The sequence below is a fragment of the Aulonocara stuartgranti genome (assembly GCF_965226115.1).
Source record: "Aulonocara stuartgranti genome assembly, chromosome: 22".
Taxonomy (NCBI): domain Eukaryota; kingdom Metazoa; phylum Chordata; class Actinopteri; order Cichliformes; family Cichlidae; genus Aulonocara; species Aulonocara stuartgranti.
This window is the reverse complement of record NC_138957.1, coordinates 19,693,805-19,819,026: the sequence shown is the minus strand read 5'-3', so window position 1 is coordinate 19,819,026 and position 125,222 is coordinate 19,693,805. Positions and strand designations below refer to the sequence as shown.

Here is a 125,222-nt window from a genome sequence, read left to right as displayed (position 1 = left end):
TGCGGCCTTTTGGACAAGCCTGCCGGCGATGCCAAGACGATAATTTTCATCTCCCCGGTTTTTACAAGGAAGAGGCGAAAGAGGCTCTGCTCAGATTGTTTTCTGAAATCCGGAAGAACTGCTATGGAGAGGAGGATGAGAATGAAGAAGGTGACTCAGGCGCTACGAGACGGAGGTCCAAACCCCACGAAAAAACCCTGTGTGAGGCCTGTTGTTTTGGCTTGTGCTGTCAGGATGATCAAAATGATAAGTAGTGTGTGTGTGTGTGTGTGTGTGTGTGTGTGTGTGTGTGTGTGTGTGTCAGCAGGCACGTGCAGAAGGGGGGGGGGGGCTAGAGGGGCTTGAGCACCCGCCCCTTTCCTGATGGGTGCCCAAAGTGCCCTTTTGTTGAGGCAACTTTTTTTTTTTTAAAAATTCTTTATTTTATTTTTTTTATGTGTGTGTGTGTGCGTGCGTGCGGAGTCCTGTCTGTGCCCCTCAACAGTAATATTTAACTATTAATCACGGTTTTGCTAAATAAAAGGATCTTCTTGCATCAGTCACATGATCACATTTAACCAATGATCGCCCTTGACGGCTGAACGCGCTGGTTACGAGCCGGGAACGAGCTCACAAAGAGCACGCGCATTTTTAGCGGTCCAGACCTGTAGAAGAAACACAAGTTAACTCAGAGACACAGACTGATGCGACAAAACCAGTAAGTAGGTGTACAGCGTAAACTGTAGTGTATAGCACCCAGGAGTATTGGCTTATTATGTACACGTTGGTAAGTTGTCTTGTGGCAACTGACGAACTGAAACAAACGAGCGTGCTGTGTGTGCAACAGCGTGACAAACATTACCTGTCCTTTTATTAACTGCACAAGTAGTGCTGGTCATAGCTGCTGGCTACCTGGCTGTCATGGGTCTGTAGCTCTGTCCACCGTTTTAGGGAACATATTTAGTTTTAAAGTATTAAGAAACATATTTAGTTTTAAAGTAAGTTACAGGGCTTTTCCTGCCTTTCTGGAGGGATTATATTTCACTAAAAAACGATCTAATATGCATGTCCACATAATTATGCATTATTATAATTATAATATATTAAAAACACACACTGTATTTTAAAGAACATACATTAAGAAGCAGATTATATTAGATTTATATTTTAAATAAGACAAAATTTGGATTTTACAGCAGTAAAATTATTGTATCTCTACAGTTTAAAAATGTAATAAGCTTTGCCCCTGCACAGAGTGGATAGTGAAACAAATGGAATCATCATAAATACATTATTTCATATTTATTACTTCCCCCTCCTCATTGCTTTATTATTGTAGCTCTAGTAATAAATAATAATGTAAGGATTCTGGATCAGCACCATGATGCCCATAGTATATACAGTATTCTGAAGAAGGTCTAAAATGTCACTGTGTGTGCATGCATGTATGTGTTTTATTTAGATGGATTTAAAATATATATATATATATATAACTCATGATATAACATTGTTCAGACATGCCTGGTAAGGACATGAGGAGGAAACAGCAGGAGCTGTGTGAGGCTACTAAAGGCAGTGCTATAACATTTTTCTGTCATCATTTTATTATAGATTAAGTGCAAGAGTTGTTAGGTGTGGATAATTAGATTATAGTTTATTGCAATAGCAAGTTGTGCCTTGTTCTCACATAGCAAGTGGAGAGTGATATATGAAATGATGGGATGGAAGGAAGAAGAGAAGCAAAGAGTGATTCATAGGCAGAGCCTAAATTATTTCTCACAGTTTTTTGTTGCCTTATGGTTCCAAGCGCTGTCACCAATCTTTGCATTTTGTTATTATCTCATGACACTTGTTTAATCAGCTACCATCTCTCCTATGGACTTTTTAATGTCTACAGTCTCAGATCAACACAGCCCTGCCCTTCCCATATTAGATTCTTGATGAATGTGTGTTGTTGTTATTCAGCCTGGTTCAATGTGCCCCTTTTTAACTTTGAGCACCCGCCCCTTTAAACCTCTCTGCACGGCCCTGTGTGTGTGTGTGTGTGTGCGCGCAACAGCGAGGTGTAAAGAGAGTGGCAGTCTGGTTGTTTGCTGTTTTCTTGAGATCTTTCTTTTCTAGTTTACACACAAAAGTTTCCTTAATGAGCTGGTTTATTCATAATTATCTAAGTTATTGATAATAATAAGGAATATGAAAACCTTCATTAGCAATAATAAGATTTCATCACTGTTGTGTGTTTATTTTGGGCTTTGTGCAACCTGAAGGTGTGTCCTGATTATTTTCTTGGTTTGTTTGGTGTGATGTCTTGAGGTATAATCCAAAAATTGTAGTTACTGTACTTTTACTTAAATTGGTTTATCAGGAGGGAGGAGGCTGGGGGCAAACCCAGGACACGCTGGAGAGATTATATCTCTCGGCTGGCCTGGGAACACCTTGGTGTTCCCCCGGATAAGCTGGAGGAGGTGGGCTTCTTTGCTTTGGCTGCTGCTGCACCCAGCCCCGGATAAGTGAAAGAAGATGTATGGATGTATGGATGGGTGGTTTATCGGTATTGCGTCATCATTCCACTCATCTGATGCTTTTTTTTCTCACCACATGTATTTGTTACGTTTAGCAGACAAAGGTTTCACATGAAAAACGTGAAACATGTGATGCTGATATATTAAAACAGGAGTTTTAACAATGCCGTGATACCGTTTCACTGCTCATGGGTCAGAATGACTCAGACACTTACAAGCAGATTTCTGATTGGCCCCAAATTCTCACAACATAAACTAATTACAGAGATGTGCAAACTATATGTCTGCATGTGTACCTACATTGCATGCTCAAAAACACAGAGAGGTTACATCAAACAGTACTTTGATCTAGTTTTTTTTCTTGTTAGTTGCACTTTGTGTTACAATCTATGCATATAATTCTATATTGTATCACACTGAAGTAATGATGTTTATGGAGAGGTTTTATTAAACAAGCAAATAAATAAGTTGCGCCTTGTTCATTTCCCAAATTGCAACTGTGGTTATCACATCCCACCAAAATCTTTGGGGGAATCTTTGATATTCATTTTGTAACTAAATAGATAAATGTGCACAACCTGTAAAGGCTGAAGGTTTGACTGTGTGATCATATATCTCAATATCAAAACTGAAGTTGAGATTTCATTTTATGCTCTTATATTAAACTCTTTATACACTTGTGCATTTCCTGTTCCTTTTTGAGGTGTTACTAGGGTTAGATGCACTTCTCACATGTGATGACTTGTAAAGTTGAGCCAATCAAAATGTGGTGCATTGTCTCAGGTTGCAGGGTAAGGGGACAAAGATATAAAAATGCTTTCCTGGCCTATGATCATTTATGTTCATATATATCACACTGGTAATTTGTCAAACTCACACAAGGAATTAACCCCAAAGTGTTTGTGGCAAATAACATAACAGTTCAGTTGTTTTTACTAGTACAGCGCACTGGTGGGTGATTTTGTGGGGTGGTCTGGAAGTAATCATCTGCTTCTGAAAGAGGATGGCTATATTCCCCGTTTCTGTCCTGGGACAAGATGTTGACTTGATGGAGCAGTCCAATACCTAGGCATTCACATCTACAGGTTGTACTGGAAGGCCAAATGCAGAGGCTGTATCCAAAACTCACGTGCAGCAAAATGATGGCGCTTGGCTTTCACTCAGTTGCTGAGAATGCAGTGTAGTTTGTTGGTCTGCTGGTAGAGCACTGTTGGAGCTGGTGACACCAAAAGACTGAGTGACTAAAAGACATTTGGAGTTGTGGTGTAGGTCAATAAACAAAATCAGAGAGATAAAAGGCATTTACATGCAACCAATAACATACACAAATGATGACGATGATGATGATCATCATCATCATTTCAGCTGCTTCCTGTAGGGGTCACTGTAGCATCATCTGCCTTCATACCACTCCTTCGCACGTCCTCTTTCACTACACCCATGAATGTTCTTTTGGGCTTAGGATTTCCAGCTCTGGCACCTCCAGCTAGGTCTCCTGTTTTCGTTACTGCTAAAACAAAAAGAATTTCCCAAATATGGGACAAATAAAGTATTTCTCATGCCTTCATATACGTCATCATAAATGTTGTTATTGTTTCTCTTTTTTCTTTTTCAATTTTCTTCTCGGATTTTTAAAGTTTAATTACATTTTAAAATTATTATTATTATTATTATTATTATTATTATTTTCTTAACTGATATTGACTTTAACCAACCAACCAACCAGCGAGCGCAGATAGCCGACCAATCCGGTGAAAGCTCTCTGCGTGACAGGTAGTGCTGCGCATGCGCAACACGCTTTTCCCTTTGGCAGCAACAACAACACAGAGAACGAAGTCAGTCTCGCCCCTCCGCTGTCGGCAACAGCATCATTGTCCCCACCGGGTCCGGTGGCAGAGAGGATGGTCCAGCGGAACCGCAGCCGGGGATGCGAATGACAGCCACAGGATAATGTCCCTGGATGTATGCAAGTTTCCGAATGAAGTAGTGACCAAGTGAGACGACCGTGTAAGTAGAGCGACGGAGATGCTGCCCGGCTGTAGGTAGTTGAGGCTAACATATCTCGCTAACGTTAACCTGAGACAGGAAAATAGACGCTTTGCTAGCGTCGGTAACGGCAGAAAGGTAAGCTGCACTGGGTGTTAACGCTTCCCAGCGGCGCCGCCACAACCTGCGAAAACGTTAAAACTACCGGCAAAGCGTTTTGTTCGGCAGCATTACAGAAACTACACACCTACTACTCGCTTCCCAGTTGGGGTAGTAATTCAAGCAGACTGTACGGTTGCTGAACAAAGGAGCTTTAACCAAGGGGCCGCATGGACACAAACATGAAGAGAGAAGTCGGCCACTGTTTGTTTTGTGCTCCATTTCATGCTGACACACTTCGGAGACACCCACACGAGGTCTGACCTGAATATTTAGCCGATATACGGCGACCCAGCTAATTTTGGTAAAATGCCCAGCTGCTAGTGAAGTCAGTCGCGCTGTATTATCGTATTATTTTTATTATTATTAATGTTGTAACACAGCTTCTGCCTTTGACTCACAAGTTTTATGCCCCTTTTAACGACCATACATTGTCCCGCAGCAGTTATAGAGTGGCTTGATTGCCCAGAGTTTGGGTAGGTTTTACCACTGACGTGTTACAGCTGACAGCAACTTTTGATAACAGCAGCAACACTCCAGTGGCTGTCATGTTTTATGTGTGTTTGATTGTTTTTTGTTTTTCATTTAAAGCGATCGCTTTAAATTAGGCTTGTGACAGGTTGAACGTAAATGCTTTGATCCTCTTTGAATTTACTTTCACAATAGTTTGCAGCACATCATAACTGGTAAAACCTAAAAATCAGAGGAACGTAAGATTGGCAAATTCAAGGAAACCCTCAAACAAAGTGTGTGTGTGTTTTCAGAACAGCTTCAGGACTCTTTGGGGTTGGCTGTAAAATGCTCGGGAAGGCCCTCCATCCCTCCAGCTTTGATAAACATGATAATGCTTAATTTGTTGCATCAGTCCAAAATTTCTCCTAATAGGTGTTTCAGTTGGACTTAAATAATATTATTATCATTTTCATGCGTATTAAACTGTTCAGTGACCCAGTGTGCCCTACAAATGGTTGCATTGTCATCCAACCCACCACCAACATAACCGAGCAACTTGATCCCCACACTATAGGGGAAAGAGGGTATGGTTTTTCCTTTTAAGCTGTTGCCTAACAGGACTGACTGAAACCCAGCATTGAATGCCTGTTTTGTAATTAGATCTCAAATCATTAGTCAGTTATTGGATCAGCAGAAAAATAATCCACAACCCGGTCCCTCAGCCACACACTGCCATATTCTGTCTTCTCTAAAATTCAGATTTGCTGGTATGAATGCTATTATAAATCACTGGTCAGTAAGGACAGTCTTTTTTGTGTCATCTTACAATTTATGACACTGAAACAACTGTTTTCTGTCATTTCATTGACTAAGGATGAGACTAGACTGCTAATAAATAAGTAAAAAATAACTGCTAGTCAAAATCCTAATGACATTGAATCTTGTTTGATATTAAGTGATTCATTTGTCTATAAAAAAAAAAAAAAAAAAAAAAGAAAGCAAAGAGCAATCCATTACTTGTTTTGTTGCAATAGTTGCAGACTCTTTCCAAACTTTCACCATAAATTGCTTTTTTTGCGTGATTTGGTCTAAATGGGGGTGTGTTGCTGACTGGGTTTCCGAGAAGCTCGAGCACCATGACTGAGTCCTTGTTAGTGGGAGTCATCTGACGGGATTCATGTGTTTAGGATTCTTGAGCTCATGAGTCATTACGTCACAACTATTGCATTGCCTAAAATGGGGAAGACCATATGTATCAGAGGCCTGTTCTGAGTAGCTCTGTGTTATGAGGCTAACTAAATATTGTTGACTTTCAAGCGTGATTCATAAAACATGCCTCTGAAATTCAGCCTAGCAGATGAGTGCCAAGTTAACAAGCAGTGGAACACTTACTGTGCCTCAGTTCCACCCCACCATCGAATGATGTGTAATAAAGTCAATAGCTGCACTCTTACTGTGAACAGCGGCACTTGTGATCGCTGGAATTCCAAAATTCCTTCATGTCCAAACTTCCTGTCCTTATTTAGTATGAGAGACAGAGAGGGAGGTACGTGGAGATGTGAAGTGAACTGGAAGTAAACCAGCATGCACAAAACAGAGCCAAACAGACAGACTGACCTATTAACTACAGTCCCCACCACCACCACCACCCCCCCACGACCCCCTCCACGACCTCCCTCCAGATATACACAAACACACACAAGATCCGGTCTGCTGTGTGCATCACGAGAGAACTTGCAGTGGCTATTATTCACCGGTCTGTCAGTGTGTATTTTTCCTGTCTGTGTCCCTTTCTGTCACAGCAAAGAAAAGGGAGGCAGTCAGCCATGTTATTCAAATGTTCCAGAGCCCGGCCAGCCAGCGGCCAACTGTAGCCGGGCTAAAAAGAGGCTCTTTGTGAAGGCCAGACAGATGGCTATAGAATGAAGACTGTAATGATACCCTCAACAGCGCAATACACACAGAGGCCCATGCACTCATTACACAGTCCACTCATTACAGCATGTAATACCGTGTGTTAAAGGCACACCAAACTGTGTAAGTGTTTGTGAGTAAGAGAGAGAAAGAAGGAGAGGTGGAGAAGACGTGTACATCAAGCAGAGATAATGTACAATATGTGAAAGGACAGAAGTGTTTGTTTGTGTCCCATATCTCTCATCTCTTATATTGCTTGAGATATATATATACATATATATATATAGATATAGATATAGAGATAGATAGATATATATAGATTAGATAGATAGATATAGATAGATTAGATAGATAGATAGATATATATAGATATATATATATAGATAGATATGGGGGGGGGGGAAGCTTTCCAGGCCAGTTTTTCTTTTTAAGGAAATGGTGGGAATCCAACGGTTATATTTTGATAACCTGTGAATCTGCAGTAGGTTTATAAGCTGTTGCTGGGAGAGTAAGCTCTGCTGGGGCAGCCATAGCTATGACGCTTGTGATTCTTTCGTTTAGCGGCTGAGGGCCAAAGTAAAACTGGTTTGGGTCCAGCATGTTAGTGCTGCATGGTTTAACACACTCTCAGAGTCTCAGTAGCAGAAGAGCATGTAAACAGTCGAAGACATGCAGATTTTTTTTTTTTATCTTACAACAGTGACCTAACTGGACACAATGGTCCAGAATGGTCAGTTGTGGTAATATCGACTGTGTCTTTCATCAACCAACTAACAAATCAATGGCTTGGATATCATCAACCTTCCCCTCTGGCCTGGCTTCTTTACAACTGTCTTTTTTTTCTGTCTCTCTGTTTTCTTTTCTATTTTCTATAAAATGGCATCTGTCCATCTAACACACAGCTAATCAATGAATGGACTCAATCGATTGTTTGCCTTTTTTTCATCTGCTCTTATTCCTTCTTTCCAACTTCATTTTCTCTCTAACCAATTCCCACCTTTCTCTTCTTTGCAGGGAAGGAAACGCTGAACCATGTTGCTCTAAGTCGTGACCTGTGGAGTACGGGGGGGTGGAGAAAGAGGAGGAGGAGGAAGAGAGGAGTAGTGAGGCATTGGCCACAGCTTCGTTTTAGGTGGCCGTTTGCGAGCCCGAAGCGATGGGAAACACAGCCACCAAGTTCCGCAAGTCCCTTGTGAACGGTGACGAGGCCCTGGCCTGGCAGCTGTACGAGGGCAACCCTCAGTTCAGGGATGGTCTGGACCCAAACGCATCGTATGGAGAGCAGTACCAGCACAACACACCCATGCACTATGTGTGCCGCCACGCCATGACACGTCTGCTCAGGTAAAAGTCAGTCTCATGCAATGCAGCAGTTATCCAGTGCAGTTAGGAGGGCAGTGAGTCATGTTAAATTGAATAACAATTAGCAGCATGTCAGATTTAAGACATTTCTGAGAATCACCATATCTGTAATTGCCTTTGATGGCAAGAAAGGCCACTTAATGTGCGGAGGCCCAAAGACGCCAGTCGCATATATACTGTAAGATTATGTAAATGATGTTACAGGGAGCGGGGAAAGTGCATTAGCCATGAGGAGCTGTGGAAATAAAATGTAGTTAGACCCTTAAAGGCACTTACTTTGTAAGATATAAAACTGCAAGCCACCATCTCAAAAATGACCAATGGCTTGAATGAGCACTTCTGAGAGTCTCGTTAAAGGTTCTGATTTTTATTTTTTTTGTTGTTGTTTTAATACGCGATGAGTTCACGGGACCTGTTATCAGAACTGCTATTTCTAGGCTGACCGTGCACACAACAGCTGTTTTCTCTGTCATCCTGTTTTGTTTTGTGTTATTCAGCACAGAAGAAAACTTGGTTTAAGTATTGCTCCCCTGCTGTCTTTGAAACGAGCTGGTCCTGCTGGATTTGTTAGGCCTCAGTCACGCAGACCTCGAGACTGATTGCTGCTCCCTGCTGGTCGCTAGGGAAAAATGTTATTCCCTGACTGGTTGGCGAATGGTTGCTGGAAATTGATCGCAAAGAGAGTGCTGCATTGAAAACTTCTTTGTGATTACTCTGGTTGATAGCAGATTGCCTGTAGTTTGCATGGAAGATGCCGACTTGTCTGTAAACACTTGGTATTTACTCTTAAGAGCTCTAGTGACACTTGAGAATGCTTCACAAACCAGAAGTGGAGAATGTAGCCTTCTGTGTAAAAGTTGTACAATCACCATTCCAGACATAGAAACTGCACAGCCCTAAATATACAGAAAGAACAGTGGATGGCGGGGATGGGAGAGTCTCTGGTCTCCATCTGTCAGTCTCACTTTGCATCGCACATCTCACAGTTTCACTGTCACTTTGCAAGCATTTGCAGACAAGTCGGCATCTTTCATACAAACTACAAGCAATCGCACGAACCTGCTAGCAACCAAAGCAGTTGAAAAGTGGCTGTCAGTGCAGTATCCTCTTTGCGACAAATTTCACCTATCAAAAAGCAGCAGCTTCAAACTACCTCTTGCCAACAAATTTTTCCTTTGTGAACGGTGGTTGACCGGATGGTCACTGACCAATCTCTAGGCCTGTGTGATTGAGGCCTTAGGTGGTTCCTCTATAAATCAGACACTGAGCTACTTGTGGTCTAAGTAGCTTCCAGCATCTGTCCGCCTTTGGTTGTTCGACAAATTAACACCTCTTGGATGTTTGCTGCAGGCTAACGAGTTGTCATAAACTCAAGTAGCACTCCTGCTCTGCTACCATGCTGCTTGCTCTACTGTGCCCCGCCTGCTTGCTCTCTCGCACACACGCAGTAATAGCCACAAACTGAAATCTGGTGAGAGAAATTACAGAGAAACTAGCGAGACATTCACACTGTAGTGAAGTCAAAGACAAACGCAACATCCTGGTAAATAAAGTAACTAAAACATTTCAGTATTTTTAGCTTCACTGGCACATTTCTTGCTTCTTGTTAGAATATTTTTGCATCAGCACGAAGCTTCCTAATGTCTGAAAATACAGCTGTTCAGGTCATCTCATGTAAAGCTTCATAGACTTCACAGAGTATGTGGACTAAGCTTGTATTACAATTTTGAGAAGTTGATAAGGATGCTGGAGAGGCAGATCTGATCTAAGGCTTGTGTGTTTCCAGTACTATGCAAGTCTTACTGGGAAATTCCATCCGCTTTTGTGTACATTCCTTTAAAGCTCTTTCTTGTGAGTCTCTCTGCTTAATGAAGTGCGGTGCTAAATCACTACAGTTCCTCTTTAAGAGTATTAAAAGATTTGAATTCATTGCATGGCTATTGTGCTGTGAGGAGTTTCACCGCCTGCACACTTTCTCAAAACAAGAGTTCGCAGAAATAGACAGACAGCACCATCAACAGCAATCAAGTCAACAGACTGACAAAAACCACAGAGTCACTAAGTCAAACACAGCCTTAAGAAAAGGGGTCAAACTATAGAAAAATATAGCAAGCAGCACACCAGTGGGCCTTTGTTACCTCCTGCAGAGATAATCAAGCTGCTGGCCTTGACCATGACAGCTGATTCAGTGACTCAGTAGTCTTCCTCCTCTCCTCCTCCTCCCATTTGTCCTCTCTCTTAGCCTTTCTTACCATGATTATGGGGGGTCGGGGGGCGGGGGGTTCATTATCTGTCTATCTGCATGTGTGCACACGGCCGTTTGTGTTTAAAGGAGGTGGAAAAAAACTGAGACTCGGCAACTGCTTAATGCGTCTGAGAATATAACACAGTGAATCAATCCATGTGCTATTTGTGTTCCTTCCTACTAACCTATAATGGGCCAGAGAGGCGTGCTGAACGCAGCGCTCTGCTCCTGATAAGCATCAGAGGAAAGGCTTCTTTGTTCCAGCAGTTCAGTTGGACAGTGGCAATAGAGAGACAACCGAGAAATCTCAGACAAAATAAAGACTCACAGAGGACGAGCGTGGGCTGGTGGATGGAGAGTCTGTTTCAGATTATTTTTAACACGTATATGCTTCGTGTTTATTCGCTCTCTGCTAGTCGTCTCTGTGGGTCGAATTGGCAAGTAATCCCGTGAGAAGTGCAAACTGGAAAATCTCAAGTAGACCTATTACTGGAAAACTGGGTGTAGTTCAGGAAGTGTAACCCTTCCTCCACGACAAGTCACAGGAAAAAATATGTAAATAACAACTCGGACGTCATTGTGAACAGTTTGTTTTTCTTTTGTTGAAAGAATCAAAAGAGTACATTTCAACTGCCGACTTCATTTATTTATTTTTTTATTTATATCTTGGACGCATTGAGTCTCCTCAAGCTGATTTGCTTTTCAGCCATGTGTACGACAAAGTAGTTAGTTTTAACGCTCCGCTGAGGTTTCCTGCCCTCCACTAATAACTTCACAGCAACAACACAAAACATGTGACCTCCCCACAGCCTGCTTATATTAGGGCCATCCATCCTGAACATCGGGATTTGTGCATGCATATGTGTGTCGAGGTGGTGGTGGAGGGGGTATTGGGTTGGGGTTGGGAGGGAATAATTAGTGATTATTGCTGTGCGGATGAATTGGCAGTGCACTGTCATTAGAGAGAAGCTGCAGGGGCTTGTGGCTGACAGGATAAGAGGGTCAAAAGTGGAAAAGCAGGGCAGCAGTGGAGGAATAGACTGAAGGACTACACACTGAGAAACTTCAAATTCAGAAGCATCGACTGCCGTGTCCAAATTGTGCAAGAGAGGGCGAGGCTTTACAAAATCTTTTCAGCTGGTGTCCTTACAATTGTCAATCCTGTGACATCCTATTTTTTTCTTCTCCTTTTATTGGATTTGCATTAGAGAGAATCATTTTATGTGCAACACTATTTGTGCTGTGCCGCTGATGAAAAAGAATCTGTTTTTCCTCGCTGGCTTTATCGCAAATAGGAAGGTGTGGGGGGAAAAACAAAAAGAGACTTTGGTTTTTAAAATGTAAAAAGAAACTTGAAAAGGGAAAGGTGCTGAGGCATATAAAAGAGTGGAGAGGTAATCAGTAAATGGAGGTTTCCACAGACATAAAGCAGGGGAAACTATTTTACTAAACAGAACTGCAGCTACAGTCTTACTCCCAGAGCAACTGGCACATCCATCACCCGCTAAGTGTGTGTGTTTGTGTGCATGTGTTTGCGCTCACACCCGTCAGCCAGCATGTCCATTATCTCAAAGATGTTAAACAGAAATAGTCGATATTATGCCATCTTTACCTTGTCTCTTCATTTCACTGTCCATTTTACTTCCATAATTCATCTTCCTCTTCTCTTTGACTCTGTTTCAAGCCTTCCTCCTGTTACTGTCAGGCCTTTCCTCTCTTTCCACCTCACATGTGAATACCTCTGAACCGGTTTTACCCTCTTTTATCTAATCTCTTCATTCTTGTCTGCATCATTTAGGTCCTTCCTGTTCAGCAAAGAAGGAAACCCCAACAAGCGCAATGTGCACAATGAGACTTGCCTGCATGTGCTGTGCCAAGGCCCACAGATCCTGCTGCTGCCAGAGGGAGCGCTGTCACCACGACTGGCCAGACCACAGAGGGACGAGCAGCGCCGTGCAGACTGCCTGCAGGTACAGACGCACGGGGGGGCAAATATAGATTAGTGTCTACGCTTGCATGGTAGTGGGAATAAACTGCATTCTATGAAGCCACAGCTGACACATGTGGTGTGTCTTTCCATTACCAGATGATCCTGAACTGGACTGGGGCCAGGCTAGAGGGAGGCCAGTACGAGAAAGCTAATGTTAACGCCACCGACAACCACCACAGCACCTGTCTGCACTATGCTGCCGCTGCAGGCATGAAGAGCTGTGTGGAGGTGAGACAAAGTCTTGGACGCTATTCAAACTCCAGGGTTTTTCATGCATATGAAAATGTTTGGAGTCCAACAAAGAGGTTTGACCTTCAACCAAAGGTCAAAAAGCAGGGCAGTGCTTAAAAAACAATAATTTAACCCTTTTTTAAAATGTGGTTTAGTTGATTCAAAGTTAAAATACACTTTTTGAATATGAAGTGGTTGTAATGACAGTAAAATACAGATACGTCTGTTAAGTAACAGACTCTTTTAACCCTGTATGAATGCTTGCATGTGTAGTCACTACCCAAAGGTCACCTATTTTCTCTGCAGGTGATCTGTATTTTATGTAACTGGAACAGTCAAATAATCTACAATCCAATGATTTTGAATTATGCCAACTCCTCGTATATCTGCTTTGTATTTTACCAGCTCAAACGAGCACTTCGGCAGAAAATTAACCTTCTGGAATAAAAGTTTTCATAAATCTCACATGTACGACCCTGTGAAAATCAGAAATTCGATTTTTTTAAGATAAAAACTTTAAAGACTTTTCCGTTGGCTTCTGCATCCTTCCTTCAACCTTCTTGATCTATACTTACCAAAAACTGTCTTTTGACTCCTGTTGATTTAAATCTCTTTCACTGTCTGCCTTTGCTCCTTTTGTAATTTTTTTCATCTCTTCCCCTTTCCCATATTTTTGGTTTCCTGTCCTGTTGTTTTCTCATCTTCCCCTTTGTGTTCCTGCTGTTTGCTCCCATTGTCTTTGCCTCTTCCTTCCTCTGCGTCATTTGTTGAAAGTGCCTTAATTTCTTGTTTCTCTCTATTATCTCTTTCTCCCCTTCCTTTTGTTGCCTCGTCCCTCCTCTAGCTGCTGATCCAGAGTGAGGCGGACCTTTTTGTGGAGGACGAAGACAAGCTGACGCCATGCGATCACGCCGAGCGGCACCACCACACCGAGCTGGCCCTCAGCCTGGAGTCGCAGATGGTTTTCTCCTCCTCTTCAGCTCAGCAGTCACACACAGACGCACACGGTGAAACCAACCTGCTGCAGTACAAGGAGGTGAGACCGTGGTTACCCGATGTAGGGTTTCCCTGCTGGCCTAAGTTATTTTTAAGCTTTTTAGTCACTGTTGAGTCTTTAAAACATTTGCTTGACAAGGAGTATCCTTACTGTGCACAAGCATGTTCATTTAGATCTTATGATTATATTTTTGCATAGAAAACAACTCTTGTGTAAAAATTCAAACAAGAATTGAAATATTTATCAGATTTAAGGTTCGACTTTTTGTTTTATGAAGATAATGAGGACTGGTAAATGTATGGCAATAATGTGATTACACCAGATTACTCTTTAGGTGGAGCATTTGAAATGAAATGAATAGCATTTCCATTCTTCTTTTTCATTAAGTTACTGCCATTGATTCAGAGCAGCAGCAGCAGCATGAACGTACAATAGCAGTGACATGGCATAAGCACAAAAATATCTTGGGTCAAGCTTTTTAACCAGTTGCTTAAAGCCCTCATTTACCACCATATAAATGCATCAGTAATTTCCACCCACAGCTTGGTCTTCTTGTCATATAGAGTGCAGCTAGTGAGCGCTCCAGCGGGACTCGGTGCAGTCATTTAAGTTTTGATTGCTAGTATCTGCTCCTCACATTTCTTCATAGCCTGGTTGTACTCAATGGTTTGTTTTGCCTCAATTGGTGAAACAAATTTAATGTTTCTTGCATATTTTGCAAAGTACTGTAGTGGCTCCTTTTTTAGATACTGAATTGTTATCAGAGAATGACACGTAGCTTTCGCTCTCAGACGTGTCTGCTTGTCTGTGTTGTTGCACAATGAGACAAGCCCAGAATTTATACCGATATTATTGCCATTATATGATATGGCACAGCACTAATCAAGGATAGCTTTGCTTAATTCACAGTATAGAATAATGTGTATTTATTTTATGTTTGTGCAGGACTTAAGCTCATCTACTGCCTGGAACAAGCTGCTTTAGCTCCTCTCTCTTTAAGGCGGCTTTCTTCTGAGTGGTTGCCCATCGTGACCAAAAAAACGAAACGGCGAGGAGCTTCTGTCTCACAGTCGGAGCTGTGTGCCTCAGATGACCATATTGAGAATTGTTATCAGTTTCCACTGATATCATAAAGATCCAAGATTAGGCGCTCTGTCCGTGAAGCAGAGCGTTTATGGCACTCTGAATCCTGAGCTTTAGGCTTACACGGATTACTTACACGCACGTTGACCTCATTATTTGAAACTTTGGACATCAACATAAGCGTTTATCATTGTAACATGAATATGACAGAAAATAAGCGTAAGCATAGCAGGTCAAATTTAAATCATGTGAAGATAAAGAGGTAGATGGTTGCCCTCATGAACTTGTACAGTGTGTTTATTTTTCAGATTCAAGACTATATATCTTAGGACAGTGAGGTCACCATTGCTAATCTGTGTAGATTAAAACAATCTGGGGGCGAAATGTGCTGTCTGTATTTTGAAGGTCATGTATGTGATTTTGTTTCAACACTGTGTCCAACCTGAAATGTACTTAGTGTTTTGTGTTCTGCATTTGTGCAGACACTGTTTATAGATTTTTAGAATATTTCTACTTGGGTCTCCAGCTTCTTGGCCAGATTGTCCCTTGTTGATGTTCTCTCTTCACAATCCACAACTTACAGTGGTTCTTACACGTATATAGTAATACACAGATCCACAGATCCACAGATACACACACCACGTCTCTCAGAGTCCCAGTTAAACCGAGGTCACCAGCACCGCTGTATAGCTGCGGCTGCTGCCAGCTGATAGCATTTTGATCTTCCTTCCTGCAGCCAAATCCATGCTAATGCTTAATCTGTCTCACCCACCTCCACCCCCAACCCCGAATGCCCCACATCCCAGTCCTTTTTATCGTTTCCACATTATCTTTTTCACTTCTTTTAGCATTTTTCAGTCTTATATTTTATATTCTGTTTTTGTTTCCATCTTTTACCTTCTCTCTGACTGCGGGTTTTTCTCTCTTCCTAACATTTCTCCCCCTCTGTATCCTCTCAGCCTTACGAGGGGTTGAAGATTCAGGATCTGCGCAGGCTGAAGGACATGTTGATTGTAGAGACAGCCGACATGCTGCAAGCCCCCCTCTTCACTGCAGAGGCCCTGCTTCGAGCACATGGTTTGTCATAAAGTTGACGTTCATATGTGACCTTAAGTAACCCTCGCAGCGCTGTTGTCACGATGCATGCGTTTGTCTCAGTCTTTCTAATAACGTTTGACTTGCTCAGACTGGGACAGAGAAAAGCTTCTGGAAGCCTGGATGTCCGACGCTGAGGGCTGCTGCCAGCGCTCTGGTGTCACCATGCCGACCCCACCGCCTAGCGGGTACAACGCCTGGGACACCCTGCCCTCCCCCCGCACTCCTAGGACCCCACGCTCTCCCCTCACTCTCACTCTCACTTCTACCACCGACAGCTGCCTCACGCCTGGAGAGGAGGGCCTGGCCATGGTGAGCAGTGGTGATATATGTTAATATAAGAACATCAGTCATTCATGATGAAAAATAGATCATGTATGAAGGCATATTTAGTACAGGGTAGACTCTTTGTGCGCTTTCTTTTTGAAGGCAGAAAACGATGTCTCATTTATCTAGTGGTTGCAGGTTAATGTCTAATCCTACTAAAAAGGGGATCAAGGCCATCAGCAGTAATTCTTTGTCATTCCATATAAACATTAGCCTCTGGTTTACTGTCAGTCTTAAGGAAGTCTGCCTGAAAATCAACGTTGAGGTTTTCTGTTAGGTTTTCAGAATGTTTGACCTGTGAGGTGGAACATTTGCAGAATAAGATAAAAGCTGTTTGGGCCGTAGAAGAAATGCCAGAGAGTCTGATATGGCTAAAGTACAACAGTCCAGCAATCTGTGGCCTCAAAAGTACAGAGTTAATCAAAGACAGAACATCCTGAACTGGTTCTGCTATTGCATTTCTCCTCTGTGTATGAGGATGGAAATGACATGTCAAAGAGAAGTAATCTTATCAACAGAAATAAAAAAATAAAAATAAAAATTTGAAATCATGTGACTGATTTGCTCCGTCCCCCCTGCAGTGTGGAATCTGTCTCTGCTCCATCTCAGTCTTTGAGGACCCAGTGGACATGTCCTGTGGCCACGAGTTCTGCAGAGCCTGCTGGGAAGGGTACGCGCATGAACATTCAGTGTGTAAGCGTGTGTGTTTTTTTTATTGAAGCAGATGTGTTTTAGCTCAGTTCTGTGTGTGTGTCTTTCTCAGGTTCCTCAATGTAAAGATTCAGGAGGGAGATGCTCATAATATCTTCTGTCCAGCATATGAGTGCTACCAGCTTGTGCCTGTGCATGTGATAGAGAGTGTGGTTTCCAGAGAGATGGACCAGCGCTATCTGCAGTTTGACATCAAGGTAGAAATCAAAATAATCGTTTGCACCTTCTCTTCAAGACTGGGCCTTTGTTCTGTTTCTTGTTGCACTATTTAGTGACATTTTCTTTGTTTCGTCACATTCCCTGTCTGTTCTCTGACATTGTTTCCAACATCCCCGTTTGCAGGCATTTGTGGAGAACAATCCATCCATCCGTTGGTGTCCTGCAGCTCGTTGCGAGCGGGCGGTGAGGCTGACCCGACCGGGCCCGGGGGACACTGACCCATCAAGCTTCCCCCTTCTGCCCTCACCTGCTGTTGATTGTGGAAAGGGTCACCTCTTCTGCTGGTAAGCTGCAGGATTTATGATTCAGACATGGCCATGTTTTATTGACACTGTCACTGACATGTAATTTAGCAAAGTCGGACACAAGTCTGGATCTGTTACATTACAGGCTAGTGTGTTATTTAACCCGAACACCTAAATATTATAGTCATTTTATGTTCATGCAGCTGGACAAAGGCTGCTGTGTGAGCAGTAACGTCAGCATTGTGCACACAGATCATAATGGCATGAATAAATATTGTTTTATGAAATGTGCATACACATGTTCTAACTTACTACGCAAAAAAGAGTTATTACTGCTTAATCTGAAACCACGCCAGCCAAATCTGTTTTATCAGAAACTTTTACTTCTTTTGTGTTCCCTTCTGTTTTCTTTATTCCCAGAAACTCTTAGGATTCTGTGTTTGCTCTTATGCTTATGTAGTCTTGGTTAGCTGGATTTGACTTTATTAACTTCTCTCTTTATCTCCCGGTGTCTGCAGGGAGTGCCTTGGCGAGGCCCATGAGCCATGTGATTGTCAGATGTGGAGGAACTGGCTCCAGAAAGTCACAGAGATGAAGCCTGAAGAGTGTATGCCTGTGCTGTTTTGTTTGTTTTACTGTAACTTTAACTGCCCAGCAATATGGTAGCTAAGAGCAGCTGTCAGGACGTCTTATCTGGATGTGCCTGCTGTATTTTATGTGATGCTGGCAGGTGTTTAAGTCACTAATATTTGCGTAATGTGCCGGAATGTGTCTGCAGGCCAGGTGTTAGACTGCAGAGATATTGCTAATGTGTGTGCGTCCACCTGTGTGTTTGTGTGTGCTTTCCCACAGTGGCAGGTGTGAGCGAGGCCTATGAGGATGCTGCTAACTGCCTGTGGCTGCTGACCAACTCCAAACCGTGTGCCAACTGCAAGTCTCCCATTCAGAAGAATGAGGGCTGCAACCACATGCAGTGTGCTAAGGTAAACACTAAACTCTGTCTGCTGTGTGTCTTCGTTTAAAGGCATGAATGTTGATTGCTCGGTGTATTAAAATTTTTTTCTGTATTTAATTTTATTCCTAATAAATTAACCTTGGTGTTTTTCTCTCTGTGTAGTGTAAGTATGACTTCTGTTGGATCTGTCTGGAGGAGTGGAAGAAACACAGCTCATCAACAGGTGGCTACTATCGCTGTACTCGCTATGAGGTCATCCAGCAACTTGAAGAGCAGTCCAAAGAGATGACTGTAGAGGTATAAACACTTACTCACTCATAAAATGGAGAATACACACACACTTTATCCCATATAAGCTTCCACTGATGTAAAAACACTTGCTGGACACTATTTTTTTGGTCCAGTTTGTTAGTACCTGGTTGGACCCCCTTTCCCCCTGAAAACATTGCTCTTAGATTTTGGTCCATAAAAAAAAAAAAAAAAAAAAAGATATATGTATTAATGAGCAGCTAAATAGGTATAGCTGAGTGAGTCTGTATTCACACAAATATAGAAGTTGTTCAGTCTCTTTCACTGAGTACAGTGAGTAAACACACACACACAGAGGAGTTTAAATGAAGTAAGAGTTTTTCTTTTTTACAGGCAGAAAAGAAGCACAAAAGTTTCCAGGAGCTGGACCGTTTCATGCACTACTACACTCGCTTCAAGAACCATGAACACAGTTACAAGGTAATACACTCGACAGATACGTTCATAACGATGCAAACCTCGCCCAAAAATCTAAAATGCTTCCAGAGAAACATCTCGTGATCATTTGGTGTGTGTATTCTCTCTTCTGTGTGTGTGTGTGTGTGTCTGTGTGTGTCTGTGTGTGTGTTAGTTGGAACAAAAGCTGCTAAAAACGGCTAAAGAGAAGATGGAGCAGCTGAGCAGGGCCTTCATTAGCCGTAAGTGTCCTGCACTGATCTCATGAAAAGGATTCAAAAGAAGTCTGAGTAAACTGCTTGTCAGCTGCAAGCCGTTTGCCTGAGAATAGCATATTTGTTTTTGCCAAAGCGCAAATAGGTCATGCCTTTCAGACTCACACCCAAGCTTTGGTGCGTCCGGGTCATAAGACATTAATCCTGTGCTCATTAAAGTCATGGCTAGCTATAAAACACGTGTCTTTTCTTCTGCAGGTGAAGGCACTCCCCCAGACACACGCTTCATTGAGGACGGCGTGACTGAGCTGCTGAAGACGCGGCGCGTGCTGAAGTGCTCTTACCCATACGGCTTCTTCCTCCAGCAAGGCAGCACCCAGAAAGAGATATTTGAGCTCATGCAGGTATTTTAATATATATCCAACAAGTGTGCATCCTCTGCATGAACAGGACTAACACCCCTGAAGTGCCTACAGGGATTCCTGGACTCTGTAGGGGTAAACTGTGTAGAACATAAACAAATTTTGGGGTGTATTATGGCCTTGGTGGACAGAGGACTGGGTACATCTGTTAAAATATACACGCAAAAGAGTCGGTTTAATGGGTTTTTTCGCATTTCAGTCACACTAGATTATAAATGGGATGGAAACCTCTTATTAGGAAAAATCAGTGATTGCGCTATTTTTGCAAGTGTAAGTACTTGATGCAACCAAGTGGTCATGCAGAAGTTGAGCAGCACGATCAACCTACCACTGTTGATTGCAAGACGATTACACGGTCTGACGGGGGGAAGACGGTGTTCAACACTTTCTTCTGTTTGTCCTCCCAGACTGACTTAGAGATGGTCGTAGAGGATCTGGCCCAGAAGGTCAACCGTCCGTACCTGAGGACGCCGTGCCATAAGATCATCAGCGCGGCCCGCCTGGTGCAGCAGAAGAGGCAGGAGTTCTTGGCATCAGTGGCCCGTGGCGTCGCTCCCAATGACTCTCCAGAGCCTCCTCGCAGGAAGTAAGAAAGCACACACACAACGCACAGAGAGACAATATGGTTCTAATTTTGGCTCAAGTTAACAAATTCACTACATAGTAGAGCTGGGCGATATATCGAGTTTTTAAAACATATCGATATATTTTTATACGAGATATAAGATGTGACCATATCCTTTATATCGATATAGTCTATGTTACGTTATAATTATAGTTGTGGAGCCGCAAGTTTGCCTCTCTTTCGTCCACTTTTGTCTCTACGCAACGTTACTCCGCCTCGCCTTCACTGAAGACAACTCCCCCTCCTCCCCCATCGCTTCACGTGCAGGCAGCGACAAGACGGACACGGCAAATCTCCGTTAACGAGTTACTGCGCATCGCCCCATGCGTGGGGCTGGACGGCGTCAACGTGTTAACGAGCTAAACATGCTAACGAGCTAACCGCGCTAACGAGCTAACCGCGCTAGTCCCTACGGGCTGCATAGCCTAAAATCCTTTCATTCTCTCAAAAGTTGATAGCGCGCCTTATGTATGAATTCTGGTTGTGCTTGATGGCCGCGAACCGATTTTATGTGGTACACGGCGCTCAGCAATCTGTCAAAAATGTTTGAGTACGACTTTGGTAAGCTGCACCGCTTGATAGATTGTCGGCGCATTACGGCTACCGAGGAGCTTCGCGGAGTGATACGTACTGTGCATCAACGTAATATTACCGTACTGTGTGTGTATAAGGACCATAAATGGCACCTGTAAGAGACGTGGTTATGAAGCGGATTTCAAACTCCAGGCTGTCAGTCACACAGCAAAACTTGGGAACAGAGCAGCTGTGAAATCTGTCTTTGTTATTACGCTCAGCGTCTTTTAGTTTACATTTTGACTGCACAATTGTGAGCTCTTTGTTTAGCACAAAAACAACCTTGTTTTCTTTTATTTATGGAGCATTATTATTTAATGAATGCTCATAATTTAATTTTGAGTAATTTTTCATGTACATCTGTGCTGTATGTTAATAAAAGTGCCTGTGTGACATCTGGGAAACAGCTTTGACTAAGAACTCTCTTTTTGTTCTTACTTTATGGCTTAAAAAAAAATATCGAGATATATATCTTATATCGCCATCCAGCTAAAATATATCGAGATATGAATTTTGGGTCATATTGCCCAGCCCTACTACATAGAGCCACTTAGAGGGATTCAGGGGATAAAGAAGTGGCATAAGAACTTAAACTGAAGCTGAGTGTTGTTTAGTTTGCTTCAAATGTGTTTTTAAAAAAAGTAATTGTGTGCTAACATTCATTTCAGTTACCCTGGAGGATCGTGGGATTGGGAGTACCTTGGCTTTGCTTCTCCTGAGGTAAACACAAACGCCTTCTGTCACACCACACTCACAAACACTAACTTCTCTTCGTTCTGCTAATATCTTGGCTCATGCCTCGCTAATGCTACTTCCTAAACCTCCGCTTTAGTGACCTACTTGTGTATGAGGTCGTATTAATGCATGACTGCGGCGGCAGCAGCTGACATAGTTTGCTTATGTGTGTTAAGATGGGAAGTCGGCACTCCGTACTGGGAGCAGATCAGAGAGAGAGACAGTCGCAGGTAATTCACCAGTTTTTTTTTTTTTTGTTTTTTTTTTTTGGCATATTTAGGGACAAGCATGATGGGCTGAATGTTGTTTTCTGTGCTTGAGATTTTGATGCTGCCTGACACAAAATAGCTCCCTCAAGTTGTCTTTTTCTTATAATAGAACTCGAATAACTCTTTGCAGGATTATGCTGACATCCAGTACCGTCGCAGACACAGACCACGGCGCAGAGGAGACATGCTGAGTTTGCACAGCCTTAGAAGCAGCAGTAACACACCAGAGACCAGCAGGAGGAGTGACAACACAGGTGTGGCAAGCATTTTAATGCACCGTATAACTGGCTTATATCAAGTATTTAACAAAAAAAAAATTTCAGATTAATACAGTGTAGTGTTCATTAATTTATTGTTCTGTATACAGCCGGTACAGGCAGTATATTGGCAAACACTCTGTTCTGGATCCTGCCTATATTAATAAATTGTCTTGTCAGTGCACAAGACAACCAGTAAATGGGATTTTACTTTATTGCTCCATCAGTCTGTTCCAGTCGAAGCACCCAGAGCCATCGATCACTGGGATCAATTTGTAATCAAGCCACGCACAGCAGTCTGTGCTTTAATGTGACATTTCGTGTTTCAGAAGGCACGGAGAGGGGCGAGGGTCGCAGGAGAGCGCTCGGCTCGCTCGACGAAGACGATCCCAACATCCTTCTGGCCATCCAGCTGTCGCTGCAGGAGTCGCGCCGAGAACGAGGACTGGAGGGAGGGATGGAGGGGAGGGTGGATCAGGAGAGAAGAGCGGCTCCAGCGGGAGACCTGGTCGATGCTGTTTTACACTCTCTCAACACAGAGGGTCCTCCAGGAGCCAGAGGCTCATCCTTCCCCGCGTCCATCCTGGATCCTCCTCACCCGCCTAACAGGACAGACTCCACCTCCCAGCCTTGTGTATCCAGCTCCCTCCCCCTCCCTCCGCCTCCTCCCTCCCTCAGCGCAGAGCTGCTGGAGCTGGGAGACAGCCTTATGAAACTGGGGAGCATAACCACTCCTTACGACCTGGACACAAACACGCAGGAGCAGCTCAGCTCACACCACACATACATACACAGTACACATGCTGCTCCTTACACCACTGAACCTGCCTGCAGCAACCCCAGCAGCCACAGACAGGATCAGAGTGCACTGACTGCCCCATATGTGCTCGATCATATCACCATCACAGACCCTCGTTATGACAGCAAAGAGCAGACTTCCTGCCATTTGAGTGCATATTTAGCCAAGGCTGAGCACGCCGCCTCCTGCCTCCCCGCTCCAAACCCCGCACATCCTAGTTCCTATAGCCGGGAACATGCAGCCACGTACAACAGCAACCCTAAACCAGACAGCTCCTACAACCCCTGCCCCGAACACAGCAGCTCTTACACCGCAGAGCGCCCTGCTGCCTACGCCGTCGAACGTCCCCCTAAATCAGACCCCCAGCCCCCTACCCAGTTGTGCCTCCCATCTCCAGAGCTTGAGCCAGAGCTGCTGCTCTCACCAGTGATTCCCCCAGGGGGCCCTTTCACCCCCAGTGACCCTCAGAGCCTGGAGCCCTTGGACCCCACAGCCAGCGCTCAGCTGCTGGATAACATCATGGCCTGGTTTAACAACAACATAAACCCCCAGAATAACCCGCAGAGCCTGGCTCTCATCCCCTCCCCGCCCACCACAGAGACAGACTCCTCTCCCGACACACACACCGAGACTGAGAGCCAGACCTCCGCCCCCATCCGGCAGCCCCTGGAGGGCGAGTCGGAAGTAGGCAGAGGGTCGGCGACCGGCCCACCGGGAGCCGAGGGCGTGAAGACGTCGAGGCCGAGCACTCTGGAGCTGGAAAAAAGAGACTCTGGAGAAGAGGGTGTGGATGCAGGGTGTGTGGCTGACCTGTCGCTGGACGAAGCGCACACACACCCGCATTCACACTCCCAACATGGAAACAGTCCCGCACACACTGCCCCGGCAATGGAGAGAGACTCAGACCTCGTCCTTCAGTTAGAGGAGGACCGGTCACCTGAAGAGTGGACGGAGCAGGAACACCTAGTGTGAAAGTGACAGATGTAGAGAGAAAGAGAAGGTAGAGCCGAGATAAAGAGAAAGAAAACCAATCAGAGAGAAGCACTGATGGATGATGCAAGATGTGTGATGGTGGTGCCTGTGTTTGGGGGGTGGAGTGTTTACTGTATGTATTATACTGTATTTAGAGAGGACTTAAAGACCTGCGGACTCTGTCCAGGAAAGATGATGTCATACACGTTTTGATTATTTTTAAGTGCTTTTTGTCTGCTCTAAAAACAGACAAATTATTCTTTGAAGTGTTTAAACCATGAACGGAGAGCTACTGATATCATAACACAACAAAATGCTCCGTGTTTTAGTTTAGTTTAGTTTTTTTCTTATTTTAATTTAATTCCCCACCTCTTCTGTTTGTCTCCTAAGTTTGTTCAGGGTGAAGTTTTGGTGCTGTTCATGCTGAAATCCAAACTTGCCTCATTTAACTACACTTGATTCTCACACTAACCCAACCACAAGCCAGTTCAGAGCTCCAAGAGCCAAATATATGAAGATAACTGTAACTTTGGAGCCTGTTTATAGCGTGCTGTACAATCAGAGGGCCTAATTCTGATTTCTGGACCTTCATGCACACTGTGCCTGTTTGTGTTAGTGCCAATACAGTCCTGATCTTTCTTTTCAGCAGACTGGCACAGTCTGCTGCGTAAACGTCACACTATTACAGCACCTCTCTGCACGTGAAGGTCAGAGGCCAGCCCCAGCTGCAGAGCAGCGCCCATAAAGCTGGAAGTTCAGTGGGTGCTTGTTTGCAGAGCAGATTGAGTTCTGTTTTTTTTTGTTTTTTTTTTTGTTTTTTTTGTTCTGGGGGGGGAGGGTTGTTTTTGTTTGTTTTTTTTGCTACTCGCTGCACATTTCAAATGTTTTGTATCAAAGATGCATCTTCATGTTTAATCTGCAGAGATTTACAGTGTTTTTCTGCCACTTTGGCTAGTGCACCAGATCTCACGTAGCACACAAAATACAGTGGGTATTAAATGAGGTAATGCATCAACCAATCAAATTAATCTGAGAATAATGATATCCAGTATTTAACCTCCTCAGATCATTCATACTTGCTTTGATTTTAAAAAAACTACAAATATCACGGAGGAAATAATTTGGCATTTTAAGCTGAAGACTGACTTCAGAATGATCCTTTACTTTATTAAACCTGATAAATAAAATACAGTCAAAAGGTTTAAAGTGCTTCAAACAAGTCGTCCAATCAAAATTATTAAATGTTAAACCAATTAAAAGAGTAAACAGTTAGCAGATGGTAAACTAAGATATGCTTTATCACTTTGGATTATACACAATGTGTTTTAAAGTTTGACTTTACCCTGCAGCACATTTAAACAAGCTGATTTTTCATAAAAAGCGAGATTTCAGCCACTTTCACAAGTTTTGTCTTCACAGAAGCTGTTGTAAACGGTGTTTATACGACTGTAAAATAAATGAGAATATATTGTTAAAACGCTGCTGCACTGATTCATGAATCTGTTTATTGTTTGGTGCTCGTGTGAGCTGGTTCTTTGAGTCGTGCGGTTTCTGAGCCAAAGCAGGCATAACAAATACTGTAAATGTGAGCACATTTTATGGTTTTATGTAACTTTTTATCATATCTTTTCCACTACTTATAGCACCCTGCAGTGTGCTCTAATCGATGGGACGTGGGTTTGGGTTTCTGCTGTATTTGATTCTTTTTATTCCTTTAATTATAGAGAAGATGTTTCTTTCTGTTGAGACCAGAGTTGTTGGATCTGTGTGCCTTTTGTTTTGTTTTGTTTTGTTCTGATTGTATTTATCTGTTGCTATTTATTAGTGTCATTGCTTTTTAAACATGCTTCTTAATGAAAGATGATGATGATGATGATGATAACACTTTAATACACTGATTTTGTTTAGTTCCCCCCCCCCCACGGGTGAGTCGCAGCGCCCACATTTTCAGCCCTGAATGAAAAACCTCTTTGAGCCTCTCTGAAGGAATCCGCTGCTTTTCCACGATGATCAAAAAACACTTTATGTGAATGTTGTACTTTGATTTGACGCCGCCTTGGAAATGTAACTGCTGGGATGTCATCAAGCCTCAAATCTTTAAACTTTATTGCCCAAATACAATGTTTACAAGGGAACTAAACACTGCCTGCTGTGATGAGGACTGATTTGGTGCTCTGGGGAGTGAAATGAGAATAAATGTGGGGATTTTAAATGTCCTTTGATGGCATGCCAAACAAATACAAAGACACCCTTTGTAAAACTCAAACTGACTCACTTAAAACTGATTTTTAAGCATTTTCTGAAACCTGAAGTGATAAAGTGAGAACTGTGAAGGTAGCTGGCTCATAGCATTGCACGAAGCCCGCTGAGATGTGAGGGCAGTTGTGACATTTCAGGCTCCGCTCCCTGAGGATGGAGGGGATTCACGTCAGTGTTTGGGCACACGCTGCGTCTTTGTTTTGCAGAAACATGCTGCCGAATGTCGGATGTTTGGTGGGGCTGCGGAGGGACAGCGGCTAAATATTCCCCTTTTTTTTTTTTTTTTTTTTTTTTGTATGTGTGTGTGTGGCATCGATGGCGTCACGCAAGCGGTTGCATTAGTGTTTATGATTTAATGCTCCCTCATCTGACATCTTCAGAGTTTAAGAGATTGAAATTGCACTCTCACAGATTATACTTGATACATTCCCAGCTGGTCAAAAGAAAGGGTTTGATGTGTGGCCAAAACTAAAAATGAAAGTGTCAGTGCAAAGTTTACTCTCAATAAAAAGAACTGAAAGTGCACTGCAGTGACATTTTTATTTTTTTGTTTTAGTGCTTTGATTTCTGAGCTTCCATCAGCAAGAAAAGGGAACATGTTCCCTGATTAGTCTCCTATTTATCGTAATGTACATGGTAGACTGACGTCTTTTCACTTCATGTTGCTGTCAAGTCCACAACAGCTCTTAGCATGTACATGGAAATGATAAGTAAACCCATTATCTTTAGGTTTAGACTGCATTTATTTAAAAAACTTAACACAGCTGCACATCAGGAGAACAGAAGTGTTATTTTTGTTTTTATTACTTTTTTTTAAAATTGATTTGGGGTTTGGGAAGGCTTTCCTTATTTTAATTTGTTTTCATTGTGTAAAATGTTCAGTTTGATTAGTTTCACGATTTATTTCTGTAATCTGTCAGGAGGAAAATTTTTAGATATGCAGCTATTACAGCACAAATCCAATGCGGCATCTCAGCCTCACTAAGTACGACCAAACTGCCAAAGACTTAAACAAGACACAGCACTGTGCAAAAGACTTGAGTCACCCCTTGCTGTCTTTATATTTTGCTTTTAAGCAGCCAAACTTCTTGATCTCTGTTCTTGAGGCTTTCTGAAGGTCTTTCAGTTTTTATTTACAGCTCAGGAATGCATCTGGCTCTTCAGTTCATAGACCTACTGGTCAGTCTTATCAGAAATCTTTTTCACTGGAAGGATGTCTGTCAAGAAGATCCATTTTCCTAGCAAAGTAGAAAGGATATCTCAAGACGTTTGCACTATATTGTAGCGTTTTCTGATTATTTGTTATTTAGTTTACACACAGTAAGTTTTTACTGTCGTTATAGTTTACTAATGTTGACACTTTGACAACATATATTATAATAAAATGTATATACGCATTCCTTCTATTAAATATTTTCTTTAAAGTTCAATAAATCCAAATATTTGTTAGATTCGGAGCATAAGTTCAAAACGCTGTTTATTCTTCCACCAGTAGGCGGCAGTGTTGTCGTGCAGCGTGTCTTCTTCTTCATCGCCGTCGCTCCTTTAATGACGTCGTAAGTGCGCGAGTCAAACGTAATTGTTACCACAGCGGCCTGTGTGTGTTTTCACCCGATCGCTGCAATTTTTCTCTTTGGTGGAGGATTTGTCTCTACAGTCCATCACCATCATGAAACTAGTCAGGTAAGCGGAGTCTGGAATGCGCCATTTAACGAACGAGTGAACGTGGGATGATGAAGTGAAGGCGTTGCGGCTGGATGGGTTTAGATAGAAAGCGAAGAAGAGGAGGATAAGATATGAGCGGGAACCGTCGGGCCGAATGAATGGAGGCTGTCCGGAGTTAGAGTGATCGCATTCACAGTTAAACTACACCTGTAGTGTTAACTCATGCTCGGTAGTTGGAATTAGCTGCATGCATCGACGATTTTTAAACGTACTTTGGTTCGTGGACGTTAGCAGACTCGTAGGTCCGGCCTCGGTTAAGCTGCTACTCAGCGAACGAAATAAACGTAGCCTAAATGTGTAGTAGCAGGAGCATAAAGCTAGTCCAGTATTTATTTTAGTTATGGCGGTTAACTCTGGAGGGTTTCAGCGGGTTTTCATAAGGTCGTCTCACTCCAGGGGTGGTTTTGTTTTGCAGGTGAAAGCTATGCAGCTAGTAGCTAGCTTGAGGCTAGTTTTTGGTTCATTTCCAGGCTGAACTCAAACATAGATGTTCATCTTCTTCCACGATGCCCACAGGTTTTTGATGAAGCTCAGCCATGAGACTGTTACCATCGAGCTGAAGAACGGCACTCAGGTCCACGGCACCATCACAGGTAAGACTCAGCTGGAGGTGATTTATTAAACAGGTATTAAACAGGTGTTGGGCTCACCTCCTTACCGCTTTCATTAGTTGTGCTGCCACTCTAAGCCAATTCATTCCGCTAAGAATGCTGTAGTTCAGGCGTTTCAAAGTAATGCTCAGAATTTTAATGTAACGGTGGCCAGTAAGGCTCATTTTCAAGCCAGCACCCAATTCTTCCTAAAGCTAGAGTCCTGTGGAAATGCTGGGAAATGTTTATATATAGCTCACTTAAATATAAATATAAACGAAGTATGCAGGTCCCAGGTTTGCAATTAATAATTTTAAAGATCAATAAACTGGTTTTAGCTGAATGCAACTTTCCCAGCTCCCTCTGTTGGTAAATACAGTGAGCATCATAAAAAGTGAAGTTTGTTCCATAGTCTTCATATGCTTGTGTATTCCCTTTAATGTCCCAGTGATACTTCAGTGAGAAAACACTATCAAGACCTCCTGTGCATTGTTCTTTTTCACTGCTGTTTTTTTAATTTCTTAATAAAAGAATAATCATAGCATCAGTATAAGGATTTACAAATGTCAGTGAATTCCTGGAGGGAGATTGTAGAAATTATCAAAATGGAAGAGGGGGAATGGTCAAAGGAGGAAGTGGAAAAACACAGTTTAAAAAAAAAAAAAAAATCTAACCTCAGTAAAGAGATGTAACCGAAGATATTTTATTTGTTTCTATCAGCTGGCACTGCGTATGAAACGTTGGGACATGACTGCACTGTAATTAACACATACTGCACCACACACAGCATAAATGTTGTAGGACCTAGAAAGATTTCCCGCAGAACTCTCAGATAAAACGGTTAGCTTTTGGTTACTCAGTGTACTGTGTGACATGTCTATTAAATGTGCTCCAGTGCAGCCCTCCATAATCCAAACTGCACAGTGGTCAACATAGCTGATGCTGTGTGGGTTCCAACAGGGAAGGAAGTAACAGCGGCGTTCACCAGGAATGGGAGAAACACAACAAAGTAGTGATGTGCAAATGAAGCAGAGAACCAGTACTGACCCACTTGAAAGTGGGTTCATTCATTCACAGCTTTGTTTCAGTGACATCTAGTGGTGGAATAGGAGTCAGCAAAACAATGTGTTGATAATCGTGCTGATTGTAAGGAGGGTTTGTGTGAATGATATAAATACAATTTTGCAAAGGCAGTCAGTTGATTCTGTAAACGTATCTAATAGTTGGAAGAAGGCGTGCTCTGCGAAGCTCAGTGTGTGCTGGGATGGTAGGGTGTGAGATTATACTTTCCACAGTTTTGACACTTCAGGTGTTTATGTCATAACTTCGCCCTTCTCCACGGTCGGCTGGTTGATCATCAGCACATGTGGCCCACAGACACCCTTCTTTGACACATCCCCCATCTGACAAGACACTCTGCAGGTATATGAGCTGTCCACGGAAAACCAACACACCACGTCTGAACCATAATTTCAGCATTAGTCTAAACCGTGTCAGTGATGACAGTCTTCGCTTCTACCTTCACAGCCACTGGATAAAAGACAGACTTTAGACAAGTGCTTGTATGATGTACAATGATGAGGGACGTGAGAACGGCTGACAAAAAATGCAGTGCAGAACACAGAAAGTGGGCATCTGAGCCGAAAGACTTAAAACTGCATTTTTTTTTCTTTATCTGCTTGTCAGACCAACTGAGCCAAAAACATAAGGCAGCAGTTACATTGCAGGTAAAATAATAATAATGTTCATATAGTAGAGTTTAGTTGTAGTTGTCCACACTGGAGCACACAGGTGGAGGATGGAAGTCAGAACAGTCGGGAACAGATGTTTCTACACTCATTTGGACTCACTCAGAGTCTTACTTCCATCTACTGTATTCAGTTTTCAGATTTTTCTTTCCTTTCCTTTCCGTAGGTGTCGACGTGAGCATGAACACCCACCTGAAGGCGGTGAAAATGACCCTGAAAAACCGGGAACCCACTCAGCTGGAGTCGCTGAGTATCCGTGGCAACAACATCCGCTATTTTATCCTGCCGGACAGCCTCCCGTTGGACACCTTGTTGGTCGACATCGAGCCAAAGATCAAGTCCAAGAAGCGAGAAGCAGGTGAGGAAGTGTTTGCTGTGCACCTGGCTCTTTTTGTTGTCTTTAAAGGCTTGTTTTTTGTACCCACAGGCTGGTTTATAAATGTCACTTCCCAACACTTTTTACATGAATGTGGACAAAGGGTCAGGCACGTGAACCAGTATCCGTACGGCAGCTTTTCATGTCCTTTGGAAAAGTTAAATCTGGAAGCTTTGTGCAGAAAAGCAAACGAGGGCTGTGGGTGTGGGAGCGTAGCGGCCTTATGCACGATCGCTGTGTTTGATGTTTACAGTTCTTCCATACCGCTGCTGAAGCTGTGGTGTGTTTTGTTTGTTTTTGTGTTTTTTTCCCCTGAGTTGTGTAAGCATATAGGAACACATTGTAGCTATTCATGCGCATCTAAAGTGTGAGCATAAATGAAAACAGTGCTGCGCTGACGTCACAGTTGGTGCGAGCAATGACTGGTGCGTCTATCGTAACAATAACATAAAATGCCTCAGAAGCATTTCCACTGATGTCCTCTGTCACGTCTGAAGCTCTCACTCACCCACAACCTGTTTCCAGCAGGTTTTTAATTGCTCGCAGCTCTTTCTGCGTCTTTTTAAAATCTGTTTAGTGCAAATTGTACTATCAGATTTTTTTTTTAGTCCCTCTGCCTGGTCTCTTCCACATCAACATGTGGTTAAACAGCCCACTTAGAAATCACTTGGGTGCTCAGGGTTGTTTCAGTGATCACATTTGTTCACTTCTGCAGTATTAAAATTATATTTTCAGGGCCTGTGTTTTTTAAATTTGTATATAGGAAGTTTTTCAGAGTTGATGCAGTTTTAAATTGTGGTATCTAAGTGATCTTTAATAGGGCTGTTTGTACTCGGGCCTGTTGTACACTCTGTCCTGCTGTACACTCTGTCCTGCTGTAGTTATGGGAGCATGAAGCCCAGAAAATGTCAGATACAGGCTGTTATACGGTCACCTTAAGAAATGGAAATTGATTCGTGCTGAGTTATCGCTGGTGTGCGTTTCAGCAGGGTTTGTGTGAGTTTGTCTTCACAGCATGAGATGACCAGACACAAAGTTGATACTGATAAACTTATAAAATTAGATTGGAGATATAAGGATGATTGATTTATTGGGGGTTAAACACCAAACACCGGTCAGTATGGCTGAGTTTATACTCACCACAGACATGTGGCCTTTATTCAGTCTCTAATATCTTCCATTTACCACACTAAACAATAGAGGTGGGAATCACCATACATCCCACGATATGATATTATCACAATATTTAACTCACGATACGATATTATTCTTGCTCAGAAAAAGGATCAACATGCTCTGAAGTCAGAGTCCACAAAAACTTTTTTTGTAACAAAATATCGATTTCTGCTGTCCCTGTATCGATACATTATTAGAAAACAAAATATCACGATGCTACACAGTATCGATTTTTTCCCCCACCCCTACTAAACAACATACATGTGCATCTTTAAACATGTGACAGAAAACTGGTTCTCCTGGTTTTGTTCTTCATATTTACTCCTCGTACTGTACTTTCGAGCCATGCAACAGTGTTTAGTCGCAATGTGAGACCCTGAAATGATGCTGCTGCTCAAAGAAATGTTACTCCTGTTCAAAGCAATGTGTTTACACTTTCTTTTAAATATATTAAACATTACTAAAACCAGAAGTAAATCAGGATAAATGCTCAGATTTAAATTGAATAGGGTAGCACAGATTCGATTTTTAAACTGCGCATAGAACAACCTGCCTTATGTTTATAGTAACATAGCAACTCAACACATGTAGGTGAATGTTTGTGACAAATCTGTTGCTCTCCTCTCAGTGGCTGGACGGGGGCGAGGCAGAGGACGAGGACGTGGCAGAGGAAGAGGAAGAGGACGGGGTGGACCAAGGAGATGATCCAAAGGCCTTAAAGCTGCATCTCACCATCCACTGTTTGTACAGGAATTCTTTTTTTTTTTTTTTTCTTTTTTTTCCCACAATTTGCTCAAAGGAAACCGTTTGTGAATTTCAGTGTGTTTTTCATTATTTTGTACATTAAAAATGTTCCTCATTAAGAGGATAAACTTGACTCCAGTGCATTATTACAATACCTGTGTGACAGGGGTTCAGGTTAAACTTTTGTTCTTTATTTACAAGGTTGAATAAAGTTTCTTTGTTAATGATCATGATTTTAACAGAAAATGAATTTGAAGCGCTCAAAACGCAACAGGTTATGTTGTGAGAGGGGTCAAAATCTGAAGAATGTTATTATAAAATAGCACACAGTCTTACACTTTGTCTAATTTATGTTAAATAAAAAAGGATCTAAAACTTTGATCTTCAGCTGCCAATACTAGAATAGAATAGAATTCGACTTTATTGTCATTGCACATGTCACAGGTACAAGGCAACGAAATGCAGTTTGCATCCATCCAGAAGTGCTTTAGCCATGATATAGATATATTACAATATATATTAGCAATAACATAGATATGTGAGTATATTACAGAAATGGGTCTATTATGGTATGTTATAATGTACACGGTATGATGTATGTTATGAATATGCTATAAGTATGTACAGGCTATGAACAGGATATAAATATGGAAAACTACAGAAATATGAGATATACAGAAGTGTGAACTGTGCAGGTTATAAAGTTGTAATTTAAAAATTATCGTATTGTACAGAAAGATTATTTATACAGTAGTGCAGTTAAGATAAGTGAGATATGTGGATAATTTCTACAGAGGCTATATAAAGTGCTAGTGGTTGTGAGTGGTGGTTCAGTCCATGTTATTGTGTGTATGCGGGTACAGTTCATTGTGTGTGTAGGTGGTAATAATAATGAAAGTAAAAATACATTTAGGTACACATATGGAGGCTAAGCTCTTAACATTAAGTAATATCAGCAAACATTTTGTGTTGGTGTCCGCAATTATGAATAAAATGGAAGTGAATTTTATTTAGTTTTAGAAATAAAAAACTGAAACCAAATTCCAAAGTACCTGAAGGTGCAATACTGCTGTTGGGCGCTAGGGTCGGTTCCACCGGAAAAGCATAAAATTTAAGGGAAGCATATTTCCAAGAGCACCTGGCTGCAGCCAAAAAAGCTATATTTAAAACCATAGCAGATAGTTAAATACTGTATTTTTATAAGCTTAGTCACTCAGGGTTTTTACTGTTCTACTACCTAAATTGTGCAGCACCCGGTCCCCTTATTCTATAGATATATTCTTAGCTGTAGAGGTTTAGAACTTACTTTTTCTCTTTCTTTTTTCTAATAACTTTGTCTTTTTCACTTGTTTCTCTTAATACCAGGAGTTTAGGACAAACCTGTAAACGCAAAGCTTTGTTTTTGTTTGCCAAACAATTTAAAACAGATTTTTGCTTTTTCCAAGAGAGTCATTCCACACCTGCTGATACAAATTTTTGGAAATCACAATGGGGTAATGAAGTCTGTCCCATGGCTCTGAGCGTTCTGCTGGAGTTGCCACGCTTAAAAATTATTTTTCTGGGGATGTGTTACACTCTGACTGTGACACCTTAGGACACTACCTCTGCTCAATAATCAGACACAATAACAGTACTTTCATTGCAGTAAATATATATGGTTACAATAATAAAACTGAAAATGATAAATTACTTGACTCCTTAGAAGAAAGAATTCATTTCTGGCTCTCCAAATACCCAAATTCAGTCCTCTTAATTGGTGGAGACTTTAACATTGCTTTAGACAATACGGTTGATAGGTGGCCTCCAGGGCAGCAGTCTTCATACAGTGCAAACTTAAAACATTTTATGGGAAAATTTAATCTTGTGGATATTTGGAGAGAAAAATTTCCAGATGATAGACTCTTTACTTGGAGCAATAAGACAGGATCCAGGCAATCACGTATTGACTTTTGGCTTGTTTCTGACTGTATTGATAAAGATAATATTACCATTAATGTACTTGCCACCCCCCTCACTGATCATAGAGCAATTCACATTAACGTCCAAATGTTTACACTGGATAATATACCTCATAAATTCTCTTATTGGAAGTTAAATAATTCTTTACTAAAAGATAAAATGGTTAACATGCAGATTAATAAATTAATTGTTTATTATTGGAACAAAGCTAATAGACAGAAGTCCTTTTGTACCAATTGGGAACTTTTTAAATTTGAAGCATGCAAATTCTTGAGAAGATACGGGAGTCAAATTGCTAAATTAAGGAAAGCTGAAGAACAAGTAGTAATAAGCAGAATTGCCTCTTATTACCAGAAGTCCCCAGAAGAAATCTCAGAGGAAGATAAATTAAGTTTACTAGAACTTCAAAATAAATTGGACGATTTATATCGACGCAAGGCTGAGGGTGCTTTTATAAGATCCAGAAAGAGGTGGCTGGAGGAGGGCGAACAAAATTCTGCTTACTTTTTCAGACTTGAAAAATACAGATCAAAAACAAACTCTATTCATCAACTAAATATTAATAGCATTGTCTCTGACAATCCTAGAGAAATTTCACATTTCTGTGCCGAATTCTATACTAAACTATACAACTCAAAATATAATGAGGCTGTCTCAACAGGATTTTTCAATAATATTAAAAACCTAAAATCTATTGTTGTGGAAGACAGAAGTTATTGTGACAGCCCTCTGACTGTGGAGGAAGTTTGTAATTCCATTTCTGCACTTAAGGCCAATAAATCTCTGCACAGACTGCAGAGTTTTATAAATCATTTTCTAATCTCCTGGCTCTGTTTTTACTGCAGGTTTTTACAGAAAGTATAGAGAATAACACCCTCCCTCCTTCTCTTACTCAAGGTCTCATAACACTTATTCCAAAACCAAACAAAGACTTACTTTTTATTGATAATTGGAGACCCATCTCCCTGCTCAATAATGACTATAAGGTTATGGCTTCAATACTTGCTAACAGAATTAAAGAGGTCTTGGAAACAATTATTGATGAGACACAATCAGGCTTTATGAGAAACAGACACATTTCTAATAACATTAGACTGGTTTTGGATTTACTTGATTACTCTGATCTGGTACCTGACAATAGCTTCATTCTCTTCCTGGATTTTTATAAGGCTTTTGATACAATTGAACATCAATTTATCTTCCCCTGTTTGGAAAAATTTGGCTTTGGCAAGTTTTTCTGTAAAGCTGTCAAAACCTTATACACAAATGGCAATAGTTCTATTAAAATGATTAACGGCTCCACCCCGAGATTTGACCTGAAACGTGCTATTCGCCAAGGATGTCCTATTTCACCATATTTATTTTTACTTTGCACACAAATTCTTGCAACTAATATTACTCTCCTTACATCTGGATAAGAAAATTAGTAAAGATATTGACCGTATGCTCTTTAATTTTATATGGAAAAACCGTACGCATTATATTAGAAAAACTGTTGTGATGAATAAGTACGAATCAGGTGGGCTTAACGTCTTAGACCTTTCTACTTTAAATAACACTTTCAAGATTAATTGGGCTAAACATTTTCTTAAAAACCCTACCTCTATCTGGAACTTTATACCATATTATATTTTCTCTCGTTTTGGTGGCTTTAATTTTATTTTAAATTGTAATTACAATGTTGAGAAACTCCCTGTAAAGCTTTCATCCTTCCATAAGCAGGTCCTCTTAGCGTGGACCCTCATTTATAAACACAACTTCTCACCTCACAAATACCTTATCTGGAACAACAGAGATATTTTATAGAAAAATAAATCACTTTTCCTGGAAACTTGGGTCCAAAATGGGATCCTATTGGTGGTCCAAAATGGGATCCTATTGGTGGCTCAGCTGGTTAGTAAAGAGGGACAACTACTTACTTACAACGACTTTATTGCACTATATAATTTTCCAATTAGTGTTCAGGAATTCTCAATGGTGCTTGGTGCCATACCCTCAGGGACTTTAATGTTATATAAAAACACTGACAGCTCGATCTCTACCTCAGTCACTCTCTCTGATCCAGCTGAGTCACCAATAGGAAAAATCTGCTTTTCACAGGAACTTGGTAACAGCAATAAGAGAATACGTAGTTTATTCCAAGAAGATAGTCTCTCTCCCATATATAATATCTTATTGGAACCGATTTGTTCCAGATATCAAGTGGAAGACAGTCTGGATGGTCCCCCATAAATATTTGATTGTAAATAAGGTGAAAGAAGTCTCATTTAAAATTCTACATAAATGTTATCCAGCCAGTCACTACATGGTCAAATTTAAAAGGGACATAAATACTAATTGTACTTTCTGTGGGGATCATCCAGAAACTGTGACACATCTTTTTTGGTACTGTTCTTTTACACAGAGATTCTGGAAGGAATTTAGCAGGTTTGTTATTGTCCATATTTTAAGGGAGTTTTCTTTACGATGGGAAAATGTTTTATTCTGTTTCTTTAAGTTCCCCAAGAAGTATGATAAATGTTTTTTATGATAAAGTTGTTAATACTTTTAGCTAAATTTTTTATCCATAAATGTAAGTTTACTAACAAAACACCATATTTCTGTCATTATTTTAAGGATGTGGAAATGTACATACAATCAATATCAGACTCCACCAACAAAAAGGCTTTCAAAACAATATATGTATGTGAATTTTTGTGTGTATTCTTATAATTGTTACCTTTTTCTTTTACTCTTGGCTTTTTGTGTTCATGTTCTGTTGTTTTGTATACTTCATCTGTTCTGTGGAGGTCACGTGCTTCCGGCTACTGTGGAGGTCACGTGTATCCGGTTACTGTGGAGCTCCACAGTGGCTGCAGCCAGATGCTCTTGACACTCCTTAAACCAGGTGTTTCTGTCTGGATTTGATAATAGTTGAGCCAATTATAATCTGCAAATAAATAACAAAGAATTTCAAAACATTACTAAGGCTATCCCTCAAAACATTCTATGTACAGCATATAATATTTTTCAAAACCCTGACTATAGATCCCCTGACCTCTCTGAACTCTTGGTAAATGGGCATAACATTACAGCTAACAGTCTAAAAACCTCCCAAATTAGGGAATTATTTACTAATGTTTTTTTCCCTTATAGATCCAATCCAAATTCCATCTCACATCTGTTCTCCGGTGATCAAAAGAAAGAGATCAGAAAAAATTACCTAAAACTTCCCATTCCTCCCAAAGCTAAGGAGGTCCAATACAAAATCCCTTCTGGTATTTACCCTTCCAAAGAATTTCTCAGATGTCGCTTTGCTATTGATAATAATTCTTGCTCTTTTTGTGATGGGGATATTGAATCAACAGAACATTTATTTTATAATTGTATTTTCTGTAAAGCCCTGTGGAACGATGTGCACTACTGGCTCTTTCCAAAGATTCCAAACTTACTTGAATTTTCTAAAAATGATATTATCTTTGGTTCTCTAAGAAAAGAAAAGAAGCTTGAAAATGTTCTAAATGTAATAATTATTATGGGAAAATTCTTCATTCACAAATGTCGTTTTCTGAAAATAAAGCCGTCCTTTTTTACTTTTCACAAAGAACTCTGCCTCTTCCTCTCATCTGTTAAATTTATGGACAACAAGCTCTGGTTCTGAATCATGTGATTATTGAACTAGATCTGCTAGAAATCCCCTAAGGTATAACGTTTTTTGTTTTTTTGTTTATTTGTTTTTTTTGTTTTTTTATTCTGTTTTTATTTATTTATTTATTTGTTGTTGTTTGTACTTCCTGTTCATTATCTATCTTCTATATGTTGGAATTCAGCCTGTTCTGATACTATTTCGTGTTGGGAAAATAGAATCTTTGTAGAGATTGCCATAATTGTTGTACATTTCTGTGAAAATAAATAAATAAATTTGATAATAGTTGACCTTTGACCCATTTCAGGATAAACCGGTTTTCCAGACACCTAATTGTACGTAAGAGGTTACACAAACATGGCGATGTCCTATTAACAAAATAATTAATGCAATTAATTAACATTAAATATAGTGGCGTGGTTGTTTGTGTGTCTGAGAGGGGTTACTTGAACCGGAAGTAATAAAAGGACTCTAAAATATAAATAATATATAATAATATAATAATGCATTCATAATATAACATAAGCATATAGAGTTTATGTATGAGATTGTTAAACTTGGAATGAGATTAAATTTAAAATATATATTACGTAATTACGTATTCTGCGCGCTCTGCGCGAGTCCACCGGGCAAGCAGGTGCAACCGACACCTCCGGCACACCAACATTGGTTGCAAGAAGCATAGAGGTTCCTCGTGCCCGTTTGGTCTCGAGCCACACGAAGTAAGATGGAGATGTCGGGAGCCGCTGGTTTCTTCCTGTATTTCGCCTTCGGAAGCAACTTATTGAAAGAAAGGCTACAGCTGGCTAACCCGTCGGCGACATTTTATAAGACCGGTCGCCTGAAGGTGTGTACAATAAAAACAGCTTTATTATTATTGTATTTAGTCTTTATTATTGCTTCTGTAAACCACCTATTGGCAATGATGTGCTATCGAGTTTGTGACATTTAGATATTATGAGAGATTCGGGGACCATGAAACGGCTTGTTTGGTTGCATTAAATATAAACATATTTTTAGCTTGGTTGTGCGGTGTGTTAAATTGTTAACGTATTAATCTCTGTCTTAACTGTTCTAGTGGTTAATACGAACACCTCCAAGTTCACAGTGTAGTGATTTTGACATCACCTTCGTTCCCTGGCAACGTGAACGCAGCTGGACCTCGGGTATTTTAGCCAGAGGTGTCGTCCAAAAAGTGATTTGTGCGTTTATAACCTGTCCAAAATGTTTCACGAATGATATCAAATCAGTATTAGGTAGAAGGTACAATCAGGTGTTTTTCCAGTGTGAGGTTAATATAGCCTCAATTTATCAATTTAATCTGTCTTTTTTACATTATTTTTTAAAGAGATATGGACACAAGGGAATCGGAAATTGCAATAATTGTAGTATATGTGTGTATAAAAAAAGAACTAGATTGATTATAATGTAGGACGCAGAGTAGGTACAATAATGCTGAGTCATAAGGGCATTTATCAACATAAGCAAAAATATTACATGTAATAAAGACAAAAACATTGGAAATCACTTTTTGGCTCAGCAATAATAAAAAGTAGAAAAAATTAATAAACTTAAGCTTAACTTGGAAAACTAACTAAATAATAATAAGTAATAATACAGAAAGCATAGTGGAAAATATCCCTAGTTTGAGTAGTTTGTAGTTTGGTAAAAATCTATATTCACACCTTGCCCGATGAGACTTCGGATGTCAACAAGACTGTGAGCCAACTGCTTTGAAAAAGTTGTTTTTATTCTGTTTATCCAGCACATGCCCTTCATATGCTGGAGGACTAAAACTGACACTGAAACTAATAAAAAATAATAATAATAAACTGAATAAAAATTCAAATGAATTAGAAAATTCAAAACTATAGGAAATTGATGAGCTCATAATAAAATCAAAAACTATATACACTAGCTGTAAACAGTAGCAGTCCTTCTTCCTTTTTGTTTATATGGAAAATTAAACAGTACAGTTATCGTAAATCATACCAAAATTTTAAATGTGGTTTATATAACTGATTTGACTGGTTGCCGATGAAGCTGAGTTCATCTGAGAGTTGCACCTCCCCTGTTTGTGTCAGATCATTAGCTAGCAAAAACAAATTTAAACATTAACCACGTTTGTACCAAGAGGGAGATATTTACTAGTTATTTTCAACCGTCCTTTGTCAACGAGTGGTTTAAATGACAATTTATTATTTCTCAAAAGTCTTGAAGGAATGAAGGATATGGAAAACAACTGAGTCAGCCCCCTCCTGCATTAGCATCTTAGATTGGCCAAATAAAGGTTGCTGCTCTACCTCCTCTGATGTGCCAGCTGTAATAACAGGACTCGGGTGTACTGCAGTTTGACTCTGGTATAACAGCAAAACAAGCTCACGGGAGGGGGGGGGGGCACTGCTGAAATCACAAACAACACCCTTCTTACATTATAACAGTAAAACAAAGAGACTTGGTTGAAATGCTGTTACTTTGTATCCAGCTGCAGATAATGTTAAAGGTAAGAAAAGTGTTTCCCACTCAGATGAAGAGCATTAGAAGTAGCAAATCTCCACATAATGACTGGCATTGTTCCGTGTGTGTGTGTGTGTGTGTGTGTGTGTGTGTGTATAGGACTACAAACTGAACTTTGGCCTGTGGAAAGAACACATAGACAATGCTTGGCACGGTGGCGTGGCAACCATTGAGTCGTATCCAGGCGCAGAAGTGTGGGGGGTCATCTGGACTTTGAACAACGAACACCTCTCAAGCCTTGATGAGTGAGAGCCACACATGAACACGCAGCTATTGGTCCATTTCTGAGTTAATTTGTGTACTTTTAACCAACTGTTTTGTTTTTTAAATTTTTGTTCTTCTTTAGCCAGGAAGCAGTGAAGGCTGGTGTATACTCTCCACTGGAGGTCTCAGTGGAGACTGATAACGGGACCGTGCTCTGCAGGACGTATCAGATGAACAACTTCCACGCCTGTCCTCCCTCGCCACAATACAAACAGGTGCAAGGAAAACACCCTGATTCTTAGAGTATGCAATGAAATAAGATACACTCACCCACCACTTTATTAGGTACACCTTACTAGCGCCAGGTTGGACCATCCTTTTTTTTCTTCAGAGCTGCTTTAATTATTCATAGCACAGATTCAACAAGGTGCTGGAAACATTCATCAGAGATTTTACTCTATATTGACAGGACAGCATCACACAGTTGCTGCACATTTGTCAGCTGCACATCCAAAAGGTGCATTACTGGACTGAGATCTGGTGACTGTGGATGTCATTTGAGTGGACATGATTTGAGCTTTGTGACGTGGTGTCTTATCCTACTGGAAGCTGCCATCAGAAGATGGCTGCAGTGTGGTTATAAAGGCGACATACTCAGGCAGCAATATTCAGGTAGGCTGTAGCATTACACAATGCTCAGTAGAGGCCAAAGTGTGCAAAGAAAATAGCCCCCACTCCCTTAGTACCAGCGTGAACTGTTGAAACAAGGCTGGATGGATCCATGCTTTCATGTTGTTTACATTAATTTTTCATCCTACCATCTGAACACTGCAGCAGAACTCCAGACTGATCAGACCAAGCCACAGTTTTCCCAGCCTTCTGTTGTTCAACTCATTAAGTTTAATTTTCCTCATTCTCCTCTGACCTCTACAAGATATTTTCACACAGAGAGTCTCAATTTCTTCTTTTGCAGAATATGCTCTGTAAACTCTAGAGATGCTTGTGTGGGAAAATCGCAGATCAGCAGACCATCTGTCACCAACACGACACGTTCAGAGTCACTTAAATCACCTATATTTCCTGTTCTGATCTTCAACCATGTCTACATCTGTAAAAGCACAGAGTTGCTTCCATGAGATTGGTGGGCGATTAGAGATTGCACTAACTAGCAGCTGAACATGTGTACCTAATAAAGTGGCCAGGGAGTGTTACTGTACATTGCAACACAAATCTCTTTTTTTAAAACAAAAAACAAAAAACAAAACGTAATATTTAACATAATATCTGCTCATGTATGCATCACGCTGTGCCTCACGTAAGGTGGTGTGTCTGGGCGCGGAGCAGCACGGACTCCCCGTAGAGTACAAGAAGAGCCTGGAGGCCGTTCAAACCAACAACTACAGCGGCCCCTCGATCCTGGACCAAATCCCAACGATCACGAACCTGAGATTAAACAGTTCAAATTCAGGTTCCTGAACTTGGAAATGAAAGTGAGCAGAAATGCACCAGAATGAGATATAAAGCAGCTAATTGGTGGAGGAACTGTGGTGAGGAAGTTATCGCTTTTTTGTTTTCTTTTTTTGCAGATTATGGACCTTTTAACCTCAAACATGATTATAAATGATTACCATTATATAACAAGATTGAGACTGAGATATAATTAACAGGACAGGGAAAAATGTTTTTTGTTTCACAAATAACTCTGTTATGAAAGTGGCACCACTGTGTGGACAGAACTTAATAATGCATGCAATTTAATAACGAGACGTTTGGCTGAGCCCAGCACAAACCACGTCTTAATCACCGCTGAGCAAATAGATTGTGTTGAAAAATGTGTTTCATTTCAAAGACTAAAAATATGCAGCGCAGACACTTGTTACCACAGTGTTCCTCTGGGGTATATTAAACACTGATGACACACCCTTAAGACTCTAAACTTGTCCGCCTTTTATTACACATAATGCACTGCCTGTATTATGACTTTAAACCAGTTTGTTCACTTCTGTGAAAAAAGGAAAAGAAAGAGGGGCCTGCAGTTTGTAATTACACACAGGGGGGAAAAAAGGAAAATAAAAACATACCTTGGGATGCTTTAACACAGCTTAATTAAAAATTACATTTTTATTACAAAATGAAAATAAAAATGGACCATTCGTGTAAAAGGAAACCATGTTATTTTGTTTACACCACAGTGGCTTTGGACAGTGTATTTATTTTAACGCCTCCCAATATTTCAATATATTTATACTCTTGGACTTATAGAAAATACAAGTATATAGAAAACAAAACAGAAAACCGATGCGGGGAACACCCAATAACACGTTCTAGGTTCTGCTGAATCTCCCGAACAATTTCCTCAAATCTGAGGAAATGCGCAGACTTCACAATGGCACAAATTATAATCTAATCTGAAAGTAAAACAAAGGCTCATGCGGGGAACATGGCCAACAGCAAGTTCAGAACTCAAAACACTTATACATTCTTTAAAAGATTAACTTCCACACTGTGAGATGAGCATTCATCTCAGTAGGTCCACATGAGCTGGTGAGCTGGGCGAGAAAAAAAATTGAAAATAAAAAAGATAGTAATCTCCTTAAACTGTATAAATGTTGAGGGACAAGTGGAGTGAGTAATCTTAAAAGATCCAGTGGCAGAAATCAAAAGGCAAAGGTGAGAACCGGTTAAAACAAACAAACAAACAAACAAACATGGAAAGGGAAAACTTGGTTTGATCAGCTTGTTTGTGTTGCGGTGTGCACCAAATACAAATGAACAAAAATAATGATTGCAAAAAGAGGCAGAAGCACTTAAGTCGAAACCATTGTGGAAAGAGATATCGTATCTAGCTAAATGCAATGTATCAGACAATACACTTGGACCTGCTTTCCCACAAGGCTTTGCATTTCTGTGGAAAAATATGGACCACTGACGAAGTACTGAAGTCAAACGAAGCACTAATAATGAAGGCTACATTAATAAACCACCCTCTGTTACAGGTAAGCTTCTATGTAAGATTATACATCATTCATTTACAATGCTTGATCAACCTCTCAGATGACTGTTAACACAAACGTGGTCATTATTAATGAGCTTATTTTCTTCTTTTAAATGCATTATTTTATTTTTATTTATTTTTTTGCACTTTTTCAGGTTCCACTTTCACGCACTTCTGAGCTCATTCCATCTGCTCCCCACCTGTGACTTTTTCATTTCCACTTTCGTCCATCGGTTCTGGTGCGTCTTCGCCGCTTTCCATCTCCTCTGTCGTGTCAGCTGCTGATTCGGCAGGCTGCTGCTCCGGGATGACCAGGTTGTGCTTGAGTTTGCTCAGTTCGGCCATGTTGAAGCCGAGGAGGATGCCTGCAGTGTTCCTCTTGAGACTCTTCATGCACTTGCTGCGTTTCTTGCTGAAGAGCGCCGCCAGCTCCGCCTTGGTAAGAGACAGCCTCTTGCACAGCTCTTCGGTCTCTGCTTTGGTCGCGTACGGGTTCACGTTGAAGTATTTGGATATGAAGTCTCTACGCTCCTCGCTGCAGCGGCGCTCCATTGGGGTGGGATCCAGCAGCAGCTTGACCGCCGTGTCGCTCTGAACTTCGGGCTCTGGCGGAGGCAACAACTTCTCCTGCTCTCGCTTCTTGCGCATGGCTGCCCTGTGTTCTCGCTCTCGTTTGTTGGCCTCGAGGACCTCCCGCCACGCAGCTTCCAGTCTCCTCTTCGACTGCAGCTCTGCTTCGGTTTCCGGAGGCTCTGTGGGGCGCACGATAGGAATCAAGCGAGCTGGAGCAACCCGAGCTGGAGCCACGCGAGCTGGAGTCATGCGAGCTGGAGTCAATGTCTGTTTCATAGTCAGCCCTTGTGGTACTTGAAGGAAGTAGAGACCGGAAGCCTGATTGACCTGCTGAGCTGGTTTTGGTGGCGGCTGGGGTGCTGCAGCAGGTGTGGGTGGTTGTTGTGGCTTGGGTGAACAACGACATCGCTGAATGTGGAGCATCACAGCCTGCTGGGTGACCTTTCCTGTGTACACGCCGTTGCAGTATATGCACTTGAAAGCCTCCGTCTTGAGAATAGCGTGGATAGTGGGTGCTACAAAGTGCTTCTGTTTCAGGTGCTGCAAGTAGTCTGACTCCTGCTGAAACTTTTCATCACAAAAGGGACAGTAGGAGCTGTTGACTTTGACGGGTACGGAGCAGATTTCCGGGTGGTTGCTGGGCTGCAACTTAAAGAAAATCAGATCTAGGGAACTTGTGACCAAGGCGAGCTTGACCTCTGCGTCACCGAGGATCTCTCTTGGCGCAGAGGTGTGAACGTCAAAATAAGGGAACAGGATCCCTCCAGCACCCTTTGAGTAGACTCTGTACTTCTGCCTCAGGAAATCACAGTATGCCTTGCTTGTAGGATTGTGCTGCTTTACATGTTCGATGAGCTGTTTGATTGAGAAGAACAAGGCTGAGCAGTACAAGCAATTCAAGCCATGCAGCAGGTGCTGGAAGACGCTCTTTTCTGATAGTAGAATTTTGCAGGTTAGACATTTCACAGTTTTGTCAGGCATTTTTTTCAGGAATGCAGCTCGCGCAGCTACACTTTCTGACTTGGACGAGGAAGATTTTGTCTGGTGGGCGACCTCGGTGTGCATGTCAAAGACATTGGAAGGGAAGAGTTCATTGCAGAGGGGACAGGTTATCCATTTCTTAGTTTGTGGCGTGGAATTTATTTGTTCAACTGACTTGAGGGCAGTACTTGTGCTGTGAGAGACTGGCACTGCTACTTGCAGGGGAGCAAAAGTGTACGTGGGCATTCCGTTCACCTTGTTGCCAGTCGGGATCAGGTGACTCAGCAGAGACTGTGAAGTCAACATAGTACCTTGTAGGCCGATTTGGTTTGTTGCTAAACTGTGTGTAACTGCAGCAGGCTTGGGTACAGTCCCAGGTCCAGCTGCTACGTTCGCCTGCAGTCCCGACTGAAGGAGGATCTGCTGCGCTTGTGGGGTCTGTTGTGCAGGAGCAGGAGCTGAAGGAGGCGCTGAAGCGGGAGTTAAGGTCACTGGCGCCTGTTTTAGAGCAAGATTCGAAACTGTGGGAAGGTGGACCATAGGCGGTCCTTGGGGCAAAGCACTTCGGAGGGCTATCGTGGCACCGGGCTGAAGCAAACCTTTAGCCTCAGCACTAGCTAGCTGCACTAGCGCTGAGGCCTGAGGTGGCAGGAAAGCTTGGTTTGTTCCAGGGCCACAGATCAGAGTGGTACTGTTTGCAGTCCCTTGTACTTGCTGTAATGTCACTACAGTCCCAGCAGGTTGGCCGTTACTTGGCAAGACCAAAGATTTACTATTGAGCATTTGAGGTTGCTGTGGTTTGGGAGCAATACTTGGGAATGTCACAAACACACCATTCCCATTAGGAGTCGGTTTAACAATGTAGTTCTTATTCTCATAAATCAGAACCTGCACTTGTGTGCTTACTGTATAATGTGATGGCTCGATGAGCATGTGATGCAACATTTGGTCTAGAGTTCCAGTGTTCACCTTGCACATCTTGCAGCAATACACTTTGACAGATGAATTCCCCTGAAGGTGCAACCTGTAACCGATGTACTGCTCTGCCAAACTCTCCATGTGCTTCAGAATAATGTGCTTCTTCATTGCAAAGATAGAAGATGTGGGAAACGCACATCTTCGACACTGATACCTCTCGTTTCCACGATGGGTGGGTAAAGATGTTTCCCTCTGCAGCGGTATCTGGGTGTTTGACACAGGGAGTTTGGCGTGGAAGAACAGCATGTGCTTCTTCACAACCTTGGGGTGGCCGATGAAGACGCACTGTGAGCAGGGTGTCAGCGCACAGAAGGACTGGACGTAACCGTGGCAGCGGGAGACATGGCTCCTGAAGTTGTAGATGTTTTGTGAAGAGTACTTGCACAGGCTGCAGCACAGAGATCGAGACCGATACGGCCACTGAGGACGGAGAAAAGACAATGAAAGCGTAAGAGGAGGCAAAAAAAAGTGCTTTTAAAGAATCCACAGCATGAGAATTTTTTTTTTTTTTTTTTAAATATCAGGTTTACCTTCTTTTGCATTCTGCTGTAGTATCCTTCCGCAAAATCCATCCACTCAGTTTCCTGAAAAGCATCATCTTCATCCGAGTTTTTCTCAGAGTTTTCATTTATTTCCTGCACAGAACACACATATTTCAAATAAAAGTAAAAACACTGTGTGAAACTCCAACTTATCAACTTCCATTTACAGCTGTGTTTAGCGAAGGTTAATTCAGTCTAATGCACTTATGCCAATTCATTATTACCCTGCTCACTTACCCAACACCACAGACATCTCTTGACAGTTATCAGGCCACATCACATCACATCACCCAACCCCACCTGTTGCCATGACAACAACAGAATAACCTAGATATGGTGTCCCCAACCACCAACCCTTCACTTCAGCCTGCATCTCATGTAAAACAAAGTAATACAGACTTTAAAGAAATTTAACTGTATTTATTTAAAAAATAAATAAATAAATAAATAAAAATAAAGCAGACAGAACACAGCTATGACAGATTGTAAGCCTCATGTTCTACACATCTTCCTCCCAGCAACAAAGACAATCTTTACAGTCACTCGAGGTTTTAAGGTGATAAAGATCATTGTCACAAACTGAGCATCTGAAGTGGGAAATGTAGGTTCAGGGCCTCTCACTGAGAGGGTTTTGGCCTTCCCTCCAGTGGAAAACCACAAGAACGGTCATATAAATATTTTTTCAACTGACTTTTTAAAATTTTTTAAAGCAGGCTTTTATTACTTAAATATTTTACTCATCAAATTGCTAAAAAAAAAAAAAAAAAAAAAAAAAAAAAAAAAAACACCAAAATTAACGGATTTGGTTTTAAGGTTAAAACTCAAACTCTTTTTCCTCATCTACAAGCAGACCAATCATGCTCATTTGCATCCTCAAAGACCTTTTTTTACAAAGTTTGTTCTCGAGTTCAAGCGAATCCTTTCAAGTCATTTTAGAGGCAGTTCCCTCAAGACATGTCTGAGGTATCGTGTTCACAAGAATAGGACCGATGGGCAGACGGAAACCTGAAAACATGACACCTCCAGCCAGGCCACTGCCACCAGCTGCAGCAGTTTCTGAGGCCTAAAAACTCTTTAAGAGCTTCTCTGTCCTAAAGCAGCTGTCATTACTTTTTAATAGTTAAAACCTAATTTATAGAATTACACCAGGAACCAAAAATTATATCAGAGTTTGTGTCAGAAAATACGGTGGCCCTGAGGTGCCAAACACACTGCAACTTAAAAAAAAAAAAAAAAAAAAAAAAAACCCAGCAAATAGAAAAAACGCTGCAAAAGAACACAAAACATAACAGAAGTGTTTCTGTGGAGCCAAAAAAAAAATAAAGATGGAAAAGCTGCAGACTTGGCAAGCTAACAGTAAACGGCTAATAGCTTCTTTTTCTTCCTCCTAGCATTATTCCCGCTCTGCGAGGTCCGCTTTTCTGCAAAGCCACCTCCATCTTCTTCACATAGTCTTTAATTCGGTCCATCCATCACCTTTTTGGTCTGCCCCTTGGTCGCTGAGTCTTAGTGCTGTTCTTGTCAACAAGTTTTTGTCACTTCTGACCACGCGTCCATACCATCGCAGTCGTGCTACTTGCTCTTCTCCGTGATTGGTGCGATGCCCAGCCGCTTTCGGATGTTAATGTTCATGAGGTGGTCCCACCGTGTCACGCCCAGGCACCACCAGTAAACGGCTAATAGCAAACATGATTATATGAATCATCCAATTAAAACACACATTACCTGCACCTTTTCACTTCCGTAGATGCTCTGTCAAAGTAAAGCACTTCTTTTGTGTTTTTTGAGATTTTGTTTTATCTAATCCCGTTCTATTTTTTGTGCTTTTGCAGTTTTTTCCCCATTTGCTGTTTTTTTTATAAAGTTGCAGTGCATTGCATCGTCAGAGCAGAGACAAGCAGAGCTACTGAGCTACAAGTGATTCCTTGTGTCAAGGGAGCAGCTGAAGCTAGTTTTGTAAACTGTTACTGCAATAATGGATGCAATTAATAGTTAATACAGTATCTTGATTTTTAACTGTCTAGCCTAGTCAGTGAAAAATGCCCAACTTGTTTAGTATTTAACAAAGCATCATACAGTCTCCCTGTGAGTGCTACTCTTATGTAAATGTGAGATCATGATGATTGGATCCATTTGCACTTTACAGTAGAGCAGGGCGATATGGCCAAAAATATTTATCACGATATATATTTGAAAATTTGCGATAACGATATAATTGACGATATAATTGATGCGAGACAAAATACAACTCCACAACATTACTAGCGCAAAAAGACAACCTTCCATTTATTTTCACTTAAACAGGAAGCTGGTTTTTATGTACATTAAAGCTTTAGAAAAATGTAACAGTGCAAATGCAAATTCCTTGCTGAAAGTTTAACCAAAAGGCATTTCCAGTAGAAATGGGCTGACATATCATGAGCATAACCACGTATAATATGGTTATATGGTTAAAAAGAGGTGCTTTGCAACATTAAACTGCAGTGTGCAGTACGTATTTTTCGGACCATAAGGTGCACGGGATTATAAGGGACATTAAGCGAAACAAAGCAGTCAGATAAATCAAACTTTATTAAACTCATTCTTCTTGCTTCCTCCACTTCTGTACCATTGATTCATTAATGTTGAATTCTCTGGCAGCTGCTCTATTCCCATGTCGTTGCAGTATATTAATGACTAACCTTGTATTGTGGATGGATTATCTCAGTTGTTCTCCTGACTGAAGTTTGGTCCGTTTACAGCATCCTACCATGCGATTGCATTTGTCTCTAACTATCAGGAACTTTAACGTTAACTTTTATAAGTGGAAAAGTGTTAGTGTTCGTCCTCCAGCTTCACTGTTTATGTTATGCTAACATAGCTTTGTCGCTAGCGGTCACATAGCACATCATTATATACCAGCTAGCCCAACTTCAGTAACCCTACAAACGTCACTGCTGTTTAGTTTCCTGTCTTCATTTATGTTGGAAGTGATAGCAGAGCTGTACGTTTGATTTTTTTCAGAAATCTCTCAGTCAGAACATGCAATATCATGCTTAGGTAACTAGCGAAACTAGCGAGCTAACTTCCGCTAGCTTCCTGCTAACTTCTAACTCCGTTAAATGTAATAACTTTTGTTTTCATGGATGCCTGGAAGTTAAACTTCATAGTTACACCTGGTAAAGCAGCAATGCTGATCGTTTTATTAAAGATGAAAGAATTTAGACAGTTTTTAACTCTAAGTGATGCTGCAGTGTTGTTTGACCTGAAGCATACGGAGTTTAGGACCCAGATTACTCCCAGATTTAAGAGCATCTTAGTCCGACAAATACGACAATAACAACGGCCGCTTGCATGTTCTGTAAAAAAAAATGTGCTTTGTCGTGTATCTGACGGACAAACACCAAACCAGTTCCACATCACTGAAGTTGCACCATTTTTACAAACCAATTCTGGTTCATCTGTTTCACTCAACAATCGGCCATGTGCGCATGAACACAAAGGCACTGCGCATGCGCGTTTACTCATATTCTATCGCGATATTTCATTTTCCTATCGTTGCCTAACATTATACCGGTATTACCGTGAACGGTATAACATGGCCCAGCCCTACTTTACAGTGTAAAGCTGTAAAGCAGAATCAGTGATGAGTTTGTGTGGATGCAGCAGAATGGGATGAGTGTTTGGGATTAAAAACCCCATTTGCAAAATATTTTGAGAAGTTGGGACTAAACAACACCCTGTAAACATGTGAGAACTTAGGAGGCAAACAGCTTCATATTTTCCTCATTCTTGCTTGATGCAATATTACCACCTCTTTTTCAACGACGAGTACAAGATCTCTGCAGTGGGTGACATTTCTGGAGTGCAGGCAGGCCATTTTAGCTCCTGAACTCATACTGCAGAGTCATGCTGTTGGAATATATACCTAATGTAGGTTGGCATCATCTTAGTGAAATAAGCAAGAACTTCTCTGAAAAATGCTGTAACCCAAACCTTCTGTACTGTCTGCTGTTTGTTTTGGCTCTCTGATAAGCAACAAGGTCAGCCTAGTTGCGTGTTGACAGTACTTCCTTATGTGAAGAGGATATGAAACTATAGCTGTAACGTACGTGTCCCCACTAAAGTGATGCTCTGTCATTGATAAATCTATATTTTAACATATTATTAATTCAGACAAATTTCCACAACACTGGAAACAAAATAACAACTGTTCATATTCTTGATCACTTGCAAACATGTTGGTTTTCTGCACATTTTTGTGAAGTATACAGACTTGAATATGGTACATTCAGATTTTCCAAAGTAGAACTGCAATACCAATGTGGGCACATTCGAGACAACAAGCTGGGCGTACTAGCTAAAGCTGGGACTATATTTTCTGCAACTGTAAGTCCGCTCGGGTCCCAATGATGTAAATTTAGTGTGAGGGTCCGAGTGGATGACTGCACACCTGGCCGTTTTCTGTAACCTCACTGAATTTACATTGAAATGCACGAACTACGCATGCTCGCCAAACTAGCTGCAAATCTGATGTCTGATTAAACCCACAAATCATTGTTTATCGAAGCTGTATCACACGTAAAAATGTGCACAACAGTCTCAGTTTAAAGAAACTCTCACAAACTCTGCTGATGTGATGCTGCAAGAATTTATAACAAGTGAAGGAGGTGCTATGACACACAATCAGCAGTAGGCAGATGCTTAGACTTCTTTTGGTCTGAAAAATCCCAAGTCACGTTCAGAGTAGGGCTGCCACGATTAGTCGACTAGTCACGATTACGTCGACTATCAAAATCGTCGATGACTGATTTAATAGTCGACACGTCGTTTGAAGCTTTGTAAGATCCCAAAAGACGCAGGAATAAGTAGTAGGATTTAAGAGTGTAATAACGGACTGAAACAGAAGATGGCAGCACTGCATCTACAAGGATGCCAGCCGCCGTTAAACCCCGAAGAAGAAGAAGAAGAAGCTGTGTCCCAGAATTCATAGCACAGCCCAGCTCAGTTTCCAACAATGGCGGCAGCTAGTTAGTTTTAATACTACTCTTATTATTCTTTCTGGGTCACAAAATAAACGTTTGACGTGTTTTCAGGCGAGAATGTAGCTGTGTAAACCTCAAATATCTGCTCAGTTTATCAAGACACCACATATTTTCAAAAGCGCTCCGACGTTTTCGGAGACGTCTGTTACCCACTAGCTCGATAGCGAGCCGGGGACAAGGATCACTAGAGCCAGTGAGAACACCGGACTCCCGGCAAATCGTTTTCAAACCCACCGCCGTCTTTCGCTACTCAGGTTAAACATATATGAGTCACTTAGATAACTTAAAAATATTATTCTTTGGCTTTTTTCAGTATTTTATTTGTTCCTGAGTAAATCGGCTGAGTTTATTAAACTTCACCAAAACAATCTGCACAATTCATTAAAATTTAATAAACTACCATCTTATTTTTAGTTAGCACATACCTTAAACACTTAAAGCTGTAGGCTAATGATAGTTATATAAGAGCAGATGCATGCTGGTGCAATAAGCATCCGTTTTACGTCCAATGGATGATGATCTGATTAGTCGACTAATCGCAAAAATAATCGGTGACTAGTCGACTATCAAAATAATCGTTTGTGGCAGCCCTAGTTCAGAGTAGGGCTGCCACAAACGATTATTTTGATAGTCGACTAGTCACCGATTATTTTTGCGATTAGTCGACTAATCAGATCATCATCCATTGAACGTAAAAATACAGCTTATTGCACCAGCAGCATCTGCTCTTATATAACTATCATTAGCTTACAGCTTTAAGTGTTTAAGGTCTGTGCTAACTAAAAATAAAGACAAGATGATAGTTAATTGAATTTTAATTAAATGTGCAGATTGTTTCGGTGGAGTTTAATAAACTCAGCCGATTTAATCAGGAACAAATAAAATACTGAAAAAAGCCAAACAATAACATTTTTAAGTTATCTAAGTGACTTGTATATGTTTAACCTGAGTAGGGCGGTGGGTTTGAAAACGATCTGCCGGGAGTCCGGTGCTCTCATGGCCCCCGGCTAGCTATCGAGCTAGTGGGTAACAGACGCCTCCGAAAACGTCAGAGCGCTTTTGAAAATATGTGGTGTCTTGATAAACTGAGCAGATATTTGAGGTTTACACAGCTACATTCTCGCCTGAAAATATGTTAAACGTTTATTTTGTGACCCAGAAAGAATAATAAGAGTAATATTAAAACTAACTAGCTGCCGCCATTGTTGACAACTGCGCTGGGCCGCGCTATGAATTCTGGGACACAGTTTCTTCTTCTTCGGGGTTTAACGGCAGCTGGCATCCTTGTACATGCAGTGCTGCCATCTTCTGTTTCAGTCCGTTATTACACTCTTAAATCCTGCTACTTATTCCTGCTTTTGGGACCTTACAAAGCTTCAAACGACGCGTCGACTATTAAATCAGTCGTCTACGATTTTGATAGTCGACGTAATCGTGACTAGTCGACTAATCGTGGCAGCCCTAGTTCAGAGACATCAAGACAACATAAGACTGAGATTCAGACACATCGTAGATCTACTCGACTTTAACAGCTGTATTGTTTCAGAGACGTCAGTATATTATGTAAGTATTATCCATCACTGACAGAGAATGAAAATAAACAAAATATGTGAAAGCGGAATTTGACAGCTGTGTGCACCAATTTCTGTGCACAAACTACTGTTTATTATCAGTTTGTGTCCTGTGTGTGTGTCCTGTGTGTGTGTCATGTAATGAGCAACAACAGAGCCTGTCCCACCAACACTCCACCTTAACTTCCATTAAAATATCGACAACAGAAAAATGCAAGATTCAGCTCTCAACATTCAGAGGTGACCAGCTTCACACAGCAGCCACAACCAGCGCAAAACCCTTAAGACGCCACATTTTTACGACAATGTAGATGATGAAAACACCCAAATGCTGCGGTTTTTACACTGAGGGCCACTATTCTTTTTGAAGAGACTTCTTCTTATACCCAGCCATGTTGCTGAACGGTCACCAATTAAACTAATTAGGTATGTTATGCTTTTATGTTATTTTCAAACAAACATGGGCTAACGCATTTCTGAAAATCAGCATGTTCTGCTTTCTTTCTACTTGAGTTGCTGTTACTAGAGCACAACAGAGTAAACAACACTCAAGCCCAGAGATCTGTCAGATTATTCTCCACGACAGAAACCTACCTTCAGCAGGTTCTGACAGTCTTCCAGGCCGATCTCACTCAAGATGCTCTTCACTGCCTTCCTCGCTTTGCGGATCTTTTCGATATTTCCAACTGGGACCTGATACATGATTCCTCACAAGCCCTTATAAAGGAAAATAAGTTTTCAACTGGTTACAAAGCATTCGCGCTCTTCTATTAATTATAAAATAATTATCAAAATATGCTTTTATTGCATTTATAGTGCAAACATACATCATATTTCTCAGCCTACAAAATTACCATTGTTTTTTAATTGTAGCATCATTAAATTAGTAAAAATATTTTCTGTAGCCCCAAAACAAGTGAATAGTATGGTGAAAAGGTGAACATGGCACACACTGGGCAGAATAACAAAGGTTAGCTGAGGTCAGGTAATGTATGCAGTATTACATCAATAATTTATAACCCTATTATGCCAATAAATAAAACACATAAACAGTAAATGAAGATGGAATAACGGACGGGGTAATAATGATGTAGTTAAATAATCCACTGAAGCATAGTGACAACCTGCCTGTATTTAGTACTGATTGATGAGAATCACAGCATGGCTGAATATGGGTATAATGTCTGCACAGGCTCTGTGGTAACACAAATAAAAGCCGTAACAGTTAGTGTGCATCAGCTGATATCACTCTCAGCATCTGTGCAAAAACACCAGCCGTTCGCCAGTGAGCACTACAAAAAAAGTTATTTTCAGTCAGTTAAAAGTGCGAGATTTAGATCACCTGTAAACTAAAAGCCTGTCCCCCTCACACATGCCATCCATGCTAACACTACAATGTGTCTGCTGGCCGTACTGAAGTCCTAAAAAAGCCCGGGGAGGCACGCTGACAACAAGCCGGTGACTAAGACGGCGAGGGCGCATCCGCCTACACGAGGATGCCCACAGCCTCCTCGCACATATTTACCTCGTCCAATTTTCAGCGTAGATTAACGTTAGTTGTCGCTGTGCCACCACCGACAGAGCTAAGGGTTTTCCCACTTCCACCGGCCCGCAACTGTGTGTGTCAGTGAGCTGCGTCTACTGGCGGTGCTGCGCGCAGACGCTCCCCCGAGCGGCATTCGCTGTCCGTGCACACCGCTCTACGAACACCCTGCTTAAATATGAAACGTGATGTTTGCGAAACCACTCCGGAGACAAGTTATCTTTTTTCTTTTTTGGTCCAGCTTTTGTCCCTTTCTTCCCCCCTATTGAGGAAAAAATGGCGCTTAAGTTCAGGATCTGACGTAGCTGCCTCATTTGCATACAGCACAAACTGACCAATGGGAGCGCTCGCCTGCTAAAACCCGAATAACTTTTTATTCTCTCACTGGAACCCTCAGCCCGGCTCCAGGTTGCCCAGGTGACGCACTCTGTGGTTCACTTTCTGAATTTCATGCCACATCTGACCTGGTGAGCCCACATTTACCATTCCCATCTAATAGCTAGGTAGGGGGCGTGGCTCCTGCGACCCCCCCCCACAGCAGCAAGTCACGTGATACATGCTCAAGCCCAACCAATGAGGTGTCGAGAAAATGAGCTAAATGGGTGGTCTTTGACGTGTGATGTCATATCATGCTACTTTCTGTACCCAATTACTTTGAGCCACCATTTTGATTGAGGGAGAAAGCGAAATGAGTAGGTTAGATGTCTTTAGGCTAGCAAAAGATTAAGTGTTAGGATTTTTTATTGTGTTTTACAGTTACAACTTGACAAAATGGCTAGTTACCATCATGTGGTAATTTATACCAACTGCGAAATCTTGTTACATATATTTTATAGATAGTTGTAGCTAACTGTAAAAGTTGATTAGAGCAATTTCCAGGTTAACAATTTTACCTTCAGCTTTTCCCGCCTACAGGTAATTCAAGCACAGCTTGAGCGCTGCGTTAACCACCTATCTGACTGTCGCCTGCATGCTAACCTTAACAACCAAGGTCAGTTTAGGCAAAAACTGGATGAAATATAAACAAATCAATAATCTCTTCAACATGTCTGTGAAGGTTCTCAGTCATCCAGGTCATCGTAGTCAAAGGAGCTTACAAAGAAAAGCATCTGGACTTCTTTAAGTTACTTGAAGACGTTTCACCTCTCATCCGAGAAGCTTCTTCAGTTCTAAGGTCAAATGGTGGAGAGTCCCAGATATAAACCTAGTGGGAGTAACCCCCCACAGAGGGACAAAAGGACTCCCTGATGATCCTCTAATCGCCTGAGCCAAGGTGTGAAACTGGGTGTGGGTCCCAATCAGCCAGAGTTTCGGGTGAGTTCATTGTGAAACCTGGCCCCACCTTATCATGCGAATTCCTGAGATCAGATGGCCCAGGATGTGAGTGGGCGTTAAGGCGTCTGGGAAGGGATCTCAAAATTGGATTATAGATGGCAGACAGTTGGTGTCGTAAACCACCGCCTCTGTTCAAAGATGGTCGCTCACAGTGGACATAGATGGCTTCTTTCACTCCTCTTTCAAACCATCTGTCCTCTCTTTCCAAAATGTGAACATTGGCATCCTCGAAAGAGTGTCCTTTATCCTTAAGATGCAGATGGACTGCTGAGTCTTGTCCTGTGGAGGTGGCTCTTCTGTGTTGTGCCATGCGCTTGTGAAGTGGCTGTTTGGTCTCTCCGATGTAGAGGTCTGGGCATTCCTCGCTGCACTGTACAGCCAAGAAAAGAAGTCCAGACGCTTTTCTTTGCAAGCTCCTTTGAATCTCTTCAACAGTCTCTTCTTTGTAATGGCCTGATAACCAACACTTGCATTGCCTGATTTAGGCTCACACCCAAGTCAGATACTGCAAACAGAATGGACACACGAAGTGCCATACTTACACATATAATGACTGTACTCCAATATGTATCTCTAAGGCTAACAGCTAAGTTAGATTAGCATTGTCTCCAACCCAAAGTTAGCGAAGACAAAGATTTCCATTCTTTTTCTTTGCGATTTCCTTTGCTCATACCAACAAAAGGGTGTTCACTTTAGACCAATTAGCAATGGTCCAATCAGAGTTGCTCTATTTGTGCAGTCAAAGAGTGGATGATGTGAATCGCTCAAGCATATAATTTCAGATCGATCGAGTCTGTGGTAACCTTGAATTTAAGCTATTTTCTCTGCATTGCTGTGTGTATTTTCCCCTTGCAGACCATTTAGGTGCAAGATTTTATTCATTTATTTTTTATTACAATCAGATCCACTGCTGTCAAGCACAATGCCCAATTCATCAATACACACTCCAAACACAATGGAAAGCACTGTGCATGATCCATCTGCTGATCTATTCATCTTTTAAACCAATTAAAATGCAAGCAACACTTCTCTAATGAACACTTGAGGCACATGAGACACTTGATAGGAGCTGTAATGATCCCCGTTAGACAAATACATCCCTCAGATTAACTCGATTCTGACGTGCAACATCGAGGAAATAATTCAGCATCTTTAATTCACTCTGAAGTGTATTTATTCTGAGGAAATAACTTTGCACAAAACACATCAATATTTCCTTCGTACCCCAGTGCTTCTTATGGTCTGCACTTAAAACATCTTTCTTATAAATATGTAATTATCAAAATTACACCCTGTTTTGTATATTGTCATGGATCTTACTGGAAGCTTCAGAGAACACTAAGAGGTCCGAGCTGGGTGTCTCATTCACTGACAGGGCATGCAAGGTAATTTACAAACAGTGAGGGCAGGGGTTTATCCATTTTATCCAGTGTACTCTCAGCGCAGCTGTGGCCGCACTGGCATTCTGATCTGAAGGATCAGCTCTTAATTTGATCTAAGTGCTGAAAATGAACCACACTGCTTGAACACATACGCAAATGTTGCAATGTATGGTGGAAACACAACACTGTACAGGTTGAACTCAACTGTAATTTTTGTAATGTTTAGGATGAAATCCCGCAAGCGGGTCAGTTTTCATTATAACAGGACCCACAGCAGCAAGTGATTAAAAGCTCCTTTCTGTCTAAAGATGCAATGCAGTGTGATAAACTGCTGGAGTGCTTCTAGTGGACAGCCAGCAAATGGTTATTACCCTTCCCCTCAAATATATTTGCACTGTCAGTTTAGTGCTGAAAAGATAGCATTTCTCCAATGGGAAAGCTAGGATCCATAACTAACTTCAATAGACCTAAATTACTTTACCAGCATACTATTAGGATACGCAGACCACTAAAAAATATGAATAAAACTGTTAATTCTAGTTGGACAAAATCTAACTAGGCATGGTCCATGAGTATTAACAGCCAAAATTTTAGCTTTTTTCCTTTTTGAGAGCCTTTTAATTGATGCGGAGGTCCAATGACATCACCCCATTTTAATTTGGTAAATACTGCAAAACTAATGCCATTTTAACCTAAATTTTAATTAACAAGCAAACAAACTGAAGTAACACCAGGGAAAAAAAAAAACTAACCAAAAAAGTAATAAAGTATTTGATCAACATGAGCAAGGGAAGGCTTGGACTGAGACCCAGGTGACGACGTAGGAATATTTGCAACTTCCCACATCTTGCACTGGACAAATAGTCCACATATTATTTTAGCTTAAAAAAACCAAAAAAAAAAAAAAAACCCACAAACTTTTTTTTTTTTTTTTTAAAACACCAATAACTAAAAAAATAAATGTAAGAATAATACTGGTTGGTGCAGCACATTCTTGGCCGTTTAACACATCAACTTATTTCAGTTTTTAGTTCAAGTCTACTTTTGTTAACTAGCATTCAATTTTTGTTAACTTTATTAACCACAAGATTCGTGTTAGGTGTTTGTAGTTTTTACAGTAAAAATGAGGTGATGTCACTAGATCTGTGAATCACTTAAAGGCCGGGTTTCTCTATAACTAGGCTGTTGTAGTAGTTTTCTTCAGATTTAAAGAGTCTGTATATCCAAGTAAAGTTATTGTCTTCAAAATAACCCTAGCTGTGGGATGCAGCAAATTGCTAAAGCTCCAAATTATGCTGGCTTACAGGAACAATGTTGTATTTCCAGTCCCTCCACCCACCAATGCCAAAAACCACACAAACACCAGATGAAATGATTTCAGTCAGAAATGTATATTAAATTAATCACTTATTACTTTAACGAGCACAATGTACAGTCAAAGAACAGGCTATGGTCCATTAGTGACTTAGACAAGCAAATTAATACATTAGTCACTCATGACACACAGGGGCGAGAGTTGATTTAAAAAAAAAAAAAAAAAACAAAAAAAAAACCTGATGCTTCAGGTCATCTTTAACATGAGTGAACATGTAGCTGTAGAGGAGACTGTGCAGGAAGTCCCTCGACTTCAGAGGCATGAAAGGTCTGTCCATGTTATTTAGCATTTGCACTGCCCCAGAGAGGTCTGTGTACAACTAGCATCTCTCACTTTAAAGATACAGACATGTACATCCATATCTGACACATACAAATCATTTGTGTTTGAGCATGTGTCAAAAGAAGAAAAAAATAAAAAATAAAAATTGAGAGAGAGAAACCCCCCTCCTTCCTTTGTTGGTTTTCAGAGCCAGCAAAGGAGCTAGTGAACAAGGTCCAAATCCCCTCGACAAGTGTCACAGTATTTTTCCTTTAACCCACATAAGATTTTGTGCCTTTTAAACCAGATTAACCTCTGAGAGAAAGGAGTGCACTGAATACAGTGTCCCTGTATCCAAGCTACAGCTCAGCACAGAGGGAATCTCCTACAGTAATTCCATCAGGGCTTTCGAGTAAAAGGAAACCACTGAGGTCACAAATGGAAATCACAGCACACGTAATCCATGTATCATTTAGAAAACAAAAAAACAAACAAAAACCCAATAACTTATCACAAAAACACTTAAATGGGCCATTGCAATAATACCTGGGCAATAAACACACAAGGATGGAGCTTTAAATTTGCCCAAATTATATCTGAATCCAATAAATATTAAAAACAAAAACAAGATGCATTGAGTGAATTGCAATACAGAAAAATACATCATTGTCATTATTTCATTTAAGCAGCGCCAAGTGAGGAGTCCGAGGTGCGGAGTCCGAGGTGCAGAGTCCTCACGTGGCAGTGATTCTTTTAAACACTTCAAAAATTGCCTACAGACCAAATGTACTGTTCTCAGACACAGGAGCTACACAACTATTGATAGGTAATCAATACAAAGCATGTGATTCAATGGATCTAAATCAATTGTACATTTTGTAAACTGAATTTTAATTAGGAAACAAAACCACCCCAAACATATGGGGGGGGAGGGGGTCCCATCTCCAAAGAGTCATCCATTTTGTTGCATAATGTCATAAAAGCTTGGGCAAGAGTTCTTTTAGCAAACAGATTAAAGTCGCAAAGAGTCAAAACTAGGGTCATCTTCCAGGAAAAAATTTGAACTGAGGTATCAAATAACCAACCGTGTGTCATTGCTGGAGGTACAAAAGTGAAATTCTGGAAGAAATTACAGGACACTGCTGTTTTCCAAAGCGGCTGGAATGTTGACCACATTTAACCCCTCATCCCAAACACCACACTGACCTCTCCTCTCACACAGTGAAAGCAGAGGTAAGGCAGATCTGTGCAATAAAATATGGGACAGAGGCCGAGGGTACTTAGGGACTGTACGGGAGAAACGAGAAGTTCTTCATGGCGCCACCCAGTGTCACGCCGGCCTCCTGCATTTCGTACCTGAGGACAACAGTGTGACGATCAATTCTCTTAATGTCTTGTTGCTACATTTTCATGAGTGGCAGACACCAACGCACTCACCAGTCAGAGGTGGAGACTGTGTAGTAGATTGGCAGTGGGGGGGCAGTGGAGAGGCAGCTTAGGTCCTCTAGGCCGCACACCCCCATGTTGGAGAACAGAAGCCAGTCTCCCACACTGAGCTCTGGTAGTAGGCAGCGCTCCACCACCTGGTCTAAGGGGTCCAGTGAGGGCCCCCAAAGGCTGCTGGCATACATTGCCTCCTCAGCACACAACGCACGCTGGGGGGCAACAAAACCCATCAAAACAGGCAAAAAACAGACAACAGTAACCATGTGCGTGCTATCACATGATCTATTCAGTCATGAATTGAGTTTAGTCTCCTCTACTAACCTTGTGTACTGACGGGGCAGGGATGGAGTTTCCCAGCAGCTTGCGGCCAAATGGACCATAAACACCCTCATTCATGTAGTACAGGAACTCCGTATCCTCATTGTTCTCACCTGAGTGAATACATTAGATAACCATTTTAGAAATCTAAAACAAGAGTTACTTCAACTAGTTTGGTTCTGATTGTATGAAAAGTTAAATAATCACAACCTCAGAGAGTAAAGTAACTCACCTTGAGCTAGGCTGTCCCAGTGGCGAGTCACCACCTTCTTGCCCATAATGTTGACAGCCAGGCTGAAGGCGGAGGCCACGTAGAAGCTGCCCGGCTGGGCCAAGACCTGCACACCAGAAAGCTGGGGGAAGTAGGCATCCAGCAGTGGCCTGACTGCAGTTTCAACCTGCATACAGTGAACAGACAGATCAGATATTTTCAGATTAAAAAACAAAAAGACAAAAATAAAGGACTGGATCATAGGAATAAATGCTTTTGCTTATTAGCTAATAATAAGCTTCTTGCTAATAAAGCAGTTAAAAAGAAGATTGAAGCATTTCTAAATGAGTCACTTCAGTTCACTACTTGCCTGTTTCAGCTGAAACTCCGAGCCAGTAAATCCACCACCAATGTCAAGGATGTTCATGTTAAACCCCACTTCCACCTGAGTAGATACAGACAGTTGTCATATCAGATAAAGTCATTTCAAGACAGAATACTGGGGGGTGGAGAATCAAGTTAATATATATCTACTACTAGAGTTATGATTTCATAATTAGGACAGCACTCACCCCCATGTCAAACACACAGCGGGCATCTGACAGTGCATGGGTGTAGGCCTGTTGCAGGTCCTGGCAGGAGCTGGGGATGTGGAAGGTTACCCCCACCACCTCGACTCCCAGCTCCTTGGCTGCTTCCAGCAGGTGCCGGCAGCTCTTGAGAGAGGAGCCGAAGGTCATGCTGGTCTCAGCCGCGTGGGCCTCTGTGGTCAACTGCAGCAGCAGCCTGGAAGGGGTGGGAGGGGGGGTCAGATGCATTTTAAATTAGACCATGGATCTTCTTTTGGACTTTGCGTTTATTAAAAAAAAAAAAAAAAAAAGTTTGCTCATTTACTTTGCATTAGGATGCAGACGGGCAATCTTGGACAACTCTGCCTCATTTTCACACACAAGATGCTGGATGTTGTTCTTGGCAGCATACTTGATGTGTGCCAGTTGCTTGAACACACTTGAGAGGATGATGCTTTCCGGTGGTACACCATGATCCAGCACCAGGCTCATTTCAGCCTGCAGGTAATAGGATGCACAAAAATAATAAATAAAATAAATAAATAAAACCACACACTCATTAAAACAATCAAAAGCAGTACTAAATGCGTTGCATAAGTTGAAAGGATAACAGTCATCAGCTGACTACCAATCAATGATGCTTGTAATGTAATTTCCCTTAAAAAAAAAAATGAAGTGCTTACATAAGAGGATGAAGCACTTTGCAGCTTAAAAATAATTACTGACTGAGTCAAAACTACATGAAAAAGCTTACCTTGTTGGCGCAAATGAAGCCCAGGCCCAAGGATGCCAGCAATTCAATGACTGCAGGGCTGCTGTTGCACTTGACTGGGTAGTAGGGCTGCACATGTGGCACCAGGCTCTGCCAGCACAAATGCTGTCGCATCAGTGCACCGAGATCACCCACCACAAAAGCACTTTTCTCCACCTGAGAAATCAGAAAGAAGGTAGGGTGCAGGTAAACAAATTTATCAAACATGTATAACTACAAATCCCATCAGATTAAGTAACTCACTGATGCAAAATAGAATTCAGGGATAGCCTCAAGAGAGTGTTATAGAAGCTGAACTGACCAGAGCCTGTTCACAGATGTGTGCATCAATGACATCTTCCAGAGTCATTCCTCCCTCCAGTAGTTCAATGATGTAGCTGGGTTGGTCAGTGAGTCCTTTCATCTCAACCGTATTCCGTTAATCCGACAATCATAAAGAGCAGATAAACAAGTCAGGGGGTCACGACTGAGCCAATGGGTCCTGCCGGTATGCAACAAACTGGAGAGAAGAGGGAAGAGACCAAAAAAACCAAACAAACAAAACAAAACAAAAAAACACACACACACACACACACACACAGAAGAAGAAAGGAATATATGACTATGGCCTTTAAAAAACCCCAAACAAAACAGCTTTGTGTGCAGAATTGAGTCCTTCTCCCACACACACCTTCACTATAAAAATGCATGCATCTTTGTGTATAAGACACACATAGCTACTCACATGGACAAGTCAGGAGATGGACCTGTCCCTTTATCAGCTAGGATCCCAAGGTGGCTCAGCGTTGAAGTTAAAGTGCTCCCGGTAAAGAGCCGCCCCTAGGCCCTCTGGGTAGCGTTCATACACCTGTGCAGAGACAGGGGAGCCCTGAAGTACAAGCACTCAGTATTAGATATAGATCCAGAGGAAAGACACTTTCAGGAAACATGTAGCACAGCGTTCTTAAGGAGGCTCAACAATCCTGATTGTTGCTTTTGATGTTTAGGTCTTATCTATTGAATATTTGTCATGGGTCAAAACCTGAATGACACAACACCCCTATCGGTTCAGTTACACCCGACTTAATGCCTGTAACTGAACTACTACCCCTGTCGTTAGTGTTTTTATGGCTGCTGGTACTCCTTACGCGATAGACGTCCAAATAAAACACGCGCATGCGCTGTAGTACTCACAACAGTGTCACAACTTGACAAATTGAGTATTATTTCAATGCGCAGACAAAGCATAACCCCTAACTAGAGCAAACTGATGTAATACGTTACATTTGACTAGTTAAAAGATATTTGTATTGCTCAAAGGAAACGCCATTGTGACAAAACACACTGCTGAAAGGTTCATGGAAACGACAGAACCGCTAACTGACGACGGAAGGAGCTTACGTTAGAGCTGGGTGTCCTTAAAATTTCAATAACAAGCCGCTAAATGACACAATAAACGAATAAAAGCTACATAGTGGTGCCGTGACTGCGTCACAATTTCTTAATACATTGAGTTGAACACGAAAACACCCGGAAAACACATATTTCAATATGTGGCTCGGTCATGTGCAGCAAGAAGGCAGAAAGACGAGCCCGCCATGTTACGTCCGCCCGCTGAACCCAATCGAAGTACTTCGCTGTACTTACGTGAGATAACGGCCAGAAGGTTTTGGAAAACCGTCTTCTCTTTTTCGGCGGAATTTTTAAAGAGTAGTGGGCACAATGATATAAGAAAGAAAGACGGCTGTTTTTGCCATATGTCTAGGCGAAGAACGCGCGTCGCTCGAGTAGTGTCTTCTCTGCCTGAGAGTGGGGTGGAGATGGACTGGAAAAGGAGGCTGGGGAAGAGGAAAAGGTAATCAACGGCTCGTGGGCGTGGCTTGAACGTTCAGTTTGACCAATTAACGCTCTGCATTCGTGAGCGCATACCAAATACGCATTTCCGAAAATTATACAGGCTGCAGTACATCTGTGATGTTTTTTCAGGTTGCATAACCATAAACTTTCCAAACAAGGCCACCCAGTAAATGAGCTCAAGAATACAACTGCTCCGTTTGTCAGGGAACAGCTCACACGCACTTTAGTGGTTGCTACAGAGCTATAGCTGCTATATTTTATATTTAGGAAAATATGTATAGGAAAATACTATGTATAGGGCATAAACGCTATGTAAAATAATAAACAGAATGTCAAAACAATATTTTCTAGAAAGCAGTAATTGTTTTTAAATGTCACATTTGTCAAAAGATATCAGCAATCAGCATCTGTCTAATTTCCAGAGATAAATAGTATTGCTCAGGCGTGGCTGAAACTTTGCACCTGCTTTGTGTTTAGTTCAGCAGTTCGCTGTGAATGAACAACGAACACAACAGATTAAAATAACATATTTTCTTGATTTCTGTTGAATGCAGTATTTAAACGCTCTGTGAGTGTGCCAGTAAGGGTCTGCTGTCTGCATCAAACTTGTGGGAAAAAGGAAGAAAATACCTGAACATTACCATAGCAAGTTTTTATCACATTAGTGGAAAAAACACACAGACCAGATGAAAATAGCTATCTGTGCGGAGTGTATACTTTTATATCTATGGTTTTCATTTACTGATTATCTTCCAGTATTCTGTTTAGCCAAAGAGAAAACTTCTGGTCTTATTAGCATTACGACTAAACACAAATGCGCTGTAAAATGTAAGCAACCGTCTTTGCATATAAAAATCACATGGACAAGGCAGGAGATGTCCGACTATTAGTTATAGAATTCCAAAATGGAATTATTTCTAAACATATTAATGCAAATATAAATTATACTTATAGCCATGCTGGTCAATTTCCAAAGTACATTAAAAAACAATATGCAATAAATATGCCATCACTGTGGATTCTTTGCACCTGTTGGCAAATACCTTCAGATTATTTGCTATCTTTATGAAAGTCAATGGTGACAAAACAAAGCACATTAAATTTACAATAGTATAATAGTAAAATAGTGTGCTTTGGATTTCTGTTAATTGCAGCATTTCTGCCTGTAACCAATTTCAATTTGTTTGATCTTTTTCTTTGGTGTAGTGGTTTAAATACTTATCTGTAAAGAAAAGAAACTAACAGGCTGAATGGTGAACCACAGCTGAATAATATATTATCAAGTCCAAGTTATGTTTAGTCAGTTTTTTTCAGTATTTTGTATTATTTTGTATTAATTGTTGTCTGTTGTGGCTGTATTGACAGTGTGCATGTAAAGATGGATGCATCCCCACTTCAGAATAAATCTAACTATGGGTTACCTGAAGCTGAACGTGAACCTGAGGCCAAACATCAGAGAATGTATGCATGGGAATAAGGCCCGCACTTGTTAAACTTGATTAAAAGGGTATCTAATTAAGTCATACCCACTCAACCTGCCCTGTCTTTAGGTAGCCACCTGAGTCTTTTCCTAAAGCTTTGCTTGGTCACTCACACTTTTATGACACTGAGAACACAAAACATGCAAACAAAACACGCTCCCCGTTTCAGTTGTACACGTTTTGGTATTGGTGCTTTCGTCACGTGATGAAATAAGATGTGAGAGTTCTTCAGAATGTTCTGTTCTTTGATCCTCAAGATCTGTCACGGTCATCATAGCCTTATTTTAGCTGCGATAATTTCAGCTTAAAAGGGATGTAAAATTAATTTCAACAAACACACAGTTCAGTATGACGCTAAAGCACTGGAACACTGCAAAGATAAGTGCGGAAACACAGCCTGCAGGCACTTTAGTCGTATGACTTTCTGTTGCACCCAACCAACGTGTTGCACGTCTTCACCCGTGTGTTTGTAAACAGCGTAGAGGTCCTAGAGCGCTTATCTTTGCTTTATGACACTGCAGTAGACACAATGTTCACAAAACAGCATGACCCAGAAATGCTTAACCAAACAACATGGAAACTGTTTTGCACATATTGCAGAAACAGCTAAACAAATGACTGTACTTCTTAAAAATTACTCTAAAGCTTACTCTAAAACTTCAAAGTCTATTTGGGCAATTTGGACAAGAAAACCATCAACTGAAGTATAAAAGTATGTGCTTCAAGTTTCATATCGGGGCCCATGGGGTCAGGAGTAAATTAGATTTAGTCACTGTTTGTAGCAAATAAATTCAATTTGCCACCATAACTAACAAATATTTTCAAAGTTAACACACTTTCCATTGTGTGAAGACTGCAGTAAGAAATCTGCAGGGATGTTTCATGTGCTCACTGCAGTTTAAGTAGTGTTACTAGAAATATTAAGACAGAAATGGCAGTATCACATTTTAAAGGGCCCGATGACTAAAATGCACTCACTGGCCACTGTGTTAGGTACACTTGCTCAACTGCTCATTAAAACAAATATCTAATCAGCCAGTCACATGGCTGGAAATCAGTGCATTTAGGTCAAGATGACCCACCGAAGTTTAAATTGAGCATCACAATGGTGGGAAGAAAAGGTGATTTAAGTGACTTTGAACGTGGCATTGCTGCGGGTGTAAAATGGGCTGATCTGAGTATTTCAGAAACTCTACTGGGATTTTCCAATGCAACAATCTCTGTAAGTGCAGAACAAAAAAAGAAGCATCAAGCCTGAAAAACACACATTTAGAGCAGAGGAAAAGTATTGAGTCTTTACTGGACTGTGTGCAGAAAAAGAAAAAACAAATTTCAACCTGTTTACCTCGCTTACCTTTTTACGCGGTACCTTTTTATGCCTTAACCTGCATAATTTGTGTCCACTACATTAATGTATTTGTGATTCAAAAGTTCAGTTTCTTCCTTTCTGTACCGACCTCTTGTGGTAAGATGTAATCATGGAACTGCTGTGCTGTCTTACTTGTCAGTTACTGCCTTTAGGTGGCACTGAATGTCTATGAGACAGCAATCTTCAGGTATTGGTAATGTGTCAGCAACCTCTATCTCTATACAGTACACTGCATACTTAACCTTTTTGGACCTTTTTATATTGCTAGGCATATAGGCAGGATAATGGCATCACATCGAATTTTAAGTGTTAAATATACACAGTGACTGATTTTTATGTAAACAAAAAAAAAATTTGTTTATTTGTTTACATGAAAATCTAAATAACCTGCTACTAAATAACCCTTTTGAAGTAACTCTCAGCAGTTATTTGGACATGAAATAGTTGGTAGACATGTTATTAACCCTATGAGAAAACTGTTACTTTTATTCAGGTACAGTGCCATCATAAGGCTACAGGAAACACTTTTATTCAAACACAATTTCTTATCAAAATGGCTTTAAAAGAGATCTGTGGCAGTATGTCATAGCTCAGCTGTACAGACTAAAGATCAAGTGTACAGGTGTAAAGAATAAATAAGACATAGTTATGCTTGATTTAGAGAGACTAGAACAAAGCTGTTGTTTTGTTAGTATATCCCCGTGCAACAGCTTTGTTCTAGCAGACAGTTTCCTGCACAACGTTTATTTGTACAAGCACTTTATACAGCATTTCACTGCAGGCTTTCCAGCCCACTCTCTCGCTCTAGATCTGTGCTGGAATAATTTGCAAGTGCACGTTAGCGAGGCCCCTTCACTGTCCACTTTTAAATCGCGTCTTAAAACCCACTTTTATTCTTTGCCTTTTAACCTCAGCGAGACTTAGTTTCTCTTGTAATGAAATTAGTTATTTAATTAATTATTTTACTTTTTCTTTTATTTGGCTTTTATTTATATCTTATGCATTTTATTATATAGTTCCTATGTACAGCACTTTGTGTCAGCTGTGTTTTTTTAAAAGTACTTTATAAATAAAGGTGATGATGATGATGTGGTTCTTCGCTACATTAGCAGTTGTAGTGAGCAGAACTGGTACAAAGTTTGCAATGTTGTTGAGTAGAACTTTTAAAGGATTTTTCTTTTTGATTTCTGTCAGGATTGTCTGGACCATGTCATCTCTGATGCCACGGGAGAAGATGGCCTGGGTTTCTATTGATGTGATAGTTTTGGAGACTCGATCCAAAGGGATCAAGGAGGGGGAGGAGGGGGAGGAGGACGCTCCCAGAAGCCGTGCAGGATGCAGGGAACTACCCCTATTACCACTTCCTGTGCGGTGAGCAGTTTGGAGCAATGCTCCTGCTTCTTCCCTTTAAGGATTTCAATGTAATTTCTGACCATGTTGAGGAGTTTAGGTGTTCTGTAGAATAAGTTCAAGTTAAAAAGTTAAAAGAATGATCTTTTCAACATATTTAAAGCATCACAGAAATATTGAAACACTGTAGCTGGACCGTTAACAAACGTATGTCAGATGTAACTCACTGAAATTTAGGAGGTATGGCCTCTGGAAATTTAAGGAGCATCCAGGCTTGAAACTCTATGTCCCTCATTTTATTAATAATGCTCACTACCCTGAAACAGGAAACACATTAACAGTGCAGTTTTGTTTAGATATTATGTGAACATAATGAAAAAAACAAATCTCCAAATTACTACAAGTCTTGTGAGTTTTCTCTCACCAGTTTCAGTAGAGTTTTGGCTTCTTTTTAGTCAAACCCCTCAAGTTCAAACTCCCAAAGCCTTAAAAAGAAAACAAAACAGAGGTTTTCTCTCTGCATTTACACTTTAACACAAACAGACTGTCAGGTGTGACGGGGATGGTCTGTAGGTATCAGTGTAACTCACTGCTCTGCTCTCTTTGCTCTTCTCCACCAACAGATCTCTCAGATTTTCAATAGTGATGTGTGATGGGATTTGATTCCCCTGCTGAAGTCTAAGGAACTCCATCATCGTTGGAATCTAAAAATAAAAGGAGCCATTTCATCAACACCACTCTCAGGTCCTCAGATATTACCTGATATTTTATGTCAACTGTGGGTCTTACCTGAGCCCTGTAGTGTGGAAGATGCCAGCAGATCTTCACAGCCATGTTGTAAATGGGTGTATTGAACAACACCTGTCAAAGAAATAAGAAGTTCCTTATTGCTACTTAAGTCGATTCTCAGTTTGTCAGCTTAAAAACCACATCAAATTCTTCAATTTGTTGAAATGCAGAACAAGCAAAAACTGTCATATACCCTGATGGGTTTGTAGATTCTTCTACTTGCTTCCATTGAAATGTTGTTGTTGTATCACAGTCGGGAATAAAAACTGTCAAATACACTCCAAAAATTGTGTAATGTAAAATGTCTCCGGACTGGTTGTTTGCTGCTCTTTGAGTTCAGCAGGAGGAGGTGAACCCACAGCTGGGAGTGGTTCCATGGTGTCTTGGAGGATCTTACTTCAGGTTCATGATCATAATTATATTCTTTCTGGTCTAAACCTCAGACAAGAGCTGGTCAGATGAATTGAGTCAGCTTTCTGAAGTTCTGCTACAGAAAGGAAACAAGGACAGCAACACCTGCACCTTTATCTGACAACACATCTTTGACGATTTGTCTTCTCAGTATCATAATAATTATATTGTCAGAATATTTTGGGTTGCTAAAAACAACTAAAAGCATAAAATTCCGTTTTCAAAATTCAGTACTGATGTCCCACATTATGAAAAGTTAGCCCAAACGGTGTACAATGGGTTTCTTTTCTGTTGACCAACATAAAAACTTTTCCAAAAAGCAATTAAAGAGATTAAACAAAGATATTTTGAAGGCATTTTGGAATTACCTGATTTAGCAGAGCCACTTACCCACTGTAGCTCAGTTCATGGACTTGAATTAGGAGGGACAAGAAAAGTGAATTCAACTGACTCCAATTTACTGACATCTAATGGTGAGATTTTACATACTGTAACTTTAATGATAGTTGAAAATAGCCCAGGCGCACGGCTGCTAGGTGAGTACACAGTTTGTGTAATATGTGAATAAAAATAAATATAAGCTTTACCCTCTTTTCCAACCAAAAGTTCCCAGTAGAGTTTTTGACCTTCAGCTGTTTTCTTTCCGTTTTTGTTTTTAATATCTTACACACACACACACACACACACACACACACACACACACACACACACACACACACACACACACGCACACACACGAAAAACATTTATGACTCGCACTCTCACCTCTTATTATTTTAAGTAGCTTAGTATAATGTATCTGTTACTTTAGCAATTTTCTCCCACTTCCCCATTAGGTTGATCTCTTTTACTATTTATTTATTACCATCAACTATTTGCTCAGTGTTAGTTTGATAAGTATTTTTTAAATATAAGGTAAATTTTACTTTTAATGAATTATACTTTATGCTTAAGTCTCCTTGTTCCTAGTACAACCTGCTTAAGACATGTTCCACTCAATCTCACGAGGAGTTGATCACGTGACAGCCGTTTGCGCACGCGCAGATTTCCTCCTCTGATCAGCTGACTTTGAGTGAGATGCTCTGTTGAAGGAGCCCCGTGTGTCTAAAACCCGCTGTTGTCTGCGCTATGTGCAGGAAACTGTGTGTGTTTGGCTGAAATATACCGAGTGGACTGCGCGCTGAAGCCGTTAAACGCGTCGGTGAGTACCGCGGTGCTTCGGTTAGTGACGTCGTGACACCGTGAGGCTACATTGATAAACAAGCTGCTGGTAGCAGCAGTAAGCTAACACTGCATGAAACGGGTTTATTCTGCTGTCACTGATTTTTTCTTCTTTCCTTTCCCTGATACCGAATCAAAGAGCGGCGGTTTCTATTCATGTGGCATTCTGTGTGTTTAATCAAGAGGAGGGTCGCTATTTAGCGGTCTGCATCAACAAGAAGTTGATCATATGACAGTCAGTCAGCAGACATGGAGACTTGTCTGTCTCTCCTGTGTAGCTGTGATGAAATCAGCCACTTCTGTATGTCTGTGGGACTCTTTAAAACCAGTGGGAAATAATGAGGAAGTTCAAGATTCAGAACCAAATAAGAATCAAAAGAGGAAGAAAGAGGATTTTTACATGACTCATTCAGTGTTAGTTTGACGTGTGTGTCTGTCTAATGCAAAGTGATCGGAAAGCACTGAGATTTTTCTTAATCAAAAGATGTGAGAACACAGTTTAAAGCAGGGTCTGTTGTGGATAGCCACACCATTGAACTGAACTCAGTTCTGTTCAATATTAATTTGATCTTTTGTATTTGATCTGTATTTCTTAAACTTGTACCGATAATGTTTGCTCACATCTTCTGAGCGTGCCTCCTTAACTTTTAGAGAAGAATACAAATCTAGCAGTGATACTGACTTAAAGTTCTCTGCCTGTAATGAATCAAGAAGCTAACTGTACGTCCAGAGAAACAGAATCAACTTTTTGGGATTTTCTTATCTGGATTATTGAGAATGCATTTTAACAATCTTAGTTACAACATCAACAACATGGTTCATTTTTAGCAAAGACTGCACAACACTAGGTGGCTGTAGCTCAGGAGGTAGACCAGGTGTTCTAATAATCAGAAAGCTGGATGTTTGAGCTCTGACTGCTCCAGTCTGCATGCCTTAGCAAGATACTGAACCCCAAGCTTCTCTCTGATGCATCCATCAGAGTGTGAATGTCAGATAGGAACCATTTAGGTTGGAAAAAGGGCTTGTGTGAATGAGGCATGTATAGAGCGCTCAAGTAAAGTAGGAAAGCACTATATAAAAGCCAATACATTTACTTTTCATTGAGCACATAGCTGCTAACTCCTTTGTAATCTCAAACCCTTTGGCTATCCTGTGTTGTGGACAAAAAGTTAAAATTGTCCGCTTCGTATTTTTAACTGAGGCTCCAGATTTCCAGCAATATGCTCGAATTATCTTGGTCTGGTTCACCTGGAGAGGGTTATATTCTCAAATCTTTCTTTTTCTCAAGGCACATTAGTTCAGCTGTCTTCCACACACTCTAGTACAGTGGTCCCCAACCCCCGAGCCTCGGACTGGTACCGGTCCGTGAGTCGTTTGGTACCGGGCCACGAGAGTTGAGGCTCAGGTGTGAAATGTATAGTTTTCAGGGTTTTTATTGGTTTTCAGCGTTATTTTGTTATCGTTTTTATCGTTTACTCTGTTTTCCTTGGTCTCTTCACGTGTGTTATGAATAAATTTTCTTTTTTTCATTACCGGTACTAGTTTTATTTTGTTGTATTTATCCGCGACACCTTAAAGGCCAGTCCTTGAAAATATTGTCGGGCATAAACCGGTCCGTGGCGCAAAAAAGGTTGGGGACCGCTGCTCTAGTAAACTCCATCAGAAGCTGGATAACTTGTGTTTTTGCGATTTTTGTGGGAAATCACACAGCTGGTCTTCACTTCCTGGATGAGCTTGGTTAAGAAAGTCCTTGTTGCTTTTGCAGCTTTGTTGGCTAAATGTCAGACGTCCGTCCCTGCTATGCATCAGTCAAGTTCTTGTATTTTTCAGTGTGTTTAGTCTCATAATTGCGATTTAGACTGTAATCCTTAAACAACAATTTGCTCTCCACAAACAAACACACAGCTTTACCTCTGACTTCAGTCCATGTCTTATTAAAAACTCTACACTCATCTTTCAGGACTAGCAAACTCACATTTCTCATAAATGTTGGTTCCAAAGGAACATTTACAGTCATGCTTGCATAAACATACCTATGTACATTAAAAAAGAAAATAAAGACAGCAAATTTGTATTGCGTATCTCCACAAAATCAGAAAAAATTGTAAGCTATTATCTCATTACAGCTTATGGTGAGGAATTTATCAAAGAATGTTTTGAGACTGAAAACAGGACAAGCTGCATGATGTATACTTATTTACATTTTAATTCCAATTTCCCACCAACCTAAAATGGGCCAATCAGGAAAAACCAATGGCTTGGATATGGCCGTACATTGGGCCCAGGTCTGGTCTAAAGGTAAAAGTAAAAGGTAAAAGCCATGCATTCATATGTTAATTAAGTAAAGATGCAAAATGAATAACCTGCCTCCAAAGCATTAGATAAGTATTATTATATTATCAGATTAGGATTTTACTGTAGCATTTCAGGTAGTGCTGCCCATTCACTAAATCGAAAACATAACATGAAAAAATGAAATCTTGTTTTTTCACCTTCAGTAACTTCCTTACATCAGCGGCACGGGGGACAAAATTCCTGCCAGCAGCCATGACAGAATTCTGGTTGATCTCGGCTCCCGGGGAGAAGACCTGCCAGCAGACCTGGGACAAGCTGATGGTGGCCACTACGCGCACCAACAACCTCTCCACTAACAACAAGTTCAACATCCCTGACCTCAAGGTGAAAAAAACCCCAAAACACAGCAGTCCTCTGTGGCTAAGGCCTCAGTGATGAATGCATAGGTGGACACCAGCGTGGCCATTATTTGCCTTTTTGCTTATGTTTTCTGGTCTACCTCTAACAGGTTGGGACTCTGGATGTCTTAGTTGGCCTGTCAGATGAGCTGGCTAAACTAGACACTTTTGTGGAAAGGTAAAGTTTACTGAAACATGACAGAGTTTTGTGTAATGTGTTTGTCAGGCAGCGGAAGAGTTGTGAGCTCAGTTTTATAAAGAGTGAAAGAAACCTTTAGATAGAATCATGCTAATTGCTGTTTCGTTTTTCTGTTCTCTCTGCTCGTTTTCTATTCACTACTCATCCTGAAATCGGATGCAGTGTGGTAAAGAAGGTTGCTCAGTACATGGCCGATGTTCTGGAGGACAGCCGAGACAAAGTCCAGGAGAACCTGTTGGCCAATGGAGGTAACCTCTGCTTACGTAATCAGGCAGCTTCTTAGAAAAAACAAGTCTATTTGCTTTACAGCTATTAAAGTATATGGAAATGGAGATTGATGCTGATGTCTTTGATCTTGTTTCTACTTGATACAGTTGACCTGGTCACCTATGTCACCAGATTTCAGTGGGATATGGCGAAATATCCGATCAAACAGTCTCTGAAAAACATCTCGGAGATCATTTCCAAGGTAAAATCAACTCTCTTTGTAAATTAATTATTAATGCATTGTGTTGTATATTGCTGAAGTCCTGGTTGATGAGTTGAGATTTCATCTATTGTATTAAGACATAAATTGTCCCAGAGTACACTGACTATATCAGATTTTTCCAGCTGCACTGATCAGCGATGATGTATTCACCCATACCTGCTTGGTTTTCTAGCAAGTGACTCAGATAGACAACGACCTGAAGGCCAGAGCTTCGGCTTACAACAATCTAAAGGGAAACCTGCAGAATCTGGAGAGGAAGAATGCGTGAGTAAAACAGCCGTCACTAGCACAGACGTTTGTGGACACAGTGGACGAGTAGCTGTTGTTGTTGTACTTGTTTCAAGTCTGCTTGGAGTCCATCTGTGCATGGTTGAAGAGTTGTGTGTGATTACAAGGAATTTAAAGGGCACATAGTCATCTGTGCTGAGCCTCGTAATGAAATGTGTGTCCCTCAGACTACAGCGCACCCTTGCATAAATATGGGCCTATGTTGGCCCAGAGCGCTCATGCAAAAGAAATTATTCATCTCACAAGAGTTACTTTTGGTTAAGTGAAAGTTAACAACAAAAACAAAAACCATGCTTTTTTTTCCATTCATTGTGTTTCATTGATATTGTGGAATTGGGTGCTCTGCATTACAAGCTTTCACACATGGACACTATATATTTATTTTTTAATTTTTTAAAAAAAAGCTGGATTTAGAGTTGCACTGAAAATTTGTATGTTATGTGCATTTTTGTCACATGTATAGGATGTTTTTCTCATCACTGTAGAGTAAAACAATATTTTAGGTTGTTGCCTGAGCATAATGTGAAAACATCTTAGCTTTAATAATGTTAACAATACTGTTAGTATGTAACTTTATTCAACGTCTGTTTTCTTGTGCTCTGTGTATATGCATGTGTCTTTCTTCTAGGGGGAGCTTGATGACCAGAAGTCTGGCTGACATAGTGAAGAAAGAGGACTTTGTGCTGGACTCAGAGTACCTGATTACCATGCTGGTGGTCGTCCCAAAGTAAGTGCACCAGCATCATTGTATGCAGTGTGTGTGTCTTGTGAATACTTATTTTTTGAGCGCTTCTATTCATGGTGCAATCCCAGTTCCGAAAATGTTGGGACGCTGTGTAAAATGTGAATAAAAACAGAATGCAATGATTTGTAAATCTCATAATTCCCACATTTTATTCACAGTAGAACACAGAAAACATCAAATGTTTAAATTATGAAAATGTACCATTTTAATATAAAATAAGTCATTTTGAATTTGATGCTAACAAGTGTCAAAAACAAGGCCATGTCTAAAAAAACTACTGTGTCGCATGACCTTGACAAGGAGGCATGTCAAAGGATATTGCGTCCATGTTTTGCAAGGCCAATATACCCATAACTCAGAGCAAAAAAAGTTCAAGGTGAACTGAGGCCAAAACAACAAATAAAAACTTTTAAGGAACACTGCTACCTAATCCTTACGTGAAGCAAAACCAAACAAAAAGTGTGCTAAACTCACAAGCCAGAAACGAAGAGGGAGTTCAGCCCTTCTGCTTTAGTGATACACTCACACAGTGAGTGAGTTAAGGTATGTACAAAATATAAACACCAGCTAACAGTCACAGGGTCTAGCAGAACTAATGTGTCTCCACAAAAAACATGCACAAAACTATCAAAGGTTTGGAGGCCGAGGGCAGGACCAGAACGCTGCTGCTGTCATTTCTGTTAGGAAAGTGCTGCTGGGAGTAGGATTTTTATGTTATTTTATTTTTTCAAATACCAGATGTTGATAGGGACCAATCAGCAGCTGGCATGTCACCTGGCCCAGCCATGGATTCAGCCAATCAGACGGAAACCTGCATAGAGAGGCTCAAAGGTCCTCAGAGGTTGAGAGGTCACTCTCCTATATATAAAGCAGTGCCGAGAAACAACACTAACCACGTTCACGTGTGGAGTCTTTGCATTTGTAGATGGCGCAATAAACTGTTTTCACAGATGGTGATTTCTGGAAGTGTTCCTGAGCCCACGCAGTGATTTTAATGACAGAATCGCATGTTTTTAATGTAGTGCTGCCTGAGACACTGAAGATCACGTGCATCCAATAATGATTTTCAACCTTTTTCCTTGCGCACAGAGATTTATCTTCTTTCAGTCATTGTTGATATTATGTATTGCAGGTGATATGTTTAAAGAAAGTCCTCACAATTGTATGTTGAGAAAACAGTTTCTTTTAACCACCACTTACATCTAATTTTCCAGCCGTTTGTTGCCGGTTTTTTTTTTTTTTTTTTTTTTTTTTTTTTTTTTGAGATGCTTTGATGCCATCAACCTGAAAATTAGCTCAGATTTTAATTAAATTGTCCATTTTGTCATTGTAAACATTTGATGTTTTGCATGTCCTACTGTAAATTGTGGGGTTTATGAGATTTGCATAATAATTGCATAAGGTTTTTAATATTTTACACAGGGCTCCAATGTTTTTGGAATCTGAGTTGTAGACAGTGCGAAGACGTTTTGTGATCATTAATTTATGAGCAAGTAATTTCATAACTGTACAGAATTTGGCTGTGGTAAAGGTTAAATTTTTAATTTTGGTCTGAGAATGGTTTTTATCAAAATAAAATAAAAGTCAAAGATGTTATTTTCTAATTTCCACCCTCATCAGGACGAGCTACGCTGACTGGCAGAAGACATACGAAACGCTGGCTGAAATGGTCGTACCACGCTCCACCAAGTAAGTCCTCCCTAGACGCTGCTAAATACAAAAGGTACAAGAAAGGTCTGCTTTTAAATATATTTGTGCATGTCATGAATTGCACATGGCTGTTCCATGTTATTATGATAACAGTTGAGGTAGACCAGAATTTTTACTTCCTGTGTCTTCTTCTGAGTTTAACTTTGCGCTTGACTCTGATTAAAACTGGAACCATCTCACGTGTGAACTGTAAAAAATTATTTGACCCGTATTAGAATAGAAGACGTTACGTGGTTGACCTGTAGAAGGCAATTGACCCTGTGTCAACATGGCCAGGTGATTTAGGACATTGTGTTTAGACTTTCTGGGCAAATGTGACCTCAACATCCTGATGATCCAAATCTGGAGCTGTCTCAGCAGGAAGACAGTTTGCATAGTTTGATTAAACAGAGTTTATTCTTAGCTGAAAATATTCTCCAGTGTTGATTTCTATGGTCACCAGTGAGGGATGTTTCACTTTATAGTATAATTATAGTTATAGTAAATCCAACTTAACAGGTATCAACAGTTCTTTTCCTTTTTTTTAAACTCCTCTAAACTGGCATGGTGGTAAGACAAGCCAAAGTGTATCAGTTTTTCCAACCTTCTCAGCGTCTGGTTTAACATGAATTTCTGTATTTTTCTCACTTCAGTCATTTTTATTTTCTGACAAACTGAACTGTTTTTATTAAAGTGTAGTCCAACTTAAGTGAGTGCAAACATGTGTGGACTGTTGTACTATTACTATTACTATTTTAAACAGTCCAATTTGCAACGTTGCAAAGGTCAGCAGCTGAAGAAAGTAAATTACTGTTAAATAAAATAAACGTAAAAATTTTGTTTTATTGAAATTTGTTATTTTTATACTAAAAAGTTTGATTTGCATTTGAAATGTATTTTTATTATATTACATAATGTTTATTTTAAACATTAAATTTACATTTAAATATAAATGTATTGCATCTCTGTGTGGTTGCATTGTTGCTCCACAAATACAAATACTCTGCTGTATTGATATATTTTCCCACACCTCTTGTGCATTCTGTCCTCATCTCCAGGCTGCTGTTTGAAGACAGCGACAGCGGTCTGTTCAGTGTCACCCTCTTCAGGAAAGCTGTAGATGACTTCAAACACAAGGCTAGAGAAAACAAGTAAACTCTTCCACTTCTGTTTACTCAAAAGAATATGAGCTTTTCAGAGTTAATGTCTAAAGCTTATGTTGCGTGTTGCACTTGATACACTCCAGCCAATCCAGCTTTGTGTTTTCTCTGAATGACAAATGTTTCCTTTAGTTATAAATGCTCCATAAATAATAGATAAGTGGCTCATGAGGATTTAAATAGTGTGTGTGTGTGTGTGTGTGTGTGGGGGGGGGGGTAGGTGCTTGATTATACTCATCTCTGTGAAAGCTGATAGCCATCTCTCTGCTGTGTGTCCTGGCTCAGGTTTACAGTGCGAGACTTCCAGTACAATGAGGAGGAGATGAAGGCAGACAAAGAAGAGATGACACGCTTGTCCACCGACAAGAAGAAACAGTTTGTATGCCTGCTGCTTACTTCAGTAACAATGTGTGTAGTTAGTGGAGCTCGCGCTGTACAGAAAGAATTGCTTTTGTAGTACATCTGTACATCCTTTTGCAGCTGCTGTTTATAGTTAACTAGTAATCAGAAAGTAAGCATGCCGTTTCATTTTCATATTGCTGTGGTATTTATCACCCTTACTTTTAAGAATGGTAAAAATTGATGATATGTTGTTGCATTTAATCTAGGGCCCTTTGGTACGATGGCTGAAGGTGAATTTCAGTGAGGCCTTCATCGCGTGGATTCACATAAAAGCTCTACGCGTGTTTGTGGAGTCGGTGCTCAGGTGAGTTGTCTTGCAGGAGATTATGAATTTATTAATGTACAGATGTGGATCCTTTACCATCAGGCTCTCGAATTCATGGTTACTTTGTATTTCATAGATATGGGCTGCCAGTCAACTTCCAGGCTATGCTGCTTCAGCCCAACAAGAAGAACATGAAGAAACTCAGAGAGGTGCTGTACGACCTGTACAAGCACCTGGACAGCAGTGCTGCAATCATTGACGTGAGTCTCAGCAGCACATTTGTTCATTACTTACCTGTTTGTTTGTTTTTTTTTGGCAGTGTTAAATGAAGTAATCTGAGGACTGTGTTATACAGTAAAGTAAGAATCCACCACAGATTATGACCTCGAGTCTAAATTACTTTTATACTAAAAACACAAACTGGATAAAGGATGAATGCTGGTTTCCAGTTTGCGTCACAGTTGTTTTTGGAGTGGCTACAGGAGGTAGAGCAGGTCAGCTACTAATCTTAAGGTTGGTAGTTTGATCCCGGGCTACTCCAGTCTACATGCCAAAATAACATTGGGTAAGGTACTAAAACTCAATTCATTCATCCCAGAGTGAATGTGTGTGTGAGTAGGTCAATGAGATGTGTTGCGTAAAGCACTTTTGAGTGCTCACGTAGAGTAGAAAAGAGCATCCATGCTTCCATGCTAGCTGCAGGTGACTGCAGCAACCACTTGCCAACTGGTTGGGGAATGCACATTTTTCCCAGCGGCCTTCGGTTGCGTGGTGGAGGAGAGATAACTGACTGATCACTGACCGGTTTCTAGGCCTGCATGATGCATTCATTAGTACTAGTTAACTGGTTTCAAAGTAAATGCCAGCAACAACTGGCCAAGGGACAAAGAGTTGCTGATTGGTCTTTATTTAAGTGAGGAAAAAATATTTTTCCAAAGAGAACGATAATGTATTGTCATATTCTCTTGTATAATTACTGTTCTCTGCCTTCAGGCCTCCATGGACATCCCGGGGCTGAACTTGAGCCAGCAAGAGTACTACCCCTATGTTTACTACAAGATCGACTGCAACCTGCTGGATTTCAAGGTCTAGATACATTATCATCACGTGCAGGAGTGTTCTGATGTGACACTTTCACATCCACAAACCTTAAATTATTTTTACTCTAGACTTTTTTTGTGTTCTTCCTTCTTTTCCTGTGTTTTATGTTCCTAGTACATTCCTGGGTCTCCTCCCTTATAAGTTGTTAGGAATCAGAGTGCTGATTAGCGACTGTACTTAGGATCTGTTTTAGAGGTAAACTGGTCTCTAATCACAACTTCTGTTCCAACATACTTAAACGAGAGCTAACTTTTTTGTTGTCTTTTTCTGTTTGTGCCACACTACTTAAGTAAACAGCTTCCTCCATCTCAATAGTTGGTATTCCCTCATTGCTTCAAATGCTATGTAAAATACAGTGTTTTTACTGTCACTACTTCCATACCCTACTTGTTAAAATTAACATGAAAGGTATATGTGGGGTAAGTGGGAATAAAAATAAATAAATAAATCAGTGTGCGTGTTAACTACAGTATTTATTTCAAGCCTCCAAAATCAGTGAATATGTTTGTTCAGTTTTTTAAAAGTGACGTGTTTATAGCTCCCTGTAAGGAATGCCTGTTTGTAAGTAGATGTTGACAGTTGTTTCTGCTTCTCAAGCTAAAACCTGTGAAACACTGAAACTGGTCATTTTACGGTACAAAGAAGCAATATGTTCGCTGATCTTATGCTCCTGTGATTTCTGTATATCAAGCCGTTTGAGAACAATGAATAATGTGTATATGTGCAAATACTGTATTGTCAGTATATCTATAAATTAAAACACATATTTAAATAAATGTGAAATTAAATACTCTATGAAAGATCCTTGACTTTGGCTTTTTATGCTGTGTAAACCTGCTCAATAAAGTAATGGGGGAAAAAAAGATAAAGGCTAAGTTGTTAAGGGGTGTGACGATTTATGAGGAAATAACATCTCTCTGAAATAAAGGTGTGGTTTTAGGTACTACAATGACCATTTTAAGGTTACTGTTGATACAAGATACACTAACAAAAAGCGTATCTTAAAGATAAAACATACACTAATTAGTTAGACAAAAACAACCATGTGCAAAATGACCAGACTCTTCAAAGAGATGCAAAACAAAGATAAATGAATGCAAATTGATTCCAGTGACAATGCTGAGGGATATCAGGAGGGTGTGAGGTTTTGTCTTACATCTTATTCCAAAGTTCATCTTATTTTTCTCTTTGTCCATGTATATGCATGTGTTTTTACACAAAGATGCACATCAAGCTCATAATGATTCACATGTTTGTTTTTTCTCATTATTTGGCTTTTTGTGTCTTTTACAAAATACCTACTCTACATATTCAGTGTTTCTTAATAAGAAGGAGCATATTATTCATTTTCTGTTACCAAACACAGCTATCCATCCACACACGCATTTGTGGGCATGTTTACTCTGATCATAAAGTATTTTAAGCCATTTAAAGCTTCATTATTATCAAATGCAGATCCCCTATAAAAAGTTATTTATTGGCGCCTTATTAAATATGAAAACTGGCATCCACGTTTTGTTGTTGATTGTGAAGATTTAACTCGATAAATTTCATTAAACACAGAAAGAGCAGTTTCGTTTGGCACACACGTTTCCATGTTGATGATGAGGATGCTGGCCGTAGTGATGATGCTGACAATAGCAGCTGTTGATTTCCCTTGTGGCCAATCAGCAGCCACTTTAAGCTCCGCCCTCTCCGGGTGACGCAGGTAGCTCGTGCTGGTCAGCTGGCTCTGCTGTTTGAGGAGAGCAGCAGCTTCAGAGCCGCCGACTGATGATGGAAACACGGATGGAGCTTTAGTAGAGAGCCAGGGAGGAGATGCTGCGGATGCTGTGAGACAAAGCGAGCCGTGTTTAAGCCCGCGTCAGCCTCAGCTACACCTGCCGTGGATGATTATCTCGATGGGTTGTGGAGGGAGTCGGGCGGACGCGATCATCGAGCCGAGGTACCATGAAAGCTGGACAAGAGAAACAGAATCGACATGGCTTACTAACACGGATGTAGAGACCCCTCTTCCAGTAGCAAACAGTAAGAGCCTCGTCATCTCTAAAATAATGAAGAGAAAGATCTTCCATTAAGATGCAAATCCAAATGCATTCTCTTTAGGTGCCATATATGCTGACAGGGTGCAGCCACAAGCTAAACAAACCACTCACACCACAACTTGACCGAGCTGACACAGCCATCGCAGCCATCTCTACTATCTTGTTTTCACGTTTGAAAGAGTGCCACATTTCAAACACTAACCACTGTCCTGTAGGTAAACCTCTGGAAGCCAACATAAGGGAGAAGAGGATGGTGAACACGGGCACCCAGTGTGGGAAGCAGGCCCTCACCACCAGCAGCTCCAACCACCAGAGGAGACCCAGACGCTCTTTTAGTGATGTAGGTGTCACTGGTAGCAGGTACTGGCATGTGTGAGTCCTAAAACATCTTTGCACACATGGTCATGAGCAGGATTTGAGCACCACCAGTAATGCCACACACCAAACCTGCAAAATCACCGTCATCGTCATTAAAGTGTAACTATATTCATCATTAGCTTTTAACATGTTTACATAGAGTGCAGCTAGAGAAGCTTAATCAGCTCGAGCCATCCACATGCCATTTATGCAAGGGCCTCACAGCATTTAAAATGTCATAAAAGCTTTGTTTGCAATTTTACATAACAATAATGTTCATAGATGATTTACAAGACAGCTATAAGAAAATAATTAAACAGTAATACAAAAATGTAAGATATTCCTAATATTTCTGATTTAACTTATTCAAGTGAGATTTTTTGCATTAGTTTATCGTACATACCAGAAACTCTTTGAGCTAATTGTTCTGTTTTTGCTGTGGGAAATTTTGTAAAGACACTTAAATATAGTTCACACATACTGTCTCACTTACTGCTCATTCATTATATTACAAAATGTCAGTTCATCTGACCTTCGTCAGGTATAAAATTAACATCCCTCCATTATCATTTGTACACTCACTGGCCACTTTATTAAGCACACCTGTTCAGCTGCTCATTAATGCAACAAATCAGCCAATCACATGGCAGTAACTTAATGAATTCAGACATGTAGACAGCCTGCTAAAGTTCAAACTGAGCACCAGAATGGAGAAGCAAGGTGATATAGGCGACATCGATTGTGACGTCATTGTTGTCAACATGAAGGTATGGATCCATCTTGCCTTGTATCAAAAGTTTAGGCACCATGGTGTGGGGGATATTTTCTTGGCACACTGTGAACCCACAGTACCAACAGACCATTGTTTAAATGTCATAGCCCACCCAAGTATTGTTGCTGACCATGCCCATCTTTTTATGACCACAGTTTACCCATCTTCTGATGGCTTCTTATAACATATCACGTCACAAAGCTCAGATGATCTCAAACTGGTTTCTTGAAGAAGACAATGAGTTCAGTGTATTCAAATGACCTCCAGAGTCGGCAGATTTTAATCCAATAGAGCACCTTTGGGATGTGGTGGAACTAGATATTCACATCATGGATGTGAAACAGACAAATCTGCAGCAGCTGCGTGATGCTGTCGTGTCAGTATCGACCAAAATCCTCCGAGGAATGTTTTCAGCACCTTGTTGAATCTGTGCCTTGAAGAATTACGACAGTTCTGAACGGGGCACTAGCAAAGTGTACCTAATAAAGTGATTGGTGAGTTTATCTTTTTAAAAAGGAAAAGTAATAACAGAAACTCTCTTTTTTGTGAGGTTTAAATTGAAAATATTTTTGTTGTTCTCAAAACTGAAATAAGCTTTAAAAAAAGATCTGAAAAATTATTTTATCTTACCAATTATATTTCAGTTTTTCTAAATGACAGTTAAAAATATGTATTAATAATTTAACCTTCCACACATGGAAGAACCTCAGTGACTCACCTCTCAATTGGCCATCTTTGCCCACTCGCTGTTTGTCTAGTGCGGTGACATTTAAATGAAGTGGGATTCCAAATCTTTTCACAGCAATCTACTCGTGACTCCAAAAGGAGGTCATCAAAGGAGGCCAGCGCTTTGTCTAAGGATGGGCAGCCGGTAAGCGCCAACAGCAGTGACGATCCAGAACCTGAAAACGCCTCTGACGAAAGATGAACCTCCACGAGGAGGAAGACGGCTGTAGGTGCGAGTGCCTCTCCAGAGAACAAGATGGAGATTTGAAGACGTGCGTGGCTGATTTTATTTATTTATTTTTATTTTCTATTTTTTTGCAAGATCCTGGCTGTTGTTTGCAGTGATTTACGACACAAGCACCTGCAAACGTCTCCATCCAAAGACCTGTGGATGCTGCATCTTCGTTGTGCCATTGCAAATGCATGTGCAAAGAAGAGAGTGGGTAGCGAGCAATGTTCACACTTTACACCATGCTTCTCTCCCATGCTTATGGTGCCAGTCAGGGAATGTGTCACTGTTTTCAGCCAGTGTGAAGAAAAAAAACAAAACAAAAAAGAAGAAAAGAAAAAAGAGCAGATTGTCCCATATGCACATGATAATTACAAGCAGTGTGTTCTGTGTGAGGCCTTCCTAAGAATTTGCTTCAGTTCTTTGTGCAAGTATACTCCTTTTGTTGTGAATGATTATCAGTAGTATGGGAACTAATACCGATGCTGTTTAACCTCAGTCAATTCTGTAAGTAATTTTAATTTAAAAGAACCAGAAGTGCTGTTTAGAAGCTGAGACTTGGAGGCGTGAAGCTTGAAGGCTAAAGACTGCCTTTTCCAGCCTTTCGCAAGACATACAAACACATCCGCATGTGCCTACAATTAATCTTGATTCAAAGTGCTGTTGTGTTCTCTTTCAGAGTTTGATTTTTAAAGTTTGCTTTATACTGTTGTGTTCAATACTTCTACTTTACTCTCTGTTACGTTGTAAAATGCACACTTTATATTTAGTATTGTAACATGTAAATTTTTTTGGCTTAATACCGGTCTGCATGTATAGATCGGTGCTATGTTAATTTAATCAAAGTCTCTGCCCAAACTTGATCAATAGCAAGCCATTAAAAAATCAATTAAAAAAAGCCTATCCAACATATGTAAATACAAGCATACTCAGGAGGATTTTCAGGATGGGGCATCTGGCAAATTAGATCATATGACCAGCAGATGGCGTAGTTGACCAGCTGAGGTCTTAATATCTAAACACAAAGAGGTTTGAAAGTGGTAACAACCACATTAAGAAAAGCTCTGACTTACCGGAGGCTGTCGGCTTTACATGATTGTATGAAGGACAATCTGTTGGTCATATAAATAAATTTAAGAATCTGAATTAAAATGGTGTGCATGTGATAATGATCGCTTGTCAAGAGTTTTTAATGACTTTACTTAGATGATGTGATGAAATGTGTACAGACCGTGCCATATTTGTGATGGCAAAACAAACCTCAACGTGTATGTTTCAAAATTACTTTTTTCTTCTTTGCATTAAAATATTTGCTGGCTTTGTAATGTATGAAATCCAGGGGGAAAACAAGTGATCTGAGCATTTATTTCTCATTACACGAATTAAAAGAAATCAACCTTTTCTGTTTCCTATTGTGATTAGACTGGAAAAGCATCCGTTTTGCACTGAGCTATAAACTGTTTCAATTATAAGATAACGTTTCAAAAGCGTTACTGACTACATTTCCCAATGTAAAATTGGCTTAATTGTAATTATGTGTAATGGTCTCTTTACCTTTAAGAGAGTAATTCATTAGTTTTGCCCAAGCATTATGTAGCCAACTCTGACAATCTCTGATGAGTGAGCAAATCATTTTATAAAACAGTTTTCTGTCATGAGTTTCTTTGTACTTTGCTTCCAAGAAAACAGACTTCATTTTAATTTTATTTTTAAAGTGGTCATGAGCAATAGTTCTTCTCTAGGTGATCTGAAGGTCTTTCAAATGTTTTCTTTTGACATTGGGTGCTTATTCGATTATTTTTAATCCAGTCCTTGTACTTGACCATTTTCAGAGGAATGTGGGTTTTTTTTGCTGTTGTTTCTTTTTTTTCTTCTTTTTTTTGGTGGCCTTTTTGTGCCTGTTAAGCAGTCTGTTAGGCCACTAAGGCCACTTGTCAGGTCCTGTGTCAGCTGGTCCATCATTGGTAATGGTAAAGAAATAAGTTCTTCATAAGGAAGGGAAACAGGAACGGAAGGCTGAGGCATGCCAAACTACATAAGAACTGAACTCAAAATCAGTGACAAAAGGTCTTGTGGAGTGATGAATCCAAATTTGAAATTTTGGTTAAGATTGTCAGTATATATGGAGGAGGTCAGGACAGGGGTAAAACACTGAGATTTTGATCTACTTTGCAGTACCAGCTAGAAAGAATCTAATTGACAGTGGCTTCATTTTTCTGCATGACAATGACCCCAAACACATGGATAGAAAAACACACAATAGCACACCATCAGTCAAGTTCAAGCTGTGTTGAAGACTAAAGGCAGCCATACTGAATATTGACTTTGAAGCTGGTTAGAATTGCACAAACTCTGTTTTTGACTGAAATCCTGTACTTCCAAGTATGTTTGCAAATGTTTCAAGAAATATCTGCGCCCAATTCCCATTTCCTTGAAAAATAGTTATAGGAGTAAGTACGGTACAGTCCACCACATGATTTGTTGACCTTTGTGACACACCTTTTTAAAACAAAAGCCCAAATCAGGTGTGTCGACTCATACTGTATGCTTAGTATTTTTTTAATAAAATATATTTGATAGTTTTATTTTATATAATTTAAAATGATAATTTATTGATTTATATTTTTGATCAAAAAAATATGACCCTTGATTACACACCGGAAGTTCTGTGAGTTATAAAAGACAGGAGTTTTGGCATGTTGCTGATGTTGATTGGTAATTAAACGTTCAGGCTTTAGGACCGCGCGGATCACGTTCTCGGTTGGCTGTGGCTCGGTGTGAACCGTTGGTGCTCCACGGCCACGGTACAGATAACACCTGGCTGACGGACGAGGCTACATCTTATCATGTAGCTGGGCAGCTCTGGGACGTTCCTGTTCGTTTTCCCCTTTACGTTATGCGGACAAAAATGATTTGAGGATGGCCAAACGACCGGGGACTGAGGATGGGATGGTGACTTCGCCCACCGTTCTCCGGAATTTCGCCGCCGATTTGAGCATCGGAGACGTGAACATGGACTGCAGCGACGGAGCCGAGGAGCTCTCTTTAGAAGAAATCCTGGCTTTGTACAGCCAGCCGATAAACGAAGAGCAGGCATGGGCAGTGTGTTACCAGTGTTGTCGGACTTTATCGCAGAAACACCGGAGGAGAAGCTCCAAGTCTGCTGTTGTCTCATCAGCCGAGCACCCGAGAAGGATTGAGGGACCCGGGAATGTGAGGCTCGGGAGAGACGGGACTGTCAAACTGCACTTTGAAGACAACGCAGGTAACTAAACCAACCAACCAAGACCGGGCAGGTGTCCGCTTTAGCTTTGTGTGCTATGAGTAACTGCACAGGTTAAACGAGGGAGACTGGCTTTGAACAGGCAGCCGTCAACAACGACAACAAAAAGCATTTTCCTCCACATCCCTGACAGGCCAAACGAATGGAGCATCCCTACGAAGAGGCCATGTTGTTGTAGCTGCCTGCTTTTAGCCATGTGGCGATTTTGTTTACAGGCGCCTATTAATAATACATCATAGATCACCGCATAGCTGCTGGGGGGGGAGACCACGAAAGCTTGTGTGATGAATTATTTACGTTGCGGGTTTGTTCTCATAACAGCGGCTGATATTTACATCACAAACATGATTCATATTAAAGCTCTGTTTAGACTGGTTTGTGAACAGGGCTGCCTCACAGCCACTCTCCCCTGGAGTACAGCGGTCAGTTAGTCAGCAAACACAAATCACGTGACCTGTTCAAATTGCAGAGCACCTTTTTGGGTGCCAGACTGCGGTGAAACAAAACACTCCCTACAAGCACGAGGCCGGAGACAGATGAGTCATAGCTGCTCTTTGTTGTGACATTTTGGGGTGAATTGGGGACAAATTTGGGGCCAGGAGGCAGAATCCATTCAACAGCAAGGTGCCAGGTGTAGGCTGAGAGGTTCCACGCAATTTAAATCTAGCTGGATGGAAGTTTGTGTACGCACGTTGACTGTATACATCCTCTATATCCACTCTGTTTTTGTTTCCGTCATGCGATTTAGAGGATCCTTGAACTCTTTAATACAGGCTCATTTTCTATACAGATATTTTTGGGTAGTAAATAGACTTTTGTTCTGTGCTTGGCTGTACAGATAGGAAAGCAAGTTATGTTTAATTCAATTCAGATTTTTTTATATGGCACCAAATCACAGCAGTAATCGCCTCAAGATGCTTCACATTGTAGGGTGAAGACCTTAAAATAATACAGAGAAAACCCCACCAGTCAGATGACCCCCCACTATGAGCAAGTGCTTGGCAAAAGTGGGGGGGGGGGGAAACACCCAAACGTTTAACAGGAAGAAACCTTTGCGAGAACCAGGCGGGATGGCAGATATCTGCCACGACCGGTTTGGGGTAAAGGGAGGAAGACACTGTAAGAGAGTCAGAGGTTAATAATAAGTAATGCAGAGAGGTGTATAAACATGGTAAAAAAGAAACACTCAGTGCATCATGGGAAGCCCCCAGCAATCTAGGCCTATTGCAGTGTAACTAAGGGAGGATTGTCAAAATTGTACTTTTAAATATCCTAGGAATAATAAGTAAACCAGCAGTCTGGGAGTGACACGATCTGTTTGGTTGATACGGTACAATGATGTCTTTAAGATAAGCTGGATCTAAAGTGAGAGTAGATGTCTAAGATGAAAACGCTCGACTTCTATAAGACCCACACCAGAAAAACGTATTAGAAGCCAGCAGGTCTCTGTGTACTGAAACTACAGATGAAACTGTAGTGTATCTCTATACACAGGAGAAAGGCTTAGTCTTGTACAACAGCTCAGGTGTGGAGAAAGGTGTGTAATGCCTTTAACTGCATTCCATTAATATTTCAGAGATGAGATTGGGTGTGTCTTTCTGCGCAGCCACATTATGTGGGGAACCTATTTGAACCTTTCTTATTTTTTCCGTCCCCCTGTCTTGAGTTGACCCCTCTGTCCAGCTCTGCCTTGTCTAGACTAACCAGTAATATTGTCTTCCTGTGACTCCGGCTCTCAGAATAAACAGATTCACTTGGTGCTGCTTAGCATCTTTGCACCACCAAAAATAGAACAAATGTGTTGATTAGATGCACTGATTTTCAGAGTGCACATCAGTTCGAGATTATGGGGAGAGTCCTCTGCTGCTCCTCCTCGCTGGTGGCTGGAGTATTTTTGGGACAGCTTGGCCCTGTCCTGATTCCTATTAGGCCTGGTGATGAGAGAGATGTGAGACCTATTAAGCATCCAGCAGCTGAGTGGCTAGTGTACCACACCGGCATAAAATCAGGGCTTATGCAACCTGCATATGGCCTGCATGAGTCAGTGACAAGGTGGCATGATTTGGCCAGCTCCCAGACCACCAACAATAAGCTCCTCAACCCCTCTAGTGATATTGGCCTATATTAAGATTTTGACTGCTGCTGTGGGTGGTTATCAAGAAATCTCAGCAAGCGAAGAAGTGTTTATTTTCGTGACGCACAGCAAACAGAATCGGACTAATAAGCAGCACCAAGTCTTGGCTTATTTTGCGGTGAATCGAGGCGTGATGAACATGCTGCAGTCAGATCGGTTCACATGGAGCATGGGAAAGAATACCTTTGCCTCCTCTCCTGAATGCTGCATCAGACGAGACGTTTACCCTGATTTCAGTGATCCATACCAGCAGGAGCTTCTTTTCCTTCTAAATTTATTTGACTTGCGGGTAGTGATGGTTAAAGACTTAATTATCGTGTCTCTCTGTGAAAGCCGCGAATGCCTTTCAGCAGCACAGAGGCTATTTGAATGGACAGAATAGTCAGGCTGACACTACTCTCCTCTAAATATGTCCGCTGAGATTTACTTGGCCTGCAAGGGTCCTGGCTGAGCCACCGCTCCTCTGCTGGGACAAACAGAGGATCCAGTGTTTCCCGAATGAGTATTCATGAGTAATTGTTGGCTGTTATTTAGTGGCCTGCAACAGAGTTGTTGCACACTATGAAACAAATGTTTTTCATGGATGTGTCCTTGAGCAGGAAGTCTAATTTTATTTGAATAGTTTATGAGTTGAAGCCTAAATGGCACCAGTGTTAGTACGCAGAATGATTGCATCTCTGGCCAAAGTTTCTCATTTATATGCGATGACCTAATTTTACAGTCTGGACTGTTGCTCTTTCATTCTGTACTTTAAACTGTTGCCTCATTCTTACCGGTGGTTATAGGTAGCTCAACTCGCTGCCTCAGGTAACTTAATTAGGGCTGAAGTTCATAATTTTAACTTTAACCAATAGTTAAAAATTCCTAGTCCTCCCAGCACCTGGAATTTTAAAAGTTCCTCGTTTTCTTTCTTTCATGTTGTTTATGGGTGAAAAAACTTTGTAATGATTTGAAGTCATTTGGAGCAGTAGTACCCTCAACAGAGTTGTTGCACAGGCTGAAAATAACCCCTGTATCAACATCCCTGTGTTGGTGTTGTTCCCAGATCATCATGTCACATTATCGTGATGTCATAGTTTTGCGATGTAGAAACACCATCCCGACACACACCGAACCCTGACCCCATAACTGTAACCCAAACCACATCCTAATCCCGAACTCTCCCACATTGGCTGTTATTTTCCACATCGCAAAGCTATGGGAATATGAAATATATGAAATTGTATTGAAAAGGAAAAATTTAGATGTTGGGTCAGGATGTTTTGGAGATATATTTTAATACACTGGATATTTCGAGCATTATTTTTCCATCATGTAAGATGGATATTGTGAACAGACGTTTTTGAACACAAACTGCAGTCTTTTTCTAAACTTAAAGTAATTTTTATGCTGTTGGCATTATTGTTATATTTTTCTTCTGGATACAAAGGAACTGCTTATTTCTATTGATTTTTAGGATGCTTTGTGGACATCTTGCAGCAGTGCTGGGTGGAAAAATAATTGCCTGAAGAGATGTGGAGACCCTGATTTGCTTAGTCTTTTTTATTTTCTTTTTTTCCCCCAAAACATGAAAGATAATGTGTAGTCATTTTTTAAAAAATTTATTACAAAAAACAATAATTGGTAACATTTCACCTTTTATGCAGGTATTTATTGAAAGGTCATAAACTTTAGGTATTGATTTCTTTTATTTTTCTTTCCATTTTAAGCAATGTATCCATGGAAACAAGAGCGAGAGAATGAGAGCAACGTTTCGATGTTTGAATGAAAATACTACTACAAGCAGCCCCCAGTGGCTGGTTTTGACATCTCTGTCTGCCTCAGGCGATGTGCGAGCAGTGTGCCGTGACTTGAGAGGAAAACATAATAATTTATTAACTTGCTCTTTTTACAATCATCTTCAGTGCCGTTGAGTAATTTTGCTCGCGTCTTCTAACCTCCATTTTGGTTTGTAACACCGTGTGAAGTTTTCCTCGCTTCGAGGCGCCTTTGGATGATTTGTACAGTGCGTTCCCATTAATGATTAAGAGGGTGTGTTTGACTTGGTGATTGTTACAGGCAGCTACTTGCACAATAAGTGACATCCTCATTGTATGAGTGAATAACTCTCCTTTCTGCTGTCATTACAGATAAATACCAGTCGGCCCCTACGTCATTAGAGGTGAGTTCACATTCAATTCAATTTAATTCAATTTATGGGTAAAGCAGCAGCAGCACCGACTCATAACAGCAATCACTTTACCTTTCAGTATAAAGCGCCTTAAAGACCCTACGGTAAACCCCAACAATCACACGACCCCCAGTAAGCAAGGACTTGGCAACAGTGGGAAGGAAAAACTCCCTTTTAGCAGGACGAAACCTCCAGCTGAGCCAGGCTCAGGGAGGCAGGGAGGGTCAGTCATCTGCTTTGACCAGTTGGTGGGGTGAGGAGGGGAAGATGGGACAAAAGACACACTGTGGTAGAGAAAGCCAGTAATCAGTTTTGAACACATTTTTTTTTTTTTTTTTTTTTTTTCCTTTCAGTGATCCCAGTAGAACATGTGGACGTTACTTAAACGTTTGAATTAAATGTTTACAGTCTTTTCATTTCACAGGAAGACTAATTTGCTTCAACGCAGACAAAACAATTTCACAATCTGTTGCCATTAGTCTGACCGTCACTGCTCCCATTACCTAGAAGGAACGCTACAAATGGGGTGGCGTGGCAGCTGTGGTGCAGCGTTGTTCACTCTGGCCCTGCAAAAAACATTCCCTCATGTCTTGTGAGTGCAAGCAGATATTAAGCATTAGCCCATTTTCACTTTACAGACTAGGAGAAATATGGGGTGGGGAGCACATCCCAGCCAGACCTGTGATGTGCTTAAACCTGAGCAAGTGGGTAAGAGCGCAATACAAGTAGCGCTCTTCAGTTTGTTCTGCAGTTATTGTTTGTGCTGCACTTAAAAAGAGCAGCTCTGTTGTTGTTCACCGAATGTTGTTGTTCATCGGTTTATTTTTAGCTCTCATTGCGTCAAACCTCATCGCCAAAACCACGTTAAAAGGACATGTGCCCAGTGTGTGTTTGTCCAGCACTATGTGCTGTATAATGTTGGGAGGAGAAGTCTTCATTATGTGTACAGAGAGGATACTTTGTGTAATTGGTCCATCAGGTCTGAGCAGTTTATGTTTGTCTTTGTTCACGTGATCTCAGGCATGCACAGTATGCAGCTGTCCCTGCATGGCTAAGTTTGAAATAGAATTTCTCTTCGTCAGCTGATGGTCAACACTGATTATCTCAGGGCTGAAGCCGACCTGTGGCAGCTTGGTTAGAAGTGAAAATGCTTAACTTGGGTTGGTTTTCTTTGCAAGTTCATGCATCTGCCATTGCATGATTGGTTTCTACAAATAAGCTGGGAAGAGGGTGTGTTTGTTTTTTTTTGTTTTTTTTGTCTTTTGTTTTTTTTTGGTGGTGATAATATCTTTCATAATGGTTATTGTTATCAGGTTTTTCAAAGCGTGAAAGTTCCACTGAGGGAAGTCTGGTTTAAGGCTTTAAAAACTGTATTTATCAGCTTATGCACAAATGTAACCAAAAGAGCACTCGGAGAGAATCTTCTGCAAATCCCAAAGGCTCTTGTCTGATTTTTTTTAATTTTTTAAAAAATTTTATTCATTTATTTATTTATTTTTTAAAGAGTGATAGCGATCTCTTTAGGGGGGAAAAAGGAGGGAAAGATTTCGGCTCGGGTATCACGCAAATTGGTTTTGCTCTTTAAAAAAATTCCCGTCTGCATCTTGCAAGTGGAAATTAATTCTTCTATCCAACCCATCAAGGAAATTGACGCCCAAGTTTCGTTTGTTGTGTCTGTGGATATGCTCCACTTCCCCACCAGGTTTCATGAAACTCCAGTTGTTGGTTTTTGTGTAATCCTGCTGACAGACTGAAAACATGTCTCCACCCTGGGTTTTGCGCTTTGGAGGAATTACCTGTCACCTGGGCAGAGCAGTTTTCCCACGTGATGGTGACAGCGTTGATGTGTTTTATTAGAGCTGGAATTTATTTTTTAAAATCACTGCTTTTATATGGACCAATCATCTGACTTTTCCTTTAGAAGCACTCTGAAGTTTAAATATTTTCAAATCTAAGTTTAGAAATTGTATTTTTGTAATTTCTTTTTAATTGGTGATTTGCATGAGAACCTAGCTCTTGCAGAAATAGCCAATGCCAGACACTAAAAGGGTGAAAACACAAAAGTAAAATAGAGTTAAAGTGAATTGAATTTCATTTTAACTGGGAATGATAATAGTGTTGTCAGAAAACTTTATAAAGACATTTAATTTCAGTATAGCCAATACCTCAGTATAGCCAATACCTCAGTATAGCCAATACCTCAGTATAGCCAATACCTCAGTATAGCCAATACCTCAGTATAGCCAATACCTCAGTATAGCCAATACCTCAGTATAGCCAATACCTCAGTATAGCCAATACCTCAGTATAGCCAATACCTCAGTATAGCCAATACCTCAGTATAGCCAATACCTCAGTATAGCCAATACCTGTAAAATGCTTTAAATTAAACCTGCTGAGCATAAGCATGTTAGCATTGTCTGTCTGGACGGGCTGGCATGCTCAACTAGTGATCCGATCACTGCTGTAACTGCCTGCCTCTAAGAGCTGGTAACTGCGTTTCAGCTTAATTTAATAATGTAAAGTCTTCTGACATTAATTAGAACTGTAAATTCATCCCATTGTTTTCTCCTGACCAATCTGCCTTCGGATAATTTGGGAAAATTGATTTATATCCCTTGCACACAAAAGGTGCAAAGGTGTTTATGGCCCAATTCCTGTGCTCCTAATTCTTGACTTTACATGTTTTTGTTGTGTCTTAGTCGCTTGTGGAAGTGAGTCAGCCACTACCCCTCTCTCTTACCTCTGCTTCTAGTTTTTGGAGCAAATCACTAGCTTGTTAACACCTGCTTTACAACCAGTAAAAATGGGTGTAATGGGTAATCAGTAATGCTAGAGAAAAAAAATAATCTTTTCCTGACATTAAAAACGGTGGCATATTTGGCTTTCTCTTCTAGTGCTCGGTCATCTTTTAGGAAAAAATGTTTGAGTTGTACTGTGCACCTTCTGTTGTAGCCTACAGGACAAGCTTAACCTAGTTTGTCCTCATCTGAAGATTAAGGTGAGATTACTGCTAGTATCCTATTACAAGGTCCAGAGGTTGCCAGATCTGCACTTTGGGGCCAAAATGATTAGTTTTCCAGTAGGGCTGCCACAAACGATTATTTTGATAGTCGACTAGTCACCGATTATTTATGCGATTAGTCGACTAATCAGATCATCATCCACTGGACGTAAAACTACAGCTTATTGCACCAGCAGCATCTGCTCTTATATAACTATCATTAGCTTACAGCTTTAAGCTTTTAAGGTGCTAACTAAAAATAAAGACAAGATGATAGTTTATTCAATTTTAATGAAATTTGCAGATTGTTTCGGTAAAGTTTAATAAACTCCTTGCTATCTAAAATATAACAGGACACCGGAGTATATTCTCCAGCATCTCACACTTCTGATAATCAGCTGTCTGTTTGACGTTTATTCAGCTGTGTAAAAACTATAACTTTAATCTCAGCCAAACCGATTTACTCAGGAACAAATAAAATACAAAAAAAAAAAAAAAAAAAGCCAAACAACAACATTTTTAATTTATCTAAGTGACTCATATATATTTAACCTGAGTCGCGAAAGACGGCGGTGGGTTTGAAAACAATTTGCCGGGAGTCCGGTGTTCTCACGGCGCTAGTGACCTAGCCCCCGGCTAGCTATCGAGCTAGTGGGTAACAGACGTCTCCGAAAACGTCGGAGCGCTTTTGAAAATATGTGGTGTCCTGATAAACTGAGCCGATATTTGAGGTTTACACAGCTACATTCTCGCCTGAAAATATGTTAAACGTTTATTTTGTGACCCAGAAAGAATAATAAGAGTAATATTAAAACTAACTAGCTACCGCCATTGTTGGAAACTAAGCTGGGCCGCGCTATGAATTCTGGGACACAGCTGCTTCTTCTTCTTCTTCGGGGTTTAACGGCAGCTGGCATCCTTGTACATGCTGTGCTGCCATCTTCTGTTTCAGTCCGTTATTACACTCTTAAATCCTGCTATTATTCCTGCGTCTTTTGCGATCTTACAAAGCTTCAAACGACGCGTCGACTATTAAATCAGTCGTCGACGATTTTGATAGTCGACGTAATCGTGACTAGTCGACAAATCGTGGCAGCCCTATTTTCCAGTATAATGTTTGAAGTAAACCCTTGGAATTAATATAGATTGTAGTGGGCTGAGGTTTAGCTTTAGGGATTCTCAGAAAATTGGAGTTAATGCAACCTGTCTTTAGGTCTGTTTTTCTACTGCTTAAAACATTATACCCTTAAAGATCAGTTTAAAGTCCATGTGGGGACCATCATGTTGTGTTTTGTAGATTAAGCTTCTCAGATTGGGTAGAAATTGCATATATTTGCATTTCAGCATCGTGCAGTTGTGACTTCCGCTCTGTAGTGGGTTAAGCAGGTGCTGCTATGAGGGTTCTGTAAGCGCAGGGGCTGGATGTTTCTCCCTTCACCCTTATGTATGTCACTGGAGGTTATAAGCCTTGTCCCTGCAGAGACTGCCCTTCAGTTGTGTCAGCTTTGATGAAAGAGTGCACATTTGTGGAAGAAACAGGGTTTTCTTTATGTAGATCTCAGGCACGGCCGAGGATTGTTCTGATCTGTTTTCTGCATGCTTGTTTGTAGACGCAGCTTTTGAATTCAGTCGCAGTCCCCCGGGGTGAGTCTCAGTTGGATCCCTGTATGCCCAACATGTACCAGTGACCTCATTATGGCCTGTATTTATATAGCACTTTACTAGTCCCTAAGGACCCCAAAGCGCTTTACATATCCAGTCATCCACCCATTCACACACAGGTGATGGCAAGCTACATTGTAGCCACAGCCACCCTGGGGCGCACTGACAGAGGCGAGGCTGCCGGACACTGGCGCCACCGGGCCCTCTGACCACCACCAGTAGGCAACGGGTGAAGTGTCTTGCCCAAGGACACAACCGAGACTGTCCGAGCCGGGGCTCGAACCGGCAACCTTCCGATTACAAGGCGAACTCCCAACTCTTGAGCCACAATCGCCCATTATGTTGCACCCTGCTTTTATTCAAATTGATCAATTGATTTTTTTGGGGGGATGCTGACTGCTTTTCTTTTAAAGCGGCTGGCATTACAGTCCCTGAGGTTACATTTCTGCCTGTACAAGAAAATTCACACAGAAACTAAACCGCAGGGATCTGTTTAGCATTTAGTGCTATTCTGGTCAAGGTTTTCTATTTATATCTAACACTGAAGAAGCTCTTGCTCAGTATTTATTTTTATTGTTTCTTTTTTTATGTGGTCCAGCCAGGCTTGAGAGATTAATATTTTTCTCCTACTTGGTCTGTCAAGTCTATAAAGTTATCAGATCTTTAGCTCTTTGTGGTTTTTGGAACAAGAGGAGCTGTTTTTCTGCTGTGCCATAGAAGCTGTCTGTCAGATTTGTGGTGTTTAGAGCTACTTTAGGGATTCTGACAGCATTTAGGTCAAACTCAGTGGGAGGACTTTTCCAGCTGGTGATTAGTGTATTTCACTGCAGCCTTTAAACTCTGTAGGTTTGTGCTTTTCAGAGCATGTTTTTTTTTTTTTTTTTTTTTAAATCCACACACTGCCATTGGCTTGAAGCTGTTTGATTAAAAGCTGATTCTTTGTGTGATGTATTCAGTCTCAGCTCATGTGTAGTTTTTATCTGTATGTGCCTTTTTTCTTTCAAAAATGTTATCCTGCATTTTCAGTGTCTGCTTTTATGCCAGTTTCCTATTGAAGTGGAAATGATCATATGTAACATCAGAGCTGACTGTTCTCAGGGCTCAGCGTTTTCCAGTTGACTTCACTGATGAATGCAAACTCAGCTGAGTTTGACCTGAAGACGTAAAGAAGCTCCGTCTTCTGTCCCACTCTGAAGTGGGAAGGTGATGCTTCAGACCGGAGGAGGCTGAGCATCCGCTCCTGCAGTGGAAGACCTCACGGTTTAACTTTGGTTATGTAACTGTCTGTGTTGCGGTGGCTTCACTCTACTGCTGCAGCAAATACTGAAGGCGGCTTATCTGATGTCTTTGTGAAATCTACAGGCCGCAGTGATACCCAGGGCTGTGCGATTGTGTTACCTCTGCTCCAGGAATCTGTTCGGGTAGTTGGTGTAGTCTGCAAAAGGGAAACTGTCTCCATTTCCGGTTCCACTACAGCTTGGAGAGTAGCTGGACAGTGTTTGTAGACACGTCCATCACTTTCATGCAAATTCCAACTGCATTACTGACTATAGTAGTGACCTAAGCAATCACAAGGAGGGATTTTTCTTTTCTCCAAATCAGTAATGCACGTTCTTCCCTCACGACAGGTGGCTGACAGATGGTCATGAACTGACCTTCATAGGACTGCGTGACTGGTCATTAAAAATCATGCAACTGCTTTCAACTGGTCAGGAAATCCTAATTTCTCTCCTCAAGCCCAGTGGTTGCCAGATGGGACTTTATTTGCCCGATCTTACATTGTCATCGTGATTGTCATTTGTCCGAGATGGTGGACAAGTTAACATTATGTGGTTACGTGTCTGCAAAAACCTCAATAAGCAAATTTCATTTCATTAATGGCCACATCAAGGGCCAGATATGCAGTTTATTGATATGCTTTAATTTTCTTATAAAAAGAAATGTTGGAGGTCACAGAGGCTTCGTACAGGCAGTTCTGTCCACAGAAAGCTGTTCTCGCACATGCTTCTACAAGTATCACCTAACACGTTTCATAGATCCGAACTTATGGCTGTGTCAAAAAGATCATGTAGTTCACGTGCATCAGAGCCTGGTGCTGAAATTAGCCATGATAAAATCTACATTTTCAGTTTAAAGATGAACCAAAAACCTCAAATTGGCCTCTGTGACTTGGACATTTCCTCTTGTGTGATGTGGAAATGATGACGACAATATTAGACTTGAGCTTTTGCTATAGTTGAAATGTTTTTAAGCTCAGCAAGCTCAGCACCCTCTTAATCACTAGTGAAACTTTGAGTTTACTCACCTGTACCTTGAACCTTACCTTGAGGATTATTTGACTAGTACTATGTTTAATGATCAGACTAGTTGTAAATTCTGCATAAATTGGGTAGAGGTCTCAGCAGCACAGGAGCCTGACTTCTTTCTGCTTTGCTCGTGTGAGGATGTGCTGCTCTTCAGCACAAACGACTCATTCTTTGCACATCTGCGTAAGCGCTGACTCACCGATGGTTTTCCCTCCATCTTGGTTGCTCCTTGTACTGCTTTTCAGCTTATACAACTACAAGAACTACAACTATACAAGAGAATGTAAACAGTTGAGTTTTTTGCGATCTATTTAAAATAGTGAAAATTTGAATTGGCTACACATAAAACATACTGTAGTAGGAAGAGTTCTGTTTCGCTCAAAAACCCACATTGAACTGCACTTTGCAGAATAGGTTTCTGTGCTTTAATGTTGGTAAAACACTGTTTTTCCTCACGCTGTAGACTGCTGGAGCACATTTTCTCACCCTTTGTTTAAAACTCCTTCTTTAACATCCTAAACCTAGTCTGCTTAGCTGGTTCAATGAAAATATGGCAAAGCTGGTTACATAGTCATGGTGTTTCCTGGCTTAAAATAGTCCTTTGGAGGCTCATTATATGCATAAACTCTATTGGTCCACATAAAGTTAAACAAAAAGTCTGTATTTGCTTGCCTAACATTAGGCTGTGTATTTTCCAGGCTAATTTTGGTGAATTTGAGTAAGTAAAAATGACAAAACCTCACCAAAAATGCTTATATTTATATTTGCTCTGTGGTTTATTTAACCATCAGACAACCAAGGTTAGTTGTATGACAGATTAATGACTTTTCCAAGCAAATACATGCACGCACACACTCCTCCCTAGCTGTTGAGACAAAAAAATGTGCTTACTTATGAGTTCTTTATTTTATTGTCAGACAACTACTGTCTGAGTGTGCACCTAGTACAGACCTGTTTTAACTAATTAACTGTGGAAATACTCCCAAATTTGCTGATCTGCTTCTTTGGAAGGGAAAAGGAAAGCTGCATCTAAATCTAACTTTTTTTTTTTTTTTTTTTTTAAATAGTTTCATACACTAAAAATATATGTTCCAATTATTGTGAATTGTGATCTGCCTTTTTGGTTCAAGAGTGAACATGAAATCTGTGAGGTGGACAAAGGTTATTCATGAATGAGGAATTCTTTTTGTATTTTGTCACAGATTCTTAAGATAATGCCTCTGGCACAGGGAAGTAGATTCTCTATGTAAAATCCCTCATTGTTAAAAACTTTCCCCTTGCAGTGATGTAATGCAGCTGGTTATTATCTTTCTTTGTGGAGGTTGAGGGAAAGTGCACTCTATTTTGAGTGGATTGGTGATTCACAATCTTGAGGATGCTTGTAAACTTTCTGAGAAAGCCTGTCACGGAGCTCAAGCTGAATTCATTCTGTGTTACGATTTTCTTTTTCTTTGGCACCCAGATGACTCATCCTGCTGCATTTCCTACTAGGCATTTTTAAACACTGGTCATATCCCGTGTTACCTGCTGTGGCTGCCTGGGGAATTTACTTGGAGCCTTATTCACCTAATAGTTTGCTACCACACTTATCCCGTAGCTTAAACCCCAGCAGTGGTTTTCCTGGCTGCCTTTCACAGCTGTTTACCCACATGCTTCCTCTTCCTCCACCTCACTGCCTCAATCCTCTGAATCACAAGTCTTCAGATGTGACTGTTTTCAGTTACTCACCACAATCTATATTTTCCTTATTTCCTCTCCTGTTTTCTTTTCAATAAGTCTGGCTTTTGATACTTAAGATGCCTCTTCCCCATTCCTTCTGACTTGAACTCAAAGGAACTTTCTCCATATGTCGCTGAACAGAATTATTTAGCTGCTGTGTTGGTTGACCTGTGGCCCGTTCCCACTAAACACTGATTCTTCCATCCTTCAGCTCCCTTTGAGTTAAGGTTACCAGTTGGGGTCTGGTAACCTTAACTCCAGTCGGAGTCTGTGAGCCGTCATAGGGTGAGAGGCGAGATAAATCCTGTTCACCTAACCCTATGGACCATATGTGGCAAAATTCATCCAAATTATCGGGAATATTGTACTTGGTGCTTAATTATTGTATTAAACAGTGATCCTTACTGTGCTAGTTGCTGTTGAACCACTGGACAATCACTGAAACTAATTTTGTGTTTGATTAGAAAATTTGATTCAAACAGTAACTGTTGGCTAAACGTACTCTTGACCCACCACTACAGAAAATGTCCTTAACTGGACATGTAGTATAGTGAGACTGCTTAGCCTGGACATGAAAACACGAGGTTTCTTATGTATACGTGGTGCAGTATAAAGCTGATGATCCTTTTTGCCTGTGAATGAGATCCCCATGTGCAGACGGTCACTCCTGAATTTCCTAGTTTCCCTGCCCACTACAGTGCATGTTGTACTACAGATGGATTAAAAGGTTGCATAATAAGACACTAAGGAATAGGATATTTGTTTTAGCCTGGGAACAGGATTATCAACTGCACACAGAGATGATTGAGGAATGATAACGATGTAACACTATGAAAGCAATCTTTTCCCAGTGAGAATAGGTGGGTTGATTTTTGGAAATTGAGAGAATCTATTCCTGCTTTTTTTTTTTTTTTTTTCTTCTTCCTTTCTGGGGGGCATTTTTTAAATCTTTTGATGTTTAATAGGCAAACAAATTGTATTATTGGTTATAATCCAATATGCATATCTGTGCACAGACTTTGAAGAGCAGGTGCTCACGTCAGAAAAAGCCATTATAAAATAATAAGAAAATATTGAGTTGCACACAGTAGCAGACGCTTTCCTTGCTTGCGTACTTACCGATTTATTTATATCTATGAAAATATTTTCATAAAGAGTCGGTGATCTTATTCAATTTCATAATGTTCCAAAATATCATACACTTAAGTAATGAAAATGATGAAAAATCGATAAAATTTACAGTGATGTGTTGTGACTCCACAAAGATATGTTGAGGACTAATGCTCATGACATTATGATCACATGGTTCTTTCTGTTGTCACACATGGGGTCCAACAGAGCTCAGGTGATTTTAAAGCAGAATAGCTTGCTTTTTATAAGTGGGCTGTTACTGCTTATGTTCGTCCGGCTGTAATCGTATCTCAACTTCATAATGCTGACAAACGTGGACGAAGCTAGTGCAAACACGGTCGTTACCTGGCTGTCGCTAATAAAAGCAGGTCAGAGCCATGCTGCTGCTCCTCTGGGTGCTGCAACGGCACGCATAGCTGGCTGTGAAGATAAGATGGCTGGGCCAGGCATTGTTGGGCAGAGGTTAGTTTTTGTTTAATAAAATTGGAAATTAATTATATACAGTTTTTAAAATCCCAATGCGTTGAATTAACTGAAACTGATGCCCATTCAGAACTCTCTTTCACCATGATCATGGGTTCAGAATTTTTTGTCTGACCCTGTGATTCCTCAGATATGTTACCAGACCCGTTTTGGCTTTTGGACTATACAAACAAAACAAACAACACAAAAAACAACAACATTTAAGCTACAATGTGCTGCACCTTGATGTACCAGGACATCAAATACATTGTCACAACTGTGAAAATGGATCGTACAGTATCCAAGTAAAATCCCACACTCTAGAACTGCGTGGTTTGTGTCAGTTATTTTAGTAGTCAGTCTGATTAAATGAGTTTCTTTTCGCCTTGTTGACCTTAACATACCTAAACGTGTGCACTCCACACCCTTCTCTTCCATGTAGTACACTCCCAGACTCCAAAGACGAGTGCAGTGCTGTTTTTGGCACCAAACCAGCGCATATCCAGCCATGCCCATCAGAACTAGCTTCACTCACAGCAACGGTCTGTTTTGTTTGGGACGCCTCCCTCTTTCAACAATACACATCTGGAAATAGAATATGCAGTGCAGTAATGACAGAGCATTTATTTAATGGCTCTGGTGACAAGTGGCAAACAAAATAAACACAGAAGTTATGGCAAAATTTACTGAAGTCAATTTTTGTGTTTGCTGCTGAAACTTCAGGTGAAGTGCTCTGTATCCTTAGCCTTTGAGTATCAAAGGATGTCCACGTGCGGAATAGTATTTTAATTTTTGTGGGTACTTTGCTAAATGTCTTCACTCCCACCGCGCTCTGATTGAAATCATTTGGCCCGGTCATAACGATATCTGACGTTTCCAAGGTTGTTTCAGGTCGACTGGCCAATACTTCCGACACTTGTTGACCTCAGACCGAGGGTTAGATCAGTGAACTAAGTGCGCTGATGTAAAACTAGCAGTTTTGTGTGATCTGATAGTTGTTTGAAACATCAGGAAAGAAAAAAAAAAATGAAGGTCATGTCCTACTAATTAATGAGAGAAGGCAGTGATGAAATGAAATCATCTCCTGGATTATGGTAATTATTAAGTTTCAGTCGGATACACTGGCCTTTTTACTCATTCACTTTGAAGACGTGAACTGTCCTCCGTTCAGGTGAACTGAGGTTTGTTGTAGATACGGTTGTTTATCTGAGTAAGGCAAGGGTACTATGAAATGAGGCTTGTTCCATGAGGATGTGCTGGTGTGCTTTTAATTATAGCGGAGCAGGAGGAGACAAAAAGCTGAATGTCGTCTGTCAGCTGGAAAGAACATAATGTTGGCATAGTTAACTTGGAGTAAACAGATTTCAGCAGATGGGAAAGAAATGTTTTTACCCCTCGAGCTAAGAAGAGCCACCGATTTGAACCAATACAGTGAAGACTTACAGCAGAGTATTACTGCATTTGCTTTCTGCAAATACGATACTGAGGACATATGACATTGAATACAGTATAAAGGAAGTTTGTGGAGTGACCGACGTGATTACTCATTAAACGTGGTCTGATTTCATCAAGCTGAAGTTGTCTGGCCATAGTTCGCTCCTGCTTCTGCAGTATTGGTCAGAATTTAACCAAACTTGCAATGATCACCCAAATTGTGATCATAGTCACAGTCAAGGTCATTGTTGTTGGTCTCAGTGGATTTTAATTATTAGTGTGCACAATCCCGCTAACTAGTGACAAGAAAACGTATCCTTTTCTTTCTGTAGTTCACACATTACATGTGAATTGTGATGATTGTGAGACGCATGAGCTGCTATTCACTCACGGCGGCGTAACATCCGATTGAGCCATGTAAGAATAAAGGAGGTGTTTATCCAGAGAATTCGCACAGTGAGCAGAAGTCATGGTTGTTGCCTCCTTGATGCTCTGCAGAACATTTTCTATTGTCAGGAAACATGTCCGACTGAGACTCGCGTGACATTATGAAGCATTCATGTGTGGAAATCCTTTTCATCATAACTATTCAAAACACAATTCGACTTATCGAATGCATAAACGTTGTACTGTTCATGCCTTTAACACAATGAGTAATCACTCACATTGCGTGCTAGAAAAAGTAAGCAAACCTATGTGCTAAAGACTGATATTCTTTTTGGTGTTCCAGTTTAGGAGATGATGAAAGTTGTCAGTGTGTGCACCTTTAGAAGTGATCCTCACAATAATTAAAGTCAACACTTGCAAGTACAACTGTTTGTTTCAGAATTTATCTGTTGTTCAAGCCCCTGAGTGCCTAAAGCTACAAAATGTAAAATCAACTTGGTGGCCTGTACAAAATAATAACCTACAACCTCTTCTTTTTAGGTTATTGACTCACTGGGTGTCATGATCTACAAAGCTCTAGACTATGGCCTCAAAGAAAACGAAGAGCGCGAGCTCAGCCCGCCGCTGGAGCGCCTCATCGACATGATGACCAACACGGAGGAAACGGAGAGTGACCCCTGTCCCGACGAGGGCTACGAGGCCACAGAAGAAGAGGATGAATGCGAAGAGGAGGAGGAAGGGGACCTCGTGTCTGATGGCTCCAGCAGTACAATCAGTAGCATCCGGAGCTATCGAGACATCATCATGGTAGGGTTTAATTTTATTAAGATACACATGTAATCGGTTTGCAATGAGAGCTTAGTTTGTCTGCCAGATTCCTTGAGTACATAAATCTGTTCTCAACACGTGCTGCTTCTATTAACTCTAATAATTAACTACAGTGTTCCTGCTGTAGAGCTTCATCAGTCTGATCACTTGGTCCATAATGGATTGAAATGGCAGAGCAAATTGAAATAAAGCAAAGCTATCGCAGGCATATGAAATGTGTGGCTTTCTGTTTTGTGTGGAATAAACTGCCGTATAGTTTGTGTGCTTGCCACATTTTTACAGCTGGCTTATTAAGAAAGCAGTGCAGCCGCATGTAATCACCCCAGCACAAACGTTTTCCCCTGATAGAAGCTGTCACACTGTAAATTCCCCAAGTAGCTTCTGAATAAGACAGGTAATTATAGCCCTGTAAACACACTGGTATTAAGGGAATGGGGTTCCAGCGAAACGTGAAGCTGGTACAGTATGACAGGACCTGCTAGCTGGCATCCTACTTAGACAGGAATATTTAAATGTTAAAGTGCCGAATGGGTTTGCTCATTGCTCTTGTACAATGGAGTGAACGGAGGCTACATGAGCTGGTATTGTTCTACTGAAAGTGAGTTAGGGGTTTGGATCCAGCCACATTTATGCCAATTATGGCTCATCAAATGAAGCCCTGAGTTTAACATCAAATTTAACTCCATATTCTTATGTTTGCACACTTGATTTCCAGAAGTCGTGCTGTTATTTTGCAGTTTCACTTGGTTTTTCCATATAAACACTTTTTTTGCATGTTTCCACAGAGAATTGTTATCAGTAGAAACAATGGAAACGACAGCTGCTGTGATATTTTAAGAATGTTTTAACTCTCACTTCTCAGGTGTCATATCACCTGTTATTTTCCCATCGTGACAAGAAGGCGTCTGTTTGCAGAGTCAGACATTTTTTCAGCTTGCCAAGCCCTTGAAAATATGCCATCCATCTGGTTCGGTATTGTTTTTTTTGGAGATTATTTGACAGCGCATGCATAACTCCTTCAGGTAACTCTTATTGTCACAACAATTGGACTCGGATACCACGCAGGTCGGAGCTTTAAATGGTGCGCAACCAGTGATTGTCAAGCAGTGTTGTTCCAGCTGGACAAGCAGGTTTAGTGTTATTTTTGTCAAGTTCCCCAACATCACACGAGCCTTTAGCCACGCATGAGGCATGACTGAGAATTAAAATGCCCACTTTGGTCCAGATTGGAGTTAAATTAGTCTCAATAGGGTTACAAAAGTGTACAAAGTGTATGATCCACAAGCATAAAGACGATTTACAAATGTACATAAAGGTTTGTGTGTAATTTGGAGTACTGACAAATGTGTGCTTCAATCCACACACAGATATAAAGCAGCTTTATTGATTGTTTATTCCATAAGCACCAGTATATGTAATACATTGCATTCTTTGCCTCTACAGCTATGTTCTTCCCACCTACCCAGTCCATCAGATGCCCCCAACCATTACCAGGCTGTGTGCCGGGCTCTGTACGCCGAGAGCAGAGAACTGCGCACTTTCTTGGAGAAGATCAGGAGTGCCAAGGAGGTATGAACTTTTGATGTGTGACATTATGACGTTATTGCTAATTGAAGTGCAGATGAGTGCGACAGTCTTCTGCACTTACCTATTTTAAATGTTATCGCTACATTTCCAAAGTTGGGTGAACTTTTATGTAAGTCACTCAAGAACTAAGAGGGCACGTCACAAATTTCTCATATTATAAACATGAGTGCTAAGAAAAACTGATGGACAGAACAGACTGTGAGAAAGGACCAAACTCTTTTCTAACGGTTTTACCACTCTGGTTTGGTACATATGTTTGCTTAAACTGCTGGAATAGGGATCTATTCGGCCAACGGACTTATTGCTGGGGAAAGAAAATCCCAGAGTGGTGCCCAGAAGCAGAAACAACAGTCCACGAAGTGATTATAGTACAGATTGACTGAGACGGTGGGTGTCCCTGGATGACCCTCTTGTTAGGCCAGCCATGAGCTCGAGTGCTTGGCATAACTTAATTCTGAATGGGCATGTTCTGGCATCCTCTCTCAAGTAGCTGTGCTCAACCTAACAGGAACGGTTGTGTAAGCGGGATGTTTTTACTGGAGTAGCTGAGAGTTATTAGGGTGGAATACCCACTTGTGCTGTTTTTCCTTTTTTTTTAAATTTTATTTATTTTATTTAGAGCAATATAAATTATTTTTTACAGTCATGAGGGGAAAAACGATTCTCAGTTGAATAACTAAATATGCCCTTACTGCTTCCATATTAAGAGGTTAAGTAGCAGGAGGCAGGTGCTGCTAATCAAATGCTTTTGATTAACTGATCATCAGCAAGTCTTAGCAGCCCTATATATTAAAAAAAAAAGAAAAGGGGGGGGGGGGGGGGAAGAGGTTTTGCCAGTTTCTGGTATGAGTGTTAATACAATGGCATGATCTTCCCAGGAGTGGATGTCTCAACAAATTCACTCCAAGTTCAGAGTGCATTGCTCAGAAAAAATGCAAAAGACCCAAGAGCTATGTCTCAGTTTACAGGCCTCAGGTGGTATGTTCAACCTTAAACCTTAGTGCAGTGCAATTAGAAAAAGACTTAACAAGTATGGCCTGTTTGGAAGGGTTGTCACAGAAAGCCTCTGCGCTCTAAAAAGATCATGTCTGCACAGCTTTTCTCCAAATGTAGACAAACTTACCCACTTTGTCTCATCTGTCCGAAAGTATGTTGTTCAAAAAGTCTTGTGTTTTGTTTAGATGCAGCTTTATAAATATAAAACAGCATATGAGCGCAAACGACTAATACCAACGATAAAGCACTGAAGTGGAAGGGTGACAGTTTGGGCTTGTTTTGCAGCCACCTGGGCACTTTGCAGAGATTGAGTTGACCATGAACTCCTCTGTGTACCAAAGTATTCTGGAGTCAAATGTGAGGCCATCTGCCTGGCAGCTAAAGCTTTGCTGAAACTGGACAGTGATCCCAAGAAAATCAGCAAATCTAAAAAAAAAAAATAAAATGGCTGAAAAAGAGTCAAGATGCTGCAGTGGCACAGACCAGATTGAAAGGCTGTGGTGGGATCTTAAGAGAGAAATAAGTTTAAGGAGACCATGTAGCAAAGCCAGAAATGGTAGGTTTGCTGTACAATATGTACTGTAAACACTAGCTTCTGTAGCAGGCATGATTCATGCAAACAGTCTTATGTAAGACGGTGTGGTTATAGAATCAAGTTTAACTTTATTACAGCAATTTAAAGAGCTCACAGGATTGCATCAGACCACTGCTGTATAGGGGACTGGCTGTAGCCTTAAAGGCCTCTGGATGATTGCTAATAAGCAACCATACACTGTACCTCACACATCACACATGCTTCCAAATTAGGAAATGATCAGTTTTTCTTAGTTTCTCTCACCGTTTCGGACTTTTCTCTAACAAGATTGTGAACAGCATTCTTCTCTTGGGAGCCAGCCAGACTAGAAACCAATGTAAATGTATTGAAAACGGCGTCACTGACTCTGTTATCATCGTTCAAAACAGGAATGACCCCAGGGAAGTGAAGGTGGGAGATGCATATGCAACTTTCTCATCACTTTCACTGAAAGACAGAGGTCGGAACAGTGGGAGTCGGAAGTTAAAATATTACATAACAATTTTTTTTTTTTTTTTTAAATTTATTTATTTTTCCCCCTTAGGGACTTCTTTCTTTGATCTAAAACCCTGGTGTTATGGTAATTTGTCATTTTAAAATTGAGATTAACCAGCACAGAAAAAAGATTGAAAGTATTGGACATGTCAGGAATGAGGTTGATCTTGAGCAGTATCACAACTGAAGTAGGTCACCCAGAACAGTTCTGCATAACAGATTCAGCAGTCACATATTAATGGCAGTCATTAGTTGTTCATTGACCTTTTTTTTTTTTTTTGTTTTCCCCTCTGGCATAAATTCGATTTCAAGATGAGAAGGATCCACTTGGTCATGTGAATCCACATTTGTTTAATTAAACAGGCTGCCATGACATTATGGGCAATATGCCTAGGACCTTAACCTAATATTTGTCTGGGAGAGAGTTGGGCACAAGTTCACTGCCATCACTTTGCTCATTTTCTGTCTCATTTTTTCCTTGCTAACATTCCATGTTATCCCATTTTGCTATCTTGCCTAGAACCTTCGGAAGATGGAAGGGGAGACTCAGGAAGAACCTGTTAAAGACCTCAATGAGCTGCAAAATGCAGACTGGGTAAGAAGATCTACTTGGTACATCAATTATCACTTTAAGGCAGGAATGTCAAACTCATTGTACATCATGAGCCACATGCAGTCTACTTTGATCTTGAGTGGGCCAGACCAGTGAAAGGCATTGCAAATGCATAAGTGCATCACTAACCGTGCCGCTTGTATTCCAATCAGGCACGGTTCTGGGTACAGGTGATGAGAGATCTAAGACACGGTGTAAAGTTGAAGAAGGTCCAGGAGCGCCAGTACAACCCACTACCCATAGAGTACCAGCTCACACCCTACGAGATGTTGATGGACGACATCCGTTCAAAACGTTACAAGCTGCGGAAAGTCATGGTGAGGGTGTTTGGAGTTTTTTTGTTTTCGTCCTCTGTGTAGTTCAAAGACAAGCGATGGTTTTGTTCTGTAGCGTGACCTTCCATTTTTTTTTTTTTTTATCACGTCTTCATGTTACTTTTAATGTCTTCTCCCAGGTGAATGGGGACATTCCTCCACGGTTAAAGAAGAGCGCACATGAGGTCATTCTGGAGTTCATCAGGTCACGACCTCCTCTCAACCCTGTGAGTCGTGCAGAACACGGTGTCAGTAATTAGTATGGAGGCTCAAAATCAATAAAAATACATGAATTTATTAATTTGCAATTACACACAATAATATTGTATTTGATAAATATATATATACACACTTTTAAATGTATTATCTCAAACAAATTTTGGCATTAATCTAAAAATATGTCCTGTTTATTTGTTGCTTGATTAGCTCTCGGTCACACAAAACTTGAAACCAGTCAGTAACCAGGCAACCACTGGTCAACAGGAAAGCAGTTGGTGAGTGGTTGTTCACGGTCGCTAGGGAAAATTGGTTGCAAAGCCATAAAGCTCATTTTTCTGCAGTTTTCCCATTTTAGTGGTCCTGGTTGCCAGGGCGCCCACTGCCTGTCTCTTAAGTTGGATTTGATCTTAGTTCTCTAGTGAACCCTTAATGGGCTTTAGCCATTAGCCAGTCAACCAATAGTACAATAGTACCAATTGTAGTATGCTCAAAACACACTTTAAATTATAGCTCGTTTAAGCTGCATCCGTGATAAAGTAATTTTTTTTTTTTAATGGATATATAGCTTTGTTTAGGGAAAAAAAACTTTTGTGAGCAAAATAAACAAGTAAATAAATAAAATGACAGATATAGAAGCAAAATAAAGCAGACATATAATATTGCATTTATAAAAAAAAAAAAAGCAAACAAATCTTCTGTTATACACTAGATTTGACATTTTAATGACATCAGTTTAATTATTGAATCCTAAATTTACTTAAAAAAAAAAAAGCTTGGTCCTTTGTAGCATGTGTCATGTATGTAATTGGTATAGTATTTAAGTATACCTCATGTACTCCACTTTCAGTACAGTAAAATTGAACTTGGACAGTGACGTGACAATTGTCGTCTATATTCAGCACAGCTGTGAAAACACTGAAGTCCGTGACATCAATATTTAGTTGTCACTTATGATACCAGTACCCTGCCATACACGATGCTGCAGATGCCAGATGGCTGAGTGTGAATGTTGACACATGCAAGTCTATCATTGCTTTTAGCTAAATGATTAATTTTGACTGAGAAAATAGCTGAACGACGTCATCACGCACTCTTTCAGAGCAGAGGTGTGAGAGGAAAATCTTGGTAATCAAGTACGCACTCCTGATTGTCACGACAGGTCTCTGCTCGCAAACTCAAACCACACCCTCCGCGTCCCCGGAGCCTTCACGAGCGACTGCTGGAGGACATAAAAGCAGAAAGGAAGCTGAGGCCGGTTTCACCCGACATGATCCGCAGAAACCGCCTGGGTGAGATGACGATTACACAAACCCACGCTCAGAAATGATTCTACTTATGGCCTGACATATAAGCACAAACTCGCACTGCTCTGACTCACATGCAAATGTATTGATCTTTAGAAGAAATCTCTCTGGGGGAGCGTTGTTCTTAACTTTCTGCATGACAGCTTTCAGTGAACCTAACCCATCCACTCAGGACATAAAACATTATCCATGAATTAATCATTCTTAACTGCAGCCATCACGAGTACTCTAACAGCCTGCTTCCTGCATCGATCTCCTCGCTTTATTAAAGGTGTCAGTGTTTAAACAAGGATCATGCTGACTGCAGCTGTGAGCCTTCATGTCTTTAGTATAGCTGTTACTGCAGTTGCCCAAAGATGCCCAGGTCTCTGCGTGTGACCTTAAGTGACATTACTCATTATGTAATGCAGTGCCTTTTGAAGTGAGCAGTACATAGGTCGTAATCCTCTTTTAGTATATAATGGTTATACATGGACTGAACATGGTTTCAATTAAAGCTAAAAAAGCAGCAGTCTTTACCATTCAGTGTTCTGTGCAGTTCATAGACCGATCCCTTTGTAAGTGACTTCAGTAAACTAATGTTCAGTTGTTGCATAATCGTACATATGGGGCAATTCTGTTAAACTGTTTATGAAAATCTGAGATTATGGAGCCGTTGTGAACGCATGGACGTGTTAAACTGGGATGATTCTGACATCATCGTCCATTATAACATAACATTTTCTTTGTTTTCTATTTTGCTTCCTTTCTTTCCTTTTTTTCCTCCCAAATATGGGCATATCTGTCAGTCATGCGACCCCTTAGCATGTCTCACAGCTTTGACTCATCAGGTAAAGTTCATGTCACCTGTTATGTTCTATCCTATTGTTGTGCCCGTGTTTTATTCTAGGCTATTTTTTAGGATTTAGATTCTTGCTTCTCCCTGATTTAAACACACCCCACATACTTCACGCTTGTGTTGTACAAGTGCATTTATGACACACTACTGTCACTTACTGGCTGTTTATTATAAAGACACTTTCTGAAGGTGAGAGGAAAGATGGGTCAGCACAGTGCACCTTAATCTTAGGATGCGTGAAACTGTGTTGGTAATGTTCTGTTGCTGGGGTGATTTTTGGGGCAGCCTGTGGACACAATAAACGTACAAACTCCAGAGAGGGAGGGGATATATTTTAGGGGAGATGCTAGTCACAGAGGCTGTCTGTGGTATAGCTGTTATGAGATGGCAATTGGGCCAGAGCCAGTAAAGTGAGATTACAAATCATCACTCTCTCTACAGCTTGCCTCCCGTGCTGGTCATCCTAATCCTCCCTCTCAATGTGAAAAGTGAAAGAATTATGTAACGCTGCTGTCAGCAGCCTAACCCCTTAGATAAATGGTTGGGAATGGGAGATGACTGTTCGAATGTAGCGTTACAGTTCACGAGGTGACCACAATCCAAATTATGTACGAGAATAACTTTTAGCACTGTGGCTGCACTCATTGTCTTTCCCTGCTTCCTCCCCCGCACTTCCCTTCGTACGCCTCTCCCTCTGTGCTTTCTAGTTTACGCACAATGTGTTTAAGCTTTAATATAGACCACTATCGCACAGCGTCCTGTTAATTCACACCCGGGGTCTGTACTATGAAGCGGGCTACAATTGTGATTGCGCAAAGCGCTGTCAGTCGCAGGTTTTCACATCTCCAAGTCAACCCAGGTTTTCTGATTCCAGCTAGAGGTGGTTTAATTTACATAGAGCTGCATACTTCTCGCAAGGGTGATAGATAGATAGACACATACATGTGGATATATATAAATTGTGAATCTCAACCTCCTTATTCTTTATGGCCCACACTCTGAGACCCACTGGATTAATGTGTCTCTGAGATTTACTCTTGGGTAAGGCTGTCTTAAGTTTATTTTTCCAACTGCAACCCAGGTGGTGTTAAAGGCTCAAAACTACAGGGCAGCCTTCCAGATCTTCTCAGACCCCCCCCCCCCCCGAGTTACCTCGCTAAGCCCGCAAATGCTGCTTCATTGTACAAGCCCTCTGCTCTGACAGATGCTTGTCGCTGTCGAGTCCTCCCCGTGGTTCTAGTCTGGTGTTTGTTAACGTCTGTGTGAGCTTCGACTGAAGGTTATATTCCCTTAATTCATCTGCAGGTGCAGGGAAAAGCATCAGCACTCCTCAGGACTTGTTCCGCAGCTCAGGTAAAGCACACACGGACCGGCGTGTCGTGGCAACTTTGGAGTCTGTGTGACAAAGCAGGAGTGTCGTGAAAATGAGTGAGGGGAAATTGATGAGAAAATCTGAACCGTTGGCATGTGGCTGAGGTTTATCTTCCTCAATTCTGCCTCTGTGGTGTCCTGTCATAACACTGTAAAGAAGTCTTTAATACCAGCTACTGAAGGAGTTGACTCGTGATGTGTGGTTCATGTGTACATGTGACATCTGTAACAGTGTCTCTGTTTATTATGTTGGACGCTGTATCTTCCCGCTTTAATTGACTGTGTTTGACCCACAGACACTCCTGATGCTCGGAGGAAGTTGACCTGCAGCACCCATTCACTGTCCAGCAGCACAGCAGGACCAAATCAGGGCGGCGGGCAGGCGCTTAGCCAGAGAAAGAGGGTGCTCAAAGCGCCCACGCTGGCGGAACTGGACGGCTCAGATTCCGATGTAAGATGTCTGACTCGTATGATTGATTGCAAATGATCATGCGTGTCATGTGACTTCATCAGAATCTTGGTTATTATGCCAAAAGAGCAACAAAATTATACACAGTCCTATTTGGTGCAAAGAAAGAAAACAAACCATCTTAACTTTTTCATGCACAAAATTAAAAAGGAGAATTTCTAATAAGCAGTATAAAACAAATATTTTAAAAAAATAGATATGTATGTGATGGCTTCTTGAGCTCAGAGCATCATTATGTCTAAAAGAATCTTATTCCACAACATTGCTATAATATGGTTAAAGTGACGTTCTGATTTAGTAGCTAAGCTCTCACAATTATTAATGACACGTTAATAATAGGCACACAAACTTGATTGTGGTAGTTATGAATTTTCGATGAATTGCTAATATGTCGTTTTCTGGATGACAGGAGGAAACCACACGGAGCAGCTCCAGCATGTCCACGTCTTTGATAGAAGACACGTCTCCTGACTCCGTCGCAGCCACGAAGGGTATTAACTTTTGAACATAGTGTATTACACAAATTAAATGTTCCCTCTCTGGCAGACTTTTTCATGCATATTTGTGTCCCATGTCTCCAGCTCCAAAGTTCCTGCCTGTCTCCGCCACTCCACAGCCAGACAAGCGACAATCTTCACAGAGGCGGCACTCTATCGACAAGGAGTCCCCTACCAGCGTCAGGCCTTTCTTACCACCATCCAGACAGAGCTCAAAGTCTTTGGTACGTTACCTTGTGGAGGCTATTTCTATTGGACTCTGTTTATGACAGATCTTTATCATCTAAATGATTAAAAAAAAAAAAGTAAATATAAAAGCAGATACTCGGAAGCATTTCTGAATGCAGTTCATGACCCACCAGTTACATCGATTAACAGCACCAGACGTACAATACGTCTGTTGAATTTACTCCTGTCCTGTGACCGGCCATTGGTTTGCAGTGAGGTCACTGGTTTTCTCTGACTCTGAGCGTGGTCCTATGATTCTAGTGAAGTTGATGGATCTAATTGAAAGCACAGGACAGCGCTGTACGAAAAGGATTTAGGTCAAGTTGGTTTATTCTCACTATTTATGTATTTCTTCCCCCCCCCCCCCCCACTGCCAAACCCAGATCTTCTAATTAAGCCAGACTCAACTTTTAAGTCTGTAGTGATGCATGTCAAGAATTAGAAGGCTTTCACAGAGAGAACTTCATATTTTAAATCTTTGATCCCTAATCCTTTCCAGAATCTTTCATAATTAGTGACAAATGTTGCTGATTCTGTTGTTTCCATTAAAATCTGTCCAGTTGACAGTAGAAACAACAAACAGTGACGAGATTAATCTAAGACATCTTTGATGAGTCACTTTTAAAAGTTGGAATAAAAAGTTACTGTTCATTAATACTAGGATGTTAACTCTTTCTCCCTCAGATTCCTGCTACGGGTAACCCTCGTTTCTCTTTCTGAGTTAAGCAGTTTGTCTTATTTCAGACCTGTTTCCAGAACAAAATGATTGAGTGTGCATCAGAAGTTGGTGGGAGGGATTTCTGCCTGTGCAGCTTTTCCCTGGTTTAAAACACCCTCTCAAACTTCATTCATATAAGAAGCTGAAGCTCTTTAGTTAATGTAGAACAGTCAGGTCTTTGTTGCATCCCCTCCCTTTCTCGTACTCCTGTTATATCTCATTTACATGTTTACTCTGATTAGCCATCTTCTTCCAAAGACTCACTTTAAATTATTTCTTATTTTCAAATGCTACAGCTAATGACGGATCCCAGTGGCAAGGTAACTAGGTCAATTTCCTGTTTATCGATTTATTTATTTATTTGCAATGTCCACTAATCCTAACAATTAGTACTAAGGAATGCATGCATGCACGCAAGGGAGAAAGTGATTTAAAGGAATGCCATGCCAAGTATTATGGCAGGAATGCCATAATACTAAGTGCAATAATCCTTTCTGTCATCGTTGTATTTTTACTCAGTTGTATATAGTATTTGTATTCTATTTTTATCTTATTGTATATTTATTTTATTTTATTCTACTGTATATAGTATTTTATTTTATTCTATTCTGTACAGCTGTGTACTGTATTTATTCTTATTGTATTCTAATTTTTGCCTCATAACTTTTGCACTGTCCACTTCCTGCTGTGACAAAACAAATTTCCCACGTGTGGGACTAATAAAGGTTATCTTATCTTATCAAGGTTGGAAGATGCAGCCTAAAGCCTATCACTGTATCCGGCTTCTTCAAAGCTGTTTTTTATTGCTAGCTGTACTCTGTGTGGTTTAGTTGAGGGAGCTGGCCGTATAGTGTGCGCAAGAGGCAGCACACAAGCTTTGTACTAGGATTTGGCAGAGACCGAGGTCTATGTGAGGACACCTGATTGGGTGAAGTTCAGGTGGGGAGCGGATGTGTGAAAGGATTTTAATGGACTGAAAGGAAAGCTGCAATGTCAGTGAACAGCCTTCCTTTTGAGGGGTACATTGAGATCAAAAATGAAATGTCAAGCCAGATATATTTGTTAAAAATTAAGTAATCCTATGTGCTCATGCATGTTTGAATGTGATGATGTAATCCAGAAGTTTTTTTTGTATATCTTTTTATTAGATTTTATGCTTGGTTACAACGTTGGCTGTAAGCTGATGACAGACCACCTAATGGGTTCATGCAGTTCTTGTATTAAATTTTACTGAGCGTACTGTGTGTGATTAGCTCGTTGGAATATAAGGTCTTGCTTCTGTTTAAATATCCTGTTCCCTCTGTCTGCTGGTCAGGTGGATGCCGGCAGTGGTGCTCAGGGCTCGGTATGTCGCCACTACTGCAAAATATCAAATTGTATCACCTCCAAGCACTGTGTGGGGGAACCATCCTGAATGGCGTCTAATTCAATCGGCTTGTTTTTTTAGATGAATGGGACCTTGTGTTGTAACTGCTTGAGTGAATGCAACATCTGTGGCGTACTGAAAATAACTCAGGGAAGATTATATATGAGGCCAGATCTTATACAAGCACTCAATCCCAGTAAATGATGATGATCAGTAGATGTGCTCCCTGAGACATTTTCCCCCCTGTGGACTTCTTTTGTAAAACTCCAGATGAGAGCTCAGCTGGCACCATGATGGGGGATTCTCTTACAGATTGTTTCCTTGGAAACATCTGGTGAATAACAGGAGCTCAAAACGTGTTTTTGACAGAGAATAAAGCAAATCTGGATTAAAGTAAAGAAATCCTAGAGTTGTGGTTCCAGCATGGGAGGTGTTGTGTTGCATCACATGGAGGTTCTGCATTTATTTTCACAGCGGCGGTGTGAAACTGCCATTCTCACATCTCGTTGCATGTTTAGGTGATGTGGTGTGCAGTGGGGCATTTTTGTTTGGGTTTGTCAAACACATCACTGTCTGTGTGTTTGTGAGCATGGTTTGATGATGTGATGCATGTTTCCCCCGCAGGAGGAGTTCTGTTATCCGGCGGAGTGTTTGGCTCTGACGGTGGAAGAGGTGATGCACATCAGGCAGGTCCTCGTCAAGGCCGAGCTGGAGAAGTTTCAGCAATACAAAGAAGTCTACAACGCTCTCAAGAAAGGAAAGGTACAAAACCACCTGTAAACTTATGGTTTTCTCTTAAACTGATAATTTGTCACATTGATTTTGAAACGCTAGTGCACCTTCCTCACCTCAATTTTTGTCCTCCCCTGTCCAGCTTTGCTTTTCTTGCAGGATTAAAAGGTTCTCCATCTTCACCTGGTCCTACACCTGCCAGTTCTGCAAAAGGTAATTTGAATCGCTGTTAAAAGGACAGCTCGACTTAAAGAGGGAGACTCCAACATTTAAACAAAGTCTGTATTTGACACTGATTCCCAAATTTATAGTTTTCCTGTTTACGTACCAAACATACCCAATTGGCCTCATATCAAACAGCCACATGCCCAGCACATCCTGGCTGGTATTTCATTAGTCGATAAATCTACTGGATGCATATGAGTAGTTCTACATTTTTCATTGTTTTTCTTCAAACGCGTACGTTATTTAAAGTGCTTTCTGCACTGCAGAAGTCTGAGTCGAGACTAAAGAAACCAAACTATCTACTGTAGGAGCTCGTCTCTCTGGCTCTGCTGCATTAGTTTCTGTTTTAAGCTTTAAGTGACAGTTTGACAGGAGTGCAGTACAAAATCAGTGAAGTGGTTTTCACGAATTTCCAGCTTATCAGTTTTTTTTTTTTATTTTTTTCAGACCTGTGTGTTCCCAGTGCTCGAAAAAGGTACGAGACTGTCAACTGCTACTTGAAACATCAGTTTAGTATTTGACACTCATTCTTTAAGACCTACATGAGCCTTTTTAGTTCAGTTGTTTTGTATCTCTTTGCCTCAGATGCGGCTGCCGTCTAAGCCCTATTCCACACTGCCTATCTACTCTCTGGGTCCCAGTGCTGTGGTTAAAGAAGACACAGGCACATCTGCCCCAGCTGAGCCAGACAAGCAGCCGTTTGGGTCTGCGCACACCCGGCACAGTCTGCGCAGAAGGTGACTTAATAATCGGCAGCATCATCGTGTTGTGGCTGCGACTGCTTTCCTGTGTGTGCACAGATATTCACTCAGTTGTCTCTGTTTAGGTTGTCCAAGCACAGCATCAGCAAAGACGGGCGGTCGCAGGATGAGCTAGAGCTGCCCAAGGAGCTCACTGAGGACTGGGTCACCATGGAGGTCTGTGTGGACTGCAAGAAGTTCATCACAGAGATCATCACCTCCAGCAGGCGCAGCCTGTGCGTGGCCACCAAGCGGGCCCGCCTCAATCGCAGAACCCAGTCGTTCTACATGTCGTCGTCCAGCTCTGTCAACTTCAGGCCTTCGGAGCGAACCATCAATGAGTTGTAGAACATCGGACTGGTCGGTGCACTTTAAGTTAAGCTTTGTCATTCAATTAAAAAAAACAAACAAATAAAACAACAACAAAAAAACCAACAAAAAACTCCAAAACAAACAAAAAACCCCCCCCCCCACAGTGATGTGTGTACATAAAGTGGAGTTTCGCAAAGAAGTAAGAAGTGACCATGTGGCCGGTCCATTCCAAGCTAAAGCTAGTAAAGTTTCTGATACTTCATCCTCCTCTCAGATTGGCTGAGAGGAGGGATGCAATGTGGGTCACAGAGAGCAGCCGAGCTTCTGCATGTGGGTGACGTTATCGAGCTGCTGATGTCACCATCATGAACCGGGGTAAGGATGAGTGGGAGCGAATGACACAGAAAGCCAAAAGGTGCAGTGGTATCGTGTAAATAGTTCAAAGGCCCAATCATAGTAGGTTTTCCAGTTCCTGTTTACGTCTAGCACTCAGGAAGAACAAACGATTGTCTTTTGACAGAAATGCACTGTAGATCTTCCCGTCAGGTCTGCTGGGGTAGATGTCTGCCAGTCCCCTGCCCCTCTGATTCTTCCAGCAACACTTATGCCAAAAGTTACATCTCTTCTTTTTTTTTTTTTTCTTTTTTTTTTTTTAAAAGCCAGTTTAAATGTATATTTGCTATGATCTCATGTGGCTGATACAGCACGTTGAGGGGTTAAAAATAGCCTGGTTATTTTTCTGGGTGGGTTTTAGTATTTAATTAAATGTATAATCAATTCTGTGCCTGGTGCCAAAATGTAATTTCTTTCTCTGAATGCCTTTTGTAGTTACGGACCTACTGTGCATAAGGTTTGGTTTCTCACCATTCAGGCTGGCAATAGAAGCACAGACGTGTTGGGTTCGTGCGTGTGTACATGTTGTATATCTTAACTGTTCCAAAATTTGATTTAATATAAATCTGTAACAAAGTATAATTTTACCACGTTTTAGGATTTCTGCCTCAAGAGTTTCTTTATTGGAAAAAGTTGTTTATTATTATTATTACTATTATTATTAATGTTATTATGTTTCTGTCAATATAATAAAGTTTTATTTCTGTTCTTGTATAGTTTATAAACTTCTCAGTGTTATACCCTTCTAAATCACAAATAGCACTTTTACTGGATCAATTTATTGTTTATTTTTGTTCATTTGTCTTAAATGATTATGATTTATAATGTTTTGTTTCACCTCTTGGGGGTTCATAGTGCCATTTTCCCCACAGTTCATGAATGAAAATGTATTTGAGCGACTTCTGGCTGCTTCACAGGAAGGACTAATTACTGAATCCACTAGAAACACACCACTGAATTGAATGTAGGCACTTTAAGTATAGGACTGTCATCCTTTACCAATATTTTAGCCTTTTCAAATCACACAGTCTCACACGTGTTCAAAGTGTGTGTTTTGGGGGTAAAAAAAGTTGTTACAAAATGAACACAAATCTTAACCAGGCTGTTCGACGATGATGCCATGTTCCAATGAAATAGTCCATCTGATAAGTTTTATTTTAGAGATCTGTAAAGGAACGTGTGCATGCTGTACTGTGTTTGGTTTTTTTTTTTGTTTTTTTTGTTTATCAAGGAAATTCTAATAAAATCATCATGATTCTTAAGTCTGACTCTGTTGCCCTGTTACAGAATTCAGCCTTATATGCCTGCAGGCTTACAGAGCACTGTGCAAACCTGTGTTAGGCAGCAGAGGGCGATAGAGACAAAATAAAAATGAAACTGGTTTCCTCTCCATCAGCCTGCAGACACCAGGACATCAGGTGGTAAAGGATCTGTATTGCAGACAGATCCACAAGTTTTTCTGTACCATTTGTATCATCATCCATTTTCAGAAGCTTAAAATTAATTGAACAATTGACCGATAACAAATGTTGAACTCACTTTGAATATTTAACTGAAAAATGAAGTCTAATGAGATGCTGGGACGCATCAAAGTGATGGCAACATTTCTGAATTGGCCAAATAAAAAAGGAATGCATTCAATATTAAAAGACCATGTAAGAACACTGAAGTAGATGATGACAGAATTATTTTCATGGTTAAGAAACGCAAATAACCTCTGACCGAGTCAAGAACACTCTTGAGGAGCAAACCACTGATTACACTCAAGAACAGGAAGTCCAGATTTGCTAGAAAACATCCTGCACAGTCCAAGAAACATTCTTTGTTCCGGTGACACCAAGATGAAGCTGGATAATGGGAAGAAAAAAGTATGGAGAAGGAGAGAAACCGCTCATGCATACTACACCTGGTCGAGGTAATTTTATGGCATGGGCTACCGCTGCGACCGCCACTGTGTATACATAATATGACTGCTGATTGAAGCAGCTGGACGAATTATGAAGTGTACAGATTTAGACAAATGCCGCAAAACTAACTGGACAAAGCTTCACAAATTAATAGCAACCCAAAGTAAATGGCAAACCACAACATGTTCTTCAATGGCCAAATCACTCAATGCTCCTCTCAGGAAAGCAGCTTTTTAGTGACTGAATGCTAAAGTAAAGAGGCAGAGGATGTCAAGGCAAGAAATGCAGCACATCTGGTGGAGTTTACGGATACTAAATATTTAAAACAATCCTTATAATTAAAATTATGTTAGTTTAATCTATTAATTCTGAGACTCTGAAAATGTTAATACAATACATTTGTTAAACCCAATAAACTAAAGCTGAAAGTCTGCACTTCAGTGACTTCAATGATGGATTTTATGAAGCATGTCAGTCATATATATAAATGTATATAATTCTTCTTGCTGCAGTCACTGTGTGTGTTTATGGAGACACACAGAATAGGCAATGATATGCTACCCCTTAATGGGTTAGTAACAGATACTGAAAATAACCTGCCCAGGCCACAGCCTCCCTTAAGGGTGACCCTCACACACTGGTATCTATGGAAAGGTATTGAGCAAACACAGAGTCTGTAAACAATCTGAGAAGGCTGTGTGAGCAGCAGCTCAGTGGAAGGTTTCACTGGGCTTTCTTACATTCTGCTCTGTTTGACTGAGCCGAGCACGTGACTGCCGGTGACATAATCAGAAAAGTCACTGCGTTGGTGGATTCAGCATTTTGAGTTTAGACATTAAGCTCATTTTGCAAGCACGAGTTGTTGAATGCATTCACACAGGGTTACAGAGAGGCATTTAGAGGGACCAGGCTAACAAGGAGCCATTTAACTCAGAGACAGTGATGAAATTTCCATTTGGTTAGTGCTTGTAGGCAAGTTTCAGCATTTCCACTAACACTAATGGACAAGCATTAAAGCGTAAGAGTGAAATCTGATCCCAAATCTCTTCCCCTAAGGTCAGCTTTGCTGGAGAGCTAGTTTTAAGTAGGCCATATACCTTGCAAACAGTGAGCCTCTCAGGGGGGCAGTGGTAACCGGATATGAAGCCTTCATACCAGACGCTCTGCATGAGGAGAATGTGCCCTGAAGGGTCAAGAGGTTGACACTCACATAAAGAAATGCATTCACTACATTCCAGGAACATCCCAATATTTTAATGGGTTTTGCACTGGTGTTTAATGATGTACGGAGAGAAAATGTGTCACCTGACAACCGGAACATGTTTCTGCATTGATGGTGTTCCCTCATGCACGAGGGGGTCGTGACTCAGCTAGTCTGCAGGCAAATTACGAGCCTGCTCAACATGAAGACCGAGAAGCTGAACTAAGATGCGATTTTGCCACAGCTGATCTGTTTTTACGTGCAGAAAGAATCAATGCAACAAATAAGAAGTTTGACTCTCTCTTTAGTACATAAACACAACATTTATGCACATCGTACAAGTAATACCGCATACAAAAATAAAGAGGAAGTCTCTTAATGTGCAAGTAGCAGCAATGCATTGTTCAGTTGATTCGTGAGAAAGTCTCAAACATTAAGATGTATACCACAAATTGTCCAATAATGGAGCTACCAAGGGCTGGAGCAAAACACTGAATGCATGCTCCATGAGGGACAAGAGGGCTGCAGGACACAGAGGGATGTAATGGCAATCAAAGTCTTGACAGGTAAGGATTTCTTTGTATGACTATGATTTCCCAAATGAATAAAAAAATGAATTCCAGATCAGTTGGTGTGATTGTGCCAGATCACCTTTAGGTTGCCCCTGCAGTCTGATGTAGCCTGTAAACACACAAAAAGTATCTCTAACAACATTTTTTACTCATGGCCGCTCACAGCAGGCCACAGGTTGTCTTTATCTAACGACATTTGCATGCACAGTGAAATATGAATGTAAACCACCATTGAAATATTTGCTCACAGATCTTGGACTGATCCAAAACGTCACATCTTTGCATACTGGTTCTGCCATGTTTTAAGCAGACATCTTAAAAACAGAACAAGCTTTGTTGGGTTTTAACTGAAAATCAACCCCCCAAGACTGGAATAAAGAAAAAAAAGTTCTTCTTTGCAAAACTTCACCAAACATCAGAGCAAGTACAACTTTGCAGTAGCCCTTATTCTCATTAATCAGTTCCCTCTGATACACATCAGGGTCAAGAAGGAATGTATTATTTTTTGACCTATAAAGTGCAAATTATTTAACCAGTTTCAGTTTTGTCAAGAGTTAAGTGCAGCTGCCCTGCAGAGTGACAGGCTGTGTTCAAATATCTTGGAAAATACAGTATTAACACAATTTAGTTTGCTTTATACAAGTGTATCCATCTGCGGAAACAGCTTTTAAAGAGCTGTTTGGATTACATACGTGTCCGAGTAGCTGCCTCTCATCATTTCTGGGGTTCTCGGTTCACTTCCGCCCCAGATGCTTAGAAATGACACCTCTGCATGCCAGCTGAGCTCTTCTTCTCTGATGCAGATGAAAGTCAGCCCGACCTTAAATGCCGCTTTACTGAGCTGCGTGAAAGAATGGTGTCACTCTGACATGGTTTCCCATTTCTGTTAGAAGCCAATAAATAATGGCAAAGGGCAGGTGGAGATTACAATAAAAAGGAGCAAGCCGTGATTAGATGGTGGGTCATGGTGGGTTTGGTCTGTTGGAAACGCAGACTAGTGGGAGAGAGCCGTGGTCGAACAGCTTGTATGGCAGAGAACCTTTAGAGGTCCAAACGTCTGTTTTTGGGTCGTAGCACTCGAAGCAGTCCGAGTCCTCGATGACGTCGTGGCCATTCAGGATGCGTCCACCTGTGACGTAGATCTTGCCGTTGATCACTGTAGCACTGTGATGCATTCGTCGCTCCTTCAGGTTCTCACACTTGAAGAATTTGTTGGCTTTGGTGTCGTAGGCAATCATTCGCGTGGTGTACCCTGGAGATTAGATGGTTGGTAAGTCATAGTAAATTACATATAGTAAACAAATCCCAAAGTCGACCAAGCAGGTCGAAATATGAGTCAAACTATATTATAGGCAATATATTATATATAGTCCATATTTTAGCGTAAAACAGCTGCTGAGAACAACATTTTTTTCTCAGTTTCTTAAAAGTAAAAATGCGTCCTTACCTCCTATGATATAGATCTTGTCGTCTATGACGGCGGCGGGAGCACAAACATTTTTCACAGTCCTTGTCTCTAATTTGGACCACAGATTGCGAGCGATGTGATACACCTGTGTAACAGCACAAACACCATCAATCAGCCTTGTTGGATTTCCTGAGCATCGCAGGCTGTTCTTCACTGAATGCTAACTTTGACTGAAGCCTTCCTTACCTGAATCAGCCTGACTGGGTTCTGCATGGCGTCCTCCCCTCCAAAAACATAGATCTTCTGATCACTGGCTGCAACAGCTGGATGAAGCACGGCTGTGGGCATGGGTGCCATGGCCTCCCACTGGTTAAACATACTGTTATACCTCTCTACTGACTGAGAGATGCGCTTATCTACACCGATGCCTCCTAACACAAAAATAAAGTGCAGGTATGAGACGCTTTGGTGGGCATATCGTGGCTCCAGCATGGGCTCGGCAGTCCTCCACTGGTTGGTTTTGAGGGAGAGTGTGTAAACTGTAGCGCTGACCGAGCTGTCGCCTGATGCCATGCAGAGGCTGAGCCCGCCGAGGACGTAGAGGATACTGTGAATGCACACATAAGCAGCTTTGTAGAGGCGCAAGGGGAGCTTGGCCAACCACTGCCAACGCTGAGTCCTTTCGTCATAGAGTAACGCTTCCCTTGAAGTCTGTTCGTTGTTTTTGCGTCCTCCAACTACCACCAGCGTTTCTCTGCAGGTATAACGTCTCGGTGTGGTCCACAGAGGCTTCAGCTCACGGCTGCACTTGGCGCTGACTGTAAGCATAAGGCGACGGACTGACTCGATTATCTCAGTGCAAAGGCTGGAGCTCTGCACCAGTGGATCATTGGCAATGAACTGGAAGAGGTAAGTTGGGTGGATGTAGCGCAGACGGACTTTCTTGAAGAGATCGTGGATTGCGCCCCTTCGTGAGAACGGGTCATGGTGGATCCACGCCAGCAGGGTCTCAAACACTTGTTCCTCCTCAGCACAAAGTCGGTCGTCTTCTAGGTAACACATGAGCTCCGGGAGAGATAACTCACAGAAATCTTCTGTAGCGGCCACGTCAGAGAAGGACCTCACAGCCATCTCCTTGGCCCTCTCCTTCAAGCTCTCACA

The 125,222-nt window shown here is 40.9% G+C and overlaps 9 protein-coding genes and 1 long non-coding RNA gene across 26 annotated transcripts in view; 7 read left to right on the top strand and 3 right to left on the bottom strand.

The window, feature by feature from the left end:
* The first annotated feature begins 4,320 nt into the window (after window positions 1-4,320).
* LOC309698665 (ankyrin repeat and IBR domain-containing protein 1-like) lies at window positions 4,321-26,827 on the top strand. 3 transcript variants are annotated; one of them, XM_082521258.1, is made up of 21 exons: window positions 4,321-4,508; window positions 8,028-8,357; window positions 12,419-12,590; window positions 12,707-12,838; window positions 13,686-13,877; window positions 15,881-15,998; window positions 16,108-16,328; window positions 16,925-17,013; window positions 17,107-17,251; window positions 17,397-17,557; window positions 18,037-18,125; window positions 18,371-18,501; window positions 18,636-18,770; window positions 19,116-19,202; window positions 19,354-19,420; window positions 19,652-19,797; window positions 20,223-20,401; window positions 21,682-21,733; window positions 21,925-21,978; window positions 22,148-22,271; window positions 22,607-26,827. In XM_082521258.1, exons 2-21 carry the CDS (start codon window positions 8,170-8,172, stop codon window positions 24,043-24,045), a joined length of 3,921 nt encoding a protein of 1,306 aa, XP_082377384.1. In that variant the 5' UTR covers window positions 4,321-4,508; window positions 8,028-8,169; the 3' UTR covers window positions 24,046-26,827. The 3 variants fall into 3 exon arrangements, with proteins under 3 accessions (XP_082377384.1, XP_082377383.1, XP_082377385.1); XM_082521257.1 differs by having other exon boundaries at window positions 22,604-26,827; XM_082521259.1 differs by lacking the exon at window positions 21,925-21,978 and having other exon boundaries at window positions 22,604-26,827.
* A 1,008-nt stretch (window positions 26,828-27,835) lies between these two features.
* On the top strand, window positions 27,836-32,796 carry snrpd1 (small nuclear ribonucleoprotein D1 polypeptide). The gene is made up of 4 exons (XM_082521260.1): window positions 27,836-27,987; window positions 28,546-28,622; window positions 30,534-30,725; window positions 32,548-32,796. The coding sequence occupies exons 1-4, from the start codon at window positions 27,974-27,976 to the stop codon at window positions 32,622-32,624; spliced, it is 360 nt and encodes a 119-aa protein (XP_082377386.1). The 5' UTR covers window positions 27,836-27,973; the 3' UTR covers window positions 32,625-32,796.
* A 6,047-nt stretch (window positions 32,797-38,843) lies between these two features.
* ggcta (gamma-glutamylcyclotransferase a) lies at window positions 38,844-42,895 on the top strand. 2 transcript variants are annotated; one of them, XM_082522370.1, is made up of 5 exons: window positions 38,844-39,094; window positions 40,864-41,009; window positions 41,111-41,243; window positions 42,289-42,458; window positions 42,555-42,895. In XM_082522370.1, exons 1-4 carry the CDS (start codon window positions 38,975-38,977, stop codon window positions 42,442-42,444), a joined length of 555 nt encoding a protein of 184 aa, XP_082378496.1. In that variant the 5' UTR covers window positions 38,844-38,974; the 3' UTR covers window positions 42,445-42,458; window positions 42,555-42,895. The 2 variants fall into 2 exon arrangements, with proteins under 2 accessions (XP_082378496.1, XP_082378495.1); XM_082522369.1 differs by having other exon boundaries at window positions 42,289-42,895.
* On the bottom strand, window positions 42,892-55,265 carry adnp2b (ADNP homeobox 2b). Of its 2 annotated transcripts, none has more exons than XM_082522365.1 (4): window positions 55,158-55,265; window positions 54,227-54,349; window positions 47,026-47,130; window positions 42,892-46,915 (listed from the first exon to the last, which is right to left on the bottom strand). In XM_082522365.1, exons 2-4 carry the CDS (start codon window positions 54,332-54,334, stop codon window positions 44,144-44,146), a joined length of 2,985 nt encoding a protein of 994 aa, XP_082378491.1. In that variant the 5' UTR covers window positions 54,335-54,349; window positions 55,158-55,265; the 3' UTR covers window positions 42,892-44,143. The 2 variants fall into 2 exon arrangements, with proteins under 2 accessions (XP_082378491.1, XP_082378492.1); XM_082522366.1 differs by lacking the exon at window positions 55,158-55,265 and adding an exon at window positions 54,761-54,827.
* Window positions 55,266-55,572: 307 nt separating this feature from the next.
* On the top strand, window positions 55,573-70,065 carry LOC309699370. Of its 2 annotated transcripts, none has more exons than XR_014274312.1 (3): window positions 55,573-55,642; window positions 68,725-68,901; window positions 69,504-70,065. It is a non-coding gene; the product is annotated as an uncharacterized lncRNA (long non-coding RNA). The 2 variants fall into 2 exon arrangements; XR_014274313.1 differs by lacking the exon at window positions 55,573-55,642 and adding an exon at window positions 64,599-64,678.
* azin1b (antizyme inhibitor 1b) lies at window positions 59,265-64,641 on the bottom strand. 2 transcript variants are annotated; one of them, XM_082522367.1, is made up of 11 exons: window positions 64,471-64,641; window positions 63,569-63,712; window positions 63,146-63,343; window positions 62,827-63,000; window positions 62,398-62,570; window positions 62,076-62,289; window positions 61,874-61,948; window positions 61,525-61,690; window positions 61,296-61,405; window positions 60,966-61,183; window positions 59,265-60,884 (listed from the first exon to the last, which is right to left on the bottom strand). In XM_082522367.1, the coding sequence occupies exons 3-11, from the start codon at window positions 63,245-63,247 to the stop codon at window positions 60,809-60,811; spliced, it is 1,308 nt and encodes a 435-aa protein (XP_082378493.1). In that variant the 5' UTR covers window positions 63,248-63,343; window positions 63,569-63,712; window positions 64,471-64,641; the 3' UTR covers window positions 59,265-60,808. The 2 variants fall into 2 exon arrangements, with proteins under 2 accessions (XP_082378493.1, XP_082378494.1); XM_082522368.1 differs by having other exon boundaries at window positions 63,569-63,691.
* A 1,054-nt stretch (window positions 70,066-71,119) lies between the features above and the next one.
* Window positions 71,120-81,137, top strand: atp6v1c1b (ATPase H+ transporting V1 subunit C1b). Its single transcript, XM_082521402.1, has 13 exons — window positions 71,120-71,281; window positions 73,800-73,980; window positions 74,105-74,172; window positions 74,356-74,441; window positions 74,568-74,662; window positions 74,856-74,947; window positions 75,600-75,698; window positions 77,337-77,405; window positions 78,464-78,556; window positions 78,851-78,944; window positions 79,174-79,271; window positions 79,369-79,492; window positions 80,226-81,137. The coding sequence occupies exons 2-13, from the start codon at window positions 73,849-73,851 to the stop codon at window positions 80,322-80,324; spliced, it is 1,149 nt and encodes a 382-aa protein (XP_082377528.1). The 5' UTR covers window positions 71,120-71,281; window positions 73,800-73,848; the 3' UTR covers window positions 80,325-81,137.
* An 895-nt stretch (window positions 81,138-82,032) lies between these two features.
* On the top strand, window positions 82,033-85,769 carry LOC309699579 (uncharacterized protein). Of its 3 annotated transcripts, none has more exons than XM_082522660.1 (3): window positions 82,033-82,361; window positions 82,594-82,718; window positions 84,310-85,769. In XM_082522660.1, the coding sequence occupies exons 1-3, from the start codon at window positions 82,223-82,225 to the stop codon at window positions 84,433-84,435; spliced, it is 390 nt and encodes a 129-aa protein (XP_082378786.1). In that variant the 5' UTR covers window positions 82,033-82,222; the 3' UTR covers window positions 84,436-85,769. The 3 variants fall into 3 exon arrangements, with proteins under 3 accessions (XP_082378786.1, XP_082378788.1, XP_082378787.1); XM_082522662.1 differs by having other exon boundaries at window positions 82,594-82,738; XM_082522661.1 differs by having other exon boundaries at window positions 82,594-82,750.
* A 1,417-nt stretch (window positions 85,770-87,186) lies between these two features.
* spire1a (spire-type actin nucleation factor 1a) lies at window positions 87,187-120,235 on the top strand. 9 transcript variants are annotated; one of them, XM_082520574.1, is made up of 20 exons: window positions 87,187-87,727; window positions 92,009-92,040; window positions 104,695-104,961; window positions 106,426-106,551; window positions 109,155-109,229; window positions 109,400-109,564; window positions 109,702-109,788; window positions 110,940-111,069; window positions 111,873-111,914; window positions 113,228-113,275; window positions 113,590-113,744; window positions 114,172-114,253; window positions 114,344-114,483; window positions 115,502-115,525; window positions 116,521-116,550; window positions 117,196-117,333; window positions 117,446-117,516; window positions 117,976-118,003; window positions 118,114-118,265; window positions 118,355-120,235. In XM_082520574.1, exons 1-20 carry the CDS (start codon window positions 87,382-87,384, stop codon window positions 118,614-118,616), a joined length of 2,400 nt encoding a protein of 799 aa, XP_082376700.1. In that variant the 5' UTR covers window positions 87,187-87,381; the 3' UTR covers window positions 118,617-120,235. The 9 variants fall into 9 exon arrangements, with proteins under 9 accessions (XP_082376700.1, XP_082376703.1, XP_082376701.1 ...); XM_082520577.1 differs by lacking the exon at window positions 111,873-111,914; XM_082520575.1 differs by lacking the exon at window positions 115,502-115,525.
* A 3,380-nt stretch (window positions 120,236-123,615) lies between these two features.
* The window catches only part of klhl38a (kelch-like family member 38a), a gene marked incomplete at both ends in the record, with an annotated part of 2,048 nt that continues 441 nt past the window's right edge, over window positions 123,616-125,222 (bottom strand). Inside the window, 3 exons of the mRNA XM_082521449.1 lie at window positions 123,616-123,905; window positions 124,101-124,206; window positions 124,308-125,222. The exon at window positions 124,308-125,222 is cut by the window's right edge and continues 441 nt beyond it. Coding sequence (XP_082377575.1) covers window positions 123,616-123,905; window positions 124,101-124,206; window positions 124,308-125,222 — 1,311 coding nt within the window. The remainder of the gene's footprint in view (window positions 123,906-124,100; window positions 124,207-124,307) is intronic.

What these genes read in the sequence shown, in the direction of transcription:
- ggcta (XM_082522370.1), top strand. Translation starts at nt 38,975, where the DNA reads ATGGAGATGTCGGGAGCCGCTGGTTTCTTCCTGTATTTCGCCTTCGGA. An exon ending in CACCTCTCAAGCCTTGATGA is followed by an intron (nt 41,010 to 41,110) that starts GTGAGAGCCACA and finishes GTTCTTCTTTAG; the next exon opens with CCAGGAAGCAGTGAAGGCTG. An exon ending in CCTCGCCACAATACAAACAG is followed by an intron (nt 41,244 to 42,288) that starts GTGCAAGGAAAA and finishes GCCTCACGTAAG; the next exon opens with GTGGTGTGTCTGGGCGCGGA.
- adnp2b (XM_082522365.1), bottom strand. Translation starts at nt 54,334, where the DNA reads ATGTATCAGGTCCCAGTTGGAAATATCGAAAAGATCCGCAAAGCGAGG. An exon ending in ACTGTCAGAACCTGCTGAAG is followed by an intron (nt 47,131 to 54,226) that starts GTAGGTTTCTGT and finishes TGTTCTGTGCAG; the next exon opens with GAAATAAATGAAAACTCTGA. An exon ending in ACAGCAGAATGCAAAAGAAG is followed by an intron (nt 46,916 to 47,025) that starts GTAAACCTGATA and finishes CTCCGTCCTCAG; the next exon opens with TGGCCGTATCGGTCTCGATC.
- LOC309699579 (XM_082522660.1), top strand. Translation starts at nt 82,223, where the DNA reads ATGATTATCTCGATGGGTTGTGGAGGGAGTCGGGCGGACGCGATCATC. An exon ending in CCCTCTTCCAGTAGCAAACA is followed by an intron (nt 82,362 to 82,593) that starts GTAAGAGCCTCG and finishes ACTGTCCTGTAG; the next exon opens with GTAAACCTCTGGAAGCCAAC. An exon ending in CCAGACGCTCTTTTAGTGAT is followed by an intron (nt 82,719 to 84,309) that starts GTAGGTGTCACT and finishes ATCTTTTCACAG; the next exon opens with CAATCTACTCGTGACTCCAA.
- LOC309698665 (XM_082521257.1), top strand. Translation starts at nt 8,170, where the DNA reads ATGGGAAACACAGCCACCAAGTTCCGCAAGTCCCTTGTGAACGGTGAC. An exon ending in AGAGATGAAGCCTGAAGAGT is followed by an intron (nt 18,126 to 18,370) that starts GTATGCCTGTGC and finishes GCTTTCCCACAG; the next exon opens with TGGCAGGTGTGAGCGAGGCC. An exon ending in CCAAAGAGATGACTGTAGAG is followed by an intron (nt 18,771 to 19,115) that starts GTATAAACACTT and finishes TCTTTTTTACAG; the next exon opens with GCAGAAAAGAAGCACAAAAG.
- spire1a (XM_082520574.1), top strand. Translation starts at nt 87,382, where the DNA reads ATGGCCAAACGACCGGGGACTGAGGATGGGATGGTGACTTCGCCCACC. An exon ending in CTCCGTCGCAGCCACGAAGG is followed by an intron (nt 114,254 to 114,343) that starts GTATTAACTTTT and finishes CCATGTCTCCAG; the next exon opens with CTCCAAAGTTCCTGCCTGTC. An exon ending in CGGCACAGTCTGCGCAGAAG is followed by an intron (nt 118,266 to 118,354) that starts GTGACTTAATAA and finishes GTCTCTGTTTAG; the next exon opens with GTTGTCCAAGCACAGCATCA.
- atp6v1c1b (XM_082521402.1), top strand. Translation starts at nt 73,849, where the DNA reads ATGACAGAATTCTGGTTGATCTCGGCTCCCGGGGAGAAGACCTGCCAG. An exon ending in CTAGACACTTTTGTGGAAAG is followed by an intron (nt 74,173 to 74,355) that starts GTAAAGTTTACT and finishes AATCGGATGCAG; the next exon opens with TGTGGTAAAGAAGGTTGCTC. An exon ending in CCGACAAGAAGAAACAGTTT is followed by an intron (nt 78,945 to 79,173) that starts GTATGCCTGCTG and finishes CATTTAATCTAG; the next exon opens with GGCCCTTTGGTACGATGGCT.
- azin1b (XM_082522367.1), bottom strand. Translation starts at nt 63,247, where the DNA reads ATGAAAGGACTCACTGACCAACCCAGCTACATCATTGAACTACTGGAG. An exon ending in GCTTCATTTGCGCCAACAAG is followed by an intron (nt 62,571 to 62,826) that starts GTAAGCTTTTTC and finishes TATTACCTGCAG; the next exon opens with GCTGAAATGAGCCTGGTGCT. An exon ending in CGTCTGCATCCTAATGCAAA is followed by an intron (nt 62,290 to 62,397) that starts GTAAATGAGCAA and finishes CACCCCTTCCAG; the next exon opens with GCTGCTGCTGCAGTTGACCA.
- snrpd1 (XM_082521260.1), top strand. An exon ending in GGTCCACGGCACCATCACAG is followed by an intron (nt 28,623 to 30,533) that starts GTAAGACTCAGC and finishes TCCTTTCCGTAG; the next exon opens with GTGTCGACGTGAGCATGAAC. An exon ending in GTCCAAGAAGCGAGAAGCAG is followed by an intron (nt 30,726 to 32,547) that starts GTGAGGAAGTGT and finishes CTCTCCTCTCAG; the next exon opens with TGGCTGGACGGGGGCGAGGC.